We start from the raw sequence: 144,179 nt of genomic DNA, 5'->3' as shown, positions 1-144,179 counted from the left end.
CAAAGCCCGAGCCCTACCTCAAGCCTTGCCGGAAAACCCTAGGCAACCATTGCCACCACCAGCATTGCATAATGCACCTCAACCAGGCCATGAAGGAGCCGAGAGAGGAATTCTTACGGTACCAAAAGTGCCCTTACCACCCCCTATACTTCCACCACAACCCCCATTACCTCAAATCACCCCTATTCATCAGTTAACCTTGACTGAAAGCTTCAAAGAAGGTGATGAGGGAGAAGCCATTAAAGGGACCACCTTCAAGCCCTTTGAATCAAACAATCCGCCCTCCTAGACCCTAAGTCACTATGTGATGGAAGGAGACCACATGTACCCCATGTACCTAGCTACCCTAACTCCATGGGGACGGGATAACATGGCAAAACAACCACCCATGAAATGCTATCATTATGCAGGACCTCACCAAGTAGCTGAGTGTCCGATCAAGAAAGGGATGGCAAGTACTCCTATGAGTACTTCCACCTTAACTCCTTTTATGCATAGGGTAAAGACTGTCCTCTAAGAGCAAGTATAGTAGAAAAAGCCCATGAAGCTAATCGTAGCACCAGCATTAATTTGCTAAGTGTAAGAGATGGGTTCATCCACACAAGCCCTCTTAATTTAGTTACTAGAATGCAAAGCAAAAGAAGGGCCACATCTCACGCTGCTACAATGGAGGCATCGACCTTGCAAAACCAAGGACACCCTGAACACGTAAAAGTTAAATCCCATATGGATGTCTTGGAACAAGCACGCACGACGAGGCACTCGCAAAAAAGAAGGCCACAAAGATAGGTAAGGGGGATATCCGTGTGGTCATAAATAACGAACAGATTTGAAGATGGAACAACCACCAATGCATCAACCTTTTCATCTGAAGAGGAGAAAATGCTACCTCCTACCCCTCTAGCTAAAGGATCGATAGAGCCTAACCAACTGCCCTGGAAGTTAGCCAACCCCATTGAAGAAAAGGAAAGGCTAAAAGCAGCTCAAGAGATGGTTAGGGATTGTCAAGCTCAACTAGAGGATGAGCCTCCAACGGCATACCTTGAACCATGCCCCTCAATTCTGACATAAGACTAACAAAGTAAGCTCAGGAACATAACGGAGGTTTCCTTAACCGAGCACCCCCTCAAAAAACCCTGCAAGTGGTAACACCAACTACTCTAGATACCCCCCACCAGGGAAACCTTGCTATAGAGTATCTCAAAAACCTAGGAGATGATCGTCGCCAAAGGACAGACATAGAAGTTCATGTCCCAATACTCTACATCTGCAAGAGCCCAAAAACAGACAAGGGTAATCCAACTCAGGAACGGAATTCACTCTTAGACACATTGCAAGTCTCTCCTCCTTCCGATCTTCTCAAATCCAAATCCCATTGGCACCTTACTCCAAGGTAGTCTGAGCTTATGGAAATATTTGAAAGATTGGATGAAAGGATGCCTAGGAGCAGGAATGCAAGAGCATGCAAAGCTAAACAGCTCTAATGAGATTGATGCATATGATTTCATAGAGCCCCATGGAATCACTAGTGCCCCCAGTGTTTAAGTTAACAAACTCAGGTAATACTTTGAAGGAGATGAACTCAATGCAGCACTACCCATAACCTTCTATGGCCTTCAAGTCATTGCCATCCTGGATGGAGAGGCGAGAGTAAGCATTGTTACTAAAAGAATGCTAGGAAAAATGGGGAGCACCCACCATGGATGACACAGCCTTGCTAGTGAAACTTGCTGATGGAGCCACTGCAAGGCCCATAGGCCTCTTGAGGAATTTGAAGATCAAGATCCTTGGGACCAACATCTGACACACCTTCATGGTGATGAACTTCAGCGAACAGCTCGTTTCATATGATTATATCCTAGGATGTCCCTTTATGAGAGAAACAAAAATGATCCATGATTGGGACACGGTTCACATCTATATTCGAAAAAAAGACCAAACGGTTGAGATCAACTTGTGCACTTAAAAGGTCCATCCTACGAGTGGCCAACCTTTTTCATAGGATTCGGTAACAACAACTTGATCCACTCCAATCCATTTATGCCAAACATGCCATAAGACCATCGACGAGGAAAGGGATAACGTGGAGTTTGCACCCCTCCTAGAGCCGAAAGACTTTAAGAATTGGATGCATATTCTTGCTACCTTGGACATACTTCTAAGACTTTAAGAATTGGATGCATATCCTTGCTACCTTGGACATACTTCCAAGACACATAGAAACCCATTTCTCCACAGCTGACATGCAAGAAATTACATCCCTCTACATGCTAAGCACCGTATGTCTGCCCAAAGTTACCAACATAAGCCTAGAAATGACAACAAGAAGGAACCATTATGGGGAAACCATCCGCACAAAACTCGTAAACCCGATGGGTTCCTCAGGGAAGAGAGGCATACCTCTTCCCTACTGACTTAGAAGCGCACTGATTGAAATATGTAAGGGATGTTGACACGCACGCATACTTCAGCCAAGTTTGGCAAAAGGAGCTCACCAATGCCTCCTTCTTGGTCCATATACGATCACCTCCAAATTGAAAGAACTTATTGATCCCCAACCTAAACCCCAAAATCTTTGCCACTCTGCATGCAAGGCATGTAGCAAAAAGTTAGCGCGCTTGTAGAAAAAGAAGCCAAAAAAAACTATCAGAAGAAGAAAGCGCTAAAGCTGAGGAGACTAAACAAGTCCTCGAGCACTTCAGAACCTTCAAGATGGCCAATCATTTTGTACAATATAACATGGCGTGAAGAACTCATGATGGAGAGCCAGGGACCTCTTATGATGGTCCAACCAAGGTTAAAGAAGTTAACCTGGTAGGCTCGGGTGATGATCCAAGGCCTGTCTACATAAGGGAAGACCTCTGAGTTGACGAAGAAAAATATATGGTCACTCTCCTCACATAATTAACCTGGTAGGCTCGGATGATGATCCAAGGCCTATCTACATAAGGGAAGACCTCTGAGTTGACGAAGAAAAATATATGGTCACTCTCCTCACATAATTAGAGGATTGCTTCTCTTGGAAGTACACAGACATGAAGGGTGTACCCCCCAAAGTGGTCAAACACACCATCCCCATGGTAGAGGGAGCACGACCAGTAAAGCAAAGAGCGTACCCCATGAATCCCAAATACTCCAAGATGGTCTGGGAGGAAATTGATAGAGTCATAGATGCCGGATTCATCTACGAAATAGAGCACACAGAATGGGTTGCACCCATAGTGATAATGCCAAGGAGGAACATAAAAGTGCAAGTGTGTGAAGACCTCAAAAAGATCAATGCCACCACAATACGGGATCACTACCCATTGCCCTTCATGTGTGCTCGAGAGAGTCGTAGCCTACAACTTCCTCGACAAATTCTCTGAATACAATCAAGTGTTAATTGACCCCTAAGGATCAACATAAAATAGCCTGACTGAATGGAGCACATATGCGTATCATGTCATGCCATTTAGGCTAACCAATGCCCTAGGCACCTTCCAACACCTAATGTGCGCAACCTACAAGGAATATCTTCAGAAATTCCTTGAAGTCTTCATGGATGACCTCTATGTCAATTCTAGTTGGAAAGCACACTTAGAGTGTTACGAAAAGTGCTAGAGAGATGTCGACTCTACCGAATCTCACTCAACCCTCTAAAATGCCAATTCTGGGTTTGGCCACAGAGTCATCCTAGGACACATTTGTTAAAACTATGGATCGAGCTCTCCTAACTACACATCCTAATAACAAGACATTTACCTAATCATAAACTAATCCCATACTAATCACAATGCTAAACTAAGGTGGATAGAAATGAAAAAAAAAACTCATAATGAGAGTGTGCTAATTAAGATGCACTCAAGTACAATTAGACACCAAGATGAATTAGATTGGATACATAAAGAGACTTGAGATAAGTGGAAGTGATATATTTGCATTGCTTGAATTGTCCCCTTTTTATATGAGGAGAGTACAACTTGGCTTTTCTCTTGCATGTGGGATAATTCTCACTTGGTGATGTGCCTTCTCACACTCACTCCATACTTTTCTTGTGCTCCATGGCACCATATTTCTCAACACCCCCACTTGGTGCCAAATCTTTGGGCTACTCAAGGTGGTTGGATGTCAATTACAAAATCTTTGGGCTACTCAAGGTGGTTGGATGTCAATTACAAAATCTTTGGGCTACTCAAGGTGGTTGGATGTCAATTACAAAATCTTGTTTGACTTTTTACTTTCTACATTCCCCTATGTGCTTTGAGCAACTTTGGCTCATGTGCTACTTTGGCACTTTCCCCCCTTAATGCTACTTTGGCTCTAGGTGAGGGATGAATTTCTAGCTTGGGCACATCATTGGTCCCAGAGGCTAGTTACAGGCACTTTTTGTAGGAAGTAGGATGTTTTCACAACAAAATTTTGTTTAAGAGATGGGTAGTGAGAGGATTTTTTATTACATGCTCATTTGGATGCATACAACATATTTGAGAATTTTTTGATGATAGGATGATAAGCGTTCTTGGCTTACATTAATTTTATGAAGTCCATTTTTTTTTCAATGAGTTTGGTGTTAATCTTGCTAATGATTTGCCATGAACATATAGAAAAGCTTTGTTTGATGGTGGCTACAATGATGCCTATGTGAACAACCTCTTTTGCGGGTAAGGTTTATTAACCCTTAGAGATATTTATATATATATATATATTAAAATTTAATACTCAACCTTATCTCTTCTACGTGGCTGCCTGCTAATGAACAATGTTAGCAAGGCATCTTCTTCGTTTGTTGTTGTACACGACAACTACTTTCTCCCCCTCTCTTCGTTGTGCATGTTTGCTCTATAGGCTGATGCTTTGTAGACTGTTGTGAGATGACGACTATTGTTATGTTGTTTGACAATGCTACTTGTGTTGCATGTCCTCCGCATTCTGTTATCTTTCTCTCGCTTCTGCTCTCTTGCTGATTTGGGTTATCTTCTTCTAAACATCATACACTGTGCAGTTGCTGTGTAGAAGGTTCGTGCTCTGCTGATAATATGGTTTGCACGTGGCTGTGTGCTACTTATTTTTTTGTTAGTTGTGGCTGCCTTGTGATGTGATAGAGCCCGCCTACATCTGCTCTTGTGAGCAATTTTGTTGTGCACTAGATGCTGCTTGCCTTCTCTTGATTGTAATGGTCTTGTGAGCTGCTCGCTGCCGCGTCAATTTGAGAGGCTACGTGTAGGTGCTAATATCACCAGTTGTGGTGGCTACTTTTGTGCCCTCTACTTCTTTCCTTGTCTACACTTGCTATAATTGTGTGATCTCACTCTTCCTTAGCTGGCCACACTAATCTTGCAGGTTCTCAAACTCTGTCTAGCTCGATGCTCACCCTTCATGTTTTTGTTCTCCTACCAAATGGTCTTGATGCTATTGCTGCCTTTGTTTATTGCAAGATCTTGCTTTGTGGAAATACACTACATTCCTAATAATGAAGCCCTAATGGAACATGGAAGGAAACGAGAGATGATACCTTAAGAAATTATAAATGGTTGCTAATCACCTTCTAAGCCCTAAATAAATGCTAATGATTCGAACCTAAACTAAGAGAGATAGACCTAAGCTCTGATACTACATTGAAACTATGGATCGAGCTCTCCTAACTACACATCCTAATAACAAGACATTTACCTAATCATAAACTAATCCTACACTAATCACAATGCTAAACTAAGGTGGATAGAAATGAAAAAAACTCATCATGAGAGTGTGCTAATTAAGATGCACTCAAGTACAATCAGACACCAAGATGAATTAGCTTGGATACATAAAGAGACTTGAGATAAGTGGAAGTGATATATTTACATTGCTTGAAATGTCCCCTTTTTATATAAGGAGAGTACAACTTGGCTTTTCTCTTGCATGTGGAATAATTTTCACTTGGTGATGTGCCTTCTCACACTCACTCCATACTTTTCTTGTGCTCCATGGCACCATATTTCTCAACAACATTGTCTCAAAACAAGGGATTTTCACAGACGATAGCAAGGTGCTACTCATCCTTGAGCTACCACCACCACCGAGATCAACTTCAAAGGAGTCCAATGCTTCATGGGACATGTTAGGTACTACCGACGTTTCATCTTCATGTATGCCAACATTGCTTGCCCCCTTTATGGACTTCTAATCATCTTTGAATGGACAAAGGAGTGCCAATAGGGGTATAACACCCTAAAGAAATCCTTCCAAACAAGCACTCCCATCTTGAGGTCCCCCAATTGGGACATCATAGTTCACATCCACATCGATGCCTCTGCCTTTGTAATTCGGTGTGTATGGCTCAACCCATCGAACACTAGGGATTTCCCTATTAGTTTTGCCAGTTTACCAGCTCAACGAGGCAGAACGCAACTATACCACCACCGAAAGGGAGGGGTTAGCCATGGTCTACAGTTAAAAAGTTTCGCCATTATATTCTAGTAACTAAGTTCATATTCTTTGTAGACCATCAAGCTCTCCTTTATCTTGTGTAAACAAACCTTGTACCACCAGTAGAATCAATAGATGGTTCCTAATCTTGCTTTGGACTTCACTATCACGGTGCAGAAGGGCTTACAGCATGTTTTGGCCGACTACATGTCACACATCCCCAATGGAGAACCACCAGTGGGTATCGACGATGAACGACTTGCTAGATGCTACCTTGTTCCAACTGTGCTTAATTCCTGAATGGGGAGAGGAGGTTGCACACTTCCTTGCCAACGGCCTACCCATTGACCCACTCCTCAACAAAGACCGAGCAAGGGTGCCTCATTAAAAAGACTACCCCCTACCAATTGATTGCGGGACAACTCTACAAGCAAGGGAAGGACATAATCATAAGACGCTGTGTCCATGAAGATGAATATGTCTTCCTTTTAGAGCAGGGCCATTGCTGGAGGAAACTTTGCAAGAGACATTACTGCTTGCAAAATCTTCACAGCAGCCAGATTGTGGTGGCCCATCTTACTAGCAAATGCAATAGAATACGTTAAACAATGTGACAAATGCCAACAAGTGGCCATCCCGTAATTTAAGGATAAAATTCCCCTAAACCCTGTCATGTCCTTACAACCATTTAAGAAGTGGGGCATTGATTTCATTGGACCTATTAGTCCGATGGCTCGGTACACTCAAGCGCGATACATCGTTTACGACCCCCACTGACTATTGCACTACATGGGTCGAAGTTAGGACTACCCGCAAAGCTAATGCGAGATCCAAAGCTAAATTCCTTTATGAATCAATAATCACTCGCTTTGGGTGCCCTCTTGAGCTAGTGAGTGACAATGGCACACACTTTGTCAATCAAGTGATACAATTCTTGTTTTACAAGAGTTCCTAGTAGTCACCCACATGAAACCCTCCCCCTAAATGGCCAAGCTGAGAGCATAAATAAAGTTCTTTGTGCCATCCTGACAAAAATTGTTGAAGTTAGCTACAATGACTGGGAACAAAAGTGGCCCGCCGCATTTGGGCATATTGCACATCCTACAAGACACCCACAAATATAACACCCTTCAATTTAACCTATGGTACTGAAACGGTCATGCTTATGGAGTTCTTGGTACCCGGCTTGATAACTGCGGTACAAAAGAGAAACTCACGGCAGGCAATGTCCTGGGCTGTCGCCTTTTTGACTCGAAAAGCTTGATGAAACATGCTTCCTTGCTATGTAAAATATGATAGTAGAAAAATTGAGACATAAACAATGGTTTGACGACCAACTTAAAGATAAACAAATGAGTGAGGGCGACATGGTCCTCCTCTACTGCACAAAAAACCACAAAAAGAAACTCAAATTCAGAGGCTTAGAACCTTTCCTAGTCACTAAAATAACCTCACAAGGCACGCACATCGAAACACTTAACGACGTCAAGATGGCGGGATACTTCAATGATAGCAAACTAAAATGCTACTATGGCCCACTCACTAACACTGAGGGCAATTCATGCCGAAAAACAACAAAAGATATTACACAAAGAGATGAAAGAAATGACCTGATGTGAAGCAAAAGAGTAGCTAGCAAAGCTTCGGGGCAAAAACATCGTGGTCAATATGGCCCAAGTAGTGGACCTCGAAGAAGAGGACAGGGAAGTGAAACCTACTCGATTGTGGTTAGGAATGACAACCCCGATGAGTTTCATCCAAAAATTAGCTCTTGTTGATATAGGAGCTAATTGGAATCTGATGTCCTATGACACATGGCTCTCCCTCGTGAGGCCACCATTAATGAACACCCCAACCACAGCCACTACAGTCATCTCATAATCGGTTCAATGTTTAGGCACAATCACAACTTTGTTCCACATTGGCAATAACCCCTTGGAAGCAAAGTTTTATATGATTCTTGTAAGAACCATGAGCAAAGAAATCCTTCTAGGGCATGGATGGATGGGACACAACTGGTGCCAAATTGATTGGGATGCAAGGATGGCCACCCTGCAAACTAGCCTCCGGCCAAGTTACAATCTTGATGACAAATGAAGAACCCTTCTCCTCCAATCACCCACCCCAAGTTGATCACCCCCCTCCACTAACCACCATCACTCTACTCTATGACTAACATAGAACCATGCCACCCAAAAAGATGCCTCTCTTCCCACTATGAATACCCAATTACCTCATGAATCCTCATCAACACCCAACTCCACCAGCTACCCAAACCCGCATCAAAGACGCCACCACTGCTGGCAAACCCTAGTAATAATACTAACCCCAATAACAAGCCTAACCCACCCCAAGTACAACTTCGGCCTCGAGGAACATAATGCAAGAACCCTCGCACCTAGGTGCCCAAAAAACTCCTTGCAGCCCAAGGATATTATGAAGGTGCTACAACTCTGTGGATTCCTCAAAGATCCACTTCCCCAACTCACACCCCAGCAAAACTAGCTCCTCGTACCCCCCGAAGACCCCTAATTCGACAACCACACAAGCCCACATGGTATAGGAGAACCTCTGGCGAAAACCTTTCCCAAGGCCGAACCATCATCACCAAAAACCTCGGCCTCACCCTGTGACTACTTGTTGGTGGGTCACCAAGCCTCTCCTCCAAGCTCAACACTTATATGAAGGCAATTGGCAAATTTGGGTCCCACGAGACAACCAAGGTACACCATTCCTTCCCCCATGATTCCAAAATCACCAATATTTCAATGGAAGCCCAAGATAGCCTCCACTGCGACCACCACTGCACGGGACCAGGGGAAAGCAAAACTTCAGGAGGATGCCTTGACCATCCAACCCTCGTCCACTATTCCTAAGAGTGATGTATCTTCGCCTTTATTATCTAACTCCCTTGAAGCACCCCCATCCAACCCCTTGCCTCTCCAACCCTAGTTGTTCCCTCCATAGAAGCCTCCAAGATTCCCATGGAGCTACCAACCTCGCCAAAACCAAATTGGAGCCGCCTTCTCACTCTAGCAAACTGGACAAGGAGTCAGTACAAAACCTGCAATGGGGTGCTAGCTACATAGCCTTAGGGTACAAAACCTGTTTACAAGATGTCCCCCCCAAAAAAAGTGTTTACATAGCCTTAGGGTACAAAACCTGCTTACAAGATGTCCCCCAAAAAAAGTGATGAAGCCACACCCGTACATTCAGGAAGCCACGGTCGTACCTTCTTCCTCCGCTAAGACACGATCATTCTTTTCTCAAATATCTAAGACATGCCCATACACTCCTGAAGCCACGGTCGTTCCCTTGTTAATGACTTAGCCACGGCCATACCTTCACGAAGCCACGTGCGTACCTTCCAAATCCACAGCCGTACCTTCCTCGCTATGCCGTACCCTTCTTAAAAGACCAAGCCATGGCAGTAACTTCACGAAGCCATGCTGGTACCTTCACAAAGCCAACCCGTACCTTCCTGAAGCCACGCCCATACCCTTCCTATAAATTTATAAAAGGGACCCACCACTTCTATTTCACCCACTTTTCTCTCTCTCCCCTAGCTAAACTATTACAATTTTTTCTACCGAGCTTTCACCCTTGCCTACTAGCCTTCCACCTTCACTAGCATGGCTGCCCCTACACACTAACTCCTCCTATGAGGGTCTCCCTCATACACCCTAGAAGAAGAAGTGCCCTGATCTGGTGGCCGTTTTGAGGAGTATGGAAAGCACCCCACCCAGCTATCCCACCTGGGCAAGAACCTCATGTGCCAAGTCAGTAGTCATACCATTCATAGCCTCATGAGGAAGAACAACCATAAGGTGGAGCACAAGCTCCTGTACTACACAGGGCCGTGCTATAGGGCCATCATTGATCCTACAATAGTGACCTACCTAGAGCAGATAGGGTTTGGTGGCCTGTCCACCTTGAAACCCTAGGGCCCAAACCTCCTCAACTCCTTGTACTTTATAGAAACCTATGATGCCAATGCCGCTACGATACTGGACAACTGGACCACCCCCAAACAATCCACCTTAGTCTGAACCTTGTCCGCGTGGCACCTACCAGGGGTCCACCACACCAAGGATGGGGTAGAGTGGCAGAACATCTCCCATCAAGAACTTGTCATGCCAGCTCGTGCCCTCTCCTTCCTCCTCACCACTCGCTGGACTGATCACTTAAATCGGTGCCACTTATCCACCCTCTCTCGCGTCCATACAAGTGAACTAGGCTGAGTATCTACATAAGGACTTCCATGCCGTTTGTGCAAACCCCCAAGGCAAACTCGCGGTAACCTCGCTCCTCAAAAAAGTGTTATACCATGCTAAGGCTGTCGGACCTCCCCCGCCCCGTTCAACTCAAGGGTGTTGCCTCTATTCCCACACCTCTTCCACCACCCTGGTCCTCTCCAACCTCTCCACTCCCCAAACACCATCACCCTGACCCCCAGGAATATGCGTCTGTCTACCCACCACCAGGCCACCATTGCTGAGAAGGTAGATAGAGAGGCCTAGGAAGCTGAGAAGGTAGATAGAGAGGCCTAGGAAGCTGAAGCCCAGGAATATGCGTCTGTCTACCCACCACCAGGCCACCATTGCTGAGAACGTAGATAGAGAGGCCTAGGAAGCTGAAGCCCACCCAAGAGCTACGACCTCCCCCACCTCCTCCCAACCGAATACCATGGACACTTTGCGATGGACCCACACAGGCAACTTCCGCTCCACCCATGACACAATGCCCAATTTTTCCCAAGGGTTTTTCAGCCTCACCCGAGAGCTGATGAATCAAATGACGGATTATATACGCCGCCACAGTAGGAGCAAGTGACGGCTGCATAGCACCAGATGTTGATCACCAAAGCCAACCAACAGCAAACCCAGGAGGCACTCCATGAAGCGATACTTACCAACCAACACCTCCACGCAGCCTTGGAAGATCACGAGGCCACCCTCGGCACCACCCTCACCACCCTGAGTGAGCTTCAACACACATTATAGACCACCCAAGACACTGAGAGTAGCTCGCCCTCACCCTCGCCCAAATCGAAGCTCACCAACTCCAACATCGAGTAGTGCACACAGAGGAGGAAGGCAACAATATCCGCCTCTCCTTCAGTCAGTACAATTAGCAGTGGGGAGCGCCCTATGCCAAAAGGATTTACAACACATAATGCATATATGCAACAAACCAATCAAATGAACATATGTGAAACGAGTCAAAGTATCCCATACCACAAAGGCACATTCCATATATAGTCATAAGATAGGAAAAGATAGAAGATATAAATGTGTTTGGTGTAAGTACATGAAATTAATCTGATGTCCCATACCACTAGATTAATTCCATATATCACTCATTTAGAACATAAGTTTGAGACGAAGTGGCCGGTTCCCTCTGAAACTTAAACTCCAACATAATTTTTTTAATCTTATATTTATTTTATTAAATTTAAATTCTTAATTGGGATGTTAATAATTAATGCCTAAAGTGTGAAAATTATATAAAGTATGCAGGCTAAAATATATTCTTACTTATGAAGTGAGAAATGAGTGAGATGTTAATGAATTTCTTTTTAAAATCTTATTATAAAAGTAAAGATGGTTTTAAAGAAATTTAAATTATTTTCTTGAAATGTCTAGGTAGACTTATCATTATGGAATCTAAATATTTTGACCTAATTTTAATGTTTAATCTATAATTTGCTAGGGTTTACTATTTAGGTCTTTAGGTTGTAGAGATGATAAAAGAAATGCAAAAACAAATGTAAACCGTTTATGAAAAGAAGTGAATACATACCTCCATCATTTGATAGTGTATTGATAATGATGCCTTCTTGCTTGAGATGTTTGTCATCGGTTATGAGTTGAGATAAGAACTAGTTATTCTTTTTTGTCGCACAGTCTTTAGCATAATGTCCTTGATGACATCTGTAACATATAAAAATAGAGTTCTTGCACTTTTTGTTATTAATGGAGCTATATGTGTCTGTTTTCTTTATTTTTTTCTTATTGTTACTGCTAAGTCGTTTTCAAAAGTTTCTTATGAAATTCCTCTCTAACTTCCCGTTCTTTCTATAAGGACTCATGAAGAGAGCCAATCTGTTCTTATATTATGGGGCATTGTGGTAAATTTACCATAGCAGAAACTTAAGAATTAACAAATATTTTTAATGAGAAGAATGGTAGAGAATACATATATCATTGTTGTAGCGTGGTTGAAACTGTCTAGCAAAAATAATTTAACACTCCAGGATCATGTGAATCTATGTACTTTCTATGCACACAAAGTATAAACTTTTTGAATCTAATATTGAAGAAAAAGAGAAAGATAACAACTAAGGTTAGAACTTAGAGTTACTATTACAATAGTGCTGGAAACAACGATTCAAGGAAAACTTAACACCATAAAGTAAAATATAAACTGATTATTGATATCAAGATAGGAGAAACTTACCTTGAGTTAATGAGTTGTTTGCTATTAAAGAAAATGAAATTACAAATGAATAAAAAAAAGTATGATTATAAGTTATACAATCCTCTAATAATACGGATGTGATTAGGTACAATTATTTTCTTGGGTGGTAACTTAGATTTAAGATAACTAAGATGAGTAGGAAATTTCTCATCAGATACTGTTGAGTTATCTTCTATACTATATCCCCGAATGATATTTAGGTGTTCCATGATCTGACAAAATGGATGTTTAGAGCGAAAACTTTGGTGTTGCCGATGGATAGCATGACAAAACATTCCTCATGGTCACATGTCCAAATCTTCGACCATTCATCGTCCTCTTTATTATTGAAGATCTGTAGTAATTACTGAAATAGAGCACCATTCTGTTTAGATAAATAGGCTAGTCGACTACACTTTGACATGACTCGTAGGAGTTCCAAAGGTGGATAAGGGTCATGTGGAGATGTTTGGGTCGTAATGCTACAGGTAAAAGAATTTTGGTAGTTAGAACTTCCCAAATTTTAGGATAGAGAATCCTTTAGGATCTTCACTTTTGTTGGTGTAGTGTCTTCCAACTATTTTTGTCTCAATTGGGGAGCTCTTTGATTGGATGTTAGGTTGTATTATGCAAATAAACATGCAAATAAACAATAGACTGATTGAGTTTCAATACATCTAAAATTTTAACATATTATAAACATGAATATAATGAATGATTAGCATCAATCCAACAACCTTGATTGAGTTTCAACACATCTAACATTTTAACATATTATAAACATAAAATAATGAATGACTAGCATCAATCCAATAACCTTGATTAAGTTAATAAAGTGAAGACATGAATTTAACTATTGCACTGTAACTCTCTCTCTTTAAGAATCAAAATTAAAATTCAAGAGATAGGTGAGTAAATGTCAATGACATTACTAGGGAAAGGTCATAAGTGGTTGCTTAAGGCCATAAAGAAGGTCTCTAGGACTTTGTGTTTGTACAACCTTTCAAGGAAAGATTTATGATCATATACTTGGTGTTAATAGAGTTCCATGCGAACTCACATGTATACTTGGTGTTAATAGAGTTAGTTCCATGCGAACTCACATGTATACTTGGGGTTAATAGAGTTCCATGCGAACTCACATGTATACTTGGTGTTAATAGAGTTAGTTCCATGCGAACTCACATGTATACTTGGGGTTAATAGAGTTCCATGCGAACTCACATGTATACTTGGTGTTAATAGAGTTCCATGTGAACTCACATGTATACAGAAGGGGCAGGATAATAATTTCTAGCACATCTTCTATTATCTCTAACAAAAACTAGGCCAAAAGAAATAAACTTATACATGTTATAAACTTTGAAACACCACTAGTTCATTCCTTGAATAGTTTTTACTAGGTTTGTCCCCCTATAATTGAACTTGCCAATGACTGGACTTATGTAAAATTAAGTATTTTTCTTTATATAATAATGGACAAAATCCAGGGCATGATTTCTATTAAATCTTGTATAAGTACCTTCATAAAGTATGTAGGGCACATGTCTCTTAAACTTGAAGAAAACTCTATGGCCGTAGTTTTTCGATTAACCCATAAGTCTAGAGGAGAGTCTCTACAAGGTTTTCTCTTAAAGTCACATGATAGAAATTCTCCTAATTGTTCCACCATCTCTTGGTTTTAGTAGGTCTTAACTCATGCTTTCATAAGTAAAATAAAAGTATATATCTACATAGGCTATTTAACACCCTCTTATAAGAATCGTGCTTAAGGTTTTGGGCTAATTTAATTTTGTCTTTGCTTGAAAGGAACCATCTCATAGTTCTATAATACCATTTTGTTCCTTTACTTGCTAGCTATAAGGGTGAGTTAAGTAAAATACTTGGAAGATGGTTAGGTGCAATGGAGCAATTTTATGAAGGTATGTGGGGGTTATATCAACCTCTAGTAGTGATGCCCTAAACTTCACTAATACAATTCATGAGAATTGAAATTTTCTCTTAATGAGCCAAAAAAGCATAAAAATTTGCAACCTTTCAATATTTGATCCTTAACTCTTAAAGCAAAGCCAAAGCTTCCTTACGTAAAGTGAACTTTGGGCCTAGAAAGATTTCCTAGATATATGTGTGAGCCCATCGCTTCCATGTCTTCCTATGTCAGTAGAAGTATGCACGTTCATTCCTACCTTAGAGGCATTAGCTTGGTTTTACTGAGATTAACCCTATAGCCTTTTTCTATGCAAAATACCTCAAGTGCATCTATTTGTTTAATGAAAAACACCTCAATCGCATCTATTTGTTTTTTGTAACTCCTGTAATGATGAAAAAATAAACATAATGTCACATACAAGAAGATGATGACAGATATGATGGCTTAGCTTGATAAATGATAAAATCCAATTTATCTCTCTATAGATATATAATCCAAAGAGAGTGGGATAATGGAAAACCTTGATTTACCCCAATAATGCTTTTAGTTTGATTATACATTCATTATAAAGTCTTGACCCTTTCAATAACATTCTCATAAAAGTGTGATTGGCACACTCAACGAAGATTCAAGGGGATGTTAAGTTTCCAAAGTCCATAAAAAATTCTCTTGCACTAAACTATGTTAAAAGCCCTATAAAAGTCCACAAAAAAACATTGTACTTTTTAAGATCGGTCATGTGCTTCTTCATTAATAGCGCTAAAAGTAAAGTAAAGATACAATTCAAGGTCAAATAGCTACATTGAAGCCTAAACTTTCCATAGCTTGGAAATGAATTTTCTTTACAAAACTATGATCAAAACTGAGGCATAGATCTTGGTCACTATCTTGTAGTTGCATGCTCTATGGGATACCTATCCTTAAAGATAAGATGGTGCTATTAGAGGTATTAGGAAACCTTAGCACATTGCTTTATTGAAAAAGATTCAAACCATAGGCCAAAAACATAGCCGGTTATATGGTAGTGATGTAAGGATGTAGGTTTATAATGGCTAGGGCCCTTTTTGCCTCCTTAGGAGGTTTCTTCTCCTGAGAATGTGTACGTGACCTTAAGAGGGTTTTTCTCTTGAGATTGTGTACACACTCTTTTGGGTGTGTGTACGTGACCTTATCATGTCACTTCGCTTGTACTTTACTTATTCTCATCAATCTAGTTTGAGTGTTGTGCTTCTCTCTATCTCTCCGTGCTTGCTACATCTATATGTGTGTTACTACTTTTGTGTCTCCACTCAAACAATTGGTATTAGAGCTTCTCTCTATCTCTCCGTGCTTGCTACATCTATATGTGTGTTACTACTTTTGTGTCTCCACTCAAACAATTGGTATTAGAGCAGGTTCTCTTAGCTTGCTTGCTGCATATGTGTGTGTGTTACCACCTTTGTGTCTCCACTCAAACAATTGGTATTAGAGTAGGTTCTCTTGGCCCTCACCCCCTTGTATCTTCTCCTCAGGAGCTTCTCTTTTGATTGTCTCAAATTGAGCTATCCTCTTAACTACATTAAAGGGGTTTTTATGCGTTTTGGGGCTTATTCACCTATTGTAAGGTTACCTCTGACATTGAAGGGAGTGTCAATTTGAACTCTTTGTTCGATATGGAGTTTTCTACAATGTAGCAATAGTAGCAGACATTTGTGTATAGAGAGGGACATCATCATCATTGACATTGCATCTTCGAGCTTCAACAACATTGTCATTGAGTTCTACATTCCTGCTAGTAACATTTCTACACTCTACACTGTCATTTTTTATACGCTTTGCAAGTTTCTTCGTCTCATCAGTGATCTACTGTTGGGCAATTATCTTGGTTACTCTCGGCTGGTGTAAGGTTCCCCCCCTTCCACAAATGGGGGAAACGCTTAAGATAGTCCACTAAGTCTTATCTTAGAGAAAAATTTCCTACTCATCGACACCTTGACCATACAGAGATTCAAGGATACGATTCATAGGTAAGACCTAGTTCTATCCCGCAGGGGGAGCGTGGTCTTCTAAAAATCAAATCACCCATAGGGTAATTGATCATAATTTGGGCAACTACTAGTCTTGATTCCTAGAGACAACGCTTTTTTCCTCATCCATGCAAGGCACAGCCGTTGGCCTAGTCTTCTAGAATAGAATTGCTCGAGAACCTATTTATCTAACGTAGGGCTTTCACTTAATATGTTGGAAAGCTACCCGACTAATCGGGTCCACCCGTCCATAGGATGGTGCCGTCGCGGCATTCCATCCTCCCACTTTCCACCTTACTCACGCGTCAATTTGTTTTCTAATTAATCCTACCACACTGTTTGACACATAAACAAACATGTTCCTTAATTAAGGCCCTTTCACAAGGTTTATTAAAACAGCCTTTGCCTTTTTCCACAATACAATAATGCCAAGGATAAGATTTATAAAAACAAAGTTTAAACATGAATCAATTTCATACAAGCCAAACTGGCTCTCTCTTATTCTTTTCCTTTATACCGCCGATGATCTAGAATTCGGCCTTCCAGCCTCCACATGCTGGGCAAAACCCTACGGGACCATACACCTCATCGTCGGCCGCTGGCGAGGACTCAAGCCGGCCTGTCGCCCTCTCAGGCTCCATCGCTCGATCCTCCCGCCCCTCAGAGGGATGTCTGCGCACTAGGGTGGGCTAATTCACCGCACTAGCCTGGGCCCTCAGAACTAGGCAGCATCATCACAATCACTTGCCTCAATCGGCAAACCTCATTCTCCCAATGGTATGAGGGATACCATGGGCCAACTCCGGGCCTTACTAACGTCTCCACTGTTCCGCTATACAAGCACAAGAACGGGGCAGCGTCAAGGCAGGGAGAAGTTGTACCTGTACCTTAATTTAACCAAGATAACAATCCATTTACTCACTAAACCATATGACTAGGATCCATGTCACCTTCTTTAAGAAAACAATCTTTTTCACACAAAGATTTTAGCATTTCAACTTGAGATTGCGATAAGACATTCTTTATTAAGGCATATGCTATTGCTTAAAAGAATACAAACTTTAAATGATAAATCAATCAAATAGATCACTGTAACAATCAATAGAGAAGCCGGGGCCATACCTCAACCCCTAAGAATGATATATAATTGAAAAATAAAATATGTATATACCTCATAGAAATTTATCGTTTATCGTTGTCTTTGCTCGTATTAACAAGAGCTTTAGAACTTGACATATGAGAATAGAGTCTTCTAATACCTTGTCTTTTGATTGAAATCATCCAATAATCTCTAAGCTTTATCTCCTCTTACTCATACTGTGACTCTTCTCTCTTTCTAAGATCTATGGCAAAATAACCTTCTCTTACAGGGCTACGGCGGCATACTATTCTTTCTCTAAAAGAAAAGCTATGGAGTTTTGGTCTCTTCCTCCGAAAGACTATAGCAATCTAAGATTCTTTTCTGAGATATTAGATAAGAATGAAGGGATATATGCATCTCAAACTCTAGGATTACCTTGAGGCTACTTGCTGCCTTCTCACAGTTTTCTCTATGTAGAGACCCTGACAGAAACAGCAAACTGTTTCGACCATAACTCTCTGATAAAAACTCAGAATATGGTCATGTAACCAGTCAAAAGAACGGGAAGGCATCTGGTCTATAAGCTAGAGCGGGCAGAATAGGCAAAAACGTGTGTATATAGCCACAAACGCACCATCTTTGGAAACGCATTGTTTTTCCACATTTTTAGTATGCATGGACTCTAAATGTGTAAAAGTACTCTAAATATGACCTCTTATCACCTAAACTCGAAATTCTATTTTTGGGAACACTTATCTCTTAGTAGAACTATTCTTATGTTCTTATTTCTTTTAGGATTTTTGAAGCTAATATTTTTATTCTAACACTTTTCTAATGTTTCTAGCCTTATTGTCTCACTCTTTCTAATTACACTCTCTTTTCTTATTGAAATCTATATTAAAAGAGACACATACATACATGGCTTGGGAGGGACGTTACAATCTCCCCCACTTAAAAGATTCAAGATGTCCTCATCTCGCGAGCTGGGGTAGTATCTAAGTAAATCCTCATGTCTCTTTCAAAGTGGTGTCCCCACACTAGGTAAAATTCCTCTTTTATCTAAACATTGTTCTTAAAGAGTCTTTTATTTCATGTGCTTGGCTCGTTTTGTTGTGCCTCCAAAAGGTCTTTATTATTCTAAAGTTAATTGGCCTTATTATCCTAATTTCATGCATCCATATACCTCTCATATGATATGAACCTTCGAATTTCTTATTCTATACGCCCATGTAATATGGTACTTAACAAATTGTCATGGAGAAACGTAAGGGAATCAATCCTTTACGGAATCTAACCTATGATAGTAATTTCATAATCTTAGTACCGTCTTGTAGAATACCTCTATTCATCATGCACATTACTTCACATGAATCTTGCACCAATCCTCTTCTATTTACTCATAGAAATACTTGTTCAATTCGGTTATCTTTAATCCTGCTATCCCTATTTCTTGACCTAATTTTTGCTCGAGCTCATGATTCCTTGTAGCGAGGGGTGGGCTTGACATTCCTCTTGAATTAGGAGACCTCTTCTTGATTAACATGGAAGGACTCATGTCCTTCTCGACACTTTCTATACAAAAAAACTTTATCACAGTCTCTGGCTATAATTATGGCTTCTGAAATAGAGGATGGTTTTACATTCTTGATGAGGTTATTCAAAGGTAGATTAAGCTTCCAAATGAATCGATGGAGAAGAGTTACCTCATCCATCTCTGGAGCAAATCGGAGAAGTTTAACAAAAGTTTGGTGGTATTCTTTTAGGGTCTTCCCTTCTTGGGTTAGCTCCAAAAATTCATTCATTTTATCCTCTCGAAATCCTGGAGGACAAAACCTTTCACGAAAGTGTACTTTCATGGCATCTCGTAACTGATTCTAGCTCCAATGGTTAGATTGACAACAATGCTTCTAACTTTCTAGCTCTAGTGGTTAGATTGACAATAATGCTTCCAACTAATTTGGCATTTCTTACAATTTTTAGACGCGAGTAAGGGTGAGCTTGCTTCTTTCATTTGTATCCATTAAAAGTTCAAAACTATCAAATACTTATCATAGCATCACATCTAAAGGCACTCTGGATTAATATATGTGAGATCTTCATTTTTTTGAGAATCGCATTTGGTGCCTTGGGATTGACACATCCAAAGATTATCAGGATTAACATGTCTAAGATGATTCGTTTTCTGAAAATTACACATCTAGTATCTTGGGATTAACACATCTAAGAGCATGATCCTCTGGGAATTACACATCCGAATTTAGACCCATGTTTGTCTAAGATGGGTTCTAGATCTTGGATGATCGTCCTAGTGTAAAGCATCCAATGGATGACATTCACACATCAACTATTCAAACCTTAATGGAGTTATAATCTTAATAATTTATAATATGCGAACTAATGAGATATATCCTGAAAATCTCTCTAAACAAGTTTCGGTCTATCCTTCTAGTCATTCAGTCTATCCTTCTAGTCATTCAATCTCTCACTAGTTTCTTAATTTGATCACCCTATATTTTTCCTCACAAAAGGTTTTCTCCCCAATCTTATTTCTCAAATTTATTGTACAAATATCTTGCGTGTGCACCCCCAAGATACAAGCACAATTTCATAAGATGATTGTCTCAACATGTGAGGATATTCAAATCACTTCTATGGCCAGTAGAGATGATTGATTCGTCCTCATAAGATAAACAATCACTTATTTTAATCCCTTGACAGTTAACCTTTGAAAAACAAATCCTAGGAACTAAGATCGGCTCTGATACCACTTGTAAGGTTCCCCCCCTTCCACAAATGGGGGAAACGCTTAAGATAGTCCACTAAGTCTTATCTTAGAGAAAAATTTCCTACTCATCGACACCTTGACCATACAGAGATTCAAGGATACGATTCATAGGTAAGACCTAGTTCTATCCCGCAGGGGGAGCGTGGTCTTCTAAAAATCAAATCACCCATAGGGTAATTGATCATAATTTGGGCAACTACTAGTCTTGATTCCTAGAGACAACGCTTTTTTCCTCATCCATGCAAGGCACAGCCGTTGGCCTAGTCTTCTAGAATAGAATTGCTCGAGAACCTATTTATCTAACGTAGGGCTTTCACTTAATATGTTGGAAAGCTACCCGACTAATCGGGTCCACCCGTCCGTAGGATGGTGCCGTCGGGGCATTCCATCCTCCCACTTTCCACCTTACTCACGCGTCAATTTGTTTTCTAATTAATCCTACCACACTGTTTGACACATAAACAAACATGTTCCTTAATTAAGGCCCTTTCACAAGGTTTATTAAAACAGCCTTTGCCTTTTTCCACAATACAATAATGCCAAAGATAAGATTTATAAAAACAAAGTTTAAACATGAATCAATTTCATACAGGCCAAACTGGCTCTCTCTTATTCTTTTCCTTTATACCGCCGATGATCTAGAATTCGGCCTTCCAGCCTCCACATGCTGGGCAAAACCCTACGGGACCATACACCTCATCGTCGCGGCCGCTGGCGAGGACTCAAGCCGGCCTGTCGCCCTCTCAGGCTCCATCGCTCGATCCTCCCGCCCCTCAGAGGGATGTCTGCGCACTAGGGTGGGCTAATTCACCGCACTAGCCTGGGCCCTCAGAACTAGGCAGCATCATCATAATCACTTACCTCAATCGGCAAACCTCATTCTCCCAATGGTATGAGGGATACCATGGGCCAACTCCGGGCCTTACTAACGTCTCCACCGTTCCGCTATACAAGCACAAGAACGGGGCAGCGTCAAGGCAGGGAGAAGTTGTACCTGTACCTTAATTTAACCAAGATAACAATCCATTTACTCACTAAACCATATGACTAGGATCCATGTCACCTTCTTTAAGAAAACAATCTTTTTCACACAAAGATTTTAGCATTTCAACTTGAGATTGCGATAAGACATTCTTTATTAAGGCATATGCTATTGCTTAAAAGAATACAAACTTTAAATGATAAATCAATCAAATAGATCACTGTAACAATCAATAGAGAAGCCGGGGCCATACCTCAACCCCTAAGAATGATATATAATTGAAAAATAAAATATGTATATACCTCATAGAAATTTATCGTTTATCGTTGTCTTTGCTCGTATTAACAAGAGCTTTAGAACTTGACATATGAGAATAGAGTCTTCTAATACCTTGTCTTTTGATTAAAATCATCCAATAATCTCTAAGCTTTATCTCCTCTTACTCATACTGTGACTCTTCTCTCTTTCTAAGATCTATGGCAAAATAACCTTCTCTTACAGGGCTACGGCGGCATACTATTCTTTCTCTAAAAGAAAAGCTATGGAGTTTTGGTCTCTTCCTCCGAAAGACTATAGCAATCTAAGATTCTTTTCTGAGATATTAGATAAGAATGAAGGGATATATGCATCTCAAACTCTAGGATTACCTTGAGGCTACTTGCTGCCTTCTCACAGTTTTCTCTATGTAGAGACCCTGACAGAAACAGCAAACTGTTTCGACCATAACTCTCTGATAAAAACTCAGAATATGGTCATGTAACCAGTCAAAAGAACGGGAAGGCATCTGGTCTATAAGCTAGAGCGGGCAGAATAGGCAAAAACGTGTGTATATAGCCACAAACGCACCATCTTTGGAAACGCGTTGTTTTTCCACATTTTTAGTATGCATGGACTCTAAATGTGTAAAAGTACTCTAAATATGACCTCTTATCACCTAAACTCGAAATTCTATTTTTGGGAACACTTATCTCTTAGTAGAACTATTCTTATGTTCTTATTTCTTTTAGGATTTTTGAAGCTAATATTTTTATTCTAACACTTTTCTAATGTTTCTAGCCTTATTGTCTCACTCTTTCTAATTACACTCTCTTTTCTTATTGAAATCTATATTAAAAGAGACACATACATACATGGCTTAGGAGGGACGTTACAGCTGGTATTTAGAGTATGTGTAGGTAGTTGGGACATTTGCATTTTCTATTTGAGATTCATTATTTACAACCTAAAATGGTAGGTAGTGATGTGATAAGCTTGACGGGACCAACTACTTTTTGTGGTTCTATATGATGCATCATATATTAGTTGCCAAAGGTCTTTGGAATATTATTATTGGCATTGAGGCATGCCCTATCTCTCAAGTACAGGATAGTAGAGATACTTTAAATGGTGATTCTCCCACAATGGAATAAGCCAAGTGTTATGGCATACTCATTATTAACACTTGCCATGAAAAAAACATTATTAACACTTGCCATGAAAAAAACATTATTGACACTTGCCATGGAATAAGCCAAGTGTTATGGCATACTCATTATTAACACTTGCCATGAAAAAAACATTATTAACACTTGCCATGAAAAAAACATTATTGACACTTGCCATGGAATAAGCCAAGTGTTATGGCATACTCATTATTAACACTTGCCATGAAAAAAACATTATTAACACTTGCCATGAAAAAAACATTATTGACACTTGCCATGAAAAAAAACACTTTCTTATATTCGCTCATGTAAAACTTCTAAGCATGCTTGGGATACACTTGTTGCACTTTACTAGGTGTCTAATGAGAGACGCGTGGCTTACTTATATAACTGGTTTGAGTCCAAGTATATAAATAAGGGAGACTTAATGGATGAGTTTCTCACAAGGATCAAAGATCTTAAAGTGCAACGTGCATGTATTGATGAGGCCTATCCGGTCAATTCATTGGTGTCTACTATTCTCACAGCTATATTAGACTCGTATTAGGGTTTTGCAACCACTCTTCAGCTTATATGAAGGTAACTCCAATGCCCTTATGTTTCATGAGTTAGTTTTGCAGTGCTCTTGTAGAGCAATTTAAAAAAAACCAAACTAGTATGTATGTGGGAGATGCTTGTCAAAAAGGTAAAGGCAAAGCCTTTTCTCAGGGCAGCTTTAAGATAAAGGTAGAATCAACCCAATCTTCTAGTAAGGATGCCAAGTATGGGGGTGATAAGCCTAAGAAGAAAGACAAATGCAATTATTGTTCAAAAGCTAGGCCATTGCATCAATGAATGTAGAAAAAGGTTAGAGAAGGAGAAGAAGAAAGAGTCAAAATCATCCCAATCTTCTGGCAAGGATGCCAAGAAGGGGGGTGATAAGCCTAAGAAGAAAGGCAAATGCAACTGCTGTTCAAAAGCCAGGCCATTGTATCAATGAATGTAGAAAAAGGTTGGATAAGGAGAAGAAGAAAGAGTCAGGCATGGCACCTACAAATAAGTACGTCTTTGGTATTTTGATAGCACATGACTTATCAACGTGATTTGTTTGGTATTTTATTAACAAGCATATTGCTTCTCAACATGATTTGTTTGGTAATTTGATAATGGTGATTAATATGTTTTGTGTTTTTCTAGCATATTTCTTCTCAGTGTGATTTATTTGATATTTTGATAATGGTGATCAATATGTCTGGTATTTTGATAGTAGTGCTAGTAAGCACATTACTTCTCAGCGTGATTTGTTTTCCTCATAGTGGTGCTAGTAAGCACATTACTTCTTTGTGTGATTTATTTTCCTCCCTTGAGTCTCCTCCTCAAGGAGCCATGGTCACATGTGTAAACAACTCCTCGTATCTAGTGAAAGGAGTTGGTAAGGTTATACTCATTGCTTCAAATAGTGGCACAATCACTCTCTCAGAAGTCTTATTTTTTTTCAAGCAGCATTAAAAAATCTTGTTGTGAGTGTGTGCCATTGATAAGGTAGGCTTAGTGGTCATATTTGTTAATGACAAGTGTACATTTTATAACACGAGTGATGGAGACATCACTATGGCATTTGGCACTCTAAACCATAGGCTTTAAAGGTTGGACATGTATGAGAGATTGGCACATAATGGTTGTTTAGTTATTGCCACATGTGTTATGAGTGATGTGGAGCTATGGCATGCCTGCTTTGGTCACTTGAATTTTGGCAGTTTGTTGCATGTTAAAAGGCAAGAGATGGTGCCAAAGTTGCCAAAGCTCGAGGTCAAACATGTATGTGAGGGCTGCATTTTGGGCAGGATGTAATGGGCATCATTCTCAAAAGATGGACTGATAAGGGTTGTCTGCACAAATTATAGCTTATACATAGTAATGTATGTGGTCCTATGTGAGGACACCATTGATTGGGGGATATCACTACTTTGTGACTTTTATTGATAACCAAGCACACCTAGGTGTATTCATTGAAAGCAAAGTCATATACTTTAGACACTTTATTTCTATGGTTGAAAATGTATTTGCATGCACAATTGACACCCTTCCTCCTACAACTTGAGGAGGAGTATATGTCAAAGGAATTTCATGTACATATGGCTAAAAGAGGCATAAAACATCAATGCACAATGCCTTACACACCTCAACAAAATGTTGTGGCTAAGAGGAAGAACAAATCTCTCATGGAGATGGCATGTTACATGGTCAAAAGCGATAAATACTCATTATAAACTTACCGAAACATTGCTATAATCTTCCTTCATACAAGACATATTGACAAAAAAAATGTGTTTATACAATTAACTCTCCTTCTTTAATTAACGATTTAGAAATTTTATGTACAAAACATTATGAATATAAATCTCTCTCTCTCTCTCTCTCTCTCTCTTTGACATTTATGAATATATAGAATATATTAGTATACAAAACAACTTGCAAATACCCACATGCAAAAAGGGGTCATTATATAAGCGATAAATACTAATTAAAATATATCTGCACCAAATCTAAAATTTTAAAAAACAAAATTTGTTGCAAATAAACCTCCACCCTAGATACTACCCCTCCTCAGACCACTAATCCTAAAGATTAGTTCTCGGTTCGTAACAAACTTCCCCTCCTCAGACATTTCCTGTAACTATTTGGCCCTCCTAGCTCTATTTCACATGATGAAACCCATGCCCGGACACCAGACAGCTGGAAGAAGACAGGGTCCATAAGGTTTAATGACATTTTATTGTGAACAACCAGACAGCTGGAAGAAGACAGGGTCCATAAGGTTTAATGACATTTTATTGTGAACAATAACAATAAAAGCATATGTACACCAAATTAAAAAAATTATAGACGCACAATGTCTTGCATTAAGGAAGACCAATAATTAGTGTATTAATTATTCTGCAATCAAACGTACAACCTCCGAATTAGAGGCCCCTTCAAATATACACACACATAAGTACGCAGGTTTCCAGGTTTTGAAGAAAGGAGACTGTTGAGCCATGGTAGACATCGAGGAAGACTACAATGTTGATGCGTATGATGATGACCTCTTTGGGCCTGGCAATGAGGACTATATCAATTGCCAAGCTTTCAGTACCTTGCAGCCTCCAGGTCAGTAGGATCTTTTCTGTAACAAGGAGTCCTTCCCTTTAGTGACGCTTTTAAGAGTTGTTGCCCTTGCTAGAGCTTTTTGCTTAGATGTATACCTACCTACCCATACATACATAAATAGATACTCACACCACCCACATACACACACATGCGTGCATGCATGCCTGCACACTTACAGCATACACCCATATATAGATGTGAATATATACATACATACACATATAGGCGTAGGTGTGTGCACACTCTTGACTGTTCGAGAGTCAAAACATGTATTTCTTTTGGCATCTTGATGACCCAACAAACACTTCATTGCTAATTTTACACAAATTATTACTGTTTTCATAAAAAGCTGGCCACATCTTCTTGGAGATGCATTCTGCAGGTACTTAGGTTGCAAATTTATGCAGATACATTTATGGAATACCTTACCCTACTTTTGTTAACAAGTAGCTATTTTGCACTTTTGGAGCCTTTCTGTGTTTGGCTCTTTAACACCTCACAGAGTTGGTTATCAACTGCCTATGTTGTATTCCCTTGTGTTAATCTTCCACTATAAAAGAAAAAAGGTGAAAAGCTGTTTGCCCTAAAAAAAAAGTGTGAACTCAAATACGCACCTCACGTGGGAGTACACAACCACATTTTCTCTGTTCATCACAGTTCAAGGCACTGTGTACTACTCACTGTATGTTTCGTCCATGATAACAGTGGTCACATCTGGCCCCAACATGCACACACACACACACACACACACACACACACACACACACACAGAAGCACACCTACCTACACACTAACAGTGGTTCATACACATTTATGCACACACACATACAATGCCTGATGGCAGACATTGACAAGTTGGGGATAAATGAGCGTTGACAGTCTCAAAGGAATAAAGGAGAATAGGGAAAGAGGGGTACAAATGTTGTTTTTTATAGGATTTTAGTATGGGCGTTTTTCCCTTTTTTTGTACTCTTTTTTTATTTGTTATTTCAAGCTTTATGCTTTTTCCGAAGCATTTAATCGTGCTGTTCACAGGGGTTGGGGATTTGTTTTGCAGAACTTCCACAATCAATGTGGCCATCTGGGAATTCTAGTTTCAGAGGAAATCCTGGTCATTATGCTCGGCAACAAGGTCGGTACCAGGGAGGTCGGCGGGGGATTGATGATAAGCTTGTAGCTGATATGAAGCTTGGTAACAATCAGGAAACGTTGTCTCATAAGTGTCCACCTTTCCAAGAGGTATTGAACGGCTCTATCTTGATGTTGCAAGGTGTTCACTCATGCTCGACATTGAAATCAACAAATTATATAACATTTACTAATCTGAATGTTTTGCCGTGTTTCTGGCACAATGGAAGGGAAGCCATGTGAGATAGCCTGTTTCAGTCGCACTGCTGATGGGAGCGTTTTCTTTGATGAACGATGCTTGGTATGTAATTCACCTTTTAATGCTTACCTTCCTGTTCTCTTGCTTACATGATGTAAAGTATACTACTGTCTGCTGCCTTGCCTGCCACTGTTTGCATTTGTTCAGGCCCATTCTACTGTCTCTCGCTTTGCCTGCCCTGTGCATTTGCTCATCTGACATGTGAGAAGGTGTGAAATTGCCATTCCCATTTGGGGTGGTGGCATTTGTGCAGCCTGCCTCTGGCGGTATTATGTACTTGAGGCTAACTTTAGGGTTAGATTGGCTAATCTGTGGGTTAGGGGCCCAAAAATAACACCTCTCATGTTTTTTCTTCTAGGTGCCTAGTTTTTATTTTAAAAAACACTGCTTTTCTCTTGCTTTTTCCATGTGCAGGCCGTGTATGGACCCAGGCACCTGCAGATCGCTGCTATATGCACTTGTGCAGGTGTATGGTCAGTGCCATGTGGCACTGCATGTACGGGCTGCCGCACGCTTGTACGACCCGCTGTCCAGTATGGCGAGCTGCCGCGTCTGCTGCACATACAACCCTTATACTCGGAGCTGGCACCTGTAGATACTCGTACGACCTGCTGTTGCTTCTGCACACCCTCTGTGCAACCAGTAGATTAGGGCCCACACATGCACACATCCAAGTAAAAAGCCGCTGCCTAGCATTCTGAAACCATCGCATACCCACCAGTGCACAGCCATGTATGGCTGCCCCCAGCTTTGATTTAAGCTTGTATACGATTGTTGGATTGTGTGAAGAAAAGACTTACTAAACTCAGGTGTAAAGAAGGCCTCATTGTTTCACACGGTCCTAGCTTGGCGTATGCGACATTGGTATTAGAGCTTGGGACGTGATTTAATCCGACAACCTAGGGTGAGAGCATCTTGTTGATGGTAAAGCTGAGATTGGGACAAACCACTCGCCCATCTGCCATGGCATCAAGCTTTGAAGACATTCCTAAAGAAGAAGAACTATTCGAAGAAACGCTTCTGCAAAAAGAAGACGAAGATAGCCAGAAGTTAAAGGAGCAGATAAGGCAACTCTAGATTCAACTCAAAAGAGTCCAAACGGAAAAAGAATTGGCGGAATTACAAGCAACCTTGGCCCACCAAGAGACATCCAAAGAACAAAGCTCCTCAATGGAGCAGTGGTGTCGATGGATGACTGAAAAAGAAGAGCAAGACTACGAAGCAAGACAGGCCGGATAGCTGGCAGAGAAAGCCAAACGCAAGGCCCAAGAGGAGCGATTGCGGGCAGAGCTTGAAGCCAAGGCGAACCACAAGCAACTGGCTCGAGAAGACTTGAGAGACCAGTTCCAACAAACACTGCTGACTCTGGTAACTTCTTTCACCCCTTTTCAGTCCTCTACAACCCCAGCCACAGCCTCAACAACCATCATTGGTGCCTCACCGAACTTCACCAAGTATGATGGCAAGGGTGACTATTCGGTTGTGATCGAGTTTATCCACTAGTTTGTTGCCCACTTTCCACTCTCCAAGATCATAGATCCCCAAGACAAAGTCCATCTGGCGACTCCACACCTCACACGTGATGCAATCACTTGGTGGCAACATGGTCTCGTTTGCACAGATTCCTACACTGGCTTACTAGACTATGATAGGGACCTCCGCAGCACATGAGGAATCTTGAAGATGAGTTTTGCAAACTCACCCAGAACGGCTCCCTTGTGCTCACCCACTCCAACAAAGTGATCACATTAGCTCTCAACAGTTGGGGAAGTTCGAGGAGGAGAAGCTGAAGCAGTTTATTCGGGGATTGGATCCCAACATTCGGTTCCCCGTTTGAAACTTCGAACCCCAGAGTTATGATAGGGCTTTGACTCTTGCGCAGAACCACGAGATGATGCTCAATAGAGGCAAGCCTAAAACTGCCCCAGTCGCCTCCAAGCCCTAGCAGCAAGAGACCCAGACCACCCAACAGAATCAGGCATCTAGTGGCATATTGACCCAGACCCTGCAGATGTGCTCCCGGATTGGCGCATATGGGCATATGCAGCGCGCCCCTTGGCCCGGCTGCAGTGGGACCCTGGTGAGTACGAGTGGCATGATCCTTATGCAGCCCTTGAGGCCACAGAGATCACCTTTTTCCAGTATACTGTTGGGTGGGGCGGCATATTTTGACGGCGAGGAGGATGGTCTCTCCAGCTGCAGCGGGGCATTGGCGGCTACAGGGACTTTCACAGGAGTTCCTAGAGGATTTTTGGGCCCGGCTCTGGGCTAGTCGACAGGCCCGCAGGATCTCGACTTTCCAGTGGTGGCTGGTCGCCCTTAGGGGATCAGCAGTTGGCACTTGGCTTGTCTACAGCGGTCTTCCGGCGGCCTGCGTCCGATGCGGCCACCCTATGGAGACACAGAGACATTGCCTTTGGGATTGCCCTCAGGCGCAGCAGATTTGGCTGCGGATGCTGCGTATTCTGCCCCCTCTCTCTCCAGAGGGTTTGTATACGTGGGGTGCCGTTGCTTGGTCGACTTCGTCAGGGCCTGCTATGGGCTATGAGACGGAGCAGGACAGCCAGGCCATCAGATTCATTAGGGGCCAGCCTCGCCTTGTTCCTTCACCGGATTTCTCGTCCGCCAGCTGGACACAGGAGAGGGATCTACGATGGGAGCTCCTCAGCAGCCTCACCATCTGGTTCACGTGGAGGGCCCGATGTTTCAGGGCCTTTGAGGGGAGATTGGAGCCACCAGCAGAGACTGTACGGGGGATTTGGCAGGAGTTGATCCACACCCTGCGAGGACAGTATGACCGCATCTGGGGTGACTCGGATGAGGCGATCTTGCGGCGCCAGGCCTTCCACACCACCTGGCGCAGCGGCCCCTTCTATACCCTACACGCGGGGTCCCCCCGTTGGCATTACAGGCCACCTGTTTGGCTTTTCCCCCCTCCTATTGTATGATTTAGCCCCTCAGTTCTTTGTACTGATGCTTGTACTTTTCAGCACTGAGCTGCCTTGCTTTGTCCACTGCTCTGTTTTTTTTGCGAGCAAGAGAGGATCTTTTGTAGCCCTATGGGCGTCTTTATATAACTAATGAAAGGATCTTTTCTCGGGGAAAAAAAAAAAAACAGAATCAGGCATCTAACCAACAGTCAGGTAAGGGGGCATCCAACACCAAAGACCAGAAGAAGAAAGGCCAGAATAGCTCTTCTACTGGGAAGGAGCGACAAGATGGACCCAAGAAGACACCCAAAGAGAAGATCAAGGAGGGCCTTACTGGAGGATTCCTACAGGCAGATGAGAAGGAGCGGTACTTCAAAGAGAACCGTTGTTTTTTCTGCCACCACATGGGAGAGCATCTACAATGGCTACCTCTCACAATCCGGAAACATGTGCACAGAAAATCTTAATCCATACATAACATCATGGCATAATACATAGGCATCTGGCAATACATAAACATGCTTTAACCACTAAAACAATCACAAGACACAATGCTAGGGGCTAAAGTTGGGCCAGCACCTCGCCGCCCCCCCCCCAGGTATCTTTATTACCCAACAAAGTGTTCCAGTACAAGAGAATGGGTTTCATAGAGTAAGCACTCTATAGGCTGGCACCAGATACATCTAGAATATGATGAAAACAAGTAAAACAATTGCCTCAGGCCTTGATCTTAGCCTTTCAAGAGTTCTTCGGGCACAACCATACTCTAGTATGTGATCACACCCTCAGTAGAGCTGTCCTGAATAAGCAGCCATGAAAAACCTTAGCTCTGGCCACTCGAAGGTTCCACCCTTAGAGCCACAGGCCTCACATAGGTCTAAACACTGTTTGCCTTCGATTTTGTCGCAAAGACCAGGCGCATTTTCAGGAGCCCCGGACGAAGGGGTGGCTATTTGACACATTAGTCACATCGGCATTGATGTATGGAGCAATTAAACACGACACGTGCCTCCCAAGCCTAAAGTGACATATCTCAAATGAGATACCAACTAATTCCACGCTAGCAAGTCCAGGTGTGAATTGGAGTGAATAGGAGCATCTCTGGGGCTGGTTGGCTTCTTCTAGGGTTGCATAAAAGTTGATTGCTTGCTCAGACAAAAGTGATTCTTTTCTCTCTCTTCTGATGCAGGCGATTGCTTTTAGCTCATCTCCAGGGCAGATCAAAATCATGTCGGACAGGTCACCGCAAGTTCAGAGAAGGTTGCCCTGTTGTTTGCCTTGAGCCCAGGGCCTTTGGAGCATGCAAACTAACACCTCTCCAAACCCTAGAGTGTTCCACACACCAGAAACAGCTGGAAGATAGGCGCCTAGTTGCTTTTTGGCTTCTCTCCTCCGAGATTAGCAACTCGTGGAGCTAATATTGCATGTAGAGCTGCCCACCCTTGAGAGTAATGGCCAAGTTTCCTTAAAAATTGGTCCAACTGATGTGAACACTTTGTAAACTGTCCGCCCAAACTTAAGTGTATGTGAACACTTTATAATTTGTCCGTCCAAATTTAAGTCTATGTGAACGCTTACACTCATAAACCTTAGTATAATAAAATATAAGTTGTAAATTGAGTTTGGGGTCACTTATCACCTGCAAAACACATAAGACCACTGTCTCAGTCCCAAACAGATGTGCACACACGCGTCCACAGGGTTTTCAGGCATCCCCGGAGCCCATGGACAATCACATGGAGAAATACCAGGCATTGTCAAGGCAACTAAGACAAGTCATTCATGCATGTCAAATCACACAAATGCTTTATGCACAATATTCTGGATTCCATCTCCCAACTTATTTATCTTGTACAGAACTTCCATCAGACTTCATCAACATGCCAAGAACACAAAAACAAGAAAAAGAGTAGACATCACCTTGAACACAATATTGGGTCCAATCTCTTCCCCACGAAGTATCGGCATCCTCCCACTTCTTGGGTATTTATGTCTTTATTTATAAAAATAGCCCATATGCCAAAAATAGTTGCACGCTTATGCATGGGCTTGAGATTTTGTATCATTGTTGGCTGCCCACTTTTGTTATACTTGGGCGTGGACTTATTGATTTTGTTGCACGTGAATTAGCTCTTGGGATTCTTCATGTATTTGCCCTTTAGTGGTTTAGATAAGAGGAATTTATCTTAGCTTTGGGTTAAAGCAACTTCTATTTTTGTAAAGAGTATAGTAGATACTACGGCCAAAAATACCAAAAATGAGAAAAAACCTTCCCGGCAATTACTCACGCTTAATCATCGCCATTATGTCCCAACCATACCGGCTTACGAGCACAAAGCCCATCAATCTCACCAACTTACAGGTTGTCCATTCAAACACATTTTAGTAACACATGCTAAAGTTACACAACAACTCATAAGCATTAAATCCAACACTTAGTTTCAACCATCCCTAATTTCATATGTCCTACACTATGAACATAGTGGTAATTAGGTGTCCCCAATTAACCACAGAAGGACGGACGGACAAATCGTGACAGTTATCAAAGAATGTGTCAATAAACTTCCGGTGTTCCTTGAGTATTAACCACAGTGGTAGGAGCATTAGTAAGGCCAAAAGGCACTACTAAAAGCTCATAAAGGCCATAAGCGTCTCGAAAAGCCATTTTATGGACGTCTTGAGGTGCCACTCTGATCTGGTAATAGCCATTTTTAAGATCAATGCAGCTAAAACGAGAAGCTCCTCCTAGTTTATTCAAAATATCATCATGCGTGGAATAGGAAACCTGTTCTTAACCGTGATCTTATTCAAGGCAGGATAATCCATGCGATACGAACCATCCTTCTTTTGTACCAATAAAACTAGCAAACAATAAGGAGAAGAGCTAGAGCATACTAGCCCTTTCTCAAGCAAGTCGTTAACTTGCGTCATAATCTCCTCTTTGTGGCTGGCACTTACCCGATAAGGCGGCCTATTAAGAGGAGAACTACCCGGAATTAGATCGATGTAATGATCTTTGGGTCTCTTTGGTGGTAATGCACAAGGCAAAGCATCACGAAAACAATCGCTAAAACCATGTAAGAACTTTAACCTTTTTTGCGTCAAATGATCCACATTCACATTAGTTTGAGCATGTTCAATTTCATCTCTGACAAAAACCAAGTAAGAACAAGTAGACTTTTTCGTTACTTTGCGAATTTGTACATGATTGACAATAGGTATGGTGCTTCTTGGAGTACCAACATTTATGACCACTTCCCTACATCTATGCAAAAAGTTAATTTCTTGGACTCTTAGTCCTTCTTCGGCTCCATACGAACATGCCAGGGCATTCCCAACAATACATCACATCCCGTGAGTGGATCAACCAAAAAGCTCTCATGATCTAGATAGCCGTGGACATGAATGCAAAGTTTTCGAATGATAGGAGTTACATTAACCCCTTTACCAGCAAAAGCGCCATCAACATTCATTTGCATACCATAATCTAATACATCCAACCCAATAGCTAGAGCCATCTCTTCAGAGATAAAATTATCTATAGATGCATCATCAAAAAGAAAGAGAGCGGGCTGATCCTTCAATTTCCCTCAGGTCTTGCATATGGTTTTGCTCTCAGCAGGTTGTCTAGTATTACCTTGCACATTCGGAATCACATTCACATTAGGCTTCTCTGCCTTATTCCTTGCATTCTTGGGACTCTTTGGACACTTAGGATTTCCAAGAAGCATGACGAGAATGAGAGGAGGCATCATCAGACTCCTTAGAGTTTGCATTAGTGACATGATGGGGAACATTCTTCACCTCTCCTTTGTCCTGCAAATAAGACATAGCCAATTCCTTGGAATTCTGGTATCCCAGCTGTGAGCTATGGCCTCAAAAACTTTGCCATCTGGAGTGTTCTTTTTCTTAGACTGCAAGACCCTCTGTACATAGGGATCTTCCTATATGGCCCACAGTGTTGCAGTCTCATCATGATAATGCCTAACCTAGCGTCTCAGAGTTTCCAACTTAGACAACACATTGGCAAGTGGTGCGGCAAGTGGTGTGTTATGTACATCCCTAGGCACCTCATCCTGCATCTGCCTGTCTGGTGTATTCATCACATGCTCATCATCACTTGCATGTTCAGCCATGAGTGCAAACCACAAATTTTTGCCAACACAAAAATTTCTCCACCCGGAACGCTCTATCTACTACCCTCAAAAAGAGGATTTACCACAGACTAGAGAACCGAAGCTCTAATACCATTGTCACAATCCGGAAATGTGTGCACAGAAAATCTTAATCCATACATAACATCATGGCATAATACATAGGCATCTGGCAATACATAAACATGCTTTGAAACCATTGAAACAATAATATGAAAGCCGGCAAAAGACACAGCACTAGGGGCTGAAGTTGGGCCAGCCCCCCTTGAGGTATCTTTATCACCAATAGAGTGTTCCAGTACGAGAGAACAAGTGCCAGAGAGTAAGCACTCTATAGGCTAGCACCAGATACATCCAGAATATGATGAAAGCAAGTAAAACAATTGCTTGAGGCCTCGATCTCAGCCTTCCAAGAGTTCTTCGGGCACAACCATACTCTAGTACGTGATCACACCCTCTAGCAGTAGAGCTGTCCCGAATAACCAGCCATGAAAAACCTTAGCTCTGGCTGTCAGAATACGCGGCGGAGATGATGACCAGATCTGGGAACACAAGAGCAAAAACGCATGCAGAAAAACAGCACAAGAGAGAGAGAGAAGTAGGCGTGTGACTCTGCTCTGATATACACAAGAAGATCCCGAATATGATACAATAAGTGGTATGGGGCTGGGGGCCTATATATATGCCCCCACATCAGCAGTCGGCCTGCTGTAGGGCAGCCGACTGGACACAGGAACCTCCACGACTGGATAATAACAGTCGGCCAGCATCAGAATGGGTCGGCCAGCACCAGAAGAGTCCCACGACTCATGCACTGCAGTCGGCCATGTCACAGATGCAGTCGTCCAGGCTCAGGGTCCTCCTGCCACTACTAGACTGCCTCCCATGCCACAGAAAAATGGGAAAAAATAGGGGAAAAATGCGGGGAGTGAGGAAAAATGATAAAACACCTGATAAGGGCAGGCACACCCACAACAAAGGCCCTGGTGTATAAAACTGGACAGGAGATGACTTCTAACACTGGCCACCCGAAAGTTCCACCAGGCCTCACGTAGGTTTACACACTTTTTGCTTTGGATTTCTGTCTAGCCTCTTAGGGCTGCGTTTTGGTGGGAGGAAGGGACCTACATCAGCGTTTTCTGATTTGGACAGTTTTTTATCTTATGAGGTTTGGTCCTATTGGTTGCATCAATGATGACAGCTTTAGATTTGGCTCCCGTACCACTTTCTTGTTATTTCCTTGATGAGGAAGACAAGTTGGATGGTGGTAAAATTCAGTCATGGAAGTTGCAGGTTACTTCTATTCTCAGGGAGTATGGTTTGATGGAGTTTCTCTCGTACAAGAATCGATGCTTGCTGGACCTTGCCTCTGCGGAGGATGTGTGTCGGTGGAGGAAGACTGACAGACAGATCTATGGCTTACTCCTCTTGAATTGTCAGGATTCGGTTCTTCGACACTTCATCTATGCTCTTGATGATGCTTCTACTTTCTATGTGTGGCAGTTGCTTTGTGACCTATATGGTGATGTGAGTGATCGGGAGATGGTTTCTGCTTCTGGGTGCTATGTAGCCAGTGATCTTATGGATACTTCTTTTGGAGATGTTCCTGCAGCAAAGGATAGTGGGCTAGTTTTGCTCATTGCATCTAAGGAGTTTGTTTCTCTTGTTGCGTTGCCTTCAGTTTCTGTGCATACTTCTCCTTGCCAGGATGATATCTCTGGTAATGTTTTTGAGGAAGATAGTGGGCTATCTTTGCTCACAGCTTCTAAGGGGGATTTGTCTCCCCTATTGCTTCGCTTCTGACTCTTTCTTCGACGCCCAGTGACGAGGATGTGTTGCTGGTCTCTTTGCCTTCTATGGAGGAGCCTGCTTCTACGTTGTATGATGCTATTCCAATTACCACTACTATGCATGTTCCTATTTTCCTTTCTCTGTGTGAGGATTCTGGATTGTGGTCAGGTGTGTCCGTGTGACCGTGCCTGGGGCACAGTGATACTTCCAGGGCTTGAAGTATTTGGATTTGGATTTGGTTGGGCTTGTGGAGTCCCGACATCAGTTTTCTGAGAGGGTAGTGGAGTTCTTACATCTGGCGATGCCGACCTTCGAGGAGGATGCTATCGTAGAGCATTTGGCTACTCTTGGTACAGAGTTGGAGCAGATGGACTCTTTTTCTTTTGAGGGTAATATCTTCTTGGAGCTATAGGCTTCTAGGGATTTCTGTGGCACTGTGTTTACATTTGGGTTTGGCACCGATATTTGGAGCAGCACGACGCAGCCTACATGGTTGTTTTCTTCTAGAGTAGTGTACCTGGCAGCTTGTTCTGTTGCTTTTGTACCAGAGTTGCTGTGGAGATTGCTTGTGGAGATTTCCTGGTACCTGTTGGGGAGGATGTCACCAGCCTGGACATTTCCCAGTCTGAAAGGGGTTTGGTGGACTCCAGGATGTCTGAATATTTGGAAAGTACAAGCTTTGGGAATGGGGGATTATCCTACAATACAAAGGACCACACTCCTAAAATTTAGGAGAGTTGCTATTTTTGGCCCGACTCCGATGGAAATTTTGTTCGCGTCATTACATCTGGAATTGAGCAGATACCAAGAGTTGGCAAAGTGCCTGTGACAGAATGTCTACCAGTTGGGATATTTTTAGAGGTAAAGATTATGGAAGGACCCATCTCTTAGATTGGGACATGTGGCAAGAAAGTGGACCAAAGTGAGACAAGTGGCCTGACACTTGTTAGAAAAAGGGATCAAAGTGAGACAAGTGGCCTCACACTTGTCACTTCAGCTATTGTGTGGCTCTCCACTTGTCATCGTAGCCTTCTCTTGCCATTTTAGCTCATGGGAGGCCCAAATCTATCAATTGGAGCCCTCTCTCTTCATTAATAGAGGCTCTCTTGCTGCACACTAGCCTCTACCACCGTTACAGGCTGCCCTAATGATGGCTACTCTCTTTCTCTCTCTCTTGAAGGCTGCCCATGAAGAATACCGGCTGTTGGGGACTGTTTTGGAGGCTTCCATCGCGAAGAAATACTGAAGGCAAGGGTATTTAATCATTTATTATGATTTCTAGCCATTGTACTTGTTGCACTAGCATTTGTACTTGCTGTACCAGCCACCGTACCAGCTATACCAGCCACTGTATCTGATGTACTAGTCATTGTACCTGCTGTACCAGCATTTGTACTTGCTGTACCTGCTGTACCAGCCACCGTACTGGCTGTACCAGCCATTGTACTTGTTGTACCAGCCATTGTACCTATTATACCGGCTGAATGGAGAGTTGTACTTGCTGTACCAGCTCTATTGCATGAAGACCCGTGGTTTTTGGGGAAGAATCAGTACCCACACGGAGGTATATGGATTATATTGTTGGCTCGGCATTTCTACAGCCTATGTTCCGGCTTGGTAGCCTTGTGTTGGGCTGTGTTATGGCATTTGTATAGGGATAATCCGGCATCTCCCGTGGGGAGAGTAAGGCCCTCAAAGCTTGTACATGATATTATTCTCCTTGGGTAATAAAATACTCCAAGGGGGGGGTCGGCCCGTTCCGGCCTCTATGCGGTGTCACACGTGCAAGCTCTATTTTCAGCATTTGTGGATGTTTTGTCCAGCTTTATGTTTTATGCAAAGTGATGATGGATATGTGTTAAGGCTGTGGCCATGTTTAAATGTTTTAATATGCATTGATGGTATCAACAAGTGTGTCAAAGGCCCTAGTGCCCCGGGCACCCGCCGCGAGTTTCATTGGTATCAGAGCATAGGCTTTCTTGGAAGCGGAGGCTTCCTTCTATCAATAAGAAAGAGAAAAGATCTCAAGTGGGGACCACACTTACCATCATTGCTATTAAGCATGGCCAGCCACTTCAGAGCCTATGAAGCATGAGCATGAGCAGTAGACAGCTTGTTGATCTAAGGATTTATGAATTCACAAAATTTATCTTGGAAGTATGGAGCTGGCTTTATGTGCACACGTTTAGCACTCTTTCCATATGAATATTGTGGATTATATTATCAAGCTTACAGGCAAGCTATATGGAGATATATCTCAGGATATCTGAAGGATATGGTGACGAGATATTTCTTTTGGCTTCATGACCTGGCAAAGAAAAGCTAAGTATACTTTGAGTTTGCAAAGTTAGTGCTTTTGCTATGAAGTGTTTTTGATGTTCACTAACCCTTGTATAGCTATGTAAGGAGAAAGGTGTTGCTGTTTGCCTTGAGATGGTTTCAGGGAAACATTGTTTATGGCTCCCTTTAATGGGATGAATTCTTTTCATGGCTTCCTTTATTGGGATGGATTATATCTATGGAGATTTCTTTCTTGGACGAGATTTATATAGATATTGGGCTTCACAAGCAATTTCTATGGACGAATCTGTCCGAGTTTATAGAGAAGAAATCTTTGGATATCTCATGGATATGATGCTTTTATGGATAAAGTCCACTTCTACTCCAAGGTGTGTGGTTAGCACGGAGTATGTGGTAAGAGTTATGGTATACAGGGATTATGGTATATAGGTCTATAGATTCCTGGACTTCTTTTCTAGGGATTTGGATCCATCCTTAGGTTTATGGATTATGTTTATGACTCCCTTTTACTGGGATGGATTATTCTTTTTGGCTCCCTTTATTTGGGATGCATTGGACTTATGAAACTCATGGTTCACATACCCTGTGTAGTGTTCTCTTGTCCTACGTGCTCTCTTGAAGATTGTTTCTACCATGTGTGGGTGGAACAATAGAGAGCAGATGGAAGAGAACATGGGGACTTCAAAGGGTAGTGACAAGCACAACATACCCTGTGTAGTGTTCTCTTGTCCTACGTGCTCTCTTGAAGATTGTTTCTACCATGTGTGGGTGGAACAATAGAGAGCAGTTGGAAGGGAACATGGGCACTTGAGAGGGTAGTGTGAGTTGGTGGCCGAAATGCCTACAAACTATTGGTGGCCGAAATGCCTATAAACTATGTGTAGCAAAAATGCTTATGGAACACCAGGTTATCTATGCGTGCGAGTGATTGTTTTATCTTGTTACTTGAGCCCACCTCTCATTCAAGGTGTGTGGTCAGAGTACCAACACGGAGTGCAAGTGGTAAAGTGGACATGACGGGACTTATGTCTATGCCAAGGGTCATGTGGACCGATGTCTTGTTGGCAGGAGACTTATTTTGTCTCGCCCATTTACTTGGGACATGGATTATGATATCTGGACTTATGGGACTGTTTTGTTTGCCCATTTACTTGGGACATGGATTATGATATCTGGACTTATGGGACTGATTTGTCTCGCCCATTTACTTGGGACATCATTATGATATCTGGACTTATGGGACTGTTTTTTGTCTCGCCCATTTATCTTGGGACATGATTTTGATATTGGTATTATGGAGACTTATTTAGTCTCGCCCATTTCTTTGGGACATGGATTCTTCAGTTATATTGGATTTTTGAGACTGTCTCGTCTCGCCCAATCGATGGGACATGATTATATCTTGAATATATGGCTTGAAGCTTAAAGTTGCGGACAACTTTTAAGAAGCTGGGGAGGATGTCACCAGCCTGGACATTTCCCAGTCTGAAAGGGGTCTGGTGGACTCTAGGATGTCTGAATATTTGGAAAGTACAAGCTTTGGGAATGGGGGATTATCCTAGAATACAAAGGACCACACTCCTAAAATTTAGGAGAGTTGGCCCGACTCTGATGGAAATTCTGTTCGCGTCATTACGTTTGGAATTGAGCAGATACCAAGAGTTGGCAAAGTGCCTGTGACAGAATGTCTACCAGTTGGGATATTTTTAGAGGTAAGATTATGGAAGGACCCATCTCTTAGATTGGGACATGTGGCAAGAAAGTGGACCAAAGTGAGACAAGTGGCCTGACACTTGTTAGAAAAAGGGATCAAAGTGAGACAAGTGGCCTCACACTTGTCACTTCAGCTATTGTGTGGCTCTCCACTTGTCATCGTAGCCTTCTCTTGCCATTTTAGCTCATGGGAGGCCTAAATCTATAAATTGGAGCCCTCTCTCTTCATTAATAGAGGCTCTCTTGCTGCACACTAGCCTCTACCACCGTTACAGGCTGCCCTAATGATGGCTACTCTCTTTCTCTCTCTCTTGAAGGCTGCCCATGAAGAATACCGGCTGTTGGGGACTGTTTTGGAGGCTTCCATCGTGAAGAAATACTAAAGGCAAGGGTATTTAATCATTTATTATGATTTCTAGCCATTTTACTTGTTGCACCAGCATTTGTACTTGCTGTACCAGCCATCGTACCGGCTGTACCAACCACTGTACCTGCTGTACTAGTCATTGTACCTGCTGTACCAGCATTTATACTTGCTGTACCTGCTGTACCAGCCACCGTACTGGCTGTACCAGCCATTGTACCTGCTGTACCATGTAGTAGGGGTCAGTCCGAAGGCCTACGCAGGGAGGGACAGCCTTGCGTGGGTATCAAATACCCTTAGCTAGCAGTTAGGAGTAGTCGACAGCCACCAGTGGGGCTTGGGCAGCAAGCCAGACTGTAGTGGGCCAGCAGCCAGACAAAAGCCCACGACTCACTTGAGCATTTAATGCAAATAATCTTGTCGTGGCAGATAATTAAATAGGCCAACAACTTCTAAACCAATTGACTGGCACTTTATGGTCATATAAAAAGGTGAGCCATTCCTAGTCCATAAATCATCAGTTAAAAGTCTGAGTTCTCAACAACAGTCAAGCATGTGTGCTTAGGCATCTAGCCTTTGCATACTTTTTGGCATTCTTTGTGCTTTCAAGCCAAAGGCACACCAACCCTCAGTCTCGGCCCTCGGGCTAGTGTATTCTCTTTGGAGATAGCTTCATAGTCGCCTACAGCTTATGCACAATTCTGCCCAGACAAAAGCCCACGACCCACTTGAGCATTTAATGCAAATAATCTTGTCGTGGCAGATAATTAAATAGGCCAACAGCTTCTAAACCAATTGTTTGACTAGCACCTTATGGTCATATAAAAAGGTGAGCCATTCCTAGTCCATAAATCATCAGATAAAATCTGAGTTCTCAACAACAGCCAAGCATGTGTGCTTAGGCATCTAGCCGTTGCATACTTTTTGGCATTCTTTGTGCTTTCAAGCCAAAGGCACACCAACCCTCAGTCTCGGCCCTCGGGCCAGTGTATTCTCTTTGGAGATAGCTTCATGGTCGCCTACAACTTATGCACAATTTTGCCCAGTGTTTGGTCACTTTGTCCTTAAGTTTGGCAATTAGTGAGTCAGTTTGTCCGCTCAGTCTTATGGACACAGTTTAGCTTATATTCAGATCTCCAGAAGAAATAAAGCAAATACTCTTGCCTGTGTTTTTTTTTTTTTTGTTTGGGGGGGGGGGCGCTTTTAGTGGGTAATTTGGGACCCCATCTGGTGTCGTCTCGACTACATCTTTCAGCTTATGTATGCTGTTTAAAGGATTGCTAAAGACTCACTAAACTCAGGTTTAAAGAAGGCCTCGTTGTTTCACACTGTCCTAGCTTGGCGTATGCTAGAGATGGATCCCATTAGAGGTAGGACAAAGCATTTGCTAGCTCATGTTTGTACTTTCATGAGAAGAAGTTTTGTTTGAGCACCATTTGGGATCTTGGGCTCCACATTAGACAGAGGTCAGACTAGATGTGACGGCAAGACAATATGAACAGATGGGTGACATGGTAGGCACAAGAAAAGTTACGACACAGCCCATTTGGCTAGGCAGCATTTGGAGTGCTGCAGGAGTTTTATATGTTGCATTAGGCAGCTTGTGGGCACCTTTGTGGGACGTGCAACCCCCTGGGTTTTCCCAAATGTGGGGGCAATAGGATTTACTGCCACATGGTTGGCTGACCTGCAATAATGGGTGGTTCAACTGTTTGCAGGTGTCGAACTGGATGCAGCTGATTAATAGCTGGCCATTAAAAAGAGTAGGCAGCTTGTGGGCACCTTTGTGGGACATGCAACTCCCTGGGAAGGATTTGCAAGTGTGGGGCAATAGGATCTACTGCCACATGGCTTGCTGACCTGCAATAATGGGTGGTTCAACTGGCTGCAGGTGTTGAAGAACTGGATGCAGCTGATTAATAGCTTGCCATTAAAAAGAGTACAACACCCCCCTCTTCCCTCCCCGCCCTTTTGTTCTTCTCTGTTCGAAGCATCCATCTCTTTGCAAGGGCTCTTCTCTGCAATGCATTTCTGTCAGAAAATTTCAGCAGTTATCTCAACCCTCTTCCTTGCCAGGGCACACGTGCAAGGTAATTCACCATAAAAGCTTTAATCTTCCATTCCAACTATCTTTGAATCAAAATTCTTGTGAGTATTGTGTTTTCGATGCCATGGATCCCTCTTTTCTTGGTTTCTTTCACTTCTCAAGTCATCTACATGGTTAGGGTCGAGACTTCCATGCCTTTGCAACCATTAATCAGATGTTTCGCTCAAGAGGATGGATTTTGGAAACTACATTCTATGGAGTGCAAGATCAAAGATGTGTTTAGTAGTAAATGTGTTTTTAGGCGAATGGTAATAATGCTTTGTGAAGTGGCCACAGGCTACCATTGGCTTTCTGTTTTAGGGTTAAGAAAAAGTGTGTTGATTAGGTTTGCTACAAGGTTAAGAGGCTTTTAGGAGGACTGTTTGAAATGCTAAGAATCATAGTGTATGCTCAACAGGATCGTGTAGCCTCTTCTTTGTTACATTTGAATTGCTTGTGTATCAGAGGAGGTTCCGTCACAGTGCCTTGCAAGAGACTGGAAAAGATTTAAATGCTGGCTTTGAGACGTTTGTGGAGAAGAGGGAAGGTAATCAACTGCCAATATAAAAGTTTTTAGCCACATCCTTGTTCTCATGCTCTTCTATACACTCTCAATGTTATTCAACAAAGGGCCTAGATTACCTTCATCCCAGCTACCATCCCTAGAGAAATCTTTGTAAAACCTGGAAAAAGGATGTAATGGTATCAATTTTGAAAACTATCTCTGAAATGGGGTTATAGTGGGTCTGCCAGAGTAATCTTTGCTTTCTTGCTTGAGTTAGATTCTGATAGCGGTGGGTTTGGTGATCTTTTGGACTGCTTACGAGGCAATAACATCCCTCTGGAGAACATTCATTTTGTGGTGAGTTTTGGGTACTTCTCTTCATCATTTTGGATGCTTTTATGACTGGTTGTTTGCACATTGCATTTTCCACTTTTTCACATATCCTGGGATTTAGCTTTTTCGTTTTTGCTTGCAGACTTTTCGCAACAATCTCAACAAGGTAAGTCAGCGTTGGTTGCAGCCAGAGATTTAACTTTGTTGTTATTTCGCGTTGTTGTTTTGGTAGATTTTCTGCATGTTGTGTATGATTCGGTATGGTGTACTCTGTCAGATTCTGGGAACAGCATACAACAGAGCTGAGCCTTGGGAGATGGGTGTTCATAAACGTCGTGGGACTGTCTACCTTGACGTGCATAAACTCCCAGAGGGCCTACGTGATGAGAGACAGCGTAGGATGTAAGATTTTTCGTGTTTTATGTTTCTATTTGGCATAGATAGATACATATTCTCATTTTTTATTTTTATTTTTATTTTCTGGACTCATAGAACAAGACAGATGCCTCACCCAGACCTCAACACATGTTTCTAAGCCTGACTGTGTGTATAAATTGCGAGCATTGTACAGGATGTATTGGGGATACGCATTCGAGGATCTTGCAACCGAGCATGGTACATCTGAGGAGGATTCAGAGAGCGTCGATGCAAATGTAGAATTCTGTGCTCTCATCAGGACAAAGCTTGGGGCCCACCGTATCATTATGGGTGCAGAGATGGATTGCCATGATGGAGTGAGGGATGGGAAACGCCAGTATATTGAGCTGAAAACTAGCCGAGAGGTACCCGAAACTTCAATGTACCTTTAGCACTTGCATTTTTAGCAAGTTGTGACAAGGGTATCAGCTTGTGTTGCAGTTAGACTCTCGCACGGTTGAAAGGTTCCAAAAAGACAAGCTGCTCAAGTTTTGGGTAACCATCTGCAATCAACCCTTCAGCATCTTCTGAATGATTATGATATTAGGAGTTTAGCTTCATCTGGTATCCAAAACTTGACTATTTGTGCAGATGTGCTGTTATTGTTAGACAGCTTAATAATTACGATTTGAAACCCTATTTAGATAGCATCAAGAAATACTTAAAGCAAAGCTTCTTGATCCTTCAAACATGTGAATATATGGATTTATTAATGTCTGTGAAAGGCCAAAATTGGCTTGAGTTTAAATAGTGTGTATACAATCTGTAATAGGAGATTCCTAGAGCACCGCCTAAATGCAAAGAAATGAAAACTTGGCGCATGATAGAAAAGCATTGCGAAGTACAGATGGGTTCTGGCCATCATATGCTTCTGTTCCAAACTTTGGCCAGGTTCGTGGGCATGGGTAGCTCCTATAGGATCGTGGACAAGTGGCAAAGCCTATGTACATGGGTATGGGCAAGCAACGGTGAATTAATGCCTCCTTCCTCCCTCTTCTGCACATGCAAAAATCAGCAAAGATTCTATCTTCTTGATCATAACCAAGCTGTATAGAAGGATTTTTGTTCTCATAAAATTTATGAGCTGAATCACTTCAATTGCTCTACTGCTACCTTGAGATGCTCGAATGCTGGTTGGCGTGCTTTTGGACTTGTAGAACAGTCCTAAACATATACAAGGCTGGCTAGTAGGCTTTGATTTGTCCCCATGCTTTGCACATCTTCAAGGCTTCAGCTGTATGTCCCTTGCACAATGGGCACTATATCCTTATGGGCCTTATCATCACGAGACTTGCTTGCATCAGGGCATTTAGAAGCCATGTGGTCTTTGCTACCACATCTAAAGCACTCTCCCTCATGCATATAGGCAACCTTTTGTTGTGGAGACAATTTAAAAGCTGTCTGCTTGCCTCCCAGCTTCTTAACAGAGGCAATTCAGCTTTCTTGGCATCCTTATGCCCTCTTTTCGGTGGCTGTCCACTGTCTTTCAAATCCATGCCAATGTGGCGAAGTTTTGACTTTTCGTAAAAATCTTCATCACAAAAGCTATTTCAAATTGAGAGATGAAAGACAAGGCTTTAGTGGCATCAAACTCACCATTGAAATTTTTGATTTTGATGACCTTCTCTCACAATTTGAATTCTTTTGTCTGCCTCGTGGGGCATGGATTCTCTGTCCTCTTTTCCTTCCGCTTCCCTCTATGCCTGGTGATGGGTGAGCAGTTCCTCTTTTCGAATCCTGAGCATCATTGTCTGTGCCATGGGAAGTGTTGTGGGAGGGTGTACTACTATGAGTAGAAGCATGTTGAGATGTGACGGAGACTTTCTCTTTGTGACAAGCAATCAATCTCATCCTTTTGGAGGCCGCACCATGAGGGTTGAGACAAGGTGGCTTCTCTTGAAAACAAGCTCCCCATCAGAAGTCTGTATTACATCTCCTTTTCAGATCAAATAAAGGACAGCCATCCCCTGAGGTTTAAGAGCCCCAAGTCTTGAGCATAGGTAGAAAATGCATCATTTTCCCAAGCAGCTTGCGTTTTAGAGCTCAAGATTTGTTGAATGTCTGGATCATTTTGGATAGACTTTAATTTAGCATTCTTCTCTTCAAGTTGTCACTTCAAAGCCTTCACTTTGAAACTTTGTGCTTGTACTACTGCCATGTCCTTGCTCTCTAGGAGTAGCATAAACATGGCTAGTGGAATGGCTAGCTATTTTTGCTTAACCACACTAATAATTAGTGTTTCTGGAGATGGGAATGCCTTCCTTTAAAAGAAGGAAGGCTAGGCTGTGATACCACACAAAATCACAATAACCATGCAAGATGGCTCAGCATTGGGCCCGGAATGGGCTGACCCCCCTTTGAGATATTTTATTATCTAAAGTAGTATTTAGGTACCAAGCATTGAGGGCAACTCGCAGGGCTGCCAGATTACAGCTTTTGATGAAAACAAATATGAACAATAATGCAGAATCCAGATGAAGGATTCCTCTTAAGGGGCAATCGAGCTGGACCACCAAGAGCCAAATCATAGAGATGCATTCCCACTCCAAAACATCTTGGTCTTCGTGGGTCTTCTTCCCTTAGTGACTGGATATGCGGGGAGACTCCACACTGCAAGCATGCAATAGCCAAGAGGCTTCAGTCCTTGCAGGATGTTGTGCACTACGATGAAAATTGGTGAGTCAAGACAACAATCATAAAAGGAGTGTTCTGAAACTGATCCCGTCAAGTGGGAAGGACTCCGTTGGACACCCACACGCTTAATAGCACAACTTTAAAACCACAAATTTGAAAATGGACAACTTTAAAACAACTTGAATTTAAATGAACAGAAATGGAAAGATGGACACCCGCACTGGGGCCGGAACGGGCCGACCCCCCCCTCAATATATGATATATTTATTGGGAGTATTTAAGGAATACAATGCTCCATGGGTTCTGAGAACCAGATAATGTCCATGTACATATGAAAACAGTACCAAACAAATAGGCTCGAATTTCGATGTAGAGACTCGAAGCAGAACGACCACTAGTGTGGCCCAATCTCTACGGTCCTGTGCTTTCACTGGACTCCGCGGAGAGCGCCTCAATGGTGTTCAGAGACCACGCACAAACAGGCGCTCTCGTACTAACGCCTGGCTCTCCCGATCTCAGCACCTTTGGACCGAGGTTCGCCAATACAGCTTGGACAACCCGGCACCGAACGGGTGTTGGCCGAGCGGGATGAATCTTTTATCAGATTTAAACATATAATACTTTACTCAAATCTGAAATTCACTTACTTGTAGATGGTTGATAGGAAACCAATACTTGTGGTTCGCTGAGGATGAAACCACAGAGTTGCCTTGTGTAGAACTATCAAGACAAGCACCACCACGAAAGGCCACAGCCGCCTGCTGTGAGAGAATGAGCACAACTTACTGATGGTGGACAATGTCCTGAGGGTAGAGAAAATGGCAGCCTGTTAGTAGCCGCCTGTGAGAGCAGCCACAACAGTCCTTGTGGAGGTGGAACCCACGTCTGAGTGCAGAGGAGAAAAACAGCGCCAGCCTTCAAGTATGCTGCCGCCTGTGGGGGGTAGTTGCAGCCAGCCTGTAGAGGGGCAAGCGCAGCCGGCAGCAGAGGGTACAGCCCGTTGGAGGAGTCGCCTGTAGAGGTGGAAAGAGAAGGCAGCCGCCTGCAGAGGTGGTTGCAGCCAGTAACGCTTGGCTGCAGACTGCGTAGCCCGCCTGTAGGAGTGAAGGTGGTGTAGGCGCAGCCACCTGCAGCAAGTACAACCGCCTGTACTGGAGGAAAAACAGAAGTGCAGTATACTTAGCAGTCGCCTAGGTTGCCATGAGGAGGAGCAGCCTGAAGGAACCGATAACGATCGCCGGTTGATGAAAAAATCAACGCCAGAAGGAAGCGATGGCTCCACGCTTGAAGAAGGGAGTCTCTTTTAATAAAATTAAAGTGAAGATAACCTTAGAGATACCCACGCATGCATGTGGGGGATTAGTGGGGGTTGGTGACCATGCCCACCCCCACACTCACTTAAAAGTGAGGCTCCCCACCTTGGCCCCTAAGTGGGTGCCCAAAGGGGGTGCCCACTTTTAAATAAGTGTGAACCCCTAACCTTATAAAACAAAGGGGTTAGAATTTGAATATTAAAACAACAAGTACCATATACTTACCACCTGTTCACATGCACTGAAACTTGTCAGAATACAGGGCAGACTTCACGACTCACTGGCAGGCGTCCCCGCTCAGTAAGTAACACGTCAAGCAGGCAAACACACAAATACATGTCATGCGAAAACAGTTTCAAGCATACAAATCATGTGTGCATGTGCAAATAGTAACATGGACATATCTCCCGTTCATGGAACAAGTACAAAATATCTGTCGGCACAAAACTGGCACGACATAAAAACATAAAACCTGGTCTTCCTATGGAGTGACAGTCCCATAGGTAAGACACAGTTCCAGGCACGAGTCTCCCTATGGTGTGACAGTCCCATAGGCAAAACACGGCACGAATACTGGCTCTTCCATGGCGTGACAGTCCCATGGATCGAACACAGTCCAGGTCATACACGGGTGGCACTGGTCTGGCTCCCGTCCATACGACACCATCCTGCTAACACACGGGTGGCACCAGTCTGGCTCCCGTCCATGTCAGCAAAATACTGGCCTCTTCACATGAGACACTGGCCTGGCCTCAAGTGAACGAGACGCAAAAACTAGGAATGGACCAAATGGTCGGCCAATTGGTGACATCCCCCCGGGCTTCTAAAGAGTTGACCTCAACTTAAAAGCCTGAAGATATGCCTGTATAACAGTTGCGGATAATCTGCAAAATAATCCTCATTTACCCATTTGGCATCAATAGGCAAATAATTCTTAAACTTCACAAGGTATCTCCTGGAAAGCTTTCCTGCAGGTAGCTTTCTCTCCTTGTGAAAAACAATCTGTTCTGGCTGGAGGATCTCCTCAAGCTCTTCAATTTCTGGCGGATCTTCTGTGACAGGCTCATCAGGATCTGGCCCCACATATTTCCGAAATAGACTCACATGAAAAGCATTGTGAATCTTCCAATGACTAGGTAGAGCAAGCCTGTAGGACACTTCATTGATCTTGTGAATCACCTTGAAGGGTCCATAATAGCGAGGAGAAAGCTTAGGATATGATCCTTCTCGTCCTGGCCTCTTCCGAAGCCTAGCCTTCTCAAATTTCAGCAATACCCAATCACCTTCTTTGACTTCCATGTCCCTTCTATGCTTGTCAGCAGCCAATTTTTGCTTATCCTGAGATCTTGCAATGGCTGTCCGCACCTGACCAAAGGCAACATCTAAGTCACGAACATATTCATCAGCTGCAAAAATCTCATCCTTGGTACGAAGGATGGGTGGCAAGACCACTCTGCCATAAATAATCTCAAACGGAGCCTTTCCTGTGGAAGCATGGATCGTATTATTGTAGGCAAACTCAACAAGTGGAAGATACTTCTCCCATGCACTCTTTTGATCTGCCACATAACACTTCAACAAATCCAACACGGCTGAATTTGCAGCTTCACTTTGGCCATCCGTTTAGGGATGATAAGCTGATGAAAACTCAAGCTTAGTACCCATATTATCAAACAAAGCCCTCCAAAATAGGCTTGTAGTCCTGGGATCTCTATCCCCAACAATGGATTTAGGCATACCATGATGCTTGAAAATGTTAGCAAGAAAAAGCTTTACCATATGATCAGCTTTGATGGTTTTCTTGACGGGCAAGAAGTGAGCTTGCTTGCTAAACCTGTCCACAATAGTCCAAATAGCATCATTCCCATGCTGGGATCTAGGCAAATCCATAATAAAATCCATCGTGATACTTTCCCAAGGTTGCGAGGGAATAGGCAATGGCTGAAGCAAACCTGGAGGCTTTTGCCTGTCAAATTTCACCTTTTGGCAAGTGATACATGCACGCACATAAGCCTCAATGTCTTTACGCATGCTTGGCCAAAAGAAATACCTCTGAATCATGCGAGTAGTAGGCATAATACCTCTATGACCAGCATATGGTGGAGCGTGACATTCGTCCATAACCTTTGAACGCAAATCCTTCACCACACATAGGCAATTATCGTTCATGAGATAGCCCTCGTTGATAACATAAGAGGCATGTGAATGACCAGCCATCAAATCAGTCCATATATGGCAAAAATCAGCATCCAAATGATACAAATCTCTCATAGCAGATAGATCTCCATGAGAGGCCACTGAGACTGCAGCACTTAGGAGGAGATTTGAAAACAATCAAATGTATGTGTGGTTGTGACACAAGTGCTACCTCTTTACTTCCTTGCCCTCTATGCATGAAGAAATCAAAGCAAAAGTGCAAGAAGTAAGATGAATTACGATGGATTGATTGTTGGAATTAGGGTTAGGGTTTCAACAATTCACACACACAAGATAGAGAAGCTTGAGAGTACACAAACTGTTAAAACCCTGGATCCTTGGTGATCTTTTCGGTGATCCACCAATGGGCAGCAGTGCCTTTCAGAAACATGCTAGCATGGCGCACCTTCGACTTTTCTATAAAGTCCTCATCGCTAAAAGCAATGTCGAACTGTGCCACAAATGCTAACACCTTAGAAGCATCATGTTCACCATGAAAGACATCAAATTTGACAGATTTATCACCTGCTTTGAACTCCTTGAGCTTCCTGGCATGAGGCTCATGGTCTTCTCTTTTTCTTTTCCCCTTATCCAACGGGGTAGCCCTGTCTGCATGGGCTCCATGGGCCGTCATAGAAGCTTCATGGGGCACGGTGGCATGTGCTCCACGAACTCGAAGCTCAGATGCATGTGACTTACCTGCATATGGCATGGTCTCTCCATGAGACAACTCAGAAGGCAAAATTTTTCTGGAAGCAGACCTGTCACCATGAGATACATATCTGGCATGCATGTGACTTTCGTGCCCTCCATGAGCACTGGCATACATAAATCTATCAGGCTTAGTGCCTTGTGGAGAGGATGCATGTCGAGAGGTGACAGTCACCTCTTCCTTTTGCATAAAAGATTTCAGCCTCTGGGATGCGGGATCTCCATGCTTCAAACGAGGTGGATTTCTGAATTTCAGCTCTCCATCATCCCCCTCTTTGATATCACCTTTGCGAAGGAGATAGGCAAGTGCCAACTCCCTTGGTTTCTTGCCCACTTCACGAGCCATTGATTCAAAGGTTACATCAACCATAGCATCAGCCTTCCTGGCTTCAATAGCACTTTGCAGATGGGGATCTTCATGCAAAAACTTCAATTCTTGTTCCTGAGCCTGCAAAAGTTTTCTCATATGTTCCATTTCAGCCCTCATAACATCAGGGTCTTGTTCAAGCATAACTGTCTTCCCTGGAGACAGTTGACCCTTGGATTCACTATCCATAACCCTTTCAAGGTTCTTGTGCCTACCACGCAGGGCATCAGACCCACGAGAAGCACTAGATGGACCCCTCGAATTTGGTACTTCCAAAGGGTTGCCTTGGCTGTCCATTGTGTTCAAAGTTTGCTAAAAGCGGGATGTCCAGTACACAGGTTCGTTTCCCCACTAGGAAGAGAGAAACAACCGTGCTCTGATACCAATGAAACCGATCCCGTCAAGTGGGAAGGACTCCGTTGGACGCCCACACGCTTAATAGCACAACTTTAAAACCACAAATTTGAAAATGGACAACTTTAAAACAACTTGAATTTAAATGAACAGAAATGGAAAGATGGACACCCGCACTGGGGCCGGAACGGGCCGACCCCCCCCTCAATATATGATATATTTATTGGGAGTATTTAAGGAATACAATGCTCCATGGGTTCTGAGAACCAGATAATGTCCATGTACATATGAAAACAGTACCAAACAAATAGGCTCGAATTTCGATGTAGAGACTCGAAGCAGAACGACCACTAGTGTGGCCCAATCTCTACGGTCCTGTGCTTTCACTGGACTCCGCGGAGAGCGCCTCACTGGTGTTCCGAGACCACGCACAAACAGGCACTCTCGTACTAACGCCTGGCTCTCCCGATCTCAGCACCTTTGGACCGAGGTTCGCCAATACAGCTTGGACAACCCGGCACCGAACGGGTGTTGGCCGAGCGGGATGAATCTTTTATCAGATTTAAACATATAATACTTTACTCAAATCTGAAATTCACTTACTTGTAGATGGTTGATAGGAAACCAATACTTGTGGTTCGCTGAGGATGAAACCACAGAGTTGCCTCGTGTAGAACTATCAAGACAAGCACCACCACGAAAGGCCACAGCCGCCTGCTGTGAGAGAATGAGCACAACTTACTGATGGTGGACAATGTCCTGAGGGTAGAGAAAATGGCAGCCTGTTAGTAGCCGCCTGTGAGAGCAGCCACAACAGTCCTTGTGGAGGTGGAACCCACGTCTGAGTGCAGAGGAGAAAAACAGCGCCAGCCTTCAAGTATGCTGCCGCCTGTGGGGGGTAGTTGCAGCCAGCCTGTAGAGGGGCAAGCGCAGCCGGCAGCAGAGGGTACAGCCCGTTGGAGGAGTCGCCTGTAGAGGTGGAAAGAGAAGGCAGCCGCCTGCAGAGGTGGTTGCAGCCAGTAACGCTTGGCTGCAGACTGCGTAGCCCGCCTGTAGGAGTGAAGGTGGTGTAGGCGCAGCCACCTGCAGCAAGTACAACCGCCTGTACTGGAGGAAAAACAGAAGTGCAGTATACTTAGCAGTCGCCTAGGTTGCCACGAGGAGGAGCAGCCTGAAGGAACCGATAACGATCGCCGGTTGATGAAAAAATCAACGCCAGAAGGAAGCGATGGCTCCACGCTTGAAGAAGGGAGTCTCTTTTAATAAAATTAAAGTGAAGATAACCTTAGAGATACCCACGCATGCATGTGGGGGATTAGTGGGGGTTGGTGACCATGCCCACCCCCACACTCACTTAAAAGTGAGGCTCCCCACCTTGGCCCCTAAGTGGGTGCCCAAAGGGGGTGCCCACTTTTAAATAAGTGTGAACCCCTAACCTTATAAAACAAAGGGATTAGAATTTGAATATTAAAACAACAAGTACCATATACTTACCACCGGTTCACATGCACTGAAACTTGTCAGAATACAGGGCAGACTTCACGACTCACTGGCAGGCGTCCCCGCTCAGTAAGTAACACGTCAAGCAGGCAAACACACAAATACATGTCATGCGAAAACAGTTTCAAGCATACAAATCATGTGTGCATGTGCAAATAGTAACATGGACATATCTCCCGTTCATGGAACAAGTACAAAATATCTGTCGGCACAAAACTGGCACGACATAAAAACATAAAACCTGGTCTTCCTATGGAGTGACAGTCCCATAGGTAAGACACAGTTCCAGGCACGAGTCTCCCTATGGTGTGACAGTCCCATAGGCAAAACACGGCACGAATACTGGCTCTTCCATGGCGTGACAGTCCCATGGATCGAACACAGTCCAGGTCATACACGGGTGGCACTGGTCTGGCTCCCGTCCATACGACACCATCCTGCTAACACACGGGTGGCACCAGTCTGGCTCCCGTCCATGTCAGCAAAATACTGGCCTCTTCACATGAGACACTGGCCTGGCCTCAAGTGAACGAGACGCAAAAACTAGGAATGGACGAAATGGTCGGCCAATTGGTGACATGTTTAATGTATGTGGGGGGTATGGGTCTTCCGGCTCTGCAGTTGCGTTAGAGCACTCTGGAGGTGGTGCTGAGGCAGCCAGCAACACTGCAATATGATGGAGTAGCAGCAGCGCTGGCAGGGTAGCAGAGGAGGGTGGCACAGCGCTGCCAGGGTGGTGCACAGGCAGAGCTATGGGCAGAGTAGCAGCAGCGATTGAGTGTCACGTGCACCCATGCACTGTGGTACACGGTGACACACTGGCTCATCAACAATGCAAGAAACATGTACAGAAGTAGCACCTTGATAGGATATTTTGTTGTATGCCGTGACTCCTTTGTGAGCCCTAGTCCGGGACATGTCAGGCATGAGCTACGTAGGTCAGTCTCCCAGCCATAGAGGTCTGTTAGGTCAATGTGAGGTCAGTCCTCTTAACCGACTTTGGAGAATTCAGCAAGTACTCCTCATGTAGATGTCAGCCTTAGGCCAATCCAAGCAAGTGGACAGCCTTCATTGTGTGGGTATCAAATACCCTCAGCCATCATCTAAGCCCAGTCGGCAGCCCTACATAGGGCCTAGGCAGCAGTCGGCCAGCAGCCAGGAAAAGCCCACGACCTTAATTAGCATTTAATGCTATTGACCCAGCCGTGGCAGATTTAAATCAGGCCGACAACAGTATATGCCAGCTGACCAGCACCCATAGTTGTTTCTCGTACCGGTACGAATGGGTTCGTACCGTACGGTTCGTACGGTACGATACTGTACGATATCGTACGGTACGAGGGGGTTTTTTTTTTCTTGAAAAAAAAATTCCAAATGCTAAAAAAAAATATAGAAACCTTGCTTTACAAAGATCCCAAATGCTCGCAATACTTCGCAACTTTCATGTCCACTTAGTATTCCATATGGGGTTGTTGAGAGACCTAAAAAATCTGGCGAGGTAGAGTGGTAGTGTACACTTGATTGGTAGGATGAGAGAATCTTGCGACATCACTTGGGGATCCCTGGTATAGGTAGGCTAGACGATTAGATTCTCAAGTTATGCACGAGGGAGAAGATTTGGACATGGCCATTTTGATCTAGAGAGGAGTCCCTAAACTTATCACCCTAGATGCACTCCTCGTATTTGTGCAAGGACGGTCCCTTAGTCATAAACGCTACACTTGGTATTGCATTACCCATCCAGGTTCTTTTTTGGAGACAATCGGGAGATCCAACCGGGAGAGACACATATCCATGTTGTGGTTCCTCAAGCAGTGTAGACTCCTCCCCTCCCAACCTTCCCTCACATTCAAGCTTGAAGCTCCATATGTTGTAAGTGTAAAAAATAAAAACCGTATTTTATTGTACGGTATCCAAAAATTTCATATCGTACCAAAAATTCCCGTACGGTATCGTATTTTCGTACCGTGACAACCATGCCAGCACCCTATGGACATATATAAAGGCGAGCCAGCCACAATCCATAAATCATCAGATAAAAATCCAAGTTATCAACAAAAGTCGAGCATGTGTGCTTAGGCAACCAGCCTTTGCATACTTTCGGCATTCCTTCGTGCTTTCAAGTCCGAGGCATCCAAAGCTCAGTCTCTTCTTAGGGTTCTTAGCACACCAACCCTCAGTCTCGGGCCGATGTATTCTCTTCAAAGATAGCTTCACAGTTCGCCTACAGCTTATGCACAGTTCTGCCCAACGTTTGGTCACTTTGTCCTTGCGTTTAGCGGTCAGTCAGTCAGTTTGTCTGCTCAGTCTTGTGGACACAGTTCAGCTTGTATTCAATTCTGCAGAAGAAATAAAGCAAATACTACTGCTTGTAGGGGGGGCCCCTTTAGTGGGTAATTTGGGACCCCATCTGGTGTCCTCTCAATTACATCTTTCAGTTTGTGTATGTTGTTTAAAGTATTGCTAAAGACTCACTAAACTCAGGTATAAAGAAGGCCTCGTGGTTTCATACTGTCCTAGATTGGCGTATGCTACATTGGTTCTTAGGCTTCTCCGAATTCCCTCAACCGCCTACAAGCTTCTAGCAAGCATAAGAGGTAAGCCCTTGACTCGAATCTTTGCTATTCTTACACCTCTAGGTGTACCAAGGATTTATTCTTTGCTTGTGTTTTTTTTCCCTATTCATAAGCTTGATGTACAAGCCATCCTATGCATAATCTCTATGTATAGAGCTTATGCACGAGCTTAATGCATTAGTCTATGCATAAGCTTATGCATAGAAGCTCATGAATAAGCCTCTATGCATAGAAACTCACAAGGCTCTATGCACACCCTTCTATGCATGAGCTTCTATGCATAGAGGCTTATGCATAGAGCCTCATGAGTTTCTATGCATTTAGAAGAAAGATAAGATCCCACATCTTTGTGTGGATTACCGAGCCTTGAACAAGTTGACAATCAAGAACAAGTTTCCCTTGCCAAGGATAGAGTATATCCTCGAAAGACTCAATGGTGCTAATTACTTCACAAAGATCAACCTCAAGAGTGGCTATCATCAAGTCAGAATCTTCGACGCCGAAATCTTGAACACCGCCTTTTGAATAGAGCGAGGTCATTACGAGTTTTGGGTCATGCCTTTTGGTTTGAACAGTGAACCAGCTACCTTCAACAAGATGATATCTTGAGTCTTTGCCGTACTGGGTAAATGTCTATTCATTTTTTTGGATGACATTCTTATTTTTTCTACCACTGTAGAATAGCATGAGAAGGATGTGTAGAAGGTCTTGCAGATTTTGCGAGATAATAAACTCTACATCAATGCGATGAAAAGCATATTTGGAGTTTAAGAAGTTCAGTACCCGGGCTATGTGATTAGTTTTGACGGAATTCGCCTTGACCCTGAGAAGATAAAGGCAATCCTCGATTGAGACGTTCTGACGGTTCCCAAGAGATACGATCCTTCGTGGGACTTATCCAAGCGTATAGCTCGCATGTGGATTGGTTTTCTAACCTTGCAACACCATTGACAGATTTGCTCAAGGGAGTGAAGACTAGAAGACAAAAGGTTTCAGTCTCACAGGTAGGGCTTTAGAGGCGTTGTTTGCTCTGCAAAAGGCGGCTTTAGAAGTACTAGTCCTCAAACTCGCATCATGGGATGATCCCTTCGAGGTGATCACCGATGTTAGTAATCTCGCCATTGGAGGAGTATTGCAACAAGAAGGGATTACAACAAGAAGTTGAATGATGTAGAAAAGAACTATTCTGTTTATGACAAAGGTTCTAGGGTTATCATAGCCTTGAAAAAGGGGAAGCCTTTTTTGTATGGAAGGGAATTTACTATGAAGACAGACCAGCAGGCCTTGAAGTGGTTACAGACTATGCCAAGTGCTCAATGGAGGAATAGACACATAGTTCACATCTTTCTTGCGCAAGTGTTCAAGCATCATGGTTGCAATAATTTTTATTTTGTTAATAAAAGTTATTTGTGGCCAATTTAGCCATGGATATGTTTACACTAGTAGACTCAAGTGGTACAGTCCTTGGTTTCTAGGTGTGTTAGCTCCTGTGGTGAGCTAATGTTAGCTCCAATAGTGAGCTAGAGGCTCCAATGGTACTATTCCCACAGCTAGGTGGCAAGATAGATCAAGTGGTACGATTCTCGAATCTATGCCAGTAGGAGGATCAAGAGGTACGTTTTGTACTAGTCCCTAATTAACTTTATAATAATTTTAATTTTGTTAATAAAAGCCACTTGTGGCCAGTTTACACTAGAGAATCAAGTGGCATGATCCTCGGAGTCTAGGTGTGTTAGCTCCAGTGGTGAGCTAAAGGTTCAAGTGGTATTATTCTTGAAGCTAGGTGGCAAGATAGATCAAGCGGTACGATTCCCAGTTCTATGCCTGTCAAATCCCCACATATCTCCTCATAGAGCGCTCTTGAAACTCGAAACCTGCAAAACAAAGCCAAACAACATGAAGGCGGTGAAGGCTTGACTCACCACCCAACCATGATAGTCGTGGGTAAAACCCGCAAGTCTTGGTTGTTCCCACCGAGCCACGAGCAGAGCCAACTAGTAAGACGCACCGACCAATCTCTACCCCGTGATGTCTCATATTGCCACGGAACTACCCTCGTGGGCCTCGAGACTGCTGTTGGCCTCTGTTGCATGAAGCAGGTGCACATGTGCACTAGATCTAGGCTCCTGACCATAGAGCTCTCGCAAAGACTCGCGAAACTCTATGACCAACTGACTAACCTTGGCCACCCTTTTATAGGCCCTTGGCCGGTCATCGGGCGTCCATACTTGGCGCTCGCACGTCCACACTTGGGTGCCTGCCTGTCAGTCTATCCCTAGCCCAGCTCGCCAATTAGCCTGCCTAGCTCCAAGCTACCCAAGCCTCCAAGCTAGTCTTGTGTGCGTGTTGCACACGGTAGATACACTCTGTGCACATGACGTGAAGGGGGTGCAGGCCTGACTCACCTCCCAACCATCACAGCCGTGGGCAAAACCCACAAGTCTTGGCTGTTCCCACCGAGCCACGAGATGAGCTAACTAGCAAGAGGCACCGACTAATCTCTACCCCGTAACGTCCCATACTACCACGGAGCTACCGTCGTGGGCCTCGAGACTGCTGTCAGCCTCGGCTGCATGAAGCAAGTGCACGTCTACACTAGATCCAGGCTCCTGACTGCAGAGCTCTCACAAAGACTTACGAAAGTCTATGACCAACTGACTAACCTTGGCCACCCTTTTATAGGCTCTTGGCCGGTCACTTGGGGTCCACACTTGGGCGCCTGCCCGTCCACACTTGGGTGCCTGCTTGTCAATCTATCGCTAGCCCAGCTCACCAATCAGCCTACCTAGCTCCAAGCTACCCCAAGCGTCGAAGCTAGTCTTGTGTGCATGTTGCACACGGTAGATATACTCTGTGCACATGACATACTCCCCTTTCTCTAAGAGCTCACTCTCAGTAAAAACCCAGGGTAGTCCTTCTGAAGGGCAGTCAATGTCTCCCATGTAGCGTCCTCCTCAACACGATCCTTCCACTTGATCTTGTATTCCGTGAGTAGCGTATGCCGCAATTGTCTTTCACGAAATTCAAGAATCTTTTCCAGTTCATGGAGTACTTCCTTAAGTCTACTGACATGAAATACGGGATGAACTTTCACATGAGAAGGCCAGTCCATATGCAACTGAACCAATCCGACGTTTAACTAGAAATGATCCGTAGTATCTAGGGGATAATTTCGGATATCGACCTGTCCGTAAAGTCTCAAAATCTTTTGGAACTCGCAAATACACCATCGTTTCTTAAGAGAACTCTCTCGATAAACGATGTCTATTAGAATAAATCTGTCTTGAGCACTTCTAATATATTCCTTTGCAACTTGTAACATTTCTTGCATGTCTTGCAAAAAAGTATGTGCTGCATCATGCTGAAGTCTTGAAAATCCCATGGTAACAGGTGATCTAGGTTGAAATCTGTCATAAGCATAAAAGGACTAAAACCTGCACTCGTATGCTTAGTATTGTTGTATGCAAATTCGAACATAGGAAGATAATACTCCCATGAACCTTGTCTTTTGGAGACATGCACGAAGCATGTCCTCCAAAGTTTGATTCACCCTTTTAGTCTGGCCATCAGATTGAGGATGATTTCAGGAACTCAGATTCAACACCATGGGTATCATCTACGAGTTCATGGACAAGCTATGGAGTTTGTAAATTGTAGAATCTATTTTAAATTTTTATGTGCCATTCATGAGAAATTTACATGCAAGGCCCATGGGCTGCCGCACAAAGCTCTATTTTTACTTTAAGCTTTGAATTTTGTTAGGATGGATGAAATCAAGGAGATATGGCAAAGAGGATGGGATTGGTTTCATCGCCCTATTCATGTTGTCGCCCACATCTTGCATCCGCTTTGGAGGCAAGATAGTCAAAGACATGACTGTGAGGTCAATGCAGGATGGATAGAATACACTACTAGAGTGGAGCTAGATCCTGTGAAGCAAGATCTTCTTGAGACTCAGCTTTTACGGTTTCGAGATAGACATGATGTAGACTTTGGCTTAGCACGAGCGAGTCTTCGAGGCTTTTACGGTTTCGAGATAGACATGATATAGACTTTGGCTCAGCACGAGCGAGTCTTCGAGATGCACATGTGAAGCCCATCAGTTGGTGGGAAAAGTACGGTGGAGATTGTGCTGAGCTACAGCACATCACCTTAAGGGTTCTCTCACAAGATTGTTCATCTGGAGCTTGTGAGAGAAATTGGAGTTTGTTTGCAGCCATACACACCAAAAAAAGAAACCGTTTATCTCCTACACAGTTGAAACGCCTAGTGTTTGTGAATTCTAATCTACGGCCCCTTCGAAAGAGGGAACGTACAAAATCCATAAACGAGATCAACTTTGATTCCTTCAAGGTTGAGATTCGTATGGAAGAATTGGTGCACCCTACAAATGAAGACGATGAAGTGTGGGCTTTTCTTGCAGCAGAGAGAGCACGACTTCAACACTAGACTAGGTCGAGGACCAGCACCATAGTTAGAGACAAAGGCAGAGCATCGACACTAGAGCCAGAGATTGAGCCAGAGGCAGAGCCAGCTAGCGATTGGAGTGTCAGTGAGGAGGACGAGCATGACCATGGAGGACATGATGATAGCTCAGACTCTGAGGAGTGAAGCCCAAGACTTGAGGCTCGAGCATCTTTCCAGTTTTTCTAGTCTTGACTCGTTTTGTTTTTGGATTTGAAATCTGGATATTTATCATATTTTGTAATTTCTAAAGAGCTGCCTTTATAGCTCTATTATTTATGTCATTTGAATTAGAGGCTTGGTATTTTAATTCTTGAATGTTGAATCGTGATTCCTGAGTCCTGATTATAATTCATGATTTATGAACCATGGATCATGCTTGCTTGAAATCAATGGTGTTACATGTTTAGTGTAATTCAAAGCTTTTTAACTTTGTCATTTAATTTTTCAAATGTCCATTCATAATTTTAATGGTGTTGCACTACAGTCTTATGTTGCATGCAATGTGCATAAATACAATTGTCAATGTTTACATGACTTCTCTTTGAAGATTGAAGTTCTTAAATCTTTAGTACTGTTTTGGCCCTTAGAAGTCAAGATAGACTCATCTATGATTTTAATATTTATCATCTATAATCTACTTGACAAGACCATACCCCTAGGCCCTTAAAAATATATTTTAAAAAAATGACGTATTATATTTCAGTCTGTCGTAAAAGATGTCTAGTACGCGTATTATACTTCGCCGTATTATATGTCCTGTCTGGTACCTGGCTTCTATGCTTCCGGGGTCTAGAAGAAGGTGGATTCTATGGCCATTCACTTCTTCATAAACTTAGAGAAGATTGTGCAACCCAAAAACTTTAGAGTTGAACAGACAATCAGAACATGAACTAGGGCGAGAAAGTACAGTGACTGAAGTACCTGTCAAAGACAAGTGGTTGGTTGCCTTTGTTTTGGGTCTTGTGTTGTTCTTAGCACCCTTCTTCTTCGGGCACTCGTTACGCATGTGTTCTTTTTCTTTGCAGATGAAACAACATCCCTCCTCCTTGAGCTTCAAAGCCTTGAGGAGACGGTTTTTCAACTGGAGAAGAAACATCCCGACTGCTCCAGTCACCGACAGGCCTGGTTCGTTTTTTCATAGATAGCCGACCTCTCACAAAGAAAACGAACAACCGGCATGCTCTCGTGTTCGTGTTTTGGCTGCCATTTTCTCACGCACAGCCGGCTATCTCTCTTGCTTCTCTCTTTCGCTTGCTGATTCACAGCAGTCTCTTGCGTCTCTTCTTGCCAATAAAGCAACTCTTCACTTGCTAATCAAAGCGACCCTTTCCATGACCACAACCCACTTGGGTTCCAATGATGCAACTCGAAACCATACGTTGAATTTTGAAAAAAAAACAGGAGTATACATGAAAAACAGTAGTCATCTCGAACTCATACCTCTTTCTTCTCTACCTCTACTGACTTGCACACTCTTCGAGGCATGCTCTGATACTATTGTCAAATCCCCATGGATCTCCTCTCAGAGGGCTCCTAGAACACAACTCGAAACCTGCAAAACAAAGCCAAACAACGTGAAGGGGGTGCAGGCCTGACTCACCACCCAACCATGACAGCCGTGGGGAAAACCCACAAGTCTTGGCTGTCCCCACCGAGCCACGAGCTGAGATAACTAGCAAGACGCACCGACCAATCTCTACCTCGTGACGTCCCATACCGCCGCCCACGGAGCTACCCTCGTGGGCCTTGAGACTTCTGCTGACCTCGGTTGCATGAAGCATGTGCGTGTCTGCACTAGATCCAGGCTCCTGATCGTAGAGCTCTTGAAAAGACTCGTGAAACTCTATGACCAACTGACTAACCTTGGCCACCCTTTTATAGGCTCTTGGCTGGTCACCGCCCGTCCCCACACTTGGGTGCCTGCCTATCAGTCTATCCCTAGCCTAGCTCGCCAATCAGCCTGCCTAGTTCCAAGCTACCCCAAGCCTCGAAGCTAGTCTTGTGTGCGTGTTGCACACGGTAGATACACTGTGTGCACATGACAATGCCATTAGGACCAAGAGGTATGACTTCCGATTCCTCAAGATCAAGTGGTATCACTGTCGATGCCTCTAATCATTTGCTTTACCTTATGAAACTGCGACGAGCTCCAGCTATCCTGAGGGAAATCCATATGAGTCTTGCAAATGCCACGTGCATAAGTTATGCATCAACTCCCATATGAATGATCCCTAAGAAGATTTAATGTGAACACTTTTGAAAATTTCAAAGTTATAAGGCTTAGAATGGAATAAGGGTTGAGAGAATTTAAGTGTGGAGATTGAGAGCACCGAAGTTTGATGAAGGACCACTTGATTGTGAACGCCTTAATCTCCTTGCCTTTTGTCACAAGTAGATATTCCCATGAGTGTCAACCGTACCTTTTACTCCATCATTTGCTTCTTAGTAATGTTTTTGGTCGGGTTCACTGACGCCATTGGTCCACCCTTTTGATTTGGACAATGTCTGGTGAGCCCAGACTTATGTTTACAAAGGATGTGAACGGGGAATTTTTCCACCGGTATGATGGGTTGCCAGGCACTCTAGAACTCATGTGAATTATGGTTTCACACATACATGGTATGGTGTGCACAAGTATAGGCTCATATTTTATGAGACATGGACATTTTACATGAAAGAGGACACCCATTGAGGTCAGGATTTGATGTGGAGTCTTTATAGAGGTTTAACTGGCATGGATATGCATGAAAGATGGCCACAAAGCATAAGTTTCATGGGATTTTATTCATTTATATGGGTTTTAAGGTTTATAAGTATATGTGTACACATTCATTGAAGTTGGGCAGCCAAAATTTAATAACTTATAGAGGTGGACTATTATAATGAACTTTGGACAAAACACAAGATTGGGCGCGTGAAAGCTAGAAAGAGTTGCTAAAAAGGGCTAGGGAAGCTATTCTTGAGCTGGTCGACAGCTGGCCCACTTGCATTTGTGGGTATAACTAGCATGAGCATGCACTTTTCATCTCTCCTTCTCTCTTGCGCTGACATGTAGGGCTGGTCGATGGCTGTTTTCTGTGCTGGACGGCCTCTAAACAGGCCGTACAACTCTCTCTCTCTCTCACACATGCATGAGCCGGGCCTCTCTTAGTCATATCATACACGTATAAGCTCTCCTTTGAAGTGTTTATTGGCTGAAAATAGAGATTGAGGGCTGAACATCTTGTTTCATCGTGATGGATGCGGATGTTAGTGAATCTTCCAGGTGTTCCATGCATAGGAGAAGCTCCAGTGTGTGATTTCGGGTACTTTCATCGCAAAAAGCATCTTGCTTTTTGGGCTCTTTTTTAGTGATTCAGGGCTGGAAAATGGGGCTCTTCGCGACAGGTAAGTGTTTTATGTTTGCTTCCAGGTGCCAAATATGTTTTCATGGTGACCTGTGCATAGACAGTGCTTCAGGGAGCAATTCTGGAAAGTTTCATCGCGGGAGAAGCTGCTTGCTTTACAAGATATCTTGAAAACCTAGTCTTGGGTTAGAAGTGCAGAACTTTATGAGTTGATGGGATAGCGTTCTCGTAGATTCATCTTCTTTCTTTGATTGTAAATCTTATGTACTTGGAAAATTCCGATTCTGGGCACCCTTTGTTTGAAAGATTACTCCAGAGGAATAGAGCATTCCGTCGAAGGGAGGCTGGCCGTTCCGGTCCTAGTGTGGTGTCTTGTGCAAATCTTTATTTTTCAGCTGTGTGGTTAATTTATAAATGGTTAATTTTTCAAAGTTCTTAGTCGACCGAGAAGATTTGTTACACTGATATCAAAGCACAACTTCTCTAGTTGTTTGGAGAAGAGCAAAGATCTTGGAAGGATCTAGATTGGGAGTTTCACAGGCATCCATGTTATGGACAGATCGGCCTTACTGGGTTATGACATGAAAAAATTGTTTGAGAATATGGCTTCAAAGTTTCAACAGACTCTAGATGCTCAAAAGAAAATTTTAATAGAAGAGTTGGATAGGCTTTGTTGAGACGCTACCGTCGTGGTCGTTATGTGGACAAGTTACTCCAAGGCATGGTGGCCCGAGACAAGAAAGCTATTGATATATTGAGGCATAAGAGCCAACTGTGATGTTCCATAGAATAAGAGATCAACTACTTAAAATTGAAACCAACCGTATGGCTAGAAATCCATGAATCCATTATTGACCGCTAGTCATCCCACGAGTTGTTTATCAAGGTACCATCTTGTTCATGAGTCTTTCGACTCTTCACCATGGCATTGAACTCCATACGAGCCCCGCCTATATGATCCATACGCATGCACAAACCATTCTACTATGTTCTTTAACTCCATATGGGCACCACCCATATGATCCATATATATTCGCAGACCGTCATAAATCTCTTTGCAGGTTCATACGCCCTGTACAAGAGCTAGACAAGTACCAGTCGTACGAGCCTTGCTTGTCCAATTGAGGAGTAGCACTCATATCTCTAGCATCCCGCACAACCATGAATGAGAGCACCGCTCTTCAATCCAAAGAATACTACCACCAAGACCACCTGTAGCGACCAGGCACCGCCCGGTCTATCTAAGGCTTCATGAGCACTCAATCCCGCGGAGACATGCTCGAGGGACCACCCTCTATGTGCTGTCCACGCTAGTTTTGAGCATGACCAGCCATGCTTCATGTTTCAATTTTGTCAATGCCCCACCACACAAGGTTCAATCCAAGCCATCAATATTCATTGAGATAAAAATCAAAGAAGTCCAGAAGACATGAAGTCTACCAAAATCCAATATTCGTCGATACGGAATGATCTAAATTTCGAATAAAAACTATTTTCCCTAGACATAGGAGGTATTTCAACCCAAAAGAAAGCAAGTTATGGGCATTGCACTGATATATTGAAAATAGTAAATCTAGATTTGTCATCCGTAAATAACGTCCTGAAACGCATTCAAAACAGATACCTTTCTTCTTGCCTTTTCAAACAAGAGTGAGTTTGCTTAAAACAAAGCGAAAAGCAAAAGAACTCAGCATATAAATATATTATTTAAACAAAAAGTACAACTTACATCTAGTGTAGTACTTAGCTTAAAATCAATAATAAAAATTGCAAGATTTGACAAAACCATAGCATAAAGCTATGCCAAAATTATCCTTGTAGTATCATTGGTTTGAAGGATCATCTGAGATCTCCCGAGATTCTCCAGCAGTTTCGTCTTGCTCAGAATCTACTTGCTTGGTCAGGAAATGGCAAAGCTCCGTCATGTGTTCAGCAGATCCACAATTCCGACAAATTGAGGGAAACACAATCTTTTGGCTGGGTTCACCAGGTCAAAATATTCTACTAAATGTTTAATAATCGTCAGAGTCATTTAAAATCACCAATTTTGCGCACAGTTAATTCATGATCCTAGAGCCCACAATACTCACAAACTCGATGAGAAATCTGATGTTCTCTGGTTTCTTACTGTCTAGAAGGTCAAAGTGCCATTTTAAGCTGAAATTGTACATTGCTTTTCACCCTGCATTGGGCTTTTGTACCATGAGGCCTATCCCCAAAGCCAAGTGGTAAGTCATTTTCCGAATCTTCGTACTCAACCGGAGGTGTCACCGAAGAAAGACCGGGTCTCTCCTTTTCATAACAGGAATGATAGTCCAAGCTAACCAGTCTCTGATTTCCGTACTACAAAGGAGGATATGGAATTATATGTCGATTCCTCAAGTTTACCTCAGTATCTCCCTCTAAGGTTCTCTAGAGGTAAGGCAAGAGCATGACCTAAGTTTAGAACACTAGCATGCTAGCTCTATAAGATGGGCTTGAAATGTTGAATTACTAAGGAATGGGCCTCCTTATATAGCAAATGGAGGTATCCAAGGACAAATCTCATCGGATGACTAGACTGCCATCATGGCAGATGAGATGAGGTGCATAAAACTCCTTCAAACACTTGGAGGATAAGAGTGAGATAGCTCACCCAGTCAACTTGCGACCATGGTGGCATTATTGCAAGAAGGCGCAGACACACATTATTTGATAGGGATTCCATTCGAACCATAGCAGTATTATTGCAAGAAGGTGCAGGCACATACATTATTTGATATTCCATTTGAATCTCTCTTTGTAGTCAAACCAACACTTATGCCCTATATAAATGAGATTCGATTCGAATCTCTCTTTGTAGTCAAAGCAACACTTATGCCCTATATAAATGAGATGCTTATTCACACACCACCTTTTCCTGAGGGCTAGGTCACATGCAACAATACATATACGTACAAGATTTTCTAAACCCATGATGATGTGCGTGCGTTTTCTTTAGTGGTTCATGGTTCAGTTTTATGGTTTTTTTTTCTACTAAGGCGATGTTTCTTTATACATTAACTTACACCTACTCTTGAGTGCCGATGACGTGAGTGGGGATGTCATAACACATAGTCTGTGCTATCCATGATGGCGTTGATGATAGCTTTGTGAATGGACTCTCATGGAGTCAAGATCACACTTTGGTTTTTGCTAAGTTTGGGAAATAACGTTAACTATCAATTGGTACATTTCTGTTACTTTAAGATGAATTCTAAGCAATGGCTGTGTTTTTTGGGCGTTGTAGATACAATCATTTCTTGCTGGTGTGTCAAAAATTGTGTGTGCATTCAGGTAAATGTGCTATGGTTTTGTTTCATTTTAAAACTAAAAGCAACAACCCTTTCCTTCAGTCTTTGAATGGAATTGTTATGATTTGGTGCACAGAGATGATAATGGTTATACTGTGCGAACAGAGGTCATGAGGACGAGGGAGATAACTCAGCGAGTAAAAGAACGAAATCTGTGGCAGGTAGTGTTTTTCAGGCTAGTTGTTTAAAGATGTATAACCCCACTAAGGGGGCAGTCTTGTCTAACTTTGATTGTGCTGTGTACCGGCTCTGATAGGCCTTGCTTTGTGTGTGTACTTGATCAATGACCTGCACATAGAGTGTGACTGTGGCCCAAATAACCTTATCCTGTACACCTATTTGTCTTAGCCGTCTGATCATACTAAAGATAGTGGTTCAGTATGTATGTCAAGCATGTGTGTCAAGTGAAGGGACAATTACAGGCACATGCCAAGTCTTTCTTGTTCATCTGTTACTAGGCATTGATGGTTTTTGGTCCTGTCCTCTCATTGTTGGCTCTACCAGCTTTGTTGTGTATGTAAATGTTAAGTGCGTGAGTAGTAGATTTCTGTTTTTGAGCTAATATTTTTTATCTAAACAGGGAGGAGTATGTTTAGCATTTGCAGATCAAGTGCTGTGTTGGTTGTATGGAACTGTTAAGGAGAGTAAGTTTCTTCCACCCTTTCGTGCCAAAATACCTTTTAAACATTACTCAAGGGTAAAAATGCCAAGCTGCCTTTCAAATACTACTAAGCAAGACCTGGAGTGTTTTCTTAGATACATATGTACTTTGTATGTGTGTGAATGGATAACTTGTTTTGAGCTGTAACCAAGCTTCCAAGCACATTTGTAGCATAAACCAACCTGTGGACCACCAAATATGAACAGGGCGGGTAGATTTGGAGGCAAAAAGGGCTGGTCGTGCAGCCAGACCTGTTCACAACCAGCCGACCATCAAACTGTTTCCTCATAAACAGATGCCTCTTCTTCAGTTGCTCCTGCTAACAGAGATTTCAGCACTAAGGGTTGCTTCCTTCTATGAGTGTGAGCAGCTCGCTGTGCAGTATGTACAAGCCTCTCAAATGACTCAAGGCTGAGAATTGAAGAGAAAACTCATTTCCAATTTTCAAACTCAACCCACGTAGCACAATCCATGTCTGCATACAAAACTGGCTGCTGTGGAGGAAGACTTGGACTTGCTGACTTATATTGCACAGCAGCTCAGAAGAGGACAGCTCTGTAACCAAGCATGACAGAAGAGAGAAGACTGGGGTGTCCTTTTTATAAAGAGGCAGGGGGGTCTCTTTGCTGCTGGTTGGCTCGTCATGAGCAGGTCAGACTGTACGGCCAGCCCATTTTTCCCCCACCCAACCCACCATATTCATATTTGGCTGCCTGCAAGCTGGTTGGTCCAGGCTTGGTTGTTGCCACCGGTAACCTAAAACAATTACCATATTTTATTATATCTTGAGCAGAAGCCCCATGTACAAGCCTGTCAAATGTCTGGAAGGTGAGTATTAAATAGAAAACCTAATACCAATTTTCTTACTGAACCTGAGTCACACAGAACCCTGTCTGCACGCTAATGCTGGCAGCTGTGGAGGAAGATTGAGACTTGCAGATTTCTAGGGCTTTTTTTTCAAGATATAATAAAAATATGGTAGAGTGGTATGCTACTTGTGTGCACTTGTGTTTCTGTTAAGTCGTCTGTTGCGTTAGTCATCTCTATTAACACTTTCCCTCCCCCCCCCCCCCCCAAAAAAAAAAAAAAAAAAAACCCGCTAGGTGGACTAGCAGCAGCAGCCTTCACTGGAGCACAGATGGCATACCCTTGGCCATTGCTGGGGACGGAGACGTCCCTGCTGATGTGGGAGGGCTTCTCCTGACCTGCAGCCTGAGGTATCAGAACCGGTATGATCATAACTTGAGGATCTTGCTGCAGAGACCACATAGGATTCGACATACCTGCCGCTGCACAGACTGGGCCTGATGGGAAACCCCCCTGCCATCCTGGCCCCACCCCTATCTAGGCATCCATGAGTCAGTGTCCCCACTCACTTATCTTGCATCAGATGGGACACCTCCAGACAACCAAGGGGGCCCTTCGTACACACAGAGAGCTACTGTCTTCAGTGAAATACCCCCCCCCCCCCCCCCCCCCCCCCCCCCCCCCCGCGCTTCCTTCCTTTTCTCCCGTGGGCCTCTAGAGCAACTACCACCCTCCATTCCATCCTTCTCTAGCGACTCTCTGCTCATTTTTCCCCTCGGCAGCCTTGCTGCTACATCGTGCCCGGACCCTCTGGATGGACAGCCACCTGGTGAAGAAGGAAGGATTGGGGATGGCAAGAACTTAGTGGGGACCATTATAGTGTCTTCACTAGTCTTTTTCTCTAGAAACTCAAGCACACTCTGCTACCTGCCCATCTAGGTGCTAATGCCCATGCAGACATCATGTCACTCTCCAGGACGTCATGGCTACTCTCCACATCTGCATGGTCCTCTGGCGCGCCCGCCGCACCTACCAAGATGGGGGGGAAGCAGCCTCTTTTCCTCCTTTCAGTGGCTGACACTTACGGATCAGGTCATTTGTAACATCACCTAAAACATCTCAGCTTGTCAAAGCACAAGTACTCAGCTCGGCCATTAATTGATTGATTGTTTTGAACACATACTTAACTGTTTACAGTTTTCCGTCCTGGCCTGGCATGTATGTAATTCCTTGCCCCTTTCTTTGTAACTCCTTAAATGAGGCTTCTATCACATGCTCTATAATGTCCCCCCTTGCCTAATGCTTGCTGTGTGGCCAATTTCTTCTCTAAGGCTATAATCCCCTTGGGCTTTTCACCTCAATATTTTAATTAATGCAGTTGGGCCATAGGTGTTTCCTCTTCATATTGGTAGCTTTAATTTGTATGCAATCTCACCTATCTTTCTAAGCATTGTGAATGGACCACAATACCTCAAAGATAGCTTAGGGACTTTGCTATCTTAACGATTTTAGAATGATGAGGTAAAAAAAAAAAGCCCATATCTTTTGTAGTAAGTTCTTCCTTTTTTTGGTGTACGTTCACATAACTTCTTGCCCTATCTTGAACCTTCTTTATACTCTCTCGAGCTAGCTTAACCATTTGGGTTCATTCCCCACATCATCGTAAATGGGCTAAAGCTTGTACCTGAGTGCTTGTAGTAACTCTTTCTGATTAGTTTGCCTCCCTCTTACATATGCAGGAAGCAGCCTTGTATCCAACATGCTTGGTTTAAGAAAAAAATGTGCATGTGTGTAGCGTTTAAAAAACAGCATACCTTAGAAAAAAACGCAGCCTCTCATGCACCTCTCTAAAGCATTAAAAAAAAACCGGTTTTCTCTCTTAAGCACTTATAAACAGCCAGAGCTTGGCAATATGCAGGTTTCGGAAGACGCAAACCAGTCCATCACTTCCTTGGCCTTGCGAGGCGACCTTTCCCGCCTCAACCCTGGAATTTTACCTTTATTTTCTCCCCTTTCCTTCTCCTCCACACCCAAGGCATCCCCTATGACTCAACTTTGATGACAACGTGACTGATCATCATGATGATTGTCAAGAGTAGGATATGCTGTAGCCCCGGGAATTTTACGTTTCTTTTCTCCACTTTCCTTCTCCTCCACACCCACGGCATCCCTAGTGACTCAACTTTGATGACGACGTGACTGATCGTCTTGAGGATCATCAAGAGTAGGATATGCTGTAGCTCGAGGACAACGTTGATGAAGTGGAAGCGGTGGAGAAAGTCTATTTTGATGCCAAGATGGAAATGCCATTTGACTTTCGAGGGATCAACTCATGCTCGTCCAGTGGGCTATGGCGAACCCACTTGCTTCTGTGACCCCTAATAATTTTGCGGGTGATAAGGAGTGGACACAGGAGTTTGTTGACTCTTGGCTGAACTATTGGAACATTGACTTTGAGTTCCACTCTTTTTCGGATAACCAGAAAATTCAGATGGTTCAGGGAAGGCCTTGAGTTGGTGGAGGGATACGAAGAAGAAACGTACTTTGTGGGCTGACTTTGAGGCCCACTGTCAGGCTGAATTCCTGTAGGTTGAAGATGAGTTTGATATCATCCAGAAGTTCACAGAGTTGGACATGAAGAATATGCCTTATGACACTTACTTGCAAAACTTGTTGCTCATGATGATTGGTGCGCCTGATCTTATAGAGGGACCCTAGAGAGTGGCAGTGAAGAGACCCATTGATTCGGGATCTCGAGAAGGCCATCCCATTCTTTGATTATTTTGCCTAGCTACTTTTAAAGTTTGCTCCTGCATTCAAGTGGACTGAAGTCACAACACAAGCTTTTGAAAATTTAAAGACAGCTTTGACAACAACTCTTGTCATGGCTATTCCTGACCCTACTCTCCCCTTTGATGTTTATACGGATGCTTTTGATATTGCCACTGGTGCCGTCTTGATGCAACAAGGACGTGCTATTGCATTTGACAGTCGTAAGCACTCTGCAATTCAAGTAAGATACCGAGTATATGACAAGGAATTTTCGTCCATTGTTCATGCCTATCGTGCATGGAAACATTATCTCCTTGGTGCGGATTCAGTGGTGAAAATAGATCATCATTCTTTGAAATACATCTTCACGTAGCCATTTATGAATGCTAGGCAAGCGTGTTGGGTCGAATTCTTAGCCAATTTTCATATGACAATTGAGTACGTTCGTGGTCTTATAATGTGGTTGCGGATGTCCTCAGTCGTATGCCGCCAACTTCGGTCTTGGCTATTTCTACAGTTGAAATGGATATACCTTAAAGTTTCAAGGACCATTATTTAAAGGATCGTGATTTTGGAAATGCATTTCGAATTCTCAATTCTCAGAATGCAACTCCTTCCAAATTGAAGATTTATGGAGCATATACAATAGTGGATGGTTTATTATATTATCAGGATCGTATTTGTGTACCTCATGATACTTATGTTCGAAGAGCATTGGTGAAAGAACATCACGAGGTCACTTATGTTGCACACCCAGGCATCAACAAAACATATCGTCTTTTGACAGCTACATACTATTGGCCTCAAATGAAGCAAGATGTTATTAAATTTATCACAGCATGTCTTTTGTGCCAAGCAGACAAGTTCCATCTGGTCTTCTTCAATCACTTCCAATTCCCAATGAACGCTAGGAAAGTAATAGTCTGGATTTTATCACTTCATTGCCACGTTCTTCTAAAGGCAATACACAGATTCTTGTGGTGGTTGACAGATTTTCTAAAATGGCACATTTCATTCCATGCAAGAAAGCAGTCTAGGATTCGGATATTGCAATACTATTCATACAGTATATCTTCAAACTTCATAGATTGCCAAAATCTATAGTTTCTGATCAAGATCCAAAGTTTACAGGAAATTTTTGGACTTTGATATTCAAGTCTCTTGGTACAAATTTACTCTTTAGCTCTGCTTATCATCCACAGACAGATGGACAAACGAAATGAGTTAATCAGATTCTGGAAGAAATGCTGCATCATTATGTTCAGTCTCGATTAGCTTCATGGGAAGAATATTTACCTTTGGTGGAATTTGCTTATAATAATTCTTATCATTCAGCTATTGGAATGACACCTTTTCAAGCAGCTTATGGCTATACTCCCCTGGTTCCCGCTAACTTTGTTCTTCAACATAAAGTGGCTTTAGCAAACCAACTCATTCAAGAAATGCAAGATATTATATTACAGATTAAGGATAAGATGGTCAGTGTCCAAGAGCAATATCAGTGCACAGCTAATAAGCATTGTCGTCACATTGAGTTTCAAGAAGGAGACTTGGTATTATTATATATTGCTCCTCATCGATACAAAACAATGAAATCAGTCTTTCCAAAGCTTCGTCCAAGATATTATGGACCCTTTCGTATTATTAAGAAGAACTCATCTCTCAGTTACAAGTTGGAGTTACCGCCTTCTTGGGGTAGAATTCATCCAACTTTCCATATTTCTTGGCTCAAGAAGTTTGTGGACGGTGATTTCCCAGTTTTAGATATTTTGGATTATGTTCCAGAAATTGAAGATGAACACATACTCTTAATTCCAGAGACAATACTTGATGTCAGACAAAAAGAAACACGACATAAGCTCACTACAGAATTTTTGGTTAAATGGAGAGATCTTGATGATTCTGACTCTACTTGGCAAAGTGATGAAGACTTACAAGAATATCCAAAACTTCTTCGGGAATTCTTTCAAAGACAACCATCTCTTCTTAGCCGGAGTCTTATTTTAAGTGGGAGGGAATGTCACGATTGTGACTAACTCTCTTAATCTCTCTCTAATTACTCCTCAATCTCTCATTAACTGTAAAGACACCTGTGAAGGGTCACATCCTTACACATGGGTCACTCTCAAAGGACATGTCTATTCATTAAAAGACACACCCTAAGTACAAAGGACATAACCATTGATTCAAGAGCCACACCCCTTCCCAAGGATGTGCCTCTTCAATTGTACCCTTTCGACCTCTATTTAAGAAAGGCCCCTGTCTCAATGCAATCACTCGGTCTTTTCCTGCAGTATTTGTCTTATGTTCATTAATTAAGTCTTAATCATGTTAATAAAGCTATAAAAGCTTTACAACATGGTTCCATTTGGGTAGTTGTTGATCGACTAACCAAGATGGCTAGACTTTTACCAACTAGATCAACAATAAAGGCATTTGAATTGACACAACAGTTTATTGGCCAGCTTTTCGGATTGTATGGTTTACCTTCACGCACAATCAATGATAGGAATTGAATTTTTTTTTGGACACTTCCGATAGTTAGTCTTCCAGAAATTGGAAACTACATTGAGCATGAGTTCCTTGGATCATCCTCAGTTTGATGGGCAAACAGAGGGTGAATCCAATTTTGGAGGATATGTTTCATGCATACGTTTCTAGGCAACCATCTAATTGAGAGAGGTACATCCTATATCATCCTAGATCCCCAATTTCCTTAAGAATTAACAGGATTCATATTGATGCCACTAGAGATTTTCTTGGCTGACATGCAAGAAATGCTAGTTTGTGCTAGAGATGCTATCGCGAGGTTAGGGCACGGTTTTATGTTGATAGTAAGCGTTCACCAAGGGAGTTTTATGAGGGAATGCTTGTGTATTTGAGGATACCTAAGAGTTCGGAGACTTTGCAGACTTTGTGAAATTATCCCCTAGGTATTATGGACTTTACAGAATTCCGAAAAAGATTGGTGAGGTTGCTTATAAAGTAAAATTGCCGTGAATGTACGAGTTCATCTAGTTTTCCATGTGAGTAGACTCAAAGAGAAACTGGGTGCAAGGATACCATTGTGTCACGTCAAGAACTTGTAGATATTGAGGACTTGACCTTTGTTCCACATGAGGCGGAACTCATTGTTGACTTCAAGGAGAGTAAGCTTAGGAATACGTTGATCTCTCAATATAAGATTAAGTGGAAAGATAGGGCAAGAGGACTCGACTTGGGAGACAGTAGCTAGTTTGAAGAATAGATTCTCCACTCATTTACGAGCTTGCAAATGTTTAAGGAGGGGAAGTACGTTACGTACTTGATGTTAACCTTGGGTTAGTGGCCTAATTTGGGGGCTAGGGGACCCTTGGATTAGGGATGCACGCTAAGTCTAGAGGTTAAGGCTCATAAATGATAACCCCATAAGTTATGGCTATTTATAGCTATAGGATCCACTTATATAACTGGGGGGTTGGTTGAAGAGTGTACACTATTGTGTATTATGGCCCTTGCCTAGGCCATGAGTTAGAACTACTCATGGTAGTCCATAGCATGATGCAGATAGCTTGCCAAAGGCTTTAGTGAGCAAGCCCTCGTGGTCTGGAATGGACCGGAGCCTTAGCCCCTAGGATCGGGGTGTCCTACCAATGTAGGCTTACAGATTGGACCAGGATGACCCGTGATCCCAAGATGGCTAGATTTTTATCGACTAGGTGGACCATAAAGAGACATGAATTAGCCCACCACATTGTTGATCAGCTTTTCAAACTTTATGGGTTCCCCTCTGATATTGTGAGCAACAGGGACTCAAAGTTTACTGGACATTTTTGGTAATTAGTTTTTTTATAAATTGGAGACTACAATGAGTATGAGTTTCTATGATCATCCTCAGTCTGATAGTCAAACAGAGCGTAGTTGCCAGGTTGTTCATGAAACACGTTTCATAAAATGTTTCACATGCATTTCATACATCTGGCCACTTTTACGAAATACATTTCGTAATGGGATCGTATAGGGAGGGGCTACCAACTCCGAAAAAAACTATATATGATAGCTTATTTTATGCTAGCATTGTATGAAACAAAGAAGCTATAAAATAGGCATTATTTAGACTTAAAGCAATGAATAGAATCATAGGCATGCAGCCTGCTACCTACAATCTAGGCCCTAAAGGAGTAGGGTCCAAACTCCAAACTGGAGTATCCAAGCTGGAGGAAGCTCTATCAAAAAATACCTACATTGAAATTTGGGAGAATATGAGTGGATATCTCAAGAATGTGTCCAAGATGGAGAAAGCTCTATCAAATACCTATAGTGGCATTTGGGTGAATGGGAGTGGATATCAATGTTTTGTTTTGGTTTTCGGGCCCTGTGAGATTCCGAACTGCATGTTGAATAAAAGGTTTGCTAGTGAAAGAAACATGTGTGAAACGTTTACGGTACGAAACATTTCATTTCTTCATTGCTACAATGAAACACAGAGGGTGAATCACGTTTTGGAGGATATGCTTCCTGCATATGTTTCCAAGAGACCATATTGGAAGAGCTACATCCCTATGGTCGAGTTTGCCTACAACAGTGCTAAGCATAGGACTACTCGATACAAGCTCGTTTATGCTTATGCATAGATATGAACTTAGATCCCCTCATGTTACCTTAGGACATAGGTATGAACCCAGATCCCTGTTATGGCCTTAGGACTTAAGGATTGCAAACTAGATGCGGCTAGAGATTTCTTGATGAATATGCAAGTCGACCTAATGGGGACTAAGGAGCCCACAGATTAGGAAAAGCATACTGATTATAAGGGTTATAAGTTAATAATCCCATAAGTGTAGCTTTTATTGGCAAAAGCGATGTAAGTGAGGGTTATGTGATGAGTGGGTTATTGTATTGTTGTAGCCTTGTGCTATGATGGTTAGTATTGGGCCATGAGTGCTACTCCACTCCCAATCCAAATGTAGATAGTCTACTGTGTTGACAAACAAGTGATGAATGTGGTACATGTGGAATGAGGGGGAGCATGCACCTTTAATGTGTTGAGCCATAAAAGAATTGGTTCAAACGTTATTTGTTGAGATACATGTAAGAAGAAGAAGAAGTAAGAGGGGTAGATGTCAAAGTCCAAGGTACATTCCCATGTGATGCAAGCAACGACGTGTCAAAGTGTCATGTAAGAAGAAGAATCAAAGTGTCATGTAAGAAGAAGAAGTAAGAGGGGTAGATGCCAAAGTCCAAGGTACATTCCCATGTGATGCAAGCGATGACGTGTCAAAGTGTCCTTTGAGAGATGGAAAAGGTGGAGTTGATTGTGGATCTATATGCTTCCATGAGAAAAAAGGATCAAAGCAATTAAGCTCTAGAGGCTCTAATACCAACTGAAGCGAACATGCAGAGGAAATGTAAAAAGATTTGCTTGGTTACATGATGATAACTAGGAATGGCTTTTCAAGCTTTCATGAAGCGCGAAACGTGTTTCAGCGTTTCAAGTTTTCAAGGCTACCTAAATGGATTTCATGGTGACCATGGCTGGAATCTTTCTCTCTCTCTCTCTCTCTCTCTCTCTCTCTTCTCTCTTTGCTTTTCTCTCTGTGCCTGTTTCTCTCTGTGCGCCCGCCCTTTCTCGCTTCGCTTGTCTCTCTGCGCCCGTTTCCCCACCCGCCCTCTCTCTTCGCTTTTCTCTTTGTGCCGGTTTCTCTCTGTGCGCCCGCCCTCTCTCACTTCGCTTGTCTCTCTGTGCCCGTTTCCCCAGCTGCCCTCTCTCTCTTCGCTTTTTTCTCTGCAACTGTTTCTCTCTGTGCGCCCGCCCTCTCTCGCTTCGCTTGTCTCTCTGCGCCCGTTTCCCCACCCGCCCTCTCTCTCTTCGCTTTTCTCTCAGCTGATGAGCTGAATACACTTAAGTGCAGTTGAAGACCCTTCAGGAACAAGAGGAGAAGAAGGCAAACGAGGCAACCACATGGGCCGAGGTGATTAAGAAGACACAGAAACAAGTGGAAGAAGCAGGCAGCTGGATCAAGGTTGCCAAGAAGCAACGGAACCCACCATCATCCCCAAACATCATCAATGACACACTTGAAGAGGAGAAAAGAAGGAAGATTAGGGCATTGAATGTGAGAGTGGTGGGATGGAAGGAAGGAGCCTCGCCGAAAGAGGACTCCATAGCACTACGCAGAAAGCTGGAAATCGCTGATACCCCCTTCGTTGAGGCATGGAGGGGGGCAAAGACACCACCAAGGAACGCGCACTCATCCTCAAGTTTGTGGGGTTGGAGGCGAGGCAAGCATTCCTTACCAAAAGGCGGGCAACCAAAGGAGAAAAGACTTACCTCGAAGACGATCTCACACTAGCACAGGTGGCACACAGGAGGGAATGCATGCCACGCATCTTGGATGCACGGAAGGCAGGGAAATGGGCAGTGTACCAAGATGGGAGGGTGATCATCACCGAGCGACGTGCCCAATGACGGTGCGAGACCTATGAGACCAAGCTAGAGATTGTGGTTTGGAACTACAATGGTGCCTTGAGGAGAGATGCAGGTCTGTTCAAGGAGACATTTAGAGGGAGAGACTTGGTCTTATACACAGAGACTCATCAGTGCCAGGGGAGTTGGCTTCCAAAGGTGAGAGGATACAGATGGGAGTCTGTTCACCGCCCACACCCACGCATAGTAGGGGGTACCTGGGGGTCGGGAGGGGTGGCTTTATTATACAGGGAGGAGCTTCAACATGTGATATAGGTGGTCGAGGCCGCACGGTTTTCGTGAGTGAGGATCCAGTCAGAGAGGGCCCGAGACATCTACCTTGCAATGTGTTACTTTGCACCCTCCAATTCTAAATATGCCACCCATGTAGAGTCCCCATACCTGCCCCTTTATGGTGACATTATGAAGTTTTCCAGTCTAGGGGACATCCTCTTGGTTGGAGACTTCAATGCCCGCACCGTAGGTGCACAGGTACCCTTATTTGAGACAGATGATCCCATGTACCAGGAGATTGACACAATGGGTACAGATCTGGAGCGGACATCACACGATACATCAGCCCGCACAGACTATGGAGAGTATCTCGTAGCCCTTGGCGGGGCTCATAGGCTAGCCATTTATAATGGCCTGGCTAGATGGCCTAGATCCAACTCCTTCACCTCCTACCCCTTTGGACATGGAGCTAGTACAGTGGACTACCTAATGGGATCCCTCTCTCCTCGCCCCATTGGTGTTGCAGCCGACCATGCATACTTGGCCTTCTCACTCACATGTCGATACACCATGCAACCACCTGCTTTGCCCCATCACCGTCTGAGATACCACTTCACCAGAGAGACCTCTTCCATCTACTTTGATCACGTCTACCGCATCCTGTCTGACCTCGACTCCCACATCCCACTTGATGAGCTTACTACACACCTCTCATCCACCCTCCATACGTCCGTTGCAGCCGCCTTTCCACACTTCAGAGCCAACCCTACATCACCAGGAGGGACTGTCCCACAGAATAGCTGGTACGACAAGGAATGTCGTGATACTCGAGCCCGTCTACATCAGGAGATGGCACTACGATCCACCACTCACCAGCAGGCGCGAGTGATCTTTCGACGTCTCACACGGAGAAAGAAGAGAGCCTACCTAGCAAGGCTTGAGCAAGAGCTATACCAGCTATTTCTTGGAAGGGACTGTAAGGAGGCCTGGAGGATCTTCCAGGATCATTGCCTTCCAACTCCGATTACTTCACCTAGCACGTGGCACACCTGTGCCACCTCTCTCTACCATGTCCCCGAGCAGCCACCTCTCCCCCATCCACCCGAACCTCGTGCCCCACACTCTTCCTTCTTTCACCTCAGCATGGTGAGAGATGCTATTGACAGGATGCAGATTGGGAGAGCACAGGATCATGATGGACTCCTCACCGAGCATTTCTCCCATGCTAGAGACACGCTAGCCCCTTTATTGGTTCACATGTTTAACAGGGCTTTATGTGAAGGCTTCCCCGTCAGCTGGTCATCGAATACTATTGTACCTATCTTGAAAGCGGGTGACCCCATGGACCCCAACAACTATAGGACTATCATGATTGGTCACACCTTGGCCAAGATTTATGGTTCGATTTTGGAGCATGAGCTTAGTAGATGGTCCAAGGAGCAGAGACTCAGAGCACCGGGGCAAGCAGGCTTTAGGAGAGGGCACTCCACACTAGATCATATCTTTACACTACGGGGGATCATTGAGGAGGGGAGAGCCCACGGGCAATGGATATACTGCTGCTTTGTGGTTTCCGCAAAGCTTTTGATACTGTCCCATGAGCCAGACTGATGAGGAGACTGTAGGATATGGAGTGCCAGCAGAGATGCTGTGGGGGATCATTACACTCTATGAGTCAATCACAGGCAGAGTACAGGCTCCAAGAGGTGACTCAGAGATCATACACAGCACTATCGGGGTGAAACAGGGCTGCCCCTTGTCTCCTACTTTATTTGGTCTATACATTGACGAGATCTCGGATTACATAGACAAACAGGGAGGACCAGGAGCACATTTGGCAGGAGTCCTGATACCGATCCTCTTGTATGCAGATGATATTGTTCTTATTTCTGATTCACCAGAGGGGCTGCAGAGGCATTTGGATGCATTACAGGCCTTTTGCGAGGACCGGGACCTTACTGTGAACCTTGGAAAGACCAAGGTCATGATCTTTAACACCTCCTCACAGTGGATAAGTAGATCTGTAGTACAGTTTACATACAGTGGAGAGCCTGTGGAGTATGTTACCTCGTATGTATACCTTGGGATCACTTTTGCTGGACCTCAGTTCTCGATGCGGAAGGCGGCCGACGCTAGATTGATGAGGGGATATGCAACCCTTGGCTCGCTAGAGAGGCAATGCTCACAGATACAGTTTCAAGAGCCGAGGACGAAGCTTTGGCTATTTGATACTCTAGTTACACCTGCACTACTGTATGGTGTCCCCATCTGGGGTCCTAGCTTATACCATAGGAGGAGACAAAGGAGAGAGCTGGCCGAGACAGATACAGAGGAGGTATATGATGGGTGGAAGTTGATGGAGAGGCCCCTAGTGGCGATGATCTCACGCATGATTAGGAGTAAACCATCAGTGTGCCACATGAGATTGTGCGGGCAGAGATGGGGGCTGCACCGATAGTGACAGAGGCTCTATTCCAGAAAGTGACATACTGGCATAGGCTATGGGAGCTTCCACTTGATAGATACCCCCGGCTAGCCCTGGAGTCCTCGAGACAGTTGACACTTGAGGGAGATACGGAGTGCTGGTATGCATAGGTAGGCACTTGGTTTGGCATGCACGGTATGCATATGGAGGCAATCCCCCCCTTCCAGTACAACATAGAGGCCTTGTCATTTGCTCTCAGCCGCACAGAGTGGAACAGGGTTATCAGGAAGGACATTGTCAGACTGGATACTTAGAGGACATGGAGTTCACCTAGTCGTCCACTGGGGACAAAGATGGCCTTCTACAAAGATCACCTCTTATGCCTGACAGAGGATGGGTTCATCATCCGTCCACACTACATGGACATACACGTATCCTTTGGGGTGAGATGTGCGATCGGCCAGATCCACACCTTGTCCCACCAGCTGAGAGTGGAGACTGCCATATATGGGCCTAGGGCGGCCGCACCAGAGGACAGGATATGCCAGCTCTGTCACACAGAGCCCGAGACAGAGGACCATTACATATGCCGATGCCCCGTGTACTATGAGATTCGTGGGAGGTTCCACTGCCTCTTCCGAGTTGGGTTTGGACCACTTTCCAGGATCATGGACTTCCCGGATCAGAGATGCTTGGGACTTTTTCTTCTAGAGCTCCGTAGACACAGGGAGTCCTTAGTGAGATCCAGATCAACTGTACTTGCTCGAGGACTAGCAGAGAGAGCTGTCACTGACTCCTTCCATACGAGCACTCCGAGGGCTGATCCACCCATCATACCCAGACCACAGGCTAGTGTAGGAGCTCGGCTGCTGAGAGGTGTGACACTCGACAGAGCCAGTGAGTTATGCAGAGCTCGACGCCCCAGACCCCATGGCCCTCGCCCACGGCCACGCCACTACTACAGGAAGATCCGGGCCATCATCTCCCATCATCACAGGACCTTCTCGCACCAGCTCAGTTTTACCACCTTGAGCACCATGTCACAGCGGCCCATGAGGGATGTATTAGGGTGATATGAGAGCTCTCTGCTCATGTACCTAGATCAGATTTTAAAGTTCTAGATTTTTGTTATATTTCTTTATTACTATTTTGTACCCAGGATTATGTACCTCATGGATATGATGTAACCTTTTGGTCTCATAGGTCATTTTGGCCTTTTGAAGACGTTAATACAACTTTCTTTCTTTCTTTCTTTCTTTCTCCAGCGCGCCCCCCCCCACCCCCCTTTCAAAACAAGAGCACACACTTTTTAACCGAAACTAACCCTAGCATAACGGATGGAGAGAAATACCTGGATCTCATGTTAAAATCCAAATGATAAAGAACATACGCAACCCATGTCTCCTACCCGCGTGCTTCTTGATTTACGACGCTTTGATACCAACTGTCAGAGGTCAGCTTGGTCCAAACCCAGGATCTTCTAAACGTCTTGTTACATGTGCGGAAGCTTTGTGTCTTCTTTCAGCCCTAAGCACCTTTCCTAGGAACACACAGATGCAGCCATGTGGAATCCATGGAGAGAAGAGAGAGAAAAGCACAGTTTTCACTTAATCTACAGTATATTCATATTATCAAAATAGTTTATATGTCTATACAAATTCTTGGTGACCTTATGCACACCTAAAAAGGAATCTTGACTATCAAAAGTCCCAATCTATGCTGATCTAAGACCAAATCCCAAGAGGGGATCTTGATGATTTACCAATGATGTGCCTTCGCTTATGTAGGCCCCAAATATGCAAGTCGGCCATCCATGCTGCTGTCAGCCAGATCAGTCCTCGATCAATCAGCATTTAATGCAGGCTTTTCACACATGTGAGTATGAATGATCAGCATATGGTGTCTTTTGTTGCTGATTCTTTCCGAGTCTTCTACTGAGCCTAAACAAGCCCTAACAATGTCCTAAATCTTGGTTGCAAATTTGGATTAGCATGTCCATGTTGCTATGCACATGCCATCCCCCTCTACTAAACTTGATGACGGGCTTCCAAATCCTTGACCATGGTTGACTATCATCGTCCCTTTGTCCCTTCATGAAATCCCACACTGTCATCCTTCGATGCCTTGCAACCTTTCTACTGACAACCCTGTAATCCTCTGATTCTACTCCAAAGTCTGGTGTGGGTCAATGTATTTGTTCCACTTTTTCCCCTTGTCCTTCATGCCATGTCCCTAAACACTTCTTTGGTCTTCTTATCGAGACCATTGAGTCTGGCATCTTCACTCCACCCCTTGGATGATCATCATCCCTTGGATCTGTTTTCCTAAAAGCTTTCTGTAACCTCCGGGGCACGGCTCGGCAGGGGGTTGTCACAAAACACTTGACCATTAATGCAATTAAACATATGCCACTTAATCCACAAAATTGTAAAAGAGAGATGTGCATACTTGACACCGCATAGAGGCTAGAATGGGCCAACTCCCCCCCCCCCCCCTCGGAGTATTTTATTACCCAAGGAGAAAATATCATGTACAAGCTTTGAGGGCCTTACTCTCCCCATGGAGATGCCGGATTATCCGTATACAAATGCCATAACACAACCCAACAGTCCCCAACAACCGATACACTTCATGGGTAGCCCGAGAGAGAGAGAGAGAGAGAGAGAGAGAGAGAGAGAGAGAGAGAGAGAAATAATGAAATGATATATTAACGTCTCTAAGAGGCCATAATGGCCTATGAGGCCAAAACTGAGAGTACATCTGAAGTTGGTGTCTCATCAAAGAGAACAACTAAATGAGACTAAAAAGTACAATAAACTGATTGTCCTACAGTTATAAGAACAGAACTGTAAGACTCCGAGATGATACCGAGTGGAAAATACTGGAAAATACTGAAAAATGTATATTAGGTAGATCCATGTATGCTGATCAGTTGAAGTGTTGCCCTCTCCTTAGATCAAGTATCTCCGCCATGGGGCTGTCTAGAATGGAGAGGTCATAGAAGCGAAGTAGGCGCCTCCGATGCCGAGCAATAATGGCTCTGATCTGGCGATGGTGAGGATGCTGTGGTCGGGATCTTGGTGGGCGTGGCCGATGAGCACGACATAGGATAACTGCTCTATCAGTGGTGATTCCCTGGGAGCGTGGTCGGTGCCCTGATGGCCCAATGGATGAGGTATCAGGAGGTGTGTGGGCTGGGTTGCTGGTGCTGGTGCTGAAGAAATCTATCAAGGTCCTCTGTCTAGGTACATCATGGCTCGGCCTCCTGTCTGCCAAGAGGGTCTCTCTGTGTCTCATGAGCTCAAGTAGAAACAATCCCAGGCATCTCTGATCCTCAAACTCCATGACCTGCGTAACGGCCCAAAACCCTCTCGGAAGAGGCAGTGATATCTCCCTCAGTACATCGGCAAATGTAGTGTTCCTCTGTCTCCACCTCCTAGTAGCATAGCTGACAAATGCGGTCATCCAAGATCTGATGCACATATCGCCCTGTCTCAATCCGCAGCTGGTGTGATGAGGTCCAGATCTGTCCAATGGCACAACGTATCCCATGTGATAGGTGTACATCCATGTATGCTGGGCGGGTGATAAAATCATCTGGTGAGAGGTGTAGAAAATGGCTCTTGTAATGAGCCATTTTCGTGCCTAAGGGCTCAAGGGGGCTAGTCCATGTCCTCTCTGTGTCCACTCTGATGATATCCATCTTGATCACGCAGTTTTGCTCTGAGCGGGTGAGATCCAAAAATGGACAATCCAGACTGTACTAAAAGGGTGGTAGTGCCTCTTATCCGCAAACCATGATCTCATCTGAGCGTACCAGCAATGAGTATCTCCATCCTCTGCCAACTCTATGGATGAGATCAATGCCGATCGGGAGTACCTCTGTTGAGGAAGCTCCCATAGCCGTTGTAAAAAGGTAACAGCCTGGAATAGGGCCTCGGTTACTACTGGTGGGGCACCCAACTCAGCCCGAACAATCTCATGTGGTACTGCTGATTTGCTCCGAATCATGCGGGCAATCATCATAATTAGTGGTCTCTCCATTTGCCTCCATCCCTCATTTGTCCCTCTTTGAGATCTGTGATATATATTGGGCCCCCAAATTGGAGCTCCGTATAGGAGGGTCGGTGTGACAAGCGTATCAAATAGCCACAATTTGGTGCGTGGCTCCTGAAACTGTATGTGTGCACACTGCCTCTCAAGTGCCCCCAAGGCTACATGCCATTGAGCTAATCTAGCTGCTGCTGCCTCCTTCAGGGAGAAATGCAGTCCTGTGAAAGTAACTCCCAAGTAGACATATGACCTGACGTACTCTACCGGCTCCCCTCGGAAATTGAACTGAGGGTCTGATCTCGTCACCCATGCCTGTGTGGTGTTAAACACCATAACCTTGGTTTTCCCAAGGTTCATTGTCAGATCTCTATCCGCACAGAAAGCCTGGAATGCATCCAGGTGTCTCTGTAATCCCTCCGGAGAGTCTGAGATTAGAATAATATCATCAGCATATAACAAGATGGGTATCAACACCCCTGCCAAGCATGCCCCTAGGCCTCCCAATCTGTCTACATAATCAGAGACCGCATCAATGTATAGTCCAAAGAGGGTGGGCGATAGCGGGCATCCCTGCTTCACCCCTATCGTGCTGGTCACCCTATCAGATAGTCCGCTTGGAGCTCGGACTCTGCCTGTCACAGACTCATACAAAGCATATATCCCCAACTGCATATCCTCGGGTACCTCAATGTCATGCAATCTGTGCATAAGCGTGGCACGTGGTACGGTATCGAAGGCTTTGCAGAAGTCCACAAAGCAGCAGTATATCCTTCTCTTCCGTGTCGTGCCCTCTTCAATAAGTGCCCGAAGTGTCAGTATGTGATCCAAGGTAGTAAATCCTCTCCTGAAGCCAGCCTGTCCATGTGCTCGATGACCATGCCTCTCTGCCCATCGGCTCAGCTCCGTCGGCTCAGCTCCGACTCCAATATAGAGCCATATAGTTTGGCCAAGTAATGACCAATCATGATCGTCCTATAGTTGCTTGGTACCATGGGGTCCCCACTCTTAAAGAGTGGTACAATGATATGCTCTGTCGAGCTTGTCGGGAAACCCGCACGATTAGATTAAACACATGTACGATGAGCGGAGCCAAAGTGTCTCGTGCATATGAGAAGTGCTCTTCTCCAACTAGCCCATCATGATCCCGTGCCTTTCCATTCTGTAACCTGTCTATCGCATCTAGCACCATCCGCATAGTAAAAAAGGTGCTGCTAGCCAGTCTAGCTCCTAGTGGAGGGGGGGTGTGGGGGGCTGTCCTGGTGCATCATATAGCTCTCTAGCATAAGTATGCTATGCCTCAGGTGCAGTAATCGGAGTACCAGGCTGTCCATGTGCCCGAAGTGTCAGTATGTGATCCAAGGTAGTAAATCCTCTCCTGAAGCCAGCCTGTCCATGTGCTCGATGACCATGCCTCTCTGCGCATCGGCTCAGCTCCGACTCCAATATAGAGCCATATAGTTTGGCCAAGTAATGACCAATCATGATCGTCCTATAGTTGCTTGGTACCATGGGGTCCCCACTCTTAAAGAGTGGTACAATGATATGCTCTGTCGAGCTTGTCGGGAAACCCGCACGATTAAACACATGTACGATGAGCGGAGCCAAAGTGTCTCGTGCATATGAGAAGTGCTCTTCTCCAACTAGCCCATCATGATCCCGTGCCTTTCCATTCTGTAACCTGTCTATCGCATCTAGCACCATCCGCATAGTAAAAAAGGTGCTGCTAGCCAGTCTAGCTCCTAGTGGAGGGGGGGTGTGGGGGGCTGTCCTGGTGCATCATATAGCTCTCTAGCATAAGTATGCTATGCCTCAGGTGCAGTAATCGGAGTACCAGGCTGTCTCTCCTGAAACATCTTCCATGCCCTCTTGCTGTCCTTCCCCAGGAAGAGTTGGTAGATCTCCTCCTCTAGCTTAGCCAGATAGGCTCGTTTCTTCCTCCGCACAAGGCGCCGAAAGATCATCTTGGCCTGTCTATGCGTGTGAGACCCAATGGCAATCTCACGCTGTAGCTGTGCTCGTGTCTCACGACACTTATCATGATACAAACTGTTCTGTGGGGCAGTGCTGCGGGGTGGGTGGAAGGGATCATAGTGCAAGGAAACGCATATGAGGCGGATGCATGTAGTACACCTGAGAGAGAGAAAGAAAGAAAGCTGTATTAACGTCTACTAGAGGCCGAACTCGACCTATGAGACAAATCAATGTACAACTGTCAATGTCTTCTGGATGTCCAGAAAAAAAAGAACAAAATGAACATGAAATAAACTATGTAAGTACTGAGCTAGTGGGGGGGTGTGATGGATGGATCACTACTGCTAGAGGCTCAGTATGCAACCTATATGCGCAGGGTATACAAGAATGCAATGCAGATCTATCTAGCTCCAACCAGTACCATAATGGGGGTGTAATATGTGATACATAGGCGATGGTGAGGCAAAAATACCTCGGAGCATGATCTCCGGGTGTGAGTGTGGCATAGTCTGCATATCCTCTCTGCTCTGGGGATCCGTGCTGCCCTACCTGCCTCAATCTCAAGCTGGTGTGATGACACTCTGAGCTGGCCAATCACCACTCGGGCACTGTGAGGCATGTACACATCCATGTATCCAGGTCTCTGTATGAATCCATCCGTTGAGATACGCATAAACTGATCTCTGTAGTATAGCATCTTTAGCGGTAGAGGTTGACTGGGTGTAATCCAAATTCCAAGTCTCTTGAGTGTGTTGCTGCCATGAATCCTGCCGAAGGACTCTGTTCCTCTCACTGTGAGAGAGCTGGATGTGTGGTGCATGTATATCATACTGGAAAGGTGGCAGGTGATCTATGTCAAGACCATGCTGAGTGAGCCACTGTATCATCTATGAATACCATGATCTCCTATCTCCACTCTTTGCGAGTTGCCTGGACGCCTCAAAAGCTCTATGTGAGAGTCGATCTGATGGCATATCTGTGATCCCTGTATGAAGTAGATCGTCTGGAAGAGGGCCTCTACTAGCATAGGAGGTGCAGCAAACTCCGTCCGGACAATGTCATGTGGGACGGAGGGTTTGCTGCGGATCATCCCGTGAGAGCATGAGAATCTGAGGCCTCTCTATCTGAGACCATGTGGAGGTGGCGAGCCCAGGTGCCTATACTGTTGCAACATACATCAAAGCAGGGGTGACTAGTGTGTCAAACAACCACCCCTTCGTGCGGGGCTCCTGGAAGTGTGCTTGGTGACACTGTCTCTCTAGCACGGCCAAAGCTGCATACCCTCGTGTTAGTCTATCCCTGGCTGCCTATGCCATAGTAAATCTTCCTGGCGGAGTCGTAAATGTAATCCCCACGTACACATATGAGTCTACCACCTCTACCTGTCCTCCTGCTCGTGTGAAGATGGCCTGTCGTCAAACCGGCCCTGAGGTGTGGAAAATCATGGCCTTGGTTTTCCGAAGGTTCATTGTTAGCATAATGTGGACCATGGTACCTGAGATGTCTACCCCGTCCCCACCACCGTGACCAATGAAGTCAGCCACCTCATCGATGTATAGCCCAAATAGTGTAGGAGAGAGTGGGCATCCTTGCTTCACACCTATGGTGCTAGCAATAACATCAGATACCCCCCGGGGCATTGTATGTGCCCGAAGACCCGCTCATATAAAGCATAGATGCCCCAAACCATCTCTGATGGGATCCCTAATGACTGTAGGCGCTGGAAGAGTCTCTCTCGTGGCATCGTGTCAAATGCTGTGTGGAAATCCACAAAGCAGCAGTATAATCTCTTCTCCCGCGCCCTAGCCTGGTCAATCTCAGAGTGAATATATGGTCAATAGTGGAGAAAGCTCGTCGGAATCCAGCTTGCCCTAGTGCTCGCAGTCCCTCTTTCTCTACATATGAGCTCAACTTGTCCTCGAGCATTGCGCCATAAAGTTTGGCGAATGTATGACCAATCATGATAGTCCTGTAGTTGCTGGGATCTAGCATGTCTCCCGCTTTGTGGAGAGGCACGATGGTGTGCATAGTCCACTCAGCTGGTAGGCCCTCCACTAGTGCCCTATTAAAGAGGTGAGCAACAAAGGGTCCCAGTGTGTCAGCTGCATAAATAAGAGAGAGAGAGAGAGAGAGAGAGAGAGAGAGAGAGAGAGAGAGTCAGCATTAGGGCAGCCTATGACGGTGGTAGAGAGCCATAACCTTGTAGTAGAGAACCACCAAGAATAGAGACGAGTTGCCAACATGTTAGAGGCTAGTTTGTAGTAGTAGAGCCTCTCTAAATAAAGAGAGGGGGGTCCAATTTATAGATTTGGGGCTCCCATGAGCTAAAATAGGCTAATAGCAAGAGAAGGCTATAATGACAAGTTGGGAGCCGTACAATAGCTGAAGTGACAGGTGTGAGGCCACTTGTCGCACTTTGATCCACTTTCTAACAAGTGTGAGGCCACGTGTCTCACTTTGATCCACTTTCTTGCCACATGTCCCAATCTAAGAGATGGGTCCTCCCATAATCTTAACCTTTAAAAATATCCCAATTGGTAGACCATTTGTCATAGGTACTTTGGCAACTCTTGGTATTTGCTAAATTCTAGACATAATGATGTGAATAGAATTTCCATCGGAGTTGGGCCAAACATAGCAATGCTCTTAAATTTTAGGAGTGTGACTCGTTGTACTTCAAGATAATCCCGCATTCCCAAAGCTTGTACTTTCCAAATATTTAGACGTCTTGGGGTCCACCAAACCCCTTTCATGCTAGGAAATGTCTAGGATGTGTGTGTACAAACATGTATATGTATATATATGTATGTGTGAAAAACTCGGATATTCAAAATGTAACTAGTCGTCATGAGCTTAAGTTGTGAATTCCTTAAGTACACTGTATATAACTATGTACGTACATGTGTGAGTACAAACATGTATATGTACATACTACATATATATGTGTGAGAATGCTCCATTTTACGGCCAATAATATTTAGTATGGCTCACATATTGTTGCAAATCTATGTAGAATGCCATGTAGTATAAACATATGCGGAAAAGTCCCAGTTGTCAAGTCTCTGAGAGGGATAACTCTGTGGGATTGCCCAAGCAATGAATCTGTGAACAGGGATTCACTTTTCTTGCCATTGATGAAGTGGGTTTTTGCCTCAGTAGGTCAAACACAATGGGCAAGTGCTTGCAAGATCTTGAGTATACTAGAATGTCTTCAAAGAATAAATCAGGTCATAGAGTGATATCATCATTCCAAGTGGTACAAGATCAGAAAAAAAACAATTTATAAAGAAGAAGAGTTTTAGTAATTAATGCCATAGCATATCATTATCATGTAATTGCATTATGGTGACTTAGAAGTTCCCTCGTGGATTGAGGCCTTCTTGTTATCCGGAAAGTGAATTGTGTGCACTAACATAAAGTATACCATGTCCTTGATGAAATCATGTGATATCTTTTTCAAGTGGCTTTCGAGTACGATTCCTGATGTTCACTCTCTATTGATGGAAGAGAAAAAAGTAGTTGTATCTCTTGGGCCGCTGTTAATTTGGTCATGATGAGCATTTTCGTTTGCGTGCTGTTAGTAGAGAGAGAGAGAGAGAGAGAGAGAGAGAGTAACTTTCATTTTCTCACTTCCAGGTGAAGATTATGTATTGCGGTATTTGCCGGGAAGTGACAGACTTGAATTACGGAAGGCAGACCTTTGTCCCCAATCAATCTTCAACCATGTAAAAGAACTGAGCTGATGTTTCTCCTTTGTATATCTCTCCATCCCCTTGTGCTGGAGGCCTTCTCTCTCTCTCTCTCTCTCTCTCTCTCTCAAATGGGTCCCACTTATAGAGAAACATGTAGCAAAGCACTATGATAATTGCTTTCTTTTGACTTTGCAAATCATTGTTGATTTCAGTGCCTTCGTCCTTTGTATGGGTATGAGGATTTCCTGAAGCATTCACATTGAATTTGGTCCCGTATGAAAAGCCGGCCTGCTTTCAGCATTTGGACAATGCTACACTACACAGTAGTGCGCATGCAAGATGAATTTTACGGTGTCTCATTTTGTGAAAATCTCTTCCCCCCCTTTTCGCACCCCCTCCCCTCCTTGAATCATCTCAACGTACAGGAGCTGAACTGGATCATCTGCATGGGCATATCCTCTAGATTGATATCTTTAACACAGATTGAGCCCTCAAGAACCAGTTCCTATCACTGATGGTCTCATTTAGAGACTGAGGTATTTACAGAGGTACGTGTCGCGTGGTATGAGGATTACCATTCGTTAGATTAGGGTCTACTCACACACAATTCGAGATGTGAGACAACACTGTATGAAGATCAAGATCCATAGTCATGAATTGCTCATAGCTTTTTTCCGTCTATGTGAGACGGGGAAGATTAAGACGGAGGAGTGTTACATTTTCAAATGCCATGTCTACTATGAGGGTATGTTACTAGTGCTTATTTGAGGCAGGTTTTAGGTCTCCATCCTCGTTTATTGAGTTCCCTGTTTAGGGATGTACACAAACTTGCCTTCTCTCCCCATGTGCTCTCGCTTGGTGTGGCTCTTATCATTCTTACTTGGAGCTGCTTACCACAACGTGTTGGAAGACTCTCCTATCGTTCCAATGTCTGGTTTCGCTCCCCCAACTCTCAGCTCTCTTGTATGTGGGTTTTATGGGATACGAAGACAATTACAGCCTATATACCGTATTTTAGATGCTAAACTATGAACAGAGCATTAAACTCTGTTGGTGAAGCGGGTTAGGTACCACTGTGGTGTATCCTTGGCCACATATGGTGCACAATGCTTGCTTGCCATTCAAGGCTGTTGTTGGGTCTACTCCATTAATCCTTTACTCTTTGCGGGTTATGTTGTAATGATGCATCTGTACCCTCATATGGTGTTATGAGCTAGCTCTGAGGCGCTCTCTTCCGATTGATTATGAAGTGCTCCTTATTTAGCATGACTAAGGAGATATAAATCAAGGAGCCCGGATCCTTCTGGACTTAAGCTTGCAAAATTACCTTGTCTTCAAGAGCAAACGTTGTGTCGCTGGTTGTGAATGGATCACGTATTCTTGACCAGGGGGGCTCATTGGTTCTTATACCCCTTTCCTATGGCCCCTAAGGACCGACTGGCAATTTCTTGTTTGATATGTGGCCTGTTACAATTGGTAGCCAAAGGTAAGACTTGGATCAACGTAGAGGCAACTAGCTGTAAGAAACATGGACTTAATTAAGTCACTTGAACTACTCCATGCATATAGCTTTGCATTCTCCTAGTAGTAGAGCTCCATCCCCTCCCCCCCACTCATTGTACTTATCGCACACCCAGATTCAGCTTTTTTTTAGTTAAGTACTTTTTCATTTTGTTGGGATGACAGAGGCTACCCCACACAGGTACACCGATTTGTCTCATAGGCCGAGTTCGGTCTTTTGGAAGACGTTAATAAATCTTTCTTTCTTTCTTTCTTTCTTTCTTTCTTTCTCTCCTTCTCCATTGTTGTGTTTTTCTGCAGTGCACTTCCTCGTGTTGTGAGATTTTGTCATCATCTCCGCTGCATATTCTGACATGGTAGTAGAGCTCTAGGCTCTTGATAGATCTTGGGAATTGTGTGAGCAAGAGGGGGGCTGTTTTGTTGCTGATTGGTGGACTGTTTTGGACTGTTCGGGAAGAGGAGAAGCAAGAGGAAGGCGGGCTGATTTGCTAGACAACCACTTGTAGGTCTTAAGTTCTTTTTTTTTCCCACCCACCCACCCTTTTCAGTTACATCCCCGCAATGGCAGATTTACTTGAGATGGCAGAGAAGCATGTGAAGATCCCGACACTCCCCACGTTCCCAGTGGACCGTCAGTTGGACGGGAATAACTATGGCATTTGGAAGGTAATGATGGAATTTGTTCTGGAGTCTTATGACCTTGGTGATTTCATTGTTGTTGGGGTTCCACGGTCGGAGGTAAGAGAAAGTGGAGTTACCCTCGATTCGGAAGGACCGCGAGGCACTGGCACAGTTGTGGGATCTTGTCGATGCCAGGGTCTGCTCTTTCATCTTCCTCAACTGCACATCGCAGGTAATCAATCATATCAAGCATATGATGCTGGCCAGAGGTATATGGCAGCATTTGGACTTCTCTTTATAACAAGGTATCACCCATGAAGAGGATTCCTTAGAAGTACAGATGCGGGTTATGAATCCTGCAAAGTCGTTGACGATGCGGGAGCACATTAACAAGCTGCAGGCTCTTCAGCAAGAAGTTCTTTAGGCTGGGAAGGAGATATCACGAGGGGATATGGCCATCACGTTGCCGTCACATTTGCCCTCTTAGTACTTAGCATTTTACTCTTCGTTGATTACCAGTGGCAGGCTCAGCACCATCACATGGGAGGAGCTTGTGTCCATGGTCTTGGACCAGGAGAAAAGATTCACGAACCCTCCACAGGGTGGAGGTTCAGAGACCTTAACTAGCCAACGGTCGAAAGGCCGTAATAACAAAGACAAAGGGAAGGCTGCATCGGAGAAGTCCTCTGAGAAGATGTCCGACTCAGACCGCGAGAAACTAAAGGTAGAGAGGACCTGTAATGATTGTGGCGAGAAAGGCCACTATTGGAGGCAGTGTCCCAAAGCGGAGCACCGAGAAGGGTGCAGAATCCTCGGCAGCAACTGTGAAGACTTTAGCTTTTGTGCACCTGGAGGTTATGGACACCGGTGTTTCATTTTCTTCGTGCAGGGAAGAGGTTGGAGGACTCTCCGCTATGGATACACGGGAGTGGATTCTAGATAGTGGTGCTTCCAAGCACGACTCCTTCCCGTTCAGATTTATAGGATCTCTGCAGGTATTCTGGTCACATTCTTACTGGGGATACATCCACTATCCGAGTTCACAATAAGGGTAGGCTAGAGATAGTTCTCGATGGTAGAGGGGGGAAGCATTCCTCCCAGGTATTGTATGTTCCGTCACTTGGTTTTGATTTGTTGTTAGTGCATCAGGTTTGCAAGATTGGCGTACGGGTGGAGTTTGATAAGCATTTTGTTGCTCTCCGGGACAAGGCAACATGCCAGGTAGTTTGGGAAGGCGGAGTGGAGAATGGAGTTTACAAACTTTCAGCACTCTCTCCCAGGTCCTCAATTTTGTGATGAGTGCCAGTATGGTAATGGCCACTTAAGTGCGGATACGTTGCAGGTGCAAGATTTCCCAGACCAGATGGTGGATGGCTTGCCAGTATGGCAGTAGTTGGCAGGAACTTTCCAGTACAGATGTTGGTAGTTCTTGTGTTCGTCAGTCAGAGGAAACTTTACAAGTAACTTATGCTCTGATGTCTTGTAGTATTCGGGACAAAGAAACTCCTGTAGATGAGGAAGTTCTTTCCACGCGGACCTAGAAGTTCTTTCCACGCGGACCTATTGGAAAGCTAGGCAGGTGACAATTGATTACTTGCAGAAGGAGATGGATGTTGCACATTCTCCAGGCTTTGTGGTTTCGGCTTCAAAGGGGGTGGTTTGTAGGTTACCGAAGGCCTTGAGTGGTTTTCCGCAAGTTTCTAGGACTAGGCATCCCACCGTAATAGGTGTTGATCCTTGTGAGCAGTATGATGCCTCCTTGACTCGGAAGCAGAATGGTTCATTGATTTGGTTGATGTATACCAGATTGGACGGGAGCTTCCTGATGAGGCTGTTGAGCTCATGTTTGCAGAGGACTCTTTGGGAGGCAGGATTGCGTATCTTGTGGTTCTGCAGCATGTGAAGGATCTTGGACTCTTTTACATAGGAAGGGGATTGATGGATGAGTCAAACTCCACGATCGGAGTGACTTAGATTTGGGAGGAGAGCCAGACACGAGGACCTTGACATCAGGCTACAGGTCTTTCCTTGGGTCAGGAGCATTTTTATGGAGCAGTAAGAGGCAGCCATCTATTGCCTTGTCGTCGAGAGAGGCAGAGTACCGGGTTGCTTGTGGTGCTGCTTGCGAGGTGGTGAGGTTACAAAGGTTACTTGGCAGGATTGGGTTTCCATTGGTGGAACCCATGGTCATCCAGAGGCATGTTGTTCGTGAAAAGATCGTTGCTGATGACATCTTACTAGAGTTCTGTTCGACGAAGGACAGTGCGGTGGACCTCTTCACGAAGTCTCTATCTCAGGCTTTGCTCCGACGGCACTCCAGCTCCCTGGGGTTGGTTTCACATCCAAGAGCTGAGAGGGGGTGTTAGCAATCATCTCCTATTTGTACATTTACACCAGGGCCTCTGTTGTGGGTGTGCCTGCGTGGATTAGGTGTTCTCTTATTTTTTCCCACTCCATATTTTTTCCTATTTTTTCTGTTGTGGGAGGCTGTCCTCAGTGGTCCAGGTGTTAGCCTATTGGTCCTTCTTCTCTCTGCTGCTGGCCAACTCCATGCATGGCCGACCTTGAGAAGTCGGCCGACTGGTGACATGCCGGTCGTGGACTTTTTGCTGCTGTTGGCTGTCTCTACAGCAGGCTGACTACACATGTGGGGCCATATAAATTGGCCCAATGCCCCCCACTTGTTGTATCATATTTTTGGGATTTTCTTGTGTATATAGAGCAGAGTTACACGCCTCTCTCTCTCTCCTCCATTGCTGTGTTTTTTTCTGCAGTGCACTTGCTCGTGTTCTCAGATTTTGTCATCATCTCCGTTGCATATTCAGACATCTTCATCGTTTTTCAAGCTTCCTTGGATAACCCTCTCTTCTATTGATCTACACATTATTATCTTATGAAAGCTTTCCCAAATTTCAAAGTTGGAATTACTCCTCTGTGGACTTATGAGGTTCCAAAGCTTCTGAAAGTTGCCCACTGCAAAGGTTGTGCCGAAATCCGATACTGCAAAGTGCATAGTACAAGGCTCAAGCTCGACTCAGTTCATTGAAAATGACAATGTTATGAGGCTTGGGTAGCCTTGAAAGCTCGCAGACCTCAATTCATTGCCACAAAAGTGATGCAGAGTTTGGGAGTTTTTTTAGCGAGTGAGGGGAACCAATTCACACACTATCTGGGAATGTCCTTGGTGCTTGCAATGCTTTCCCAAGGTTTGTAACCTGGAGGGAGTGTCAAATACATAAGATGTTAAAAAGGGTTTTCTCCTTGAGCTTAGGTATGGTTTGATTTTCATGCCTTTTCCATCGATTTGCATAAAGAAAACAAGAAAATGGTATTTCTTGTTGCCATAAGCTTGAAATTTCACCATAAGAGCAATCTTGGCTACATTTTAGAGCCCTATTGATTAAGAAATAATTCCATTTAAGCTTCATCCATAGTTACTTGATTCTTAAGGGTTTCTTGCAAGCTTTCCATTGCCATTGATTGATTGCAATTGAACCAACATGTATGGAATTGTTAGTTAATGCATACTGGATGCACAATTGTTACTTTGGGATTGCACATGATGTGTATGGATTGGCTTCTTATCATTTTGGTCTATACGTAAGAGACTTTGGATTGGATTGTTTGTTGGAAGAAGCAAAGTGTTATGCCATATGAAGTTGGAATGATGAAATGAGCATGAGTACATGCTACCTTTATAAGTGAACTATCTCACATACTTGGGTTGCAAGCTCTTAATTACATTCAAATTTCAATTCCGAAATGTTTATAGAATCTAGTATAATGAGAGGGTACCTTTGGCACTAGGTGGAGTGGCCAAAGGGGAGTACAACTTGAACCTTTTGTGTCGTGAGTGCTTTGGTAAGTGATACAAAAGGAGATTAGGTACATGGAGGTCCCAATCGTTGCCATCAAATTCTAAACCTTGGTGAGAGGGTGGGAAGACTTGGCTGGGAGATCGACAAGTAGCACTTCATTGATGCACATTGGTTAATATTAACATTGGTATTGAATGGGTAATGGTTGTGTAATGCAATACAATGGAAATATTCATGGATTTTCACAAGGATTTTGTAATTGATTCTCAAAGTTCATGCCAATTTTTTTTCAAAATTGATTGGGAACACTCGATGGATATGGATTGTTGCATTGTTGACCAATGGATTATTGCCACGGATAAAGGGATGCTTTGAATGCATGGTTTTAGGGATTTTGGCAATCTTGAGAGGTTTATAACAGACGAAACCCTCATTCACTAGAAGAGTTTTTGGAATGAAGAAAAATTGGATATAGGATTGGATTCCCCATCCCTTAAGCTCTCATTCTAGCCCCTAACCCGGGCACCCAGGTAACCGGCTCGGTCGTAGTTTGTACCCGTTGTATCTTGTTTTTTACAATTTTGATCCACTTTGATTGAACCACAATTGAGACTATCCTATAGACCCTAAGAACTCCCAAATTGGACACCATTTTGGGGATCAAAAGGCCAGTTTGAAAACAATGACTTTTTTTGCAAAAAAGTCAAAATAGAGTACTATAACTTTGACTAAGTCAAAGGTGATTGTACACTCTGTTACCTCTTCATAGAGCTAAAGATCAATGAAATTAAAGTTTGGGAAATTTTCCAAAGGTGAATTAATATTTTTAAGATGATGCAGATGCCCAAACCCAAAGGAAACTGAAATCCTTGAGCGAGGCGGGCACATCGGATACTAGGCAAGATGTGCTCAAGGAGCTATGCAAGAAGATAATAGCATCAATGTCAATGAGGGAATGCATCAAGAGGCTAATGTACCACATATGCCCAATGCTACACAAATTCCTAAGGATGGTAGGGACATGGACATGAACATGAACACCATGATGTTCTTCATGCAAAACATGCTTGATAGAATGGACCAAAGATTTCAATTTATGGTGGACAAGTTGATTCTATTAGCAAGGAGTTGCATGATGGACTCACCGGTTTAAGGCAAGATGCGATCAAGGGCAAAGAAGCTTATGGAGGACCTATGATGCATCCATATGCACCAAACACAATTCAAGAAATGGGACCACACGCTTATGGGCCTTTTTGTAGGCGCCCCATATGCAAATGCATCGCGTACTCCTCAAGCTAGTGTGCATCATGTGGTGATAGAAGTCATTGGATGATCTATATGCTTGGAAAGGAGAAGTTGCCTCTGTCGTTGATGCATCAAGTGGAACAAATGCAGAGTATGCCTACGCATGGTCCTATTCATGGTGTCTCCTCAATGTAAGGAAGAAGTTTGGACAAAGGAAAAGTTGTAGTTTTGGAAGAACCAAGGAAGTAGTTTTGGACAAAGGAAGAGGTGTAGTTCTGGAAGGAACTTGGATGATATGGAAAGTCGTCTCATCATTACGATTGATTGGAATCTATTCACGATAGGCCACATCATTTCATTGAGTTGGGGGTCAACCATGTTAGACCATTTGAGCATAGACAACATGATCATCATCGAGGTCGTGATAAAGAGGAATGAATGTAAAGGAGTGAAGGACAAGATTACATTCACTTAATTCAAAGGTGAAGGGTCATCCAATGAGGATTTTGAAGAATGGATTGATAAAATGGAGCTTTACTTTGAGCTTAGCATCCGCAGCAGTGATAGGGCCAATGTGTTGTTTGTTGCTACTTTGCATCTAGAAGGCTATGCCCATGCATGGTTGGGATGACACTTGAATGCTCATGGTTATTTGATCTCGGATGGACTTCAACAATGAGATGAGGAAAACTTTTGTTTCAGCTGTTAATAGGTCAAGGATGGTGGAGAAATGGGACAATCTCACGTAAATGGTCAATGTGAAAGATTATGTGCACAAGTTCATGAAGTTTTCACTTCACGTGGAAGGCCTGAGTGAGGAGTACAAATTGAGGAAGTTTATCAAAGTGTTGCAAAACAACATTAGGGTTGATGTGGATGCTCTAAGACCCAAAACCATCAAGGAGGCTATATGAGGCAAAGTATGTACATGGGGAAGCGGAGCAAGGCATGGGTTGAGGGATGATTTTGGCACTTCAACGATGGACAAGTCTTCAAGCGGTGTTGCATCTCACACGGGCCCTCCTAGATTCCCAACCGTTTATGGAAGAGTTAGGAGAAAATTTCAAGCGGTGTTGCATCTCACACAGATTTCCAACCATTTATGAAAGAGGTGGGAGAGAAGATTTCAAATTTGGTATCTTTCTTCCTAGATCTTCAAATATTGATGAGAAGCAAGTTGATGCAAAAGCGGCTAACAAGAGCAAGGTTATTGGTGAAGATTGTATCAATGACTTGAAAAACAAAGTCTTGTGCTTCAAGTGTGGTGACAAGTGGAACAAGGATCATTGGAAGGTTTGCAAAGCCAAGAAGATGACCGTAAGCATGATTCTCACCGAACCTTGTGAACACACAAAGGAGGATGGGGATGATTATGAAGAATGTTTTGATGAAAAATGAGATTGAGTTTCCTTTTGATCTGGGTGATTAAAGAAGAGGGAGCTTAACTATGATGATAGTTTTTCATTATCTACGTGTACCCATGATGGCAAGGATAATTTAACCACTTTGTGCAATATATCTACTACTGATACCTTTGCTGGATGCAAGGGTGCAAGTACATTGAGGCACAAGGTATGCATAAATGAAAGATGCATATTTTTTGGTTGATAGGGGGTATACACAGCTTCGTCAACACAAAGTCCATGTGCAATCTCAAATTACAGCCTTTAGCCTTACCCTCATGGCATGAAGTTCAAGTGGCTTGCTTATCTTGGATATGGATCCCATTGCCATGATATTGGGATGTGACTGTGCCAACTCTTGGGTTATTTAGCATGAATTTACAACAAGGGTATATGAGTTTCATGCATGGGAATGATGAGGTTACATTGATTGGAACTCATGTACCAAGTATTAAGATGATCAATGTAACACAACTTAAGAGGGAGATAAAGAAAATGGGATGCATATATGTATTACAGCTTTGCAAGGAGGAAGAGAGCAATCAGGAAAAGTGTAGTAAAGTTATGAAGGAATAGTTAAGGTAATATGAAGATGTGTTTCAAATGCCACAGTGCTTACAACAAAAAATGAGAGGTGGATCATGGGATAGAGCTTGAGCTGCATACCAAGTCTGCCAACAAACCACCTGATAGATTGTCAAAAGTGGAAAAGGATGAAGTGGTGAAGCAAGTGCAAGAGCTCATGGACATGGGATGGGTTACTTCTAGTCAATCACCTTTTGTAAGTTCAAGAGCTCATGGAGATGGGATGGGTTACTTCTAGTCAATCACCTTTTGCATCACCCGTACTCTTGGTCAAGAAGAAGGATGACACCTTTCACATGTGTGTGGACTATAAAGGCTTGAATAAGTGAACAATCAAGAATAGATTCCCTATTCCAAGGATTGAGACCTTGCTTGATGAGTTGAAGGGTGCATGTTTCTTCTCCATAGGGGTCTTTACCAGGTTATGCCGTTTGGGTTGTGCAATGCACCGGCCATGTTTCAAGCCTCAATGAACAAAGTGCTTAGACATTTCCTTTACAAATGGATTCCTATGTTCTTTGAAGATATCTTGACATATAGCAAGAGTGAGAAAGAACACTTAATGCATGTAAGGGTTGTTTTGGATGCTTTAAGAGCCAAGAAATTATATGCAAAGGAGAGCAAGTGCACCTTTATGGCACAAAAGGTAGACATATAATGAGCAAGAAAGGCATTATGGTGGATCCAAAGAAGATGGAATGTGTTAAGAATTGGCCTACACCTAAAAATACCACTTAATCCAAAGAAGATGGAATGTGTTAAGAATTGGCCTACACCTAAAAATACCACTCAATTGAATAAGTGAACAATCAAGAATAGATTCCCTATTCCAAGGATTGAGGACTTGATTGATGAGTTGAAGGGTGCATGTTTCTTCTCCAAGATTGACTTGAGATTGGGTTATCACCAATTTAGAATAAAAGAGGGTGATCAGTGTACGAGATGGATTTCTGAATCGAGAGGGGTCTCTACCAGGTTATACCGTTTGGGTCGTGCAATGCACCGGCCACGTTTCAAGCCTCAATGAACAAAGTTCTTAGACATTTCCTTTACAAACGGGTGCATGTGTTCTTTGACGATATCTTGATATATAGCAAGAGTGAGAAAGAGCACTTAATGCATGTAAGGGCTGTTTTGGATGCTTTAAGAGCCAAGAAATTATATGGAGAGCAAGTGCACCTTTATGGCACAAAAGATAGACATATAATGAGCAAGAAAGGCATTATGGTGGATCCAAAGAAGGTGGAATGTGTTAAGAATTGGTCTACACCTAAAAATACCACTCAATTGAATAAGTGAACAATCAAGAATAGATTCCCTATTCCAAGGATTGAGGACTTGCTTGATGAGTTGAAGAGCGCATGTTTCTTCTCCAAGATTGACTTGAAATCGGGGTATCACCAATTGAGAATAAAAGAGGGTGATGAGTATGAGATGTCTTTTTGAATCGAGAGGAGTCTCTACCAGGTTATGCCGTTTGGGTCGCAAACGTACCGACCATGTTTCAAGCCTCAATGAACAAAGTGCTTGGACATTTCCTTTACAAATGGGTGCCTGTGTTCTTTGACGATATCTTGATATATAGCAAGAGTGAGAAAGAGTACTTAATTCATGTAAGGGCTATTTTGGATGCTTTAAGAGCCAAGAAATTATATGCAAAGGAGAGCAAGTACACCTTTATGACACAAAAGATAGACATATAATGAGCAAGAAAGGCATTATGGTGGATCCAAAGAAGGTGGAATGTGTTAAGAATTGGCCTACACCTAAAAATACTACTCAATTAAAGGGATTATTAGACTTATCATCATTCTATAGGAGGTTCAACAAGCGATATGCTCATATTACCACTCCTCTTACCGCGACAAGCTTAAGAAAGAGGCTTTTTTTTTGGGATGTGGTAGCCAATGAGAGCTTCTAAGAGCTTAAGGGAATGCTCACATAAGTCCCTATACTTGTATGCCCGAACTTCATGAAGACATTTATGGTTTAAGCCGATGAGTGTGGAAGAGGCATTAGGGTTGTTTCGTTTCAAGAACATGGAGTAACTGCATTTGAGAGCTGAAAGCTTCATGAAAAAGAGATGGTCATGCATGTCGATGATGATCAAGAGATGTTGGCAATGCTTCATACAATAAAGAAGTGGCATCACTACTTATATGGGAGTCATTTCTCTATGAAGAGTGATCATAGAGTATTTTTTGTCTTAGCCTACAATATCTCCCAAAGCAAAGAAGATGGATGGCTACATTGCAAAACTATGATTTCAAGGTTTCTTACATGAAAGGAAGGGAGAACATTGTGGCAAATGCATTGTCATGTATGTGGGCATATACATGTATGGCCATTTGAGAGGTACATAAGGTTGGATATTGAATATCCAAGAGGAGTACCTATTGGATGAAAAGTGGAACCAATGTGGCAGAAATTACAGCAAGGTTCCCATGACAATTTGCTGCATTTTGAGCTTTATAATGGACTCATTTACTATTAAGGCAATGTCTCCCTTATGCTACATCAAGTGTAGAGGCTGTTAGAAGAGATGCACTCTTCTCCATTATTGGGGCACATGGGGCTATTTAAGACCTTTGAGAAGGTACATAAGAGTTTCTATTGGAAGGGAATGTGGAAAGATATGTATGCTTTTGTGAGACAAGTCGCCTATGTTGCCAACAACCAAAACAAGGATCCCATACATAAGCCCAATGGTTTGCTTCAGCCTTTGGACAAATGGACGCACATTTCTGTGGATTTCATCATGGGGCTACCTTACACAAGGAGGGGATGGAATGGCATCTATGTGGTTGTGGACTGCTTGACAAAAGTAGCATATTTCATTCCTTTCAAGGTTAAATTTTCAGCATCTATGGTTGCAAAACAGTTTGTGGATTATGTGTTCAAGTTACATGGAGTGCCACAACAAATTGTTAGTAACCGATATGTGAAGTTTGTGAGTACATTTTGGAGGACATAGTTTGAGATCATGGGACTATTTTGACACCTAGCACCACCTACCATCCCGAAACCAGTGGCCAATCCAAGAGGGTAAACAAGTGGGCAGAGACTTACTTGAGGCACTATTACCATGATACACAAGAGGTTTGCGATGTGTGGTTGTCGCTTGCCGAGTTTGCTCATAATAGTACGCATCATGAGAGCATTGGCATGTCACCTTTTGAGGCACAAAGTGAATATGACAATGATGGTGCAAAAGAAAGAGGGGGTGAATCCTAATGCAAAAGAGGAGATAGAAAAGTTGGATGCACTCTTACAACAATGTAAAGCTAATATGAAGCAAGCTCTAGAAAGGATGAGACACTCTGCAAATGCTCATAGGAGATCATTGAAGTTCAAAGAGGGAGATTGGGTCTTCTTGAGAATTCCCAGGACTAGATATGGTGCTCAAGGGCAACACAAACACCAAGTTAGCTCATTGATACGATGGGCCATACAAGGTTTTGAGACATGTTAGTGAAGTTGCTTATCAATTGGCGCTTCCCTCAACCATAGGAATTCATGATGTGTTTCATGTAGAATATCTGAAATCCTACCTTGGGCCAAAAGTTCTTGTGCAAGATGAGCTACCTCCAGTGAATGAGGAGGGGATGATTGAGTATGTGCCGGAATTGATTTTTGGGCACAAGAGAAAGGGTCCTTTATACTTGAATCTTGGTGGAATACTTGGTCAAAGGGCAAATATTACTTAAGGAAGAAGCTTCTTGGCAACTCACCTCTACAGGGTTTTAGAGGTTATTAGATGCATTTGAGGGGTTTAACAAGGCTTAATAACATTGAATTAGCTTGTTGAAATTGCCTATAAATTCATTATGGATAGCCCTATATCCTTGGGTTTTAAATGCATGGTACTCGAAAGTTACACAAGGCTCTCGTGTCGGCATCATGAGTCCTTGGTGACATATCCCATCCATGTGGATTGTATTTGTACACATCTATGGTTTCAAGGATGAAACCTCTTGGAAGGGGATGGTTTGTAAAAAAGTTTAAAGATCTCATGTGATTTGGGCCCAAGTCCAAGAGATTGGAGAGGACCATGATCGTGGACACATTAAAGTGTAATATGAAAGGGGTGTTTATGTATATAAGAAAAAATAAGCCTAATTTGGCCCAAGGCAAAGAGATTGGAGAGGACCATGCTCATGGACACATTAAAGTGTAATAAACAACCCTAGGTGGGTGGCCAAGTTTAGAGATGGCTCATTCTCTTCCAAGAATTTGATTTTAGCATCTTGCTTTTGACTAGGCAAACATCATGTCATGAGATCACCTTTTTCGCATCGTCTGTGGTGATCCTGCCACCCCTGTAGGTATTGATAATGATGTCCTTGATAATGTGCTTTTTAAAGTAGATACTACTCTTGTTTGGTATGGCAATGATGTGCTTGCTCTACTCTCTAGAGGCCTCCTTTCCCACATATCCCCTAAGGAAAAAAAGGTGATTACTCAAGAGAACCACCTTCATGCACTCTTTAGCCTTCTTTTGTCTCTATACTATGCACCCATACACCGTTGCACATCTTCTCCATGACATCATCTACACCAAGTGTAGGTACTCCAACACCCCTATCCTCCTCTGCCCCATTTCACCTCCCAACAAACACAAGGCACCGCCCTTCTCCCTGGAATCCTCCAGTTTGCTTTGGTATCTTCTCCACTTCTGACACCACCTCCATTTCCTTTGCTTCTATCATCTCCACCCTCTCCCAACCATTCTACAACATTCAGCTCCTCACCCATGGCCTCTCAACTGTCTTCAAGTCCCCATCTTGTTTATCCCCGATCTCCCATTGTCTTTGTTCAATTCATCCCTCCCAGGACACCCATCTCATGGACGTCATGTCACCTCTGGTCCATCTCTCTTCATCACACGAGTCCTAACCCACTGTGAAACATCCTTCCCTTCACTTGGCTTCCTAATACTCTACATCTTCCTGGACCAGCGTGTGTAGGTCACTTGGTTTGGGCATTTGATGAAATCTCTCTAGAGATCAAGATGTGCACTCCGAGTACCTCACTAACTACTTCTAACTGTTCTCCCAAATCATCACAAGTGACAAGTGACACTGCAAGCTCGTGATTCATTGATGAAAGTACCCACCTATAATCAACCTCTTTGTTGGCCACGTGCACTCCATGGCATTTACTAGGTCCATCTCTTACCTTGGAGGGCTACCACTTTTGCACACACCATCAATGAGAGCCGGTGGTGGTGCGTTCCTAACATTGGCAATCAATTGTGGTGGTGGCATTGTACACTAGTGCATCCCTAATATTGGCACAATTAGTGGCAAGTTACACTGGCATGTCTCTAACATTGGTAGGTTGCACAAGGAATCCTACTCCATGTTTACTGGTGGGTAGGCACTTCATGGCACAAACAGTGCACCTACCCAAACATGAACCTACTTGAATGGTGGTTGTACCACTTGGATAAATGAGAAACCTTGGGACGGCCAAGAGAGAAATAAATCACTCGATGAATTATCAATCAATTTATTGAATCAATGTTCTTGATCTTCATTGTCTTTGGCTATGTGTGTTCCTCACCTCTGTCGTCTTGCTAATTGCTTGTTTGTCACTTTCTCGTGGATGCACATTGGGGGCATAGTGCTTCCTAGTGTGTGTGAGTGTGAAGTAGAGTGGGGCAATGTAGCCACACATCTCCCTAGCCAACAACGCGAACTCTTGGAGGCATACTGTCAGAGAGTGAACCCGTGACACAGTCAGTGTCACAAAACCCTAGTGTGCTAGCAAAGTATGCTACAATGACAAAATTACAATATAGCCAAGATGCTAGTAAACAATGAGTGCAAACATAGTCAATTTAACTCAAGTGGTTAATAATAAGTCTTTGATAAATAAGTGTTTGGCACTATTATCAAATTACGCTTCAATGTGTGATCATGATAACAAGTGGACCATGATAGTGACATCTATCTTTCCAATTATAAACACATAATTATAGACATTATAATGTTTTAACAAGTTTCTTTTGGTAGTTATGCCAAATGGATCCTGTTAGTATACACTTAATGTCCTCCTCTCACCATATATCTCATATCGATGTTTGGTACACATTCTTGGAGGCCCCCATTATGAGGAGAAGCCAAAGGTGTACATGTCTTTGGTGTGAACCCCTGAATTCTTCCACAAAAGTATGATGGCTTGGTTATGGCACTAAGACAATTCCATAGATAGAGAATTTAAAATTCTAAGATAGGTACAATGTGATGGTGTTGTCCACCCACGTGCTCTCAAGTAGAGCTTAGATGGTGATCTAGACAGGCTCTAGATGGAGGAAGTACTAAGTGTAAAGAGTGTGGATACTCATAAGCATCAGATACCTTAGCTTGTTTAATTATGTCCATATATGGTGTTGCAAGTAGATGCATATGCACAATGCGGGTGGTTACATGATATAGACACATTCTACTATCAAAACATGGCTAACCAACCACCATCCACTAATAATGAACCCATACCGTCTAGCTGGGGGCTCCTGCCCTTAGACACCCATGTTAGGTTATGGCACTAAAACAATTCAATAGATAGAGAATTTAAAATTTTGAGATAGGTATAATGTGATGGTGTTATCCACCCATGTGCTCTAAATAAGTAGAGCTTAGATGGCAACGATCTAGATAGACTTTGGATGATGGAGGAAGTACTAATTGTAGAGAGTGTGGATACTCATAAGCATTAGATACCTTAGCTTGTGATGATAACTATATCCATATACGGTATTGCAAGTGGTGTATGTAGATGCATATATGTAATGTAGGCCTTCAAAACGCGACTAACCAACCACTATCTTCTAATATTGAACCCATATCGTCTAGACTGGGGTCTCACCTCCCTGCTATTGGGGGTCCCAAGGGGCCGCTACCCTCCCTGGGATCCCTAGGCGAAACGCTACCCTGGGCCCTAGCTAACACTTGCACCCCTGACCATCTCCTAACCATCAATGGTCATAATACCGACCCCATTGGTGTCTGGAGGCCTTTACAAATGTGCACCACAAATATAGATGTCAAATACATATGAAGAGGTTGCATTGGGTGCATACTAACATCCCCCCTCAATGTCTGCCCAAAGATAGATTATGTTCTTGGCCCATTTCCAAAATAATGAAGATGCCAAGGGAGTTGATCCTTTCCAAGAGCCTTTGTGAAGATGTCGGCACATTTCTGGTCCATGGAACAGTACTCTTGCTCCACTATCTCATCCCCTCAATTAGCTCTTGCACATAATGATACTAAATCTCAATGTGCTTCATTTGAGCATGAAATGCAGGGTTCTTGGCAATAGCCATGCAACTCTGTTGCATTGCAAGTTGTAGCCCCACTTATCTACCCTCACATGTCTAGTAAAATCCTCATCAACCATACTTCTTCACAAGCAGCAAAACAAGCTACCTTGACTTAGCTTCTATAAAAGAAAGTGCCAATGTATGCTTCTTTTTATTACTGGTCCAAGAGAAAGCACCGGAATCAAGCAAAAAACAATATCCAAAAATTGATTTCCTGGAATCATAATGTCGTGCCTAATCTGAAGCACAATAACCCATAATAATGTCACCTACATTGTAAGTGATGTTGTACATAAGAGAACCTCTTATGTACCTAAGTACTCGCATCCTTTCCTTCCAATAACTCTCCTGTGGCTTATTAGAAAACCTGCTCAAAACACCAACTATGAAGTTGATATCAAGTCTAGTGTTAGTGAGAAAAATTAAACTCCCACTAGCTTCCTATACTTCATGATGTCTACTAATGGTGAAGAATCTTATGCAAAATAAATTCACATTCACCTCCATAGGTGTTGACACTACACTTGATCATCCCAAATGCTATGAGAATCTCCCAAGCATACCTCTACTGTGATATGAAGACCTTGCCTAACTCTTGCGAAACCTCAATCCCCAAACAAAAATGCATAAGACCAAAGTCTGTCATCTTAAACTCACAACTCAACATATTCATTGTCTGCTGGATCATTTCTTCATTGTCACTTGTGATGGTTAAGTCATCTACATACACGATAACCAAAGCAATCTTTCTATGTCTTTTTATAATATACAAGTTAGCATTACTAGTAAACTCAATCTTTTTAAAAAATTAGTATATCCTGTGATACCATGCTCTTGGGGACTGTTTAGGCCCATACAATGCCTTTTTAGAATATACAAGTTAGCAGCACTAGTAAACTTAATCTTTTTTAAAAAATTAGTCTATCCTATGATACCTTGCTCTTGGGACTGTTTCAACCCATACAATGCCTTTTTTAGCCTGTAAACTTTGTTTTTTGATCTGGGCATCTCAAAACCTAGTGGCGGAGCTACATATACCTCTTCCTTTGTCTATTTAGAAATGCTGATTTGACATCCATGTGAAAAGGTGGCCACTATTTATAAGCAACCAAGGCAAGAGTTATCATGCAAGCTGTGGGAGCAAAGGTTTCAACAAAGTCAAAACCCTTTACCTATGAAAATCCCTATGCAACCAACCTAGCTTTATATTTTTCAAGTGAGCCATGAGCCTTATACTTAGGTTTCTAAACCCATTTGGTACCAATTACCTTTTTATTTGGTGGTCAGTCTACTAGCTCTCCTAGGTGTTATTTCTTATGATGTTGTCATACTTAGAGTGCATCGTGCCTTTCCACTTTGGATGTACTAAGGCTTTGTCCAAGGTGGATGGCTCCTTCACTATTCCCATTATCTCAGCCCCCCATCAAGGCCATGCTGTGACAATGATATCAAATTCTCTTCCATGCTTCTCTATTCTCCTTGATCTGCATGGTCCATTCGCTAAAAATTATGGCATGAAGCATTTTGTTTTGTAGTATGGAAGTATGGTGGCAATATTCTTTTGTTTTACAATTCATGTGGTAGTGCTAGTTTCTCCCAACTACTCTAACTAAAACTAGCATTTGAATTGGTAATTTATCATAGCAATTTTCTAGAGCTTTAAGTAGGTACTACTATCTTCTCAACAAGTGCTACTATTAGTAGAAACCGGTTTGCTACTTATTATAGCAATGTTTTAGTATCTTTGAGCTCAGACGGTAGTTTTGGTTCTACAAGCACTTGGCTAGTACCTTATAAATCACTAGGTAGTAGTAATGCTCACTACTACTCATCATAGTGGTGTCCTAGCACCTTGCAAATCACGGATAGTGTTACTCACAAGTACTACTATCAATACCAAATTTATTGCTAATTATTATAGCAATACTCTAATGTCTTTCACTTCATATGATGGTGGTAGCTAGTGCCAAAAAGTACCACCACTAAAATAGCCTTTGGATTGCTAGTTATCATGGCAGTGTTCTACTACCTCGTAGTATAGTAGTTGGTGCTAGTTGGTGTTGATAAGTGCCACTAAAACTAGTCTTTGGACTAATGATTATCATGGTAGTATTCTAGTGCCTTACAACTCAATAGGTGGTGCTAGTTAGTGCTACCAAGTTATCATAGGGTAGTTCATAAAAACTATGCTCTAGTATTTTATAGCTCTTTTGGTAGTGCTAGTTAGTGCTAATAAGTTCCAATACTAGTAGCAATTGGACTACTTGTTATCATGGAAATATGCCTTACAACTTATAAGTTGGTGCTATCAAGCCATTAGGTGGTGCTAGTCAATTCTATCAAGTCATTAGGAGGTACTATCAACAAGTGTTCTAAAAGTAGCACTTGGATTGCTAGTTATCATAGTTATTTCTATTAAGTCATTAGGAGGTGCTAATCAATCCTACAAGTGCTTCTAAAAGGAGCAACTGGACTACTAGTTATCATGGTAGTGCTCTACAGTTCATGTGGTAGTGCTACTTAGTGTTGCCAATAGTAGTAATTGCTAGTTGGTGCTAGTTAGTACTACTAATATTACCTAGTGCTAATTAGTGCGACAAGTGCACCAATGGAGTCACTGTTGGCTATAGTGCTGACAAGTGCTACTAACATTAGTTAGTGTAACCAATATTAGCTAGTACTAATTAGTGTGATGATGACAAGTGTTGACAAGTTGCTACCAATTGTAGTTAGTGCTACCAATTATAGTTAGTGCTACCAAAAGTAATCAGTGTTGGTTAGTGCTAACAAATGCTACTAGCAGTAGTTAGTGCTAGTTAGTACTACAAATAGTAGTAAGGACAACTTGTACTGTTAGTAGTAACCTATCAATCAATGCACTAGTTAGCTAGCAAGTAGGTATTGGGTTTCCAATAGCTATAGCTCTTAGATTATTGCTCAATACCCACATAAGGATAATTAGGAGTGCATATCACTAGTGTCCTTAATTTATTTAGGTAGTGCGAGTAATTTATGGCTTGACTCCTAGAGGTAATTGCTAACACTGGTAGAATTTCAAATTGTTCTTTCTTAGCCTTGAACTTATTGCATGTGCATTTAAAAACTCTAACCTTTTGATTATGCAATGTGTAGGTTGAGCTTTTTCTTGAGTTCAAGAAGGTTTATCCCAACATTGAAATCCAATAAAGCTCATTTGAGCTTCTTAAACCCTATTTTGTTTGGAAACTAAAGGATAGATATAGATATTATTGCAGTTAACATGTCCATATGGCCTTTCTTAGGGATTTAATTAACAAGATGTGACACCCAACATGGGGCTTCATGGAATGAGTTGTTAGCAATTGTAGAATATGTGAGCATGACCATTCCACACCTAGCTACAAAGCCTTTGATCATATATACACCATTGTTACATCTATGTGGATGGATGTGTTGTGTGAGCCACCATCAAATGGCACCTTTTATCACTTTAAATGCCTCATGGGAGAGTGTGGTATTTGTGGGTCCAAGAAAATGAAAACTCGCCCACCACAAGAGAAGGGTAAATGTAATCAGCATGTTTTAGTGAAGGTGTTCGAAGACGTAACTATCAGTGTTGATGTTAAGGAAAAAAGAACGACAACGAAAGTACTTACAATCAAGAAAATGAGTTGCAGTGTCCTATTAAAGTTATTTAGCAGTCACCTTCAAAAATTCAATCGACATAACTTCATACACAGGTGGCAAGCTAAACAATTAAAAGCACGTGTGTACACTTTTCCTAAAGATGTTATGTTGTCTATGGTGGATTCTGTGGAGAACTACACATTCAAGGGCCAAAATGAGATACAGTCTATGCATTGGCATTCAAACAAGGTCACTATTCTTGTTCACATCTTGTATATTTTAATACAAGGTGAGGTACATAAAACTTGCCATTTCTACATTTCTGATGACAAGGTGCATGACACTTTTTTGATTACAGTGTTTCATGCTACATCACAAGTGGTTGTTAGAACAAGGAATACAATTTCAGCAACATTGGGTCTAGTCAGATGGTGCTGCTAGCCAATTCAAAGTAAAGTAGCCTTTCTACTTTGTTACATGCTTTGTTGCATGGTATAAGGGGCTCACCGGATTAAAGATGTTGTGGAATTTCTTTGGATCTAGGCATGGCAAGGGGGAGCATGATGGAGATGGGGTTGATGTGAAGAGAGCATTAATGCACGAGCAACTAAAGGTAGATTCTGTGAGGTTCCAATGTGTTGCTGATGTGGTGAGTTTTCTTCAGCCCCATCAACAATGTCAAAATGTGGCTCGAACCTCTTTTCCATCAAAAGCAGGATATAACAAGAGTGTTCTTGGAGGTGAAAGTGGATAGATCTCTCTCATGCAACTACAAACCGGTTCCCAACTTTCAATCTTTACATTGTGTTTCTAGACTCTCAACACATGATAGCGCAACATTCAAATCACAAATATTGTCATGCTATTGCAGAGTGATTGGATTTGTGGTATGTGGAATAGATGCAGGAATAAGTCACAAAGAATTAAGAAGGATCGTAACATAAAGTATATATATATTCTCAAGATTTTTCCAACAACCCCAAATGATAAAAGGTTAAATGAAACAGAACCATCCATTCAAATCCAATTCTTCTATGAACAATACTTAAACATCCATTCAAATTGTTTATAGTAAAGGGTAATTGTACTAAAATATAAATAGCAAGTCATAATAAAATTGGCATTAATAAAACCTTACACTCAAGCATGTTAGTTGAAAAAAGAAAAGCAATGGTTATACACCAAGATATACACCAACTACTTGTGTAGCCCAAAGATGTTGTGAACCTACAAATAGTGATGTTTAGTTAGCTCCAAGTTGTGACTAATTGTGGGCATTGCATAGGGAAGGCAAGATGTAGAGGACATAATGTAGAAGAGAATTGTTATTGCTACGTAGATATAAAGAGGTACCCCTTTTTTTATCTCATTGCCTCTCTCTCTCTCTCTCTCTCTCTCCCTCTCTTTTTTGTAGTTGAATTGGATATAGTAGAAATTACAAGTGCAAGGAGAATTGGTGGGTGGATAGCATGGGAGGAAAGACCACACATGGATACTTTGGTTGTTTTGGGCATTGAACCAAATGATAAATTCATGGTACTGATTATCTCTTAAATGCAAGCAGCTCAAAAGCATGGAGATAATTCAAATAATTAACACTTATAAAGACTCAAAGACCATATAGACCCCTAAGCAAAGTAATCATCCAAGCATTGTGTCTTTTCCTTCTAAGTGTTACCTCTCCAAGCGTTGTGATTTCCAAGTTTGGCATGGGGAAGGCTAGGCTTGAGTATCATGAAGAGGAACCTAGGTATAATAAAATGAACAAAAAATGAAACTATCATGTGAAGGCATCATTTAAATAACCATCTTTAGCAATGAGCCCTAAATCAACTCATTTAATGAACTTAAATACCTAAAGAAGGAGACTCCTTTAGGTGGAAGTGGTTTTTTTAAGTGCATTTGACAATTTAAGGCTAAGTAAACCATGGATACCTTTATTCAACGATAATGCAGGTTATATGTATATATGAAATTAGGGTTTATTCAATGGTAATGAAGGTTGTGTGTGCGTGTGTGTGCACATGTGTGTGTGTGTGTGTACATATACATATGTATGTATGTATGCATGTGTGTGTGTGTGTGTGTGTGTGTGTGTGTGTATAATGTTAGGGTTTGCATGGTTTGAATACTACCATTATAGACTTGAGCCCTTTTGGGTTGGGTTGGGTCGAGTTGGGTTGTGTGTGTGTGTGTGTGTGTGTGTGTGTGTGTGTGTGTGTGTGAGAGAGAGAGAGAGAGAGAGAGAGAGAGAGAGAGAGAGAGAGAGATTAACTAGTGTAGAGAGGGGGTGATTAATTAGTTTTTGGTGTCAGGCTAATTAACCATGGTGAGGTTAGGGGCTTGAAGCTTATAAGCATATATAAACATACATCGAAGTCAAGAAAGCTTTTCTTTGGCTTAAATTTACCAAGGCATTAATAGCTAGTGTGTGGCAACATGGTTGTTAGATAATATGGTTAGTAGCTCAAATTTACCAAAGGTATTAATGTTCAATAGTATGGGGCATTTGATTGATACTCTCATGGGACATAGAAGAGAGCATTGTTAGTTAACAACATGGTTAGCTCAAATTTACCAAGGCATTAATAGTCAATATGGGGAATTTGATACAAATGGGAGTGCACACATGAGAACATTATTAGTTAAGATGGTTAGCTCAAGTTTACCAAGGTATTAATAGTTAGTATGGGGAATTTGGAAATTTGATACACATGGGAGTGCACACATGAGAGCATTGTTAATTACACACATGAGTGCACACATGAGGGCATTGCTAATTACACATGGGAGTGCACACGAGAGCATTGCTAATTACACATGGGAGTGCACACATGAGAGCATTGTTGATTGCAGATGGAAGTGCACATATGAGGATTTTTTTAATTTTAGGCCAAGTAGCCATGGTTAGGTTAGGGATTTGAAGCTTATAAAAGGCCAAGATAGGGGGGCTTTTTTTTCTTTTAAAGAAACAAGAAAATGCACATAGCTCTCTCTCTCTCTCTCTCTCTCTCTCTCTCTCTCTCTCTCTCTCTCTCTCTCTCTCTCTCTCACTCATACATATATCACTTACATATAACAACACATATCGACACCACTTACAAAAAGACTCAATATGTGTCAAAAAATCAAATTGCAATAGGAAATCCTAATTTAATACCACTACCAAAATATATTTATGAGCCCTATGAGCCCATTATTCTTCCTAAAAATATTAAATACCATTAACATGGAAAGGGATTGCCTAACTATTCTTGTTAGGCACTTCTCTAAGTAGCATAGAATACCAATCTCTAGATTTTGGAGATCAATACTAATGGATATACATACAAAAATTTATATCCTTGTATATAAATTAACACTCGAAGCAGCATCATGAAATACCAATCTCTAGATTTAAGAGATCAATACTAATGGTGGATATACATACAAACATTTATATCCTTATATATGAATTAACACTCTAAGAAGCATGGGATTAACACTATTGGATATACATACAAACATTTATATCCTCGTATATGAATTAACACTCTAAGAGCTTGAAACACCAATCTCTAGATTTTAGAGATCAATACTAATGGTGGATATAAATACAAACATTTATGTCCTCATATATGAATTAACACTCTTAGCATCTCTAGTATGCACCCTTAGTATCTCTAATATGCCTATATATGTACAACACACTTGCACTTCTTAAATAGAAATATGGATACACATATGTGGTTAACACACTTGTACTCTTAGTATCTCTAATATGCCTATATGCACTCTTAGTATCTCTAATATGCTTATATACGTACAACACACTTGCACTTGTTGAATAGAAATATGGATACACATATGTGGTACCAAAACACATAAGATGTGTTGATATACATGTGCATGGTTTATGATAGTGTGAGTTATAATGACGTTTGTAGATGATATAACCAACCTCTAAAGCTCTATCAGAATATCACTACTTAAGGCTCCCACATGTGCATAGTACAAGGATAGATTTTTCAAACCTTGAAATGGCATTTAGACTACTCACATCAAACACCCATATGAAATCTATAATTCTTATAAAAATGCCAAACCCTCAATCTCCAAGATAAAATATAAGTTCTATGAAACTTGAGAAGTGCAAGGGTTCTCATCACATGCAAAAAACTTTAGAAATTTAGACCCATGGTATGAACCATTTTCTTATGTTTATTTCTTAACCAATGTGCTTGGATAGTGGTTTTTTGTAAGACACAAATTGAAGGTGAGTTAATCAAAATAGAAATGTAGTGCACATGTAAATAGTGAAAAAGACCACTACACTCGCATAGTAGGTTGTCATGTAACAATAGCATGAAAGAAATGCCTAGTCTTGTGGAAACCTTTAATAATCACTATGCATCTTATTTTTAGTGATTCGATGATACCATCCCTCAAAGTTAAAAACCCGAAGGAAAATTTGAGACACCCAAACAAAGATGGAGGGGAGAGAGAGAGAGAGAGAGAGAGAGAGAGAGAGAGAGAGAGAGAGAGAGAGAGAGAGAGAGAGAGAGAGAGAGAGAAGGGGGGAGTAAGTAAACAAATCATAGGAAGGAGGAAACTCCCCCTCCTATAAGAGAATTTTTAATCTGAGTACCACCTCTATCATTCAAAGAATTTAGTGCTATGTTGGTCGAGGAGGAGATGCGACTGAAGACCCCACATGGCAGTGATGTATTTTTGGCCAATGCCAAAGGCAAAGGCATGGCGTATTTTGATGACAAGAAGAAGAAGCCAAAGAAGAATATGTTTCAAGGGAACTACTATATTACTATAATAAGAAGGGTCACACTATCAAAGACTGTAGAAAGAAGTCACAAGAAGAATGACGTCCTAAGGTCTTCATGGAAGGGAAAGGAGTCAGTTAACAATGCCAAGTTCAAGCTTGAACTTTGGGTCACCATTGAAGAGGTATGCTTATTTTCTCAAGCTCCAGTTGTTGTGAGATGATTTATAGATTTTGGATAGTGGAGCATCCTGACACATAATCAGTAAAAAGGGTGGGTATACTTCTTGGAAGCCTCTATAGGAATCCATCAGTGTTGTTGTTGGGAATAATACTAAATGTCCAGCCAAAGGATCGAGAACCATCTCTTTTATGGCCTTTGGGATAAGGCTGAAGCTTTTGGCAAGTTTAAATAGTGGCATAAGCTTGTGGAGAATGAGACAAGAAAGAAGGTGAAAAAGTTTTGTACAGATTGAGGAGGAGAATTCCTTTCAATAGAATTTAATAGCTACTATAAGGAGAATGGTATCAAGTGCCAACTCACTATTCCTCACATACCTCAGCAAAATGGTGTTATAGAATGTCATAATCAGGCTGTTGTGGAGATGGCTCGATGCATGCTAAAAGGGAAAGGGTTATAAGAAACTTTCTAGGTTTAAGCAGTAAGCAGAGCATAGTAGTTTACATCCTCGATTGGAGCTACACAAAGGCGCTCAAGGGTATCACACCGCAAGAGGCCTACTCTGGTAAGAAACCTTCAGTGTCTCATTTCATAACATTTGGCTATGAATGTTATATGCATATAGCTGATACATCCAAGAAGAAGCTTGATGCCAAATGCAAGAAGTGTATCTTTCTTGGATATAATCAAGAGTCAAAGTCTTATCGACTTTGTGATCTAGAGGTGAAGAAGGTAATCACCAGCCAAGATGTGGTGTTTGTGGAGCAACCACACTCAGTAGAGGAGACATGACCATCCACTCTTATCATCAATCGGAGAAGACCCTGACCCACTAGCTATATTTTCTCTCAAGGAGAACAAAGACTCTCACACATCACACCAACCTGCTACTGCACCACACCAAAAGCCACTTCCAAAGTGGGCACAAAAATTCTTTAATAAGCATAACCCTTGCATGAGAATCCACAGCCTTGAGACAACAAAGCTAGTGAAGATCCATCTCCATTGGGAGGAGATACTTCTTAGGCTTTCTATGTTGTTTTCTTTTTCTTGGTCGAGTGATTGTGGATAACAGAGAATTTGGTTCTTATGTGGAGAAGTCTTCACTAGATGAATCAGTATAGCTACTCCAAGCTTAAAATCATTATTGGCTTTCCTAAGAGGGACGTTATACTAAGCATGATCAAGGAGGTGATTTCCATCCCGTCCAATCGTGCAACCTTGTTCCAAGATTTTGTGGAAGAGTGTTCATTTCCAAGACATGGACCCAATCCTCAAAGTCATCAAGATTTGGGAGAGGTTCATGATCATAGTTCTCATCTTCACTATCCAATAACTTGTTGCAACATTTACAAATATTGGCTGAAGCAGTTTAGACACTCGTTTCAAACTCATTAGCAAGTATGCCTTGGCCCATATGGAATGAGTCTTCCCTATTTTCAAGTTTATCTTCAAGGACTAGTTGCCTATGCAAACTTAGTCCAAAGGTCTTGATTTTTTCATTTTACAGGTTGCCTAAAGGTTTGGTTGTGTTTCCATAGGCAAGCTTCACTACGAGGCTTATACGAGGTCTTGATTTTTGCATTTTACAGGATGCCTAAAGGTTTGGTTGTGTTTCCATAGGCAAGCTTCACTACGAGTGATGGGCTACCCCAGGCCTCCCTCTAATCCTTGGTGATTATGTTGACACTAGCACCACCATCCAAGATCGTGGAGACCGTGAGTCCCTTATACACGACAAGTAACACTACGTTCATTTTGTTGCTTTCAAAATAGTTTCCTAGCTTGTTCATGGGTTTAGCAAGGACAATGATTGCTTTGGCACAAGGAGCATCTATTGTGGTACCGAAGTATACCCTATCGAGCTTCCTTGGTACCAACAATGAGATGTTTCATGGTTCTCGTGGTGCTAGAAATGAGCATAATACTAAGGTTGTCTAAGACTCGGTATTGGACACTCTATACATTAGGAGAAATATGGACTCTCCATTTTTTCCCTTAAGGGGTTTCTCTCACCTTTCTCTCTCTCTCACCTTTCTCTCACCTTTCTCTCTCTCTCAAAAAATATTCTAAAATAATGTTATAATATTAGCACTTGTAGAATCAAGATCTCTTTATACTATTTTTAAAATAGATTCACCTATTATTTTATTATAGTACTGTCCCATGTCTCCAAAGTTAGGACCACTTGCCCTCAAAATTCTCAAATCTGAAATAATAATATTCTATTTGATCTAAAAACGTGAAGCATCTAAGATGTGACACTCTTAAATACCCACATGACTTTTTAGCTTCTAAATCCTTCCAAATAGATTGCATTTACGCATTTCAAAATAGGAGAAGTTAAAAAACGAAATAACTTGATGTAGACATCACATTTTTGAATTTCTTTTTACCCACGCCTACCTCTATGCTCTAAGAGTGTGACTGTTACTTTTCATCATTTTTCATTGAGTATACAGGGGTTTGTGAATTTTTTCTTCATTTAGAGACTTCTCTAGATTTTTAAGAATAAGAAAAGTAGGGTTTTTAGTTTAGGGCGATTTTAGTTTGCATTGATGAGATATTGCTTTAGGTTTTCACTTTCCATCCTTTGTACAGAGAAAATTCAAATTTGTGTTTGTTTTATTTAGTAGCTATGCTCAAAAGCTTTCTTTCCCTCCTAAACCACAGTAATGAGTTTAGATCTTCTCAATCATGGGGTTTCTTCTCTTCTGTAACAAAGAAATTGAGGGGTATGTTGATTATTTGGTGCCATTTAGTTGGAACCGCATATTCATCTTCCCCTTTAATCATCTTTCTGATCATTAATCTCTGCTAAAGAATCAAAGAAAAAGAGAGCAATGGAGGTATGTCCATCTTGTTATCTGTTATGTTGTTTTGTTATGGTTTAATTTTGTCTGAGCTATTAAGTTTTCTTTTCTATTTTGACCATCTTATTGTTCTAAATGTGATTTAGTCATGTGTGAAATAGAAGATAATAGTTGAGTTTAATGATGTTATTTCTGTGCTATTTGGATTATTCATTACTAATTTTCTGAGTGCAACAAGTGTGTGAAATATAATTGTTGATTAATAGTATTGATTTAGTTTTGGAAACAAGAGAGTAAAAGAATCAAAGAACAAGAGAGCAACGGAGGTATGTCCATCTTGTTATCTGTTATGTTGTTTTGTTATTGTTTAATATTGTCTAAGTTATTTTGTTTTCTTTTCTATTTTGACCATCTTATTGTTCTAAATGTGATTTAGTCATGTGTAAAATAGAAGATAATAGTTGAGTTTAAGGATGCTATTTCTATGTTATTTAGATTGTTTATTAGTGATTTTTTTAGTGAAACAAGTGTGAAATATAATTGTTGATTAATAGTTATGATTTAGTTTTAGGATATATTGAAGTCTATATGAATGTTATTTCTCATTTATGAGGTTATTTCTGTGTTATTTGGCTATTAACAAAAAATGGCTACTTTTTTGTTAATAGCCAGAGCTAATTTTTGGTTAATAGCTGTTTTTTGTCCAAATGCTAATTTTAGGATGTAGGCCAGAACAAGAAGAGAGACATTCACTTCCAAGCCGAGGATGCACCGCTAGACAAGAGAACGGCAACAAAGTAAAAAGCAACCAGAGATAATGCAACAAGTAGAAAGCAACCAGAGATAATGCAACAAGATAGAAATGCAGGGAAAAAACATGTCGACCTTTGGGTTGAGGGGTGTATTTATCCACCCGATCCAATTACCCAAAGACCTCCACAATTTAGTGGGCTTACATCTTTCATTAAGTAATGTGTGTGAAGGTAATGCAGGGTTATTGGGATACACTAGGAGGCTAGCAATGCAAGTTCATAGTGTTTACAACATCTGTTCAGTGCACCATGATGAGTATGGATGCAAGGATTAAGGATCTCACAAAATCAATAAGTGAAAAGGAGAGAGAGTATCAGAGTCTACAAGATGCGATGCATGTTATGGAAAATGCGGTGCATGTTGTCGAGGTAGACAATGCAAAACTACATTGCAAAATGCAGGGTTTAGAGAAGGACAACAAAAAGATGGTAGCAATGCTTGAAAAGACTGTTGTTGCTAGACACAAAAACCAAACAAGCACGTGAGCGTGTGAGGTTGCTCAAACCACTTCATGAGTTGACCAGAGGGAGTGGGCAATATAATCGGTGGGTCTATGCACAATGTGCAAACATGAAGAATATGTTTTCCAACCCAAGTGAAGAGGTTGATGATGCAATTGCAAAGGTCTTAAGCAAAGGTATGGAGAAGTATGCATTGGAAAACCCCAAATTCAAAACCATTGGTGATGATGTTGCAAGAGTACACTTGAAAGAGGTAAGAAATACCTTCACAACTACAGGTGCTCTCAAGACATATGTGACAAGGTAGGGATTAGCTCCGAATCCTATGCTATGTTTTATAAGCAATTGGATGCAGGGTTTAAGGCTGTTCTTAACAAGAGATGGGTGGTGCCCATCCCTAAACTGTTCCATGTAAAGCAGGCACGAAAAGATCTTAATGCAAAAGTCTTAGACACAATTAGTGAGCCAATGCATTTGGAACATACACAGATGCTTAAGTCTAGATCAAAGGAATTGCCCTTCAAATTGTATGTAGACAATAACTTTGTATTGAATGTATGCAAGCTGCAAGCAGAAATGATAAAGTTCTATAACATGTCTGTCAAAGAGTGCAGAGGTAAGATTCATTTTGTTTTGAAGCTTGATGAGAGTGAAGTTGTTAAGGGCCAAAAGCTTGAACGTGTTAGCTTGACACTAATGAATAGGGCATTGGATCCCACTATCAATTCAAAACATCCAAAATATTTCAATGTGAAATCGGAGAATGAAATATGGTGGCTTGCTGCATTTGAGGTACCAAAGGAGGACCATGAAGTACTTAAGATTTTTTTTAACTTAACAGAGATACCAAATATTGTACGACCGACAAACAATGGTGAAGTTTTGCATGTCGATGGATTTGGTGAATACAAGGTAGAATGGCATCTTGTTGGTGATTTGAAAACATTGAAATGTATGTTTGGTGTTTCAAATTCAACATCAGCTGAGTTCCCTAAGTCTTATCTGATGTTGGATTGCATCGGGGCCAAGTAGAAATAAAAAAGGACGAGAAAAAGTCAGGAAAGAGTGGAAATTTGCCATGCAAACCGTGTTTTGGGGGAGTGAGGGCTAGGAAATTCTTATCTCCACCACGAGATGAAGATGGTAAGTTGCTTGTAAAAACAACCAGAGGAGTACGAAGCATGGAAAAAACTACACATGGCTGTCCCTAATCGAAGAAATGGGGGACGGATGCGGATAGCAAAGGCAAATGTGTGGATTGTACGATAAATTGGCACCACTTTTACCAAATATGACATTCAATTCTGATGATGCTACTACATTTAAAAAGGCAGTTGTAAACTTTCATAACTCAATGATAGAGGCATGGACTTCAAATTGCATTACACACTATATGGTCATAGTGGTCTCCATTTCATTTTTACAATTAAATTGTGAATGTAATATTTTGAGTTTAATTGTGGATCCTGTGTTTTTGAATGCAACACATACTTGAGGCTCATGGTCCATACTTTGCTGAACAAGGAAGTTTGGCGATATGGTCCTCACAAGGCATGGAGCGATCTCATTAGCAAGCTCGATGGCGGATTCCAAAAAGCAACGGCACATGGAGGTGGAATCAATGATTCCAATCCTACGAGGCAGTTACTCCAATGGTGGTATAGGAGAATAGAGATAAGATATGAGGACAAATTAATAAAGTCCAAATCCAACGATACAGAAGCTGTTCGCATGGCAATATATGAAGTGAGGAGGAAAGAAAGATATGAAAATAGCATGGCCAAAGAACATCATACATAATGGTTGACAACCCAAGAGAGAGTCGGTATAGCAAATGGAAATATCGATAGAATTGTAATTATGAAATAACATTTTATGTTTATGAGAGTATTGGAGCAATCCAATGTTTTAAAGAAATAGGTGTTTGCTAAAGTCAACATGGATAACTTTTTCAAAATAGTGTTTACTAAAGTCAACATGGATAACTTTTTGATAGTGTTGATATTTTTAAAAACTAAGTGTCAATAACTTATAGTAAGTTCCATTTATAAATAAAGGCACTTCTTTCATTTCTTTCCATTCCTCCATTTCTCTCCATTCCTTCTAGCTTGTGAGTATGGCGTGTACTAAGCAAAGAGCAAACAAGATGCCTTCCAAGACACTGGTTCATTCATCCGGATCTAATGAACGTACTGACACCGACAATGATGAAGGTCAAGCTCCTCCTGCTACTCCAGCTAGGAAAGCTGCTCCCGTTGCTCCAATTGGAAATGCTCATCCACCTACACTTAAGAAGAGAAGATAGAGACCAGGCACCGCTGCTCTTTATGAAATTAGGAGGTTCCAGAAGAGTCTTGAGTTTATTATACCCAAGGTGCCTTTCTCGAGGTTGGTGCGAGAAATACTGCAAGATCTACGAAAAAGGAAAAATCACTACAAGTACTTTTTCAAGAGATCAAGCGTGTAATGTGAAGCGATGGTCAGCCCAAGCGTTGCTTGCTCTTCAAGAGGCGACTAAAAGCTACTTGGTGGATCTCATGCATGATGGTGAGCTGTTAGCCATCTATGCCCGGCGCATTACACTCAAGCCCTTGGATCTCACTCTTGTTCGTAGGATTCGTAAATAACAATAGTGATGCATTCAACCTTAACCATGACATGGTTTGAAGAGCTGTGTAAATGCTCGTGTATCGTTTTGTGTTTTCACGTTTTCCTTCAGTTCTACTCAACTAGTTGTACTTATATGCGATGTACCGGATTTGGATATTTTAAGTTTCCTTGTTTCCAATGTTGTGTATTGGACTTGCCCATTGTTTTGAATATTTTAAGTTTTCTTCATTTCTAATGTTAGTGTATATTCTTATATTTTCGTGGAAAAAAATTTGCAAGTGCATGTGCATGTGCATGTGCATGTGCATGTGCATGTGTAGGTGCTTTTTTATTTGTACATGTGTAGTTGTATATTCTTAAATTTTTTAAGAAAAATTGATGCATGGTGTGCATAGATCATAATGGGCTGAAATTTGTTGTGTGCATGTGCATGTGCAAGCAAGTCCATGTGCATGTGCAAGTACTATTTTATACGATAATATTTTTTTTCCTAGAAAAAATTGATGCATGGTGTGCAGTGATCAAAATGGGTTGAAATTTATTATGTGCATAGATCATATAGTTTACATGTATTAGATAAAATATCAGCCCTATCAAAGGCTTGTAGGACCCTTGTCCGAAGCCTCGCGTCTTGTAGAGGCCTTCTTTTTTTAATAGCAAGTCTATCGCGAGCCTTCGGACAAGGGCCCTATAGACCTCTGATGGGGTTGATATTTTATCTATAGGAGGTGTTCCATGATACTTATATGTACACATAAAATTAGAGCTCATTCTGATAAGGAAAACTATTTTTAAAAATTAAAAAGTATCAAAATTATGTATTGAGCTAATTTAGAAAATATATTAATTTTCATTTATAAGTATGGAAGTAACTCTCATTTCTCATCTTTCATTTCTCTCTCTCACCTCCAAGAGCATGGCTCGCACTAAGCAAACTGCTAGGAGAGTCTGGCCCCCCAAGGTGGGACGTGGAGTACCCCCCCATCCAACCACCACGGCAGCAACATCGTAAGTGTAGGTGGAGGGCCTGGCATTGTGGAGTACCGCCCCATCCAACCACCACGGCAGCAACATCATAAGTGTAGGTGGAGGCCTGGCATTGTGGCTCTCTGTGAGATTAGGAAATACCAAAATACGGTGACCTTGCTCATACCAAAGCTCTCCTTCCAACATGTGGTGCGAGCGATTATGCAGGATCTGCAAGACTGTCGTGATAGGAGGTTTTGGGTTCGCGTAACATCAAGCCCACGACCTATGTGGTGGACAAGCAAAGCTTTGAAGGCACTCCAAGAGGTTGCGCGGAGGCGTACCTAGTGGAAATTTTTGGTGACACGATGTTTGCAGCTATCCTCCATGCGAAGAGGGCCACCATCAGTGAAAAGGACATGCAGTTGGTGCGATGCATGCGACGCTGGAGAGATCCTCCGGGCCAGGATCTTTAGTTTTATTTTTGTATATCTCGCATGAATGTAATTCTCAAAAGCTATGTAAAGCTCAATGTATATCTTTAAAAAAAAATCTCTTATCTTGTGTTGCAAATATGTCTCTTTTAATTTGAGTTTATATAATTTATTGATTTATATGCGTCTTCGAATGGATACAATTTTTATTTGAGTTACGTGTGTAATTTGAATTTCTTTGCTTGAGTCAACTAATAACATACAAGACATGTATTGAACAAAAAACTATGCAACCCAAATTTTCATTTTCATAGCATAAAAATTTACATAGTCATCAAAACATAGTTATCAAAGTTACATAATCATCATAGCTATATCCTAGGCTTCTTACTACTAGGCTCTCTAGACTCTGAAGCCGCCTTGATGGGGCTAGAATCAAAACATGGAACCCTTCAAGCTTTGTCCTGAGATTGACGGTGGGATCCTTTTCCCCTGCAAAACAATGCCACGAGCCACCATAGAATGTAAGGGCCCTGACCTTTGAGTCGAGAACAAGTAAATTAACTTTGAGCGTCGAAGTAGAACAACTTTTTCCAAACTTGATTTAGTCGGAATAAGTTTGAATGTAGCACCCTTTGTAAGTGCTTTAATCTTCAAAAAGTTCTCCGCATACCCTAGAGAGCAAGTCTTGAGGAAGACTATCACATCATTGGCAATTTTGCCAATGTACTTGAGTGCAGAGTCCTGAACCCTTCCTTGGCCCCAAATCTTCCACTCTACCTCGATGCAAATTCATCAAGATACACAATTTCCTACAAACCAATAAAATTGATGTCAGCATCGATCATGCAATGCATGGGAGAGGATTATTTTTTTTATAGAATGGCCCCAAATTTGATATTTAGGGCCTCTAGGGCATGTAGACCCCACATGTATGATCCCATGCCCATCAGAGGAGGTTGGGAAGTACACTGTCCTCCGAAGGCTCGTGGGAAGCCCTGATTTTTGCAGATTCAGGGCTTCTCACACGAGCCTTCAGACAGTGCACTTCCCAGCCTCTGATGGGCATAGGATCATACATGTGGGGTCTACATACCCTAAAGGCCCTAAATATCAAATCTGGGAAGCAACTGGTAAAAGGAGATACCTTTTTTGCTTTGTCAAGCTCCTTCTGCAAGGGTGCCTCCAGATCTACTCCTGGAATAGGTCTGCCATCGTCCGGCTAGACCACAGGTGTCACATGCTCTGTGGTTGAGGGCTAAAGAGTTCATTCTGCAAGCGCTCGAACTCTTCATCTAAGATCTCATATTGAGGAGCTGCATCCTCAATCTACTTCTAGACGGCAATGATAGCAGAGATATCATCTACACTACTTTCATCATATCGCCCTACCTCATCACCCTGTGGTAGGGCTTCTTGGTAATCAAAGTCCAAGAAATCATCACTGGCATCTTGCATAAGTATACTATATAGTTCCTCCTCTCTCAAGTCCAAGAGCTCCAACACATCCTACATGAGGAGGTACTCCACCCCTTCGATGGTGATGGCACTCAATGAAGCTAGTGGTGGGCCGTGACTTTGGGTTTCATCGGGCTGGATGGATGCAAGCGCCATGCGAGAGCTCTCTACGGCCTCAACGACGATAGGGTCTAGAGTGGTCTCCTCTAGCTCTGTGTCTATGTATTCCACTAGAGAGAGATCCTGGCCGTCATCATCCTCTGGCTCTTGAACATCAGAGTTTAAGATGTAAATAGCAAAAGCAATATCCCGCTCAATGAGATCGAGTGGGATGTGCTCTTCATAGGAGATTGGGACATCGGTAGTGTGGAAATCTTGTCCGACATGAGCTAGAGCTCTATTCACCGCCTTCTTGTGGTGGTTGGATCCACTCTTCATATTGAAGAGGAACTCCAAAGGAATCCAACTCAAGGTGGAATTCGAGATAGAGTAGGTAGTGTCGTCGATTTCATCGCAAAATGCAGCGCAAGGTGGAGTTTGGGTCTAAGGTGGAGATGACAGCCTCGAGGTCTAAACTCTTACAAAACCTAGGGTAGATCTGGTCCCCAAGGTGAGCATAGCGAGTGCTGCTAATCCACGCAGCGAAAGCAAGGGAGGCGGCCATGATGGGTAGTGGGGAGAGCTAGCAGACAAAGGCAAAGCTAGAGAATAAATAGTATAAATGAGTTTGATCTATAACTTATACTCATATTTATACTTACACTTAAATTTATAATATTTTTAATAAATTTATACTTGTGTTTATTATATTGCTTACAAATATCTAAAACTTACATTTATTTTTATACCTTATGTTTATACTCTAGTAAATAAAGGACACTTCATTAAAATATGATAAATAATAAATCATACTTCTATTTCACATTACATTATATTATTATATTATTATTATTATATTATATTATATTATTTACATAGTTACTTATATTATTATTTACACTTAAATATATACTTAAAGTTATATTTTTTTAAACTTATCTCTATAGACTTAAAAATTAATGACACTTCATTAAAATATAACAAATCATAAAAACATATTTAAATTTCTAGCATAATTAATTATATTATTATTTACACTTAAATATATACTTATATTTATATTTACGTTTGTACTATGGCACCATGAACATCAATTTTTATCTTTACCCTACATGCTTCTAACATATCTAAGCTAGGATTATACCATTCCTGTGGCTAGACAACGGTGGTAGTGGAATATACTCCAAACTATGTCTCTCCTCATCATACACTAAATCATAAAAGTAAACATTCTGAGATGCCCATTCCCTTGCACTCTTGTTGTTCATAGATCAAGGCACCTATCTCTGCATGTAAAACATTAAGCTTTCCACTAAAACATTCTACATTCTGCCATTCATGTTGCAGAGTGGATGGATATAAAGCTGCAAGCAACAAACATGCTTGTATTAAAGCTCTATCTAATAACCACGGACTCAAAGCACAAGAACACAAAGCAGAGAGATATTAACTTACTGTTAGGCTTATGTCTTTCACTGAAGTTATCATGACGCACTCGAATCTCTTTGTGCATATAAACATGTTGAATGAAAGCCTTTGTTATTGTACTCATACCATTTGTGTGTCTCCTAAACTCTATGATTCTACCTTTCCATTGCTTGTTGGGATATGTGACATCTTTAAGCTTGATCTTGAAATTGCCCACCATGAGTACTTGGTCGCATTAAAATCCAATTTAACTTACTGTACTGATCAGGGATCCAGTTACCTTCATCATCTCTCTTGTTAAACACCTCCACTGTGTGAATATTATTGATATTCCTCCTCCTTGAAGACATCTAAATTAATAAAGCTAGACTGCCTGATTAATAAATATATATGTTAGATTGTAAGCAACAAATAAAGATTAAAACAACAATAAATAAATAGCAACTTAGTGTTTTGATTTACACAACTTTGTTGCTTTGATTTACACAACCTTGTTACTCCTATAAAAATAAACATAAACACATCAAGACAAAACAGTAACAAACCCTAAACCTATGATCATTACTCACATCAAGACAAAACATAGACAAACCCTAAACCTATGATCATTACTGTTGTATTTTATGCCACTTGAAATCATTAATGTGCAGAGAAGATTGTAATCAACAAATAAAGATTAAAACAACAAGAAATAAACAGCAACTTACTGCTCACAACCTTGTTGCTTTTGTGAGAATAAACAGCAACACATCAAGACAAAACATAAACAAATCCTAAACCTATGATCATTACTGTGGTATTTTATGCCACTTCAAATCATTACTATGCAAAGAAGATTATAAACACAACAAATAAAGATTAAAACAACAAGAAATAAACAGCAACTTATTGCTTTGATTTACACAACCTTGTTGCTCACAACCTTGCTCCTGTGAAAATAAACAGTAACACATCAAGACAAAACATAAACAAATCCTAAACCTATGATCATTACTCACATCAAGACAAAACATAGACAAACCCTAAACATATGACAATTACGCACAAGAATTTGATGCCACTTCACATGAAGATAGCTATATGTGGTGCAGAGAAGAGACAGGTCATGTGAGAAAACGGGCATCTCACAGACGTTTTGTCCAAATGAGATGAAATTTTAGGAGGAGAGAGCTATGGTGGAGAACAACATACCTGTAAATTTTCGTGAAGAAAGAACCAGAGTTGCAGAAGATATGGCGAAATTAAATTCTACCAAAAAAGGGGGAAAATGAAAAGGTAGTGAAATGCAAAAGGAGGGAAAGTAATAAGTTAAAAGGGGGAAAATGAAAAGGTAGTGAAATGCAAAAGGAGGGAAAGTAATAAGTTAAACATAAAAAATGGAAAAAAATGAAATTCAGTTTTCAAACTTCCATGTGCTGACCACAAGGTACATCTGACATGAAATAATAGTTTATGACATGAAATCTGACATTTCTCTATTTTTTTAAGATATGGGCTCTATTATTTTATTGTCTTAAGAGATTTGGGCAAAGATATGACAAAAAGATCCATGTTATATGGATCTAGAATCCCAACTCTCTCATTGGTCAGGCCAATCTTTTTTTATTCACTCCTTAAGGGGTAAAATGGAGAGTCCATATTTCTCCTAATGCTTGTATGGTTATGGCAGAAAATAACACACCATACCATGTCTCTTTGTGGGAATAGGTGTGGGTGTCTTGTGCTTGAGGTGTTGGCTACTAGTGGCTAGCCTTGAGGTTGTTGCCCTTGGGGCTTGGGGCTGCTGGCCTTGCGATTGCTAGCCTAAACGGTTGAGCAGATTCTCTACCAACTTTTCCATGCTTATGTCCTTAACTAGGACCCTAGTTGGTGTTGCTTGGGCACCCTTGAGGTGTTGGCCTTGAGGTTGCCCTTGGGGTTGTGCTTGCCATTACTGGCCTAAATGGTTGAGCAGATTCTCTACCAACTTGTTCATGCTTATGTCCTTCACTAGGACCCTAGTTTGGTGTTGGTTGGGCAACCTTGGCGGCGACGATGAGGCTTTAGATGATGCATCCTCTATCTCTTGGTTCAAGTGGATGACTTCTACATCCTTATCTATGCCCAGACTTGTAGAGATAGTCATGAAGCGTCTTGCAAAAGAGACCAATCATAAATCAATCAATGAGAATGACAAGTCATCCAATCTTTCATAGGTGTTGCATCTCATGTGGAGATACTTGGTTCTAGCAATATAGTCTCGCATGGTTTCTCCCTTCTCTTGCTTGAGGTTATAAATATGTGCAATAGGGCTCCATCTAGCTCCACTAGACGAGAATCCCACAATGAATGTATGTCTCAAGACCTCATAGCTTGCCTTTTCAAATGGGTTTAGTGACCCAAACCACTGGCCAGGGAGGAAAGTCCAAATGAATAGGTTTTGGTGGGATCATCAATCTGTCAAATTTGATCAAATTTTTCTAGGTACTGAATGGGATCTCTAGTTCCATCAAATTTGGTCATCATCCATGAGATATGGATTAGATTGGTTTTGCCCAACCCATGTCTTCTATATATTCATGTGACGATGGAATGTAAGGAGGTACTAATTCCCCTTCCCATTTCAAACGACATCCTAAGTATGTCTTCTATATATTCATGTGGTAGTCGAACGTAAGGAGGTGGTTGTGTGAGACCCTCTATTTCAAGGTACGTGATCTCTTGCCCAAGGTTGGGGACTGCACGGTTTCCAATGGCACTTATCCTTTGCTAGCCTCGCTTTGAGATTGTAGGCTCACTACTACAAATGAGGACACATTCTTTGAATGCCCTTGTGGATTCCTTTGTGATAAGGTAGTCCTTGACAGTTGCTCTTTACCCTTCCCCCCATGTTCCTTGTTCCTTGTCTAAAAATGGAGAAGAATCTGAACTTAGTTCTGTGATAAAGGCACTTCTATAGTGGGGGCTCCTGCTTCTTGTGGTGTGTGCGCTTGTGCTATTGTGTGTATTGTTGTGTAAAACTTGTCCCTGGTGGTACATCAAAAGAGACATGTCCTGTTTGCAGTAACTGTGATTGTTCGGCTACTTTGCTAGTCATGGTTTTCTTGGGATAAACTCAGCTCAGGATCGACACCTAATGTTTAAAATATTATGGCGTTTGACATGGTTTGACCTAAAAAACACCTTGAGGTTCTAGGTCCTATTCTTGTTCCTTCATTGGTGCTACGCCTAAAAATAGGGTGATTCAATGCCTTCTTCATAAAATTTAAGGTATTGTTTACATAGACAATTGGTGAATCTGAAGTTTGGAGACCGGCTCCTAATCCTAGGTGTTCCACTATTCCTCCACTCATGTTTGTGTTTTGCTGGCTCATTTCTTCCCCCAAAGCTTCTCGCTTAAGGTGGATCTAAAGGAGTCTAGTCTAGTCTTTTTAACTCGCAGTACTCTACTGAAGGTGGATCTAAAGGAGTCTAGTCTTTTTAACTCGCAGTACTCTGCTGAGTGCTAGGATCAAAGGCTTGGTGGGTTTAAGGAGGTTTGGTTTGATACATTGCAATTGATTGTATTATCATTTCCAACAATTAGTCCAGATGGGATTCGCATCAAAGGTCCTTGGTGTTTCTAGAACTCGTATGAGAATGGTTTCATACGAGTTAGTCCAGATGGGATTTGCATCAAAGGTTCTTGGTGCTTCTAGATTAGGTATGAGAATGGTTTCATACAAGTTTTTTTTTGTAAAGTTGTTTTTTTTTAATTCTACTAGGTTCACATGTCCAGGTCATGTCTCTAGGCTTAGGTCTCTAGGCTTGTGTATGTAGACTCACATCTCTAGGCTCACGTGCCTCTAGACTCACATCTCTAGGCTCACGTGCCTCTAGACTCACATCTCTAGGCTCATGTGTCTAGGCTCATGCCTCTAGGGTCACGTTTGTAGGCTCATCATGCCTCTACACTCACATCTCTAGGCTCACATATGTAGCCTCACGTCCTTTCATGGTATGAAATAGGCCTACCTATGACATGAAAATCTAGGAACAAGGCCTGTGTGATAGGGTTGGTGTGCACTTATTGAGTAATAACTATAATTAATTTTCTATAATTACAAAGGATAAGAATTTTTCTTGGAATTTGTAGCTAGCATAAATTGTATGTTTGTACAGGTTGCAACTATAATAATTAGTCTATACTATATTAGATATACCTTTCTCCAAGCTCACGTATCCAAACTCACGTCTTTTTACGTGGGACTATAGACTCACGTCCCCTACCCAAGCCCTAGTTTGTCTTGGTTTTTGGTGGTTTTTGTGATGTTTTGGACTTGATAGGATGTGTTTAATGTTTCTAATTCTAATTAAGGATTGTGATTTAACTAATTTGGTTTTTTTTAATGTTTTTAAATGATTTAGCATGCTTCTATTCTACTAATTCCATAGTGCATGAAGAATGATTTAGTATGCTTCTAGACTACCAATTCCATAGTGCATGAAGAATGATTTAGCATGCTTCTACTCTATCAATTTGGTGTTTTTTTAATGTTTTTAAATGATTTAGCATGCTTCTAGTCTACCAATTCCATAGTGCATGAAGAATTTATGGAAATTTATGAAATGCATGAACTAAAATTGATAACTTCACTCTAATTCAACCTAGCCTAATTACAATTGCTAGGCTAATTCTTGGATCAAAGCAAAAATGAAATATAAGCCTCTCGGGCGTCAATTTCATGCAAATCACAAAAAAAAACTAGGATTTTGTTGTACCCAAAAACCAAGGTTTTGCCCTACCAATAGATGAACACAGAATGTCTTAATGCAAAATAAAGTTTAAATAGAAATCAAAAGCAACAAAGAGACACATCCACTAAGGCTAAAAATCATGTGTTTTTGGGAGTGTGACCCCCTAATCAACAATAGGCAATATTGGGTGATCCCAATAGCTTGAAATGGACAAAAAAATGGAGCTAAGCCCTAGGCCAGGTCCTCGACAACGGTGCCAAATATGTTCAAGTCAAGAGCCTACCTTAGCCTTACTTTCAAGCGCAAATGCAACTTCCCATGTGGGTGCGCTAGCTCATCCATCTCATCCTCGCTCCATTGTCACACCGGAATGCTCCTTTGCCAAAGGGGTGAAAGAAAGCTCTCAATGCTTGGATGGAGGCAAGAAGAGATCTGCGTCTTCGTGATGGTTTTCTCTCACAAAAGACGAGACAACCCACAATCAAACCTATCTAGCATGCATCTATCAAGCAAGCAAGATTCAAAAGCATACAAGGAAGCAAGAAGAGAGAAGAAAGAGAGCTCACAAGTAAACTATTGTAAGGGAATGATTATGTATTGCTTAAATAACTTATATAAATAAACTTTCCATATTTGACATTAAGGTAGCGTAAGGCTGCTTTATATATTCTAGTGTCATCTTATAATAGTTAAGCGTTCGTTCTCGTGTGAGTAAGATGACATTACAGGCATTACAGTAGGTCGGGCAAGGTTAAACCATGTTAAAACCAACAGAGTGGTTAACAAGGCACATGGAGGAGCAAACTAGGTTCAGTAGTCCATGTCGTAGAGATCCAAGTTTTGTTCCACTTACTAGCATTGAGGCACTTGGTGATCATGCAAGGGTGGATGTGAGATTAGCCATAGAGACAATCAAGTGTGTCGTTCTCATCAGATCTCATAGTTTACCACTCCACCTCTTCAAGTAGCATTACACATTCTCTCTCTCTCTCTCTCTCTCTCTCTCTCTCTCTCTCTGGACAATCCATATTAACGGTGGTTGATTATTTGTGTAGGCTCCCAAAGCTACTAGTGTCAAGATAGTTATTACAGTAGGGATGAGCGAGACACTCACTCATGAGTTGCAGGAGGTGAGAGCTAAGATTGCTGAGATTGAGCAGTTGAGAGTTGCATTGTAGACAATAAAGGCCACCACTACAAAGGCACGCCGATGTAGAGATGTTGACATGCACTTGGTAGGTCTCTCCCTTTGTAATTAACTTATTTTTAATTGAGGTATAAATCTAAGAATTTCTTAAGTTATATTGCCTAATTATAGAAGATTATAAAGATTTATTATGTGCTTTACTTTCTAAGCAGGTAGTTCATGAGCTTCTACAGGCTAAAGCAAATGCCGACAGTACTATGCCTAGGACTGAGCAACACATGATTATGGAGCATATTGCACAATACAGAGCAGAGCCAAGCTAGTTGATTCTCCATGTTAGAGAGTTCTACAAATCCTCGAATGTGTCAACACTATAGTTACCCTTATATCTATAGCCTATTACAAAGGTGCTTGGGCGACGACGTCTTCCTTCTAACGCACCACCATTTTTGTGAGGTTTGTTGTAGACGACATGGATGCCACTAGCGGTTATGCTCTTGGATGCGGACATTTTTCCCATTTGTCATGCATCACTTAGTAGCTAGTGTGATTTGCGGCATGTCCCTCTTGCTGACGAGCACGAGTTGATTTATCGCCATACTGAGTCCCATGCATCGACGACCTCCACCCCGCCCATTGCACTGATGTTAAGACTCGCAACAAGCCGCTCGATTATACGTCACAGGCTGACTTAGGAGGAGTTTAGGCTACCTGCAAAGGATGAGGAAATAGTTCAAGATGTTGAGGTGCATCCAAATATACTTGAGGAGAGCAGGATCACCGCACACACGAGCATGTGGGTGGTGCTGGTCCCAGTGGCACGTCAGATAATACTAGTGGCAACAATGTCTCCCTCCATAAGCAACGTGCCCTTATTATATAGAGGATCTTGCACGTGAGAGGTGGCAAGTACAGACGTCAGCAGATCATTCATTTTGGGTTTTTAGACAGAGATGCCTTACAATTGCACGTCATCAAGAGAGAAAGCAAGATGTTTCAGCTTAAGGATTGCGAATCTCCCTAGTACACCACCCATGATCCTACCTTTGAGGTAAACCTACCACCAAAGATTCAGTGACCTCGGTAGTTGGCACACATCTTTCTCCATGAGAGTGAGATAAACCTACCACCAGAGATTCAGTCACCTAGACAGCTGACACACAGCTTTTTCCATGACAACCTCCTTGGCATGCACATCGACCACTTGTTAGGGAGGATGATATAGATGGGTCTTTGTCAATAGTGATGACTAAACTCGTACTAGTTGGGTTAGTTCACATTGTACTTAGATCTATCGCCCCAGTGACTAAACCTAGACAAGCTAGGTTACCTCACACTATGATATACTTAGTTGATTTTTATGTTTTATGAGATATGTGTTCATTGAGCATTGTTGTGTTGAACTTAGTTGAAGTTCATGATTTATGAGATATGTTTTCATTAAGCATTGTTGTGTTATACTTAGTTGAAGTTCATGATTTATATAATTTCTTCATTGTGCTTTACTATCTTGTTGTTTATAATACGAGAAACACATCACCATAGCATCTTGGGAAAACTCGCATAGAAAACATGGGAGAGAGCACCATATCTTGCCCGAACGACATCTAGTGTGGGGAGGGGCACCCCCCATACACTTACAAAGTTCCGCCACCACCATCCAATGTCATTCCAGTGAGACGAGGTCGACAAAACCCTATTTTATGTGGTTTCGGATCTCTTGGGGAAACTCGCATAGAAAACGTGGGAGAGAGTGCCATATCTCGCCCTTACATCATCTTATGGTGGCTGAACTTTGCAAATGTGTGGGGAGAGATACCCCCACACTTAAAAAGTTTGATTACCATCAGATATCGTTCAGGTGCGACAGGGTGACATCTCGAATGGGAGAGTGCCAAAGCCACGACACCCTAAGGAAAAGTTCCAAGCCAAGCGACAAGGCAATGTTTCAACATACACCGAGCACAATGCAAAAGATTGTCCGACAAACATGAAGGATAAGTTTGAGGAAGAGGCTACTTTTGGAGATACAAGTGCAAAAGATTGTCTAACAAACATGAAGGAAAAATTTGAGGAAGAGGCTACTTCAGAACTAGTAGATGATCATGGAGATACAAGTGCAAATGTGTAGGCTCTTTCCATTTTGGGATTTGATGCAAATCCTGTTGTCTGAATTGCCTCAGATCAACATGTGCTTCATGAGAGACTTTATCCCATCGTCCCAATGGGTAATATAAAGAATCAAATACCTGATTAGCCAAGTGCATGCATAAGCTAGTGGAATGGTGGGAATTTCTTGTAGGAGGTATTCCACGACCACAGGTGCAAAAGCATAGTTTTTCCAGCCATGTATGTGGGGAAGAATCTTCACAATCAATAGAGGTGTTTGGTGTGGAGTCTTCGGCATCATTGGCAGTTTCTTGGACAACTATGGCACCAAAGTGAAGAACATGCTATTTGTGCCTTCACCAAAGTGAAGAACGTGCTAGTTGTGCTTTCACCAAACCCGGAAGCAGATTTCTTGGAAGTTGGTAAAGCAATGACTACAACTTCTTTGTATCACACAGTTGCCTTGAGCATGTGCTTCAGGAGGGTGTCCATAGGGAGAGAGTCTGACAAGGTGTTGGTAGATGTTGGTCTGAGCATGCATATCCACAGAAGTACAAGAGGATACATGTTTCCAGACGATGGTTTTGTAGGTTTGCCAATATCGACAGGATTTTTTCGTCCACAAAACTACTTTAGATTGTGCACAAAGAATCTCAACTGAGCTTGTAATGAAGGATTCTTATCAATGGCCGATACTTCATCAAGAGGTGTTGGCCAAGTGGCACATGTGTCGTCAAGAAATGTGTGAACAACGATCTCATCTGGTCTTTCATTTGTAGGTGCTTGTGCTCATGAGGCAAGGATACAATGTCAGCTCTAAAACGGGATGCAAAGTGGTCTCATAGTGCTCAGGCCACTGGAATGTTAAGCTTCAAAGCAGGACGCAAAGTGGTCTTATAGTACTCATGACATCCAATACCTTGTAAGCAACTCGAACAGAGTTTTTGTCTTATAGTACTTGTGACATCCAATACCTTGCAAGCAACTTGAACAGAGGTTTCAGCTCGTGCGCATAGCACCGATGTTGATACCGTGAAGCTGAGGACCGCTGCAGTCTTCATGGGGGAGCACGTGACGCAACTGCAGATGGACAGCAGAAACCACCAACAGCAGCATCGGCAATTGTCTGAGAAGTTCAGGCCCCGTTTGGGCAGGCCGGACAGCATGGGCAGGAGGCAGGAGATGTGGGGCAAATACAACCCAAAGGCTGGTCGGGCTGCATAAAAAGGGGTTGTGGACAGGCTGACCAGCATAAGGGACCATAAATGGCCTTATAACTAGAGCAGACCAATCCCCACTTATTCATCATCAGACATTTAGTCTTCAGAAGCATTGGAGCAGCCTAGAAGAAGCCCACGTGTGCATCTGAAGGTGGGAATCAACAGGAGAATGCCAGTGATTGAGGGGAATGAATGTTCTGAATCAACTTGGGCACTTCTATTGTATTGGTGATCATTTTGTATTTCCAGACGGCATTGTATTAAGCTTGGGTTCTTGGGATTTACACCAAAGCTAGCATAGATACTCATGCGTGATTGTGCGTGTCCAAGTTTTCTGCTGTTTCATTTTCTCCTGTTCCCACTCTCACAACACCACAAGAGCTGACCAATGTCAATAAGCAAAAGGACTCAGACATAAACCACCTCCCAAGTGGCTTAAACACAAGGGCCCAAATAACTGAGCCAGAAGTGAGCCATAAGAGGATAAATGAAAAATTGGAATGCCACTAAGGCCTTGGACAAAAATCACATGTGATTCTTAAGAGACGGAGGTTAAGAAACCTTTTCCTGCACAGAGGTTTTAAGCCTGCTAGATCTAGGTGCCTGTTGACTGACATTTGACCAGCCAAATGCAACCCAGCTGGTCTCTCTCGTTGCAATCAAATGGTGCTGCTGGTTTCTGCCCTGCTACCTAGCATCTCTTGAGTCCCATCCGCTGGGCTGATGGTGTCTGCCCTGAAGTGGCATGTCCACTCATTGTTGCCAGTTCTGCTGCCTTTGGTTAACAAAAAACTTGAGTCACACTCATCTGCCAAATTCATGTTCCTCCTGTCTGTCTCCAACCATGACCAAACCATACTCCCCATCTGTTGTAACCATTAAATAATTGGGGCCTTGCAACAGAGTTTGCTGCTGAGAGAAACACACCACCAAGTCTCCTGCTTGTCTGGTATAGCTACTCCCAACTATGTAGCATGTACTCAAATGTTTTATCATGGGACCTCTTCAGCAGAACCTTGGAATTGTCCTTGCTTACTCCCAATGCAATAACTTTATGAAAATAATTTAGGGCATGTGATAGTTAAATGCATAAAGCCCAACCTGATATACACACAATAGGCAGGTTGCTCGCACACAGGACAGAAATCAATTGGAAGAATGTTTGATGCATTCAAGCTGGTCTAACAAACCATCCCTTCTTCATTACTATGAGGGTCTAACTTTCACTATAGACCAGCACCGCATCTCATCAATTTAGTCCCTCTGAGAGAAATCCTCCCAAGAGAGGCTTCCATTAGTACCTAGTCTGGTCTTCTTTCTTCTTCCCTGAATGTGCCAAATATTGATGCTGGATCTGACATGTATTAGAATTGGGACGTGAGAAGATCTGCTCATGCATGGGAGATGTCAAGGAAGGCCTTTATTGAGATTGTTAATTGAGAGTGGCTTCACATGGTGTGACTGCTAAGCCTGCAAGTTGATGTTGTAGAAGGTGAGTGGTGGAAATGGAAGCAGACAGCCAGAATGGGCCTCAAACGGGATGCTGGCTGGGCAGGCAAAAAGCCGATGTGGAGTGCCATGCCACACCCGACTCCCACTTCATGGAATCTGGCATCCCAAGGCCAGACTGCTGCCGTCCTAGGCACTCCACATCTGACTCCCACTTGATGGCGTCTGGCATCCCAAAGCCCTACGATTCAGCCAATCAACCGAACTCCTAGGCTGCTTCCACCACATGGACGACCATGCATCATGCAAAGCAAGGGCATGCCCAGCTTCTGGGCAGGCCTTCAAGACCGCCACCACTTGTGAAGGGGCCCTGAGTCCTCAAATCAAATCAATGGTAACTGACCAAAAATAAGTGGAAGGTGTTGGAGATGTCGGCCTATTTTGGAGATTTTCAATGGCAAGATATATTCCCACTCCAAATTATGCCATCTGACTTGAGGGTTAAGCGATTACTAGTAAGCATGGTTGAATATACTTCAAGTAAATCAGAGGATGACTTTTATCCATTGAGATTATATGAAGAAAACAGTGTATTGCTAGATCCACAATGCCATGCTTCCAGCAATGATTAAGCAAAGACATCCAGCCTAGTAAGTTGTGAGAGAAAGGAAGCGTACAAAGCAAGTCCTCCGCTTCTTCCACTTTTCCAGCATAGCCAAGAAGGCCAACCAAACAGTTGTAGTGCTCAAGGTTTGGGATGATTTCATAGCCCTCTCTCATTAACTTGAACAGGGAAAAGCCTTCATGCTCAAGGCCCATATCCCTGCAGGCACAGAGAAGATGAACAAAAGTCACCATATCTGGCTTCAAGCTTGCCTTTCGCATCCCCTCGAAACATTTCAGAGCTAGCTTGTAATCCCGATTTTCAGCATGAGTAGAAATAATTGCATTCCATGTTGCCACGTCTTGCTTTGGCAACATGTTGAAAACTAGGCATGCATCCTCCACGCTCCCACTGTAGGCATACATATCAATGAGAGAACTCCCAACACTCATATCTGTCTCAAATGCACACTCAATAACTATACTGTGAGTGAGTCTGCCTACATCTAAGGCTGCTAGACTAGAACATGCTTCAAGAAGACTAAGGAACAAGACACTGTCCAATTTGAAGTATTCATGCGGCATGTTCTGAAGGCATCCAAAGGCTTCCTGCCACCGTTCATATGACAAATATCCTGCAGTCATTGCACTCCAGGTGACAGCATCATGCTGTGATAACTTATAAAACAGCCTACATGCATCCTCCAGGCTGCCACACTTGGCATACATATCAATCAGGGTGTTAGTAACAGAGATTTCCACCTCAGAACAACTCTCAATAATTTGATGATGAGCCAGTCTGCCATGACCTAGTTCTGCTTTTATTGAGCACGCCTTCAAAATGCTGTAAAATGTGACATTATCCGGGGTTATACCATATAGTAACATTTCTTGGAAAAGCAAGAGAGCCCCTTGAGTATGACCATGCTGAAAATAACCTTCAAGCATGGCATTCCATGACACTACATCAAGCTTTAGCAGAGTATCGAACACTCTCCTCCCATCCTCCAAGCTCCTACATTTGACATACATGTTGATGAGGGTGTTGCCAATGCATGTATCCAACTCTAAAAAATCCTCAATAATGTTGCAATGCAGCAGTTTTCCCCCATCTAGGTCAGATGCTTCGTAACATGCTCTGAGGGTGGCGAGAAAAGTGACCATGGTTGGCTTTATGCCCTCTTCTCGCATTCGCTCAAACAGCTGGAGAGCCATCTGGCCATGTCCATGCTGGGCATATCCTGCCATGATGGCAGTCCAAGTCACAACATCTCGTGGCTGCAATCTATCAAACACACGTTGGGCATCTTCAAGGCTCCCACTTTTCGAGTACAAATTAATCAGTGCCGTTCCAATGACCGATTCTGACTCAAAACAGTTTGAAATTATGCAACTATGAATCAGCCTGCCAAGGTTGAGGGATGGTATTCCAGGACAAGCTTTCAGCATAGTAACTAATGCCACGCTGTCCGGCTTCACACCCTTCTCCTGCACTCTCTGCAAGAGCTTAAACGCTATATCATACTGACCTTGTTGGGCACATCCAGCAATCATCACACTCCATGTAACCATGGTTTGTTCTGATGAACTATCAAACAATTGAAGTGCATCTTCAAGGCTGCCACATTTTGCATACATGTCAATGAGAGTATTCACCATGGAAAGACTAACAGTAATACCACTTTCAATAATGTGGGCATGGACCAGCTTGCCTTTCCCTAGATCTGCAAGGCTAGAACATGCTTTTAATATAGTAACAAGCGTGGCATTGTCGGGTTTTTCACCTTCTTGTTGCATTTGTTGTAAATGCTCCAGCGCACAACTATAATGACCAGTACAAACGCATCCTGCAATCATTGCATTCCACGTGACCACATCACGCTTCAACAATCTTTCAAAAACCCTACAGGCATCCTCAAAGCTCCTGCATTTTGCATACATGCTTATCAAACTATTGCTGATACATAAATCCAGCTCAAGACCCCTGAGAATAATTTCAACATGGATCAACATGCCGTCATCAAGGCCTGCTATGTTGGCACATGTTTTTAATATGGTCACTAATAACACAGTGTTCAGCTCCACACCATCTTGTTGCATTTGCTTTAAAAGTGCAAACGCTTCCTGACCTTGCCCACACTGAGCATAACCCGACATCATTGCATTCCATGTCACCACATCGCGATTTGGCAGCATCTGAAACAGTTTTAGTGCATCTTCAAGCCTTTCACATTTGACATACATATCAATGAGGCTGCTAGCAACATAAGCATTCAACCCAAAGCCATTATTGATAATGTTGGTATGGATCACCTTACCTTCTGTCAAGGAAGCTGTGCTTGCACATGCTTTAAGAACGGCAACAACAACATATGCATCTGATTTCACACCAGACTGCTGCATGTGATGATAAAGTTCAATGGCCTGCTCACCTTGTCCATGGGTAGCATGGGCCAAAATAATTGCACTCCATGTAAAGACACTGGGCTCAAGAAGCTTACTGAATACCAGATTTGCTTCGCATAGACTCCCGCACGACGCAAACATGCGAATCAGATGGCTGCCCAAAAAAGATTTCACCTGGATTCCAGTATGAAGTAGAAGCTGATATACTTCTTTTCCTGCTGTGAGGTCTTTTTTGTTTGTACATCCTTCCAGAAGATGGTAGAAGATGTCTATGGGAGCCACGGACTTTTGCGGACCTATAACATTTACAGCTAAGAGTGCTTCGTCCAGCCTTCCCTCCTTCCATAACCTTGTCAAACCTCCGTATGAACTGAAAGATCCATCACTCCCTGTGGCACTGCATGGATAACAAAGTATTTGGAAAGTCAAGGCACAAGGACCCTATTAATGAAACATGAAGCGAAGAGTGTACTCTTTTAAATAATAAAACTTAGACCGCTTAAGCTAAAATTCCCATATTTAACAAAACAAAAGCATGTCAGCAAGCAATGAGCGTCCACAGAAGAACTAGCTTAAATATGCATTTGTGTCACCCTATGTAACAGTTCCCTTACCTCTCAACCAAGGCACTGTGACTACCCTTTACCAATATTTTTAAAATGGCATTTATTTGAGGGTGACTGACAGAAATGAAGCTCCATAAAATGGAGTGTTCAAAAGGGCCCATACAATATGCGTGCATAGACAAAAGTGTGTGCACTACACTCTGTGCGTACATCAGCTTGCAGACATAGAGAGATCAAATGAGGTGAGCCTTTTCGGGACATAGCCAAGCCAGCATATCACATATGATCCGTGTGATGGCAACGTAGTGCAAGGAATGGGACTCAAACAAGGGAACTCTTGATGAGGATCACAATGTGCAAACCACTATGCCAGCACTCCTTTTATTTTTTTTTGGGACAGGGGTGGGGGAGGGTGTTATAGGAACAATTGGTTGTAGCAGTTAGCTTATATCAGGAAGGCACACACTGAGTAAGTGACTTATGGGCGCTTATTGGGTGGTATAGGACAACCTCCTTTGGCTCAACTGCAGCAAGACAAGCCCTAGCTTGGGCGCTTGGCATGGCTTAATGTGAAAGCCTATATTTAACTATAATTATTAATAGGTGCGCTTTCTTGCTTTATTATTAGCCCCAAGCCTATATAAGTGGGTTATTGGCTCATAACTGCACATCCCTTGCAACAGGAGGCGAATGGATTCTTGCCCTCCGCTTCTCCCACAGTCATGTGGCAGTCTATTATCCCACAGTGTGAGTTGGGGTCATCTTAACCCCTCTATATATGGCAAGATGCCCATTGGTCTCCCCTCATCCCCCACCTTAATTGGTGGTCTCATGGGATCTTCAGGTGTGGGGAGGGGGACCCGGCCGGTGTCCAGTCCACGTGCTATGCTTTTGCTCGCGTGGTACTCTGCTATTCTGCGTTCTTTCATGATATCAGAGCCTCATCGGCTCTTGCTCGGCTTCGGGCTTCGCATCCAGAGGGAGTGTTGGAATGGATTCTTGCCCTCTGCTTCTCATGCTACCATGTGGCAGTCTATTATCCCGCATAGTGGATTGGGTTCATCTTAACCCCTCTATATAGGACAAAATGCCCATTGGTCTCCCCTCATCCCCCACCTTTATTGGTGCTCTTATGGGATCTTCGGGTGGGGAGGGGAACCTGGCCAGTTGTTGGCCTCCGTATGCTCGCGTGGTGCTCTGCTATTCCACGTTCTTTCAGAGAGGTGAGATATTGGCACCATTGTCTATGTGTTCTTTGCTATGTGTTTGTGTTGCACGAGACCCTCGGGAGATCAAGAGGTTGTTTTGAGAGAGAGAGAGAGAGAGAGAGAGAGAGAGAGAGAGAGAGAGAGAGAGAAAGCAAGAAAGAAATATTAAGCGTCTACTAAAGACCGAATGGGCCTATGAGACCAAAGTGATACAATAATGTTCATACCATATTTTATCATTGAGAGAGAGAGAGAGAGAGAGAGAGAGAGAAGAAGAAGAAGAAGAAGAAGAAGAAGAAGAAGAGATTGTATTATCGTCCACTGGCGACCCATGGGACCAGCAAACTAGTACAAGACAAAAAAAAGGCTCCTTGTGTTACTATGAAGGGTAAAACTAGCAGGCTAGTGTGTGGCATAATGTGACTCAAGCTCCTCTCTATGTTTGAAGAGTCGAGTGATGAATGCCCCCAAACAGTGGGTGTGGCTGTAAGCAATACTTGTGGCAACTGTGTGTCGCCTTCAAGGAGTTTGTTGAAACCGCCTCGAATATGTGTATATCAAGGACAAACCATGACCATATGTTCTTCAGTCTCCATGGCCTTCATGTCACAAAATTTGCAGATTCTTTCTTGCCTTGGCACCTTCTGCCATGCTCCTCTTTCAATCTCAAGCTTGTGTGATCTTGTCCGAAGACATGCTATATTCCTCTCTGTGTGTGTGTGAGAGAGAGAGAGAAAGAAAGAAAGAAAGAAAGAAAGATTTTATTAACGTCTTCCAAAAGACCAAACTCGGCCTATGAGACAAATCAGTGTACTTGTATGGGGTATCCTCTGTCATCCCAACAAAATGAAAAAGTACTAAACTAAAAAGCTGAATCTGGGTGTGCAATAAGTACAATGAGTGGTGGAGGGGATGGAGCTCTACTACTAAGAGAATGCAAAGCTATATGCATGGAGAATACAAGCATGATATGCAACCTAGCTAGCTCCATCCTATACCATACTGGGGGTATAAAATGGTATACATCAATGAAGGGGGTGTCCACAGCTCCCTGAAGAACATGCCTGGGTGTGCTCTGAAGCGAGCCAGTCGCTCCGCACCCTCTCTGTGAAACTGAGCTCTGATCTCTGTCATCTCTCTCTGGTATAGGCGTGGTGTCCGAAAGCCAGGTGTCCTCTGTCTCCTGCGGGATCTGATTGTCTCTGCTCTCTGGAGAGGAATTCCCTGCCGTGTAGGGGCTGGGAGTGGTGGATCTCTGAAAAAATGTAGTAATCTGTGTCTGTCGTCCCCCCTCTGGAGCTGTCTGAGCCTGTAATGATGTCTCTCTGTGGCGCTGTATGTCTAGAATGAATCTCCCCAGTATGCGCTGGTCTGCTGCCTCAAAGATCTGGCGTAGGGAATGTGGCTCTTTGAATAAAATGGGATATCTCTCTCTGATGGCTGTATATGCTCTGCATCTGCATACATAATGCTCCTCACTCTCCACCTCCTCTCTGCACAATCTGCATACCCTCTCCTCTTGGGGGATCTGTGCTGCTCTGCCAGTCTCAATCTCCAATCGGTGTGATGAAACTCTAAGCTTACCAATAGCCACTCGGGAGCCGTGTGGTAAAAAGCCCTCCATGTATCTAGGCCTCTCTATAAATCCATCATCAGTGATACTCATGAAGTGATCTCTGTAGTATAGCATCTTCGGTGGAAGAGGCTGTGTAGGCGATATCCATGTCTCTCGTGTAGAGAGCTGCCATAGATCCTGTCTCAATACTCTGTTCCTCTCACTATGAGAGAGACGGATATGTGGTGCATCCCTGTCATACTGGAATGGTAGTAGATGATCCATGTCTAGGCCATGCTGTGAGAACCAATGTGTGACCTGTGCATACCATGATCCTCTGTCTCCTGCCTCAGCCAGCTGTCTAGATGCCTCAAAAACTCTGTATGACAATCTGTCCTGTGGCATCTCTCTGAATCTGTCTAGCAGGCATATAGACTGAAATATGGCCTCTACCATCATAGGAGGCGCAGCAAACTCTGCTCGGATAATGTCATGAGGTACTGACGGTTTGCTACGTATCATGCGTGCCATCATGAGGGCCTGTGGTCTCTCTATCTGTGTCCACCAATGGGTAGCAAGGCCTGGCACCCATACCGCTGCTCCATACATCAATGCCGGTGTGACTAATGTGTCAAATAGCCACCCCTTCGTCCGGGGCTCCTAAAAATGCACTTGGTGGCACTGTCTCTCTAGCATAGCCAATGCTACATATCCCCGTGTCAATCTAGCTCTGGCTGCTAAACCCATGGTGAAGAGTGTGGCTTCTGCAGAGAAGGTAACCCCTAGGTACACGTATGATGTCACCACCTCCACCTGGCGTCCTGCGAGAGTGAATGTCAGCTGACTCCTGCCCTGTCTCGATGTATGAAAGACCATAACCTTGGTTTTCCCAAGGTTCACAGTAAGACCCCTCTGTGTGCAGAAATCATCGAGTGCATGTAGATGCTGCTGTAGACCACTTGGAGACTCAGACACTAATACAAAATCATCAGCATAAAGCATAATATGTACTGAGGTACCTACTAAAT

The 144,179-nt window shown here is 42.6% G+C and overlaps 2 protein-coding genes across 8 annotated transcripts in view; one reads left to right on the top strand and one right to left on the bottom strand.

The window, feature by feature from the left end:
- Window positions 1-25,953: 25,953 nt before the first annotated feature.
- Window positions 25,954-90,783, top strand: LOC147636592 (glycine-rich protein). 7 transcript variants are annotated; one of them, XM_086800019.1, is made up of 13 exons: window positions 25,954-26,186; window positions 27,244-27,425; window positions 27,550-27,615; window positions 43,378-43,459; window positions 43,695-43,774; window positions 43,893-43,916; window positions 44,028-44,152; window positions 44,322-44,532; window positions 44,597-44,662; window positions 66,901-66,947; window positions 67,070-67,125; window positions 67,545-67,608; window positions 89,969-90,783. In XM_086800019.1, the coding sequence occupies exons 1-12, from the start codon at window positions 26,075-26,077 to the stop codon at window positions 67,601-67,603; spliced, it is 1,110 nt and encodes a 369-aa protein (XP_086656145.1). In that variant the 5' UTR covers window positions 25,954-26,074; the 3' UTR covers window positions 67,604-67,608; window positions 89,969-90,783. The 7 variants fall into 7 exon arrangements, 6 of the variants coding, with proteins under 6 accessions (XP_086656145.1, XP_086656144.1, XP_086656146.1 ...); XM_086800018.1 differs by having other exon boundaries at window positions 25,955-26,186; window positions 44,613-44,662; window positions 89,969-90,769; XR_015266171.1 differs by having other exon boundaries at window positions 25,956-26,186; window positions 44,613-44,662; window positions 67,041-67,125; window positions 89,969-89,997.
- Window positions 90,784-134,804: 44,021 nt separating this feature from the next.
- Window positions 134,805-144,179, bottom strand: part of LOC147636591 (pentatricopeptide repeat-containing protein At5g27110-like) — a 21,367-nt gene continuing 11,992 nt past the window's right edge. The window contains exon 2 of the mRNA XM_086800014.1: window positions 134,805-140,219. Coding sequence (XP_086656140.1) covers window positions 137,315-140,219 — 2,905 coding nt within the window. The 3' untranslated portion in view covers window positions 134,805-137,314. The remainder of the gene's footprint in view (window positions 140,220-144,179) is intronic.

This window comes from Cibotium barometz, chromosome 7, assembly GCF_041138505.1.
Source record: "Cibotium barometz isolate CiBa-2024 chromosome 7, ASM4113850v1, whole genome shotgun sequence".
Lineage (NCBI taxonomy): Eukaryota > Viridiplantae > Streptophyta > Polypodiopsida > Cyatheales > Cibotiaceae > Cibotium > Cibotium barometz.
Note: the sequence above shows the minus strand (reverse complement) of the source record. Positions and strands in the feature narration are given on the sequence as shown.

Excerpts from the sequence above, each read along its gene's own strand:
- LOC147636592 (XM_086800015.1), top strand. The coding sequence starts at position 26,075 with ATGGTAGACATCGAGGAAGACTACAATGTTGATGCGTATGATGATGAC. Across the intron at positions 43,460-43,694 it reads GTTTGTGGAGAAGAGGGAAG|ATTCTGATAGCGGTGGGTTT; the intron begins GTAATCAACTGC and ends TGCTTGAGTTAG. Across the intron at positions 44,153-44,321 it reads GATGAGAGACAGCGTAGGAT|GATGTATTGGGGATACGCAT; the intron begins GTAAGATTTTTC and ends AGCATTGTACAG.